The sequence below is a fragment of the Ascaphus truei genome, chromosome 8 (genome assembly GCF_040206685.1).
Source record: "Ascaphus truei isolate aAscTru1 chromosome 8, aAscTru1.hap1, whole genome shotgun sequence".
NCBI classification, from domain to species: domain Eukaryota; kingdom Metazoa; phylum Chordata; class Amphibia; order Anura; family Ascaphidae; genus Ascaphus; species Ascaphus truei.
In genome coordinates, this window is record NC_134490.1 from 44,160,835 (window position 1) to 44,305,013 (window position 144,179).

Sequence of the window (144,179 nt, forward strand, 5' to 3'; positions counted from 1 at the left end):
TTATAAACTTTAAAATGTATAACCACAGGTCATATGACTAGGATGACACCAATACAGTAATATCTCATGGGTAATGTAAAATCTTCTCTCCAGATGTCCACAGCATTTATTACTGAAAATGTAAAGAAAGTTTGGGTTAATTAAAAGAATTCGGCTTCCTAGGCAATTTAGGAGGGGGGAGAATATGTGTCCTTTTCTATGACCAAATATGGGGTTTAGCTCTAATATTTCCTGTTGACGGGATCAGACATCTTAAATCTGCCTTGTATGTATGTATGTATGTATGTATGTATGTATGTATGTATGTATGTATGTGTGTATGTATGTATGTATGTATGTATGTATGTATGTATGTATGTATGTATGTATGTATGTATGTGTGTATGTATGTATGTATGTATGTGTGTATGTATGTATGTATGTGTGTATGTATGTATGTATGTATATCTTTATTTATATAGCGGCATTAATGTACATAGCGCTTCAGAGCAGTAATAAACGTGACAATCATATAAATAACAAATAATATAAATAACACATAATGGGAAGAAGTGCTTCAGACATAAAAGTGACATTTAGGAAAAAGAGTCTCTGCCCCGAAGAGCTTACAATCCAATTATAGAACAAGTACCATCACTATTTCTACTACAAGGTGTGGACATTATGCTTTTTGTAATAATTTCTGATTTTAAAATGATGGAATATTAGTCACAATGGTTTTAGAAAAATAGGTTTATGTACATTTAAACAATACTGATAAAAGTATTGATCGTTAATATCAAAAAATGAGGTGACAAGCAGACAATTATACTGTATGTATTAATGATAGTTCATAGAATGTTTGTATTATAGGATAACAACAAAAGTAGATACTTTTAAAGGGTGAATAATAAATATTAATAGTACAATATGTATTGGTGTATAATAAATTATAAGATACATGCCAGAATTACAGGTGTAGGAAAGCAATATGACGATAATGAGATATTCTTGTATGCAGCAGAAACTTCAGTTTGCAATTTTTTATCCATCCTTTTAACCAACAGTCTAAAGCGGACTGCCTGGAAATTGTGTTCTGATAAGTTTTTTTTTTTTTTTTGTTTCAAATGGTTTTATTAGGCAGCAATACAACATCGATTCGTCATACAAACAGTACAGCCTAATACAAGAACATTTTTACATTTTGGGGGAAAAGAATGACAACCTCAATTGTCGTAGAGGGGGAGGCCTTCATAGAGGGAAGGCAAGAGAGGAGGGTGGGGGGAGGGGTGGGATATGTTTTATTTTAATGTTTTGGTACAATGCTGATGCTTGAAAATGTTGTGTTTGATAAATCTGTTTTAGGGGAATAACAAAATTACAGCGCAACAAGGTCTGGTTCAAATAAAAGTAATTTAGGACTTTGGCAAATATGCTGTAACCTAATATTAAATATTTTCTTTCATCAAAGTCCAAATGAAAAAGTAGCTGAATTCTTCCTTATAGAATAAGAGTTTGATATGTTAAATAGCTGGCACTGTGTGCAAATTTGCATGTCATTTCCCAGAATCCCTGGCTTTAGTGGAAGCACTGTATGCTAAGAGAAAACAAAGTTATTTGGACTTATTTTCTATAAATGAAGAAACTGCGGACCAATTAAAATTGACGCCTTAAAATGGACACTGTATCTTTGTAAAAAAAATAAAATCAGGTGACTCAATAACCCCTGTACCATTAGAGTACAATTAATTCCTTGGATTTCTTACCTACACCTTAATTCCTAAGGTCTGGCCAGGAAAATCTTGATTTGAATCTCCTTCAATTTTTTCTCGATGAATGTTGTCATTGCGGAAAGGATATTTTGGTTAAGTTTGGGGTCACAGATATTGGTTTTAATCATATTTATTTTCTGGATGATCTTCTGCTGCTCTTGACCCTGAATTAGTTTTCTTAGAGTCGCTTCAGTTTTATCAAACGTAGTGAGGAGGTTGAGTTGCAGAGGTGACAGGGCTCCATTGCTGCTGTTACATGAAATAGAATTGTCTGTGGAAATAGAACATCAACAGTGAGATCCTCCTTTTATTTATATTGTCTCTCACAAAATGATGTATGTGCTGTAAAGCACTCAGAGCACAGCAAGATCTCATTATGATGATGGAAAGTGGCTACATTAAGGGACTGCTCCTTCAGGATATGGGGGGGGGGGGGGCAAGTGGGGAGATGTACAATAGGAAGTTAACAAAAATGCATTTTTTAGGAGGCATACATATGCTAAATTATTTATATATAAAAATATGTATCAAGGAGGCAAATCTCAAGTACTGTATCTACATTTGGAGTGAAGCAAAGGTTACTTACACTGGTCTGATTAATAACGTGTCTCCCACCTGTTTGAAGTCTAATTGACATTAATTTATATCGATCGCTCTAAGTGGAAGTGTACTGTACCTTTAAAGTATTATCTTATCACAACCATATTCTTTCCCTATTTTCTCCAAATATTGTACTGGGAATACATCACACAGCATAAAGCTTTATATCTGTCTGACCCATGCCAGGAATATAGCATCATCAGTAAACTGCTGAGAAATTAGGAATACTTTATCTGGCAGTTTTTGCACCTCTAAGGTTAATAATCCCAGTAATGATTAGTCTCCTGAATACATCATCATGTATCAGTCTTACCTTGTTGAGCCAAAGTCAGGGCCAGGAGAGTGAAGAAAACAACACAGCAAACCATGGTTATTTTAATCTGACAACAGATGAGTACAACGTTAGATTTGCAATGGGACTATTTATTGCTTTTTTAATAAAATACACCGGGACATAGCAATGAGAAAATCCAGCCCCTCTTCCATTGAAGAATGTATTGTACAAAGTATTATTCTAAATGCTTCCATTCATAGCCTAATTATTATAATTGCAATTCATAGACATTGAAAGAAAAGTGTAATCAATTCATTGTAAATTAGTCTCTACGAAGGTGTAGATTTTTCCCTCTCAGATTCAGTTACAGTCACTGTATAATGGTAGAGTTTAATAATTAATTGATATTGAGAAATAGGTTTATAGTTGCCATTGATTCTGATATCATATAAAAAAAGATTTTGGATATTGGTTTCCTTGCCCCTACTTTCTCATGAAATATAGTATGTTGGTTTGCCAACAAAAAGACAGAATAATTACAGTACAATCCGTGGTAGACATCTTTAATTAATACTTTGGTAAAATATTGGTGTAATCCAAGATATTTTTTACGTCCTATAATGCAGCTCTGATGCCCACTTTTTCACACTCGAGGTTTGTGAACACAAATTTACTTATCTACAGTATGTAATTTAGAAAACATCTCAGATACCGACATCTTAAATGTGACCCAAAGCAAATTAGCATAATGTATTTTCTCCAACAAACCATGAGCATTTCATTAACGGCACAATACTTCCACTACAAGAGACAGGTATTTAGGTGCAGTATATGTTTTTGGAATTACTTTGGAATTGATGCAAATTCTTATCTGAGGCTCTGATTTGATATACTGTAAAGTCACTGGGGGTGATATTATATATATATGTATATGGTATAAGAGCAAATTTGAGCAAAATGTATGCAAATTGAGTAATTTTCCTCTTGCATCTCTTTCCGTCAATGTATCGAGATCTTTGCCTCAGGTTTTGCGTCGCCTTGTGATTTGAGGAGTGACAGTAGGGGGGAGTTACATGACGCACAGGATATAATGACTAAAGGAAACTTTGCGTCCCCGTGTGTCATGTTTGTATCTTGTATTTGCATGAAAACAATCCGCCAGGTCTGAGGCAGCGTAACATTTCCTGCCTAACAATTTGCACCAAATGTAAGAAAATCTGATACATTTGACACAAATTTGAGCCGAAAATGGAGCAATGCATCAAAACAAACTATTATTTGCACTTTTTTACTTTGATAACATATCCCCCGGTGAGTTCAGTTGAATTGAATGCAACTCGGAGGCTTTCCTGCCATGGAGAAAGATCTATACATACAGTATCCTGTATAGAATAGTCAGGATAAAGGTTTTTTATCTTACCGCACTCTGTTTATATAATTGCAGTGGGTGTCCGTTTTCTTTGTTAGGTGCAAGCAGTTGAAGAGTGGCTGGGATCCCACTTCTGCCACCTAGTTAAACTTACAGCTGGATATCTTCTTGCAACACTATTCTAATAAAGTCTAACACCAGACATTATAGCATAATACTGAGTTCTTGGTGTGAACATACGCTCCTGCTGTGCGCTTTCACCTCTATGGATGCTGATTATAGTATAATAAACTGTTGTATTTGCACACAAAATCCCAGCAAGCTCAATAAACCACCAAACCCACTATCTATCTATCTATCTATCTATCTATCTATCTATCTATCTATCTATCTATCTATCTATCTATCTATCTATCTATCTATCTATCATCCATCCATCCATCCATCTCACAATAAATATCCAAAGAAAATCCAGCTGAAAACACCAACAATTGTTCTAGGTCATTTATTGTGAAATATAATTTTTATAAAAAAAATGCATTCTAATCTAAATAAATGTTAAGAGCAAATATATTTTAGTTATACTATATTTAAAAAAAATCCAAAATTAAATATATATTTAAATTAAACGTATTTTACAATAAATGAACTGAAACCCCGCACACCAAGCACAGGATTACCCACCTCTTTCATCCCCTATGACAGAGATAAGGGTCAGTGAAAAAACAGACAAAGATGCCCAAACTACTTCCAATGTGACAAAAATACACAAGAGAATATATAGGTATTGCACTGTGTATTTTTGTCACATTGGAAGTAGCTTTGGGCATCTGTCTGTTTTTTGTTGTATACATTTAGCCACACCCACTAGCACTCCTTATGACACGTATATATATTATGTGGTAATGTTAGGGGTTTCTCAGAGCTTGTTGGGTATTTGTGTAGGTTCACGTGAGCACCTGCTGTCACGCCAATGCAGCAGTCAGATCAACAGCTGATGTGGAGGGAGCAGGGAAGTCAAGGTCAGTAACCAACTCTCAGCCTCCTGGCAAGGATCTCTGCTGCCCCAGCTCGGGATATATTCCGAGTTCACACAGTCACAGCTGTGCATAGAAGTCAGTATGACCAAAAGAAGAACTCCCTGATGAAGTCCCATTTTTGTTGTTTTGAAACACATAGGGCTACGTCATCATGCTACAACGCGGATGACGTTTACTTCTGGTGTTACAGACCGTAGGAGGTGCCTGTAGCCGTTCCGCTTGGATAGCAGGGTTCACACACTGGCGGAGTTGGCCCTGTGGGCCAATAGGAAGCCATGACATCAGGTTTAGCCTCCCATTGACCTGCGTGACCGTTAATCTTTGCAGAGATACCGGCACCCTCTTTAAAGGTCTGTATCTCGGGCAGCAGGGGGTCCCCAGAGCCAAAATTAATGGGGTTCAGCTCCAGAGACCCACTGATCCAATCCTATGTCAACATTTTTTTTAAAGCACATGAATTGCTCCTTTAACTAATTTTAATTAATGAAACTGCCTCCAGTGGGAGTAGGAGGAAGTAGGAGGAACTTCACATAATATAATAAAGGCGGATTGTGCCTACCCTGAGGTTTACTTACCTCCACCTACAAACTGAGACAACACAGTTTTCTAGAAATTACATTTTGGTCACAGCTATATTACTTTAACAACATTTGAAAATAAACTTCTCTCGGTATAGTCAGACGGGAGTCCTTTTCCAAACCACCCTGTCTTCCGCTTAACCTTGGTCCCCCTTCTGGCATCTGGGCCCAAGTGCATAAGTTGGCCCTCAGCTTCCTAAGACTTGTGCTAGGGATACAGCCTGACTGCATGAGTCGGTGCCTCAGGCCTGCACAATCTCGTTGGGGGACCAACGTCTGAAACCCAACCGCATAAGGTGGAGCCTCATTTCGGGTATTTCACGGTGCCCTTAAGGTGACTAACCTGACAGTTCCGCCACATGGAGGCCCCATTAAGGCTATTTACTGGGGACTCACCTCCAACCCAAGCTGTGGCCACGCACCTTGACTGCTTAATGCTTGCAAAGGCCTGCAAATGTTACTGATAAAATTATCCATGCCATCGTATGTCAGGTGCACCCCGTCCCTGCTCTGCCAAAAACAACCCCTTCGAATTCTGCATGCTTCACTGTCAGTCCCTTACAAGAGAGGGTGAACCTACTGACGGCTCTGTTCACCTTTTCCATGCTCACCCAACTGGATGCACCCCTCCAAACCAGCATTGGTATGACCTCGTACCAAATAATGACTGCATCGCTCCAGAGGGTTTAAATCTGGCACAGTCGGCATGCAAACTGGAGGATTAGTTCTTAAGACTTATTTGCCCCCAGATCATTCCCGCCCAGATGAATTATTATCATGTGAGACTTTCTTCCATAGTCCGATAGCGCTCTTGTTTTGTATGGCACCAAATCACTCCAGCACGTTCCTCTCTTACCGAGTCATCGTATGTTCATCCACTCTTGTGGATATACTAGCTGCAGAATAGCGTGCTCCTCACTATACGTACTAACCCTTTCTCACCTGCCTCCCGCGAGCGCTTCCTCTTCTCGCCCCTCTACGTACAGCTTAAACATATCCACATATTACATTTTTACTATATTTCTCTGGGCTTTCCTGGACAGGTGTGCGTAGAGGGAGCTAGTCGCGACCGTGTATGTATCCCTACCGCTGCGGCAGGAAACTACCCCCCTGTCATTGCACGCTTTGTATTTCCTATGCCGCTTCACTGACTTGCTTATTGCATCTAACTGTTTTCTCACACGCTTTAAAACTGGTGTCTTCTCTCCGCTCAGCTGACATTCCAGCACTGCAACCGGACGCGGAAGCAGGGATCTTCCTGTTACTGACATCTACATGGACCCTGCTGTCCCGATGCGGACTTTCCTATGTAAGTGTGGAGCTGTGATTTGTTCAATAAATATTTTGCACTTTACTGAACTTGCTCTCTCTGCATTCACCCTGACCGTGGGGGAAGAAGAAGGAGGGAGTCAAACACAGAGACGTGGACCGGATCTGTGAGTGTTGATTAGTAAGGAAAAGTAGTGATTGGCATAATTATGGACCTTGATACATACACAGGCGGCACACTTTATTTGAGTGCGGCTCATTCCGCAAGCCGGGATATGTCCCGGCTTGCAAGCCGCAGCCCCTCGGCGTGCTGTGCATCACCGATGCGCGGTCACGCGTCATCGGGTGCCTGTGCCGCCTGTACTCGTGCCCAGGGCTCCCCGAGGGAGCCCTGGTGTCCCGCAGATGTGAGGACGGCGGTGGGACGTTCCGGGGGACCCGGCGGACCCGGAGAGGGGAAGGGGAAGCCCCGATCGGAGGACCGCTCCGGCGCGCGCCAGGTTACTGTCGCGGCCGAGACCGGGCAAATGCTCAAATAAACTCGGCCGCGACAGTATAATAATTGTCTCTAAATACAATATTCTGGCAATGCATTTTCCAGTTATTCTATATACTGAATTATTCCTTAATCACCACACACATGAAGCACTCATTCCCAGCCGTTATAAAGTGCTTCTTTGATACAACTAGAAAATGAAGCTTATAATAAATACAACACAGTACAACTGATATTTTTGCTACAATTTATTATATTGGTCATTATTGTTCTCTACTTTTTGCATAGAGAAGTTGATCCAATTTTGTCTCCTAGGAAAACAAGATGATGTTGTGTGTACTGTCGGTGATACGCCCCTTCTTGTCTCACTTGGATCTTCCTTTCTACAAAACATATAAAAAGAATAAGTGTATTTTAGACAATTTATTTTCTGAATTTTCAGACTGCGATCCAGTGAAAAAGTACCAGAAATGCATCACGTCTTGAAAGAGGAAGTACAATCAATAATCAAAAGCAGACATGTTACTTGGACAAAAGCACCACCCAATCAGTCTGTTCTGTTAGAAATGAATGAGGCAGAAATTGTGCAGAGATGTTTGTTTTATGCTTGTTTTTGCATCTATAGATAGAGTTTCTTACATTTGTTGCAAATTACTAGCCAAAAAAGTTTCCACCAGCATTTTATTGGCACAAACACAAGATATAAAAGTGACACACACACAGAGGGGTTCATTCACTAAACTTCAATAAGTGGCTTAATGCACATTAAATGCCCTTAAAACCCGAAATTGCCTGTTTTGCTATTCACTAAATTTCTATAACAGGGCAGCATAGCGCTCTAACGGCTTTTTAACAAGCTTTAACCCTTTCACATAAAAAAGTCATACGAGAAGCCAAAAAAAGTCCCAAATCACTTTTTTCCCCAGAAACTGCAATTCACTAGGTACCGGAAGCCTGCAAACCCCCGGAGACCCGCAGGTATCAATCCTGTGCAATAAAAATAACATTTCAACCAGGTTCATTACCTTAGCAGGTAACTGCTAAGGTAATGAAAGGGTTAAATACCAGAAACTTTCCACCGCTATGGTAATGAAGGGGTTTACTCCTCCCGAGATACAGGCCCAAGTATGGGGTGCCGGTATCTCCTGCAGTGTTTAAATCCCCCGGTCACGTGACGCAGAGGCTTTAAAAATGATGGGGATACAGGGCCTGTATCTCGGGAAGCAGGGGGTCCCCGAGGCTGAAATCAATGCGGTTCAGCTCAGGAGACCCCCAGCTCCCGCACACTAGTATTAAAATTAATATTTAAACTGCATGATCGCCTGTTAGAGCCGAGCATGGAGACGCAGCGTCTCCGTGCAACTCTTCCAGGCTGCAGTTTAAACAAACACTTATAGCACGATAACACTTAGAAAAAAAAAAACAAGTAATTCGATTTCATTTTTTAAACGAAATTTGAAAAAAGTTTTATAGCGCGATAAAACAATACAAAGTCGATCACAAATGCCCTGATTTTATCGAGATTTAGTGAATAGGCCCTAGAGTCTCATCTATAATCTGTGCAATTCCCTATCTCCTCCTATTGACACTTCCCAAATCGCAAGGTGACGCGCATGGTGCAAAACTTGGAGCAAAGACCCCCAAAGACATTGCTCAAGTATATTTCCATCCGTGTCAAGGCACCTATCGAGAGGTCAAGTAATTATGTCCTAAAAGGGCTAGAAGAGCTCCCAGAGGTACAGTACAGAACAAGGAAGACAGAAACAGAGATACAAAAAAAGGGAGGGGAAAATAAGGGAAACTATATACATTATAAAGAGAATCAATGTAAGTGAAGATCAAAAGAAAGAAGACACAATGCTTGGTTACCGGTCCCTTTCTGTTCTTGTTCGGGAGGCTGGCAGGTTTGGGGGTGACACAGATAGTGACACAGCTCTTTCTGCAGCAGATCAGGGTCCCTGCACAGTCATCATCCTCTCGGCAGACTGTCTCTAACAAGGGCAGAGTTATAGAAATGTGTGTTATATCAAAACAGACTCAACTTTCAGGTATCAGGACGGGAGATATATAACACTAATGGAAAGCCTACAGCCTCAAGGTCTTGCAGATATATATATATATATATATATATATATATATATATATATGTATATATATATATATATATATATATATATATATATATATATATATATATATATATATATATACATACATATACTGTAGTGGTGCATGTATTGTTTACCTGTGCTTTACAAGTAATGGGAATTCATCATTTGATAGACTGGGTGCTTTTTAACGTGCCCCCTTCCCTGAATCCCTGTTTGGATATCCCAATCTGTCATCTATAGAATTCTGTGACAGGTCATACACTCCTTTTTTGTTTGTTTTGTGAGTTGGGGTGTCCTTAGCAAGCAGGTGTAATATTGGGAATATTTATTTAAGTTAATGTTTGTCACTATCTCTGTTTCCATACTGTATCTAATTCAATCTAAAATAAGCTGATTCTAGAGATTTGTCCAAAAAGGCAACATATTTTATTTTTATTGTTTCCCCCCCCCCCCAAAATATGATTCCTGGCGAATCATTCCTAAACACAAATACCCATTACCACCATGATAATTTTGTAGCATACATATTTACTTCTACTCCTGATCTCTCTCTCTCTCTCTCTCTCTCTGCAGATTTTTGGGGTTGGTTTTGGCAAGGGTGGCTGGTTTAGGCACAGTTGGCGAGGTGGACCGGTTGCGGATTCTGGAATCCGTTGGCGGATTGTTGTTTTCAGAGATCTGCCGGCGGATGGCGTCGAGTTGGGGTGATGTGCGGATACCACGGTTCAGTGGGAATTTAGTAAGTGTTGCGGATTTGTGGGTGAATTGAGCAGTATGCGCGGATTTTGGTGTATAGGGGCGGATTTGGCGTGTATTTTGACAAGAAGAGCGGATTTTGAATGAATAGACCGATTTTGCATAGACATTTTGGCTTGGAGGTGCGAATTTGAATTAGGTCATAGATTTGTGGCAGAATTTGTGTGGATTTCGCAAAAGGGGGAGAATTTGTCAGGGGGAGTTCTCACGGATGGTCATTGGAACGCCTTTCCCAGTAGAATTCGCACAGATTGGATGCATGATCGGATTCAGGGTAAAAACCGCGCAGAAAGATATTGGACCAAATTTGTCAATCAATTTTGCCTCACAGAGTGGGTTATGGAGGAAAGTGTTAGAAAACAGAGTTTGATGTTTTTACCCATCTGTAGTAGAAGTGCGGGCTCCAGCGTCGAGGTTAGGACCAGCGAGCACGGCGAGGACAGGACGCAGTATGAGAAGGAGCGGGGGTGTGGCTGCATGTGGCAAAGCAGCAGGGAGCGGCGCAGCAAAAACCACAGCCGAGAATGGTTAGTTTTAGGGCACTTACACAGGGGGGCAGGGAGAGATGAATATGAGTAGTGGGGGATAAGCGAAGGAGGGGATGAGTGGAGGGAAGTGGTCGATTCCCCGCCTGGATACAGGGGATTAGGTTGTGGCATTGTAAGGGGGGGACCCCGTAGGCAACTCTGATGCGTTTCACCCATATTCGGGTGTTGCCTATGGGGTCCCCCCCCCCTTTTATCCTATTGCCTATTAACTTGTGGAAGGGGGTGCCATCCTGCTTTGGTTTGGTTGATGTGGTAGTCACCTTCCGATGGGGGCTCTGTGCATTCACACTAAGGTACTGAATGGCTAAATAAGCACGAGTTGAGAGTATCTTTCGAGCCCCGGTAGATGTGGATGGAAATAGCGACTCCTACTGACAAATGAATACTAGGGTGCACAGGGATAAATATTAATTGACACTCCCACCTTGCTGGGGATAAAAGAAATATGACGCCACTGCACAATGCACCCCTCCTCCCCTGACAAAGTGTACGGGCTGTACACGAAACGTGCGTAGGGAATTTTAGTGACGCCACAACACGTGAGGTGGCGGTATGCGGAAGTGTTTCGGGATCAGGTCGTATGGCGATATACCACCGACATCGGCTTCTATGCTACCTATAATGGTTATTCTGTGTGAAGCTTTCAATGTAACTTAACATTAATATAGCTTGATATTCATTGTGATCAGCTACATTAAATCAGCCCAGTGTCTATGTATAAGTTACTAGCCTAGACGGATCCTATTACACGTCAGCTTTTACCACAACATGTACCTATGCTGACTAAACCTTATGGCTATACATGAGTATTAACCCCTTCCTTTTCCATTACTGACTGTTGGCGGTACATTATTACAACCAAGTACCTGCACAATGTAAAAGGGGTCATATCTACACTTTGATGTAATTATATACTGTTATACTAGTGAATTATATCCATGATTTTGGTGGTCTCTGGTTGATAATTATACAAGCGCCTACTGTATGAGTATAACACCACAGATTTATACTATAAGCATTATCTGTAATTCTAACAGGACTATCATTATCTTTATCTCTATATCTCTAACATAGGTTCAGGACATAACATCTATCTATGGATATCTTGCTGACATAGAGACATTACATAAGTGTAAGGGATATTATTACATCATTTGGATACCGATTGGTACCGCTATACTAATATTCTGCTTTGATATATTACTTGTTTTTAGTAGGCAGTATTCATTAGCCCCTCATTGGGGACTTTTAATATCACTGTGAATGTTACTCTTGCGTCATTGCTGTAGAAATAAAACTTTATTATTTTCTATTTTACTATTTTTTTTTAGGTTAGTGGTACATATGAGATGTATGATATACCTTTTTATTAGAATATTGGTATTCTTGATTATTAAATCATGGTAATATGATACTTATCTAGGTACTTTGAGTGCATTATACAGGGATCTTATGTGAGGGCGGTACCTCACATACTAAGATGTGGGCAGAGCAATCTGGCTGGGTCCCTAGTTATGGATAAATATGGAATATTTCTCTGTTATAAATAAAAGTTGTAGCTTATTGGGAATGGGAGAGGGGTCAAGCACGAGGTATGGGTAAGTCATGTTATGATTAAATATAACAAGTGACAAACTAGTTGTACATAGAGATGGTGCTAACAACATTACAAATGTATGGTATTATTGACCGCAAGCTAGGGTTAGTGCAAGGGTGCATAAACTGGGGGCAGATTTTTTTTTTGGGTGGGTGTGATGGTTACAGAAGACCCGCACTCTTCCCAAAAGCATTTAAATTAAATGCCGGGGAGCGCGCAAGGCTTCTGTAACTTATTTACCTTGGCTTCGGGCAATGTGTCACCATGGCAACGCGGCATCAAATCACGCCGCGGTATCATGTGACATCACATGACCCTACAACGTCTTTTGCCGCCAGTTGCTAGCTAATGGGGGGCGCAAGCATTGGGGCTGAGCAGGCAAGGGGGCACAGTGCAGAAAGTTTGCACACTCCTGGGTTAGGGTACAGTAATGTATGGTAATACAAGTTTAAAAATACTCACTGTATTCAGGATCCATACACTTCAACCCACAGCTGGATTTACAACACTTTTGGACTCCTGTGCAGTTGGTGTCAGAAGAGCAGTTTAAGGCGGAGCAGTTTGCGCCATTAGGGCAGGAGGTAGGGCAGGGAGCCAGGAAGGAGTTATTTAAGATATCCCTTGGGCAGTGGCCTCGCTTTTCTCCAACCTCCTCTGCTGATGAAGAGTCTGACAAAGAGAAACACAAAGTGAAGTCCCGCTCACCACAAGGAGACATTCTGTGACATAGAAATGCATGGAATCTTGGATGTAAAACCATTGGGGATTCCTCTGCCTACTGGATGAAATAGTGCCACAGGAATCTAAGAGCTCGCTAACACATGAAATCTGTCTCTTGCGGTGGAGAGCCATGGAGTCTGTTCATAGTCACACGTGGAAACATAGTAACACTACATAATACAGAAAAAAGGGAATATGTGACTCATGTACAAAATTATTTTAAGCAAAGGAGGTCATGATTGACAGAGGAAGGTAAAAGGAGCAATGTAAAAGGACAAATACTGCACAGTAGAATGACTGATTCATTTTTGCCTTACCATAGATACCTTTACCGCCACCGTGAGCCAAAGTCAGAGCCAGGAGAGCAGAGAGAATCACAATTCTGAGCATAGTGGAATCGTCCTCAAGACACTGAAAAGGCTAGAACAGAAACAAGTGTTAAAGTGAAGAGTTGAAGGGACTCTCTGTGTATTTATGTTCTATCACCTCTCCTAAAATAATGGTAGGAAGTCTTAGCACAATGAGAAGAAATCAGATACTATGGAGGACATGTCCAGTGTTAATCACTTTTGTACTTTGTCTTATTATTTCAGCCATGCCTCCTAGGACAGAAAACTTAAAAGAGAAACAGATGTAATATTAAAGCCAGCAGAAGAGGGTCTATATTTGGTGCAGGGGATCAGTAAGTCCACGTGATATACAGTAGTTTGTGAGTACTCATTCATGAAACTCATTGTCTATTGAAGGCAGGTTCATCCTTTATACCACAGCACGGACATCGTGACATCTTCCTAGAAGCCTGTGAGAAAGAACACAAAAGACTGATACAACTCAGGACTGACCCCACCCAAACTCCTCAGGGTGGGAAGATCTAGCCAGTGAAACATTCTTCCTCTTTCTTTCTTTAAGTATCTATTACATTTCTTCTTATAATAATTTCACTGCGTGTAAGGATACACTGTAGAACAAGCTTTGTCTACGTTACACACAATCACGTAAGATAACTGCATACAGTATCTGTCACATATATTTTGTATAATATACCTATGTTTTTCTTTTTTTTTATGTTGTCCAAATGTATTAGTAGCACCACGGTTTTTGAAGCTGTTCACATCACATCTACATTATAAGTCTATAATTCTATTCTCTTTATATGCCAAGTATATCTATAAAGTGAGATTTCATTGTTTATTTTGAAGAGATGGAAGTACTGTAGGAGGTAAAAAAATGTTTTCTACTTAATCCTACAAGGCTCCCTTAACAAGACATCTACTGGCGGGTGGGTCTTGCAACAAAGGCTTTGCAGTGACAATGTGCAGTTTTTTATGGTAGAATCTACTTTTATCACATTTATTAGATACAGGCAGTCCTCGTTTTACAACGCTTCGTTTTACAACGAATGGCTTATCCAACGCTATGCAATGCATACCTATGTTCATTTTTACAACGCCGAAACGGCTTATCCAACGCTCTTATGACACTTTGCAAAGTTGTTTATGTGTATATAATATATATATTATACTATATAATATATTATATTTTTATATTATATTATGTTATATTATATATATATATATATAATACAGTATATGCACTATATAATTTATGTGTGTGCTGCATATCTTATTGTCTGCGTAAAATATTTTGTGTATTTTAGGATTAAAAATGCCTTCAGGAACGGAACCTCTCATTTAAACAGTGTTCCTATGGGAAAACGTGTTTCACTTTACAACGTTTCGTTATCCAACGCCATTTTGAGTAACGCATTGTGTCGGATAACCGAGGACTGCCTGTATCACATTTTAATGTCGTTTATTTTACGTTTGTATCACAGCTTTATGATATCTTTTTCCTATACAGACATTTAAATTTTGAGATAAATCTTTCACCACAACAAAATACCTGTCCCTATAAAAGGGAGCCCTGTTTTAAGAATGCCACACTCAGTGTTAATTCCCTTATTATCTTCACATGCCCAGCCTGTTATCTTCTGTGTGGTTATATTTAGTTTTAGGTCACTATAATGATTGAAGGATTTCCAATAAGACAAGTACTGTCCCGTGTGTGTGATGTTGCTAGTTGATTTTGTATTTCTCTGAATAGATGATTTCAAGCAGCAGTCCCCTCAGCTCAGGGAACCCTCCAGAATAAAACCGTAGCACATTTAAGTGGTTAATTCCGGTAATGGAAACCTGCATGAAAACGAATGTAACAAGCGCCGATAATATACTGTGTACAGCATGTTCTACTGTTAAATGGAGAGCGTTAAAGAACATTGTAATTTACACATACTTTAGCATCCCTTTTACTTTTCCCTCATGCAAATTGATGTGTGAAGAATAGAGTACATGGAGCACATAATATATTGGAACATAGGAACTGGGGGGTCAGATATTAAAGTCTCTGGGCTGCAAAATTGGGGTAAACTGGTTCAAAACTACACCTGATGTATCATTCAAGTAAATGTTTATTTATTTCAATTGGAATGTATTTCCTAATACAGTAAATCTGGTGCCATCTTTTTGCCCCAGTTTTGCAGTTGGGAGACTCTTTGATAGATCACTCCCTTTGGAAAGTCCCTGCAGACAAATTTCTCCTCTCTTAGCACCACATCATATCATATGAAAATCATATGTTTCACGATTTACCAAACAAATGTATGTCAAATGTAACCTAAGCCTCATTAACAGGTCGGCTGTTTGTGTCAGTTAGCTGTTTATATCAGTTAATAGGGTTGCCAGGTGTCCAGTATTGAACCGAACTGTCCTGTATTTGGACAGACTGTCCAGTAAAAAATGAGAGGTAATACAGAATATGTATGTATCCGGTATTACCTCCCTGGACATAGTGACGCGACGGCATGGGGGGCTGCAGAATTTCCCCTGAGCAGGGAGAAAGCAGGGCTGTTGCTAGGGGGCTGGGCAGATTCCTCCACCCTGATTGGCTGCATTACCCAGCAGCAGCCAATCAGATGGAGGTGTAAGGAGCCTGGGGGTGGAGCCAAGGAGAGGAGGAAACAGCATGGAGCGGTGAGAGGTGTGTGTCGCACCCTTCACCATTGTGTCCAGTATTTTTGGAGAAACCACCTGGCAACCCTAGTGAGGGATAAGAGCAATTTCTATGAGAAGATTTAGCGAAATAATTGTTACTTCGAGCAATGTTATAATAATACTAACCCAATAATACGGTATGCACCAAAGTTTGCATCTCTCTTTGGCCATTAAAAAAGTTACATAGTAGATGTGGTTGAAAAAAGACATATGTCAAGTTCAACCTACAGTATGCTACATTTATTTTGGTTAAAGAAAAATGACAAAAACCTCCATCGTACAATGTACAGCAAACAAAAATCCCACTTGTGGTGCATTTGCATGTCTCAGACAGGTCTGCAACCCTGTCTTGCCTCATTATCGTTTAGCATACAATAATTCCACTGCAGCCGGGGATTCTGGGTAATGACATGCAAAGGAGCACTCACCGTGTGTCACTCTGAACTTCTTGTCCATTTTAACATGGACCCCAAAAGAGCGACACACGGTGAGTGCTCCTTTACATGTCTTTACCCAGAATCCCCGGCTGCAGTGGAAGCATTGTATAATAAGCGATAATGGGGAAAGAAAGGGTTGCAGACCTGTCTGAGACATGCAAATGCAGCACAAGTGGGATTTATTTTTGCTGTACATCTCTCATTGGTAAATCCTGTCTTTGTTTATCTCTGCATATTCTCTTCTAGATTCAAGAGTTCAGTGTAATGGTCATAAACATGATTTTCAATGGTCCTATATTTTATGCCAGAGCAAACTGATGCAAGTGAATTGCTAGCTCATATTTTCAGTCTTTGAAAGCTCTTTGCTCTCTTGTTCATGTAGTTTCAAAAACTTTATTATTCAAAAGCACAAGCTGTTCACACTGAGAAAATTAATGCTTTATTAGTACTTTTTATTTCTGAGCAGCCATATCAGCTGAAAGCAAATTGCAGTATATTAATGGGGATCTGGTTTCTGAATCTTAACTCCCCATTTTTTGCTGAGCAAGACTTACTGCTCTGCCAACCTCTTGAATGGAGGGGTTTATGTGACTATTGTGTATTGGAAAACTGCAAAGTTCGCAAGAAAAACTCTACTTCATAAAAAAAATAAGGCTATTGTTTAAGCAAATGTAAATGGAAGTCAGAGGGATCAAATAAAGACAAATTGTTTACACAACATTTCAACATCATAAATAGCATACACATATACAAACATACAGTACACACATACACTCATAAATAGCATATAAACACACACACACACACACACACACACACACACACACACACACACACACACACACACACACACACACACACACACACACACACACACACACACACACACACACACACACACACACACACACACACACGCATACACTCATAAATAACATACACACATACACATACAGACATACACACATACTCTTATAAATAGCATACAAACACACACATACACTCATAAATAGCATACCGTACACACATGCACTCATACTGTAAATAACATACACACATACAAACATTCACACATACACTCATAAATAGCATACACTCATAAATAGCATACACATGTAGCAGGGTCACCTCTGACTACTATTCTGCACTTCTCCTGGCAGTAAACCCTGGTATTTACAGGTTTGCCAGTAGTTTTATCATGGGGTTTTCCCCTTCTCCTTTGGTACTGCACTTGAGTGACAGCAGGGGGTGGTACATCCTGTTGTAGCTGGGACAACGGGGTGCCCGCCTTCTGGCTGTACTTAAGAGCAGGACCGCCCTAAAGTTAGGTCCTTGTCCTTCCCCCTGAGGAAGACAGGTTACACACTGGGAGCCTGAGATTGTGGCCTTCCCATGTGCTCTTCCCTCCAGGGAGGAGTGAGTGTGACTATACCTCTGCCTCCGCTAGGGAGGTGGGGAAGAGCTAGGACGGCTGCGGGTGCCCTTGGCCTATAGTCGCTGTCCAGGGACCATACCCAGTGAGAGCTGATCTATAGAGACTGTATCCAGCAGAAGACTGCTGAGTAGCTGTTGTGTTACTGCAAAGTGTGTAGTAATAAAACATTCCTGATTGCAATATACTGCCAGCTTGGTGTGTGATCTAACTGGGGGGAGAGGTAATCAGTTCTTCCGTGGGAGATCATCTCCATTTCTCTGGAGCCTACGGCAGATGGAGGCGCTGCACTGCTAGGTATTACGTGGGGTATGGACCCCAGAAGCCTGATCCTGTGTCCCAAAGTCATCGCGGACGACTCAGCCCTCTTGTTACCAGCAGGTATGCACCACATACACCCTGTAATGGCCCCTCTCTGCGATTTTTGGGGGAAAAACTGTTACACACACATACACTCATAAATAACATACACACATGCACTCATAAATAACATACACACATGCACTCATAAATAACATACACACATACACTCACAAATAGCATACACACATACACTCATAAATAGCACACACACACACACACACACACACACACACACACACACACACACACACACACACACACACACACACACACACACACACACACACACACACACACACACACACACACACACACACACACACACACACACACACACACACACACTATGTGAATATGTATTGATTTGTTTTCAGCCCCTCCAATGACCAAATTAACCTTACTAAATCAAAACAAAATAGTTGCTATTGTTTTCCGAATGATGCCAATGAAATCCAAGAGTAGCAATATTAATATTAAACTATTCAGGGCTTGAAGGTAAGAGCCAAACATGTATTTTGTGAAACCTTGGACAATAGACAACCTCATTCCCAATGTGTATTTCTATAACATGTACATGTATGTAAAGATGTAGGAAATAACACACGTGGCCTATCAACAGTATTACAATTTACATGAAAAATTATACACAATTCTTGATAATAACTGTACTTTATTTAATCTCATCTACATTATTTGTATTCATATGACATGACAGGCAGTGATTTTTTGTCAGTTGAAGTCTAGTCATCATTTGTGATATAATCATTTTGTTTTCTTTTTCTGGAAAGAGACAAAACCAAAAAAAGTCAAAACGTCATCAAAACCCAATTTCAAGCAAGCATGATAGAAACTCAATATAATCCCACCATGAAAATAAAGTCAGCAATCACACAGATATTGTCCCTCTAGTGTTGTGTTGCCTTGCGGAATCAATGTGTTGATATTTGATGTGCAGGTTTTGGAATCAATATGGATAGTAATTTGTGATATAACAACGGGACTGGCTGAGACTGTCCAGTGGATGTGGAGCCAGATACTCATATTGCGAAGTACTGTGCTATCAACTGAGATGGAGATTTGGGAACTGCTGTGTCACCATGGACATGGAATTTCATGGTGATCATCATAACATATAACATAAACACAACGAAGGGATGTAAATCATAGCAAAGGATCACCTCCGATCACCAAAAATATAAATATAGTTGTGTAATCTTACGGACACAGTTTGGAAGCTAAAAAGTACCTGCCCCAAACATGCCAAATCAAGTAGTAGTAGGAATCCCCATTAAAATGGATCAGAAGTCATTGTGAGTGCTCATTTGCATGCCATTACCCAGAATCCCTGGCTGTGGTCGAAGCACGGTATTCTGTGTGATTTTGAGATGAGGTAGGTTTAGGGGACCTGCCAGAGATGTGAATGTGTTCATAAGTGTTCTTTATCGTTACTTGAAATAAGGGGGGAAAGAGATATGACCATGATAATTTGTAAGTAGTGACGGATCCTCTAAAAGGAGCAAATGGGACCCAGTGTTTATGATAATATAAATATAATATAACCGGTGCCCTGACTGAACAGTAGCTATTCCCAAACTTTCCCAATCCACAGGCAAGTATTTCCCAACCCAGCGTCTGGACATTAGCAGCATGAAGTTATATTCCCACCATTGTGCCACTCTGTGTAATGTTGAAGGACCAGCACCATGCTAAAAATGTCAACAGTTTATTTTCAGACACACTAGTGTTGTTGTTTTTATAAGAGCTTCTTTATACTTACAGGGAAGAGCAACCCTTTGGTAAGGAAGCTTTGTTTTGTAGGCTGATAAACACAATCACTGTCACATATACCACTGCAGCATTTCAAGGTCCATGGACAGTCAACATTTCCTCTACAGGGGTTTCCTATATAGAGAAAATAAAATGAACCAGTGATTCAGGGACAGGAGGAACTTACTGAGCTTTCCTCCACAACACCTTAAGACATTATAATATATAGACAGTGGAAACCCATTGTGTGTTAAGCCTGTCCCTTCGATTGCTGGTTGATATAGACATGAATAGAGGATAGTACCATGTTAACCAATAGAATAGATAAAGAAAAGTAAGGTAGAAATGATACATTTACAGCTAACTCATGGTTAAAAAGAGTGCAAGCTCTCAGGACCACGAACACCCCTTTTTTATACTAAAAAAATCTGCCTGAAGAAGGACTTTTGTGGTCCTGAAAGCTAGCATTCTTTTAAACTACAGCATGAGTTAGCTATAATGGTATTGCTTCAACCTTACTTTTCTTTATCTGTTTGATATATACATACTGAAGTGATACGGAAACAAAGACCTCACTCTTCAACATTGCGCTTCTCAGCAATGTGACACTGAAACAAAAAAAGGGTTTCTGTAATCCTCTAAGACCCCCACCGCATGGTGAGAGAGTGAAAGGAAGCACGTGCAGATTCTGATCACGTTTACACGACACATACAAATAGACGGTACATAGAGTATAATATATACAGGTTGACTCACTAAAATGTGGGGGAGAACATTCCATCCCACATCTGGTATTACAACACTTCAAGCTGCCAGGACACTGGCTGTCAGTGATGCAGCTTTGTATTGTGCAGTTGTCTTTGTTCACACACAGGTCTGGGCACGGAGGCAGGGTAGGATTGTTGTGGTGCTGTGCGATTTCCTTTGGACATTCTCCAGGCTTCTGTGCCTCTGCTGTGTTATAGGAAGAAGATTTTGGAGGATAAGAGTAATTAACAAAGTGTTACTAATTGGCTACCATCCCTATCACCATGAAATATCAATGTCACTATCCTCCATGTTTCCCTGTAAACATGATCATGCTCCATGTTTCCCTGTAAACGGTCATTCAGTGATATAGTATATATTAAGATGGTGCAATTTAATCCAAAACATGGAACAACAAAATGTGAGCTGCACCAATTTGCACTGGTTGCTGATGTATGAAGCTTGTTAGTCTTACTTATAATATCTGTCCCAGATTAACACCACTGCAGACCTGGTGGATTTATTTGGCACAAGGAAAAAATAACTGGACCAGTTAAATTGGCAAATTCTAAAATATTTTATTATAATATGGTACAAATTGTGTGTAAACTATTAACCCCACTTTCTGTACCAGAAATCCACCTCCAAATCCACCTTTTAGCATCTCAATCCATGGTATATTCCTTCTGCGCTATGTCATAATGCTGCTCACCTCTGCATCTTCAATACAAATAAGACCCAGATAAAATTCTCACCTCCTGTCCGTTCCAAGGCCTGCTACAGATGCTCTGTGTTTTAGACCTCCTGGCACCTAAATTTATAGTACAGTACTTACCCATGTCTGATTCTCCAAACTCCTGAGCAAGGCTTAAGGCAATGAACCCCCACACAACCAGTAGAACAAGCATTGTGGACTGACCCATAGGACCGGTAGCAACAGTAGCAAAAGAAGCTCTGAGAATTGAAATTCAGCTCTTCTGGCACCTGCATTCAAAACCAAAGTCAGGTACCCTCAGGGAAGTAATAGACTCATCTGCACACAAAGACAGAAAAGAGGAGATCATGTTCATGATATTCTTGTAGAGTATGGAGTAATGAACACTCTTTGTGTAAAGTACTCTGGGTTAAACAACCTCAGGAAAAAAACTAGTTGTGCAGTTCAGATAGAGATCCTGTATTCAGTTGTGTGTCACTGGCCTTTTCTAACATCAATAGGGTAGAGATTCCACAGGAGTGAAATTGATTGTCGGTTTATTTACTTAGTGACTAGTGAAGAATAAAGAGATCATATACACCTTCAGTGACTACCCAGGTATCTGTATTACAAAAGAGAAGAAAACAAAGCACACAACTCTCATAGGGTAAATAAGTAAATATATTGTGACAATATAGAGTATAAGAAATGCACGTACAAGAAGATTATTCAAACAAGCAGGGCATGTTTAGGGTACAGCAGAGACTGCGACTATTCTAACACAAACCAGTGGCAATCGCCAAAAAGACCCAGGTACACCCAGATACATACTGGGTCCATGCCTTAAACTTGCCTTAAACTAAACCCAGCATTTCTGCATTGATTAATAGCCCACTAGATTAACAGCGGGGGTCCCTGGCAGTCCCATTCAAACTGAATGGGACTGCCAGGGACCCCTGCTGTGTTAATCCTATGGGTCATTAGTCAATGCAGAAATGCCTTAAACTTGCCTTAAACTAGCCAGGTTAAACCCAGCATGTACCCAAAATGTAACCAGGCTAGTTTAAGGCAAGCTTTAGAATACTCGGTGTCTCGTCTGTACATGTTACCACTCCTGGATACAGATGACTTGCTTCACAAGGAAAAATCTGCATGCACAGCCTCTTGTCCGATCAGAAGCCTTTCTCATCTGTTGCAACATGATACATCCAAGTATACTATGTAGCAAAGTCCGTGACACAGTACCCACAGGGTTACGTAGAAGACACACTGGAACAAGCTCTCCTTGTCCACAATATCAAAAGACAATCCTACATGTTTCGTAGATTACTCTACTTCATCAGATCATCAGATCCCTGATGAAGTAGAGTAATCTACGACACATGTAGGATTGTCTTTTGATATTGTGGACAAGGAGAGCTTGTTCCAGTGTGTCTTCTACGTAACCCTGTGGGTACTGTGTCACGGACTTTGCTACATGTCTATCATGTGCCCGCTTTTTTTTTTTTTTTTTTAAGGATGTAACGTCATCTCCAAGGGAGGTACGTCACATCCTTAAAACAACATGGCTACAAAAGGATGTGAAATCACTGTAAGGGATGATGTCACATCATTTTGAACTAATGTAACCTATCACATGGTACAGCAACCAATGGGATTGTCTTCAATCCCATTGGCTGTAATACCATGTGATGTATCCATGTGGTTTTAAGGATGTGATGTACCTCGTTTGGAGATACAAGAGGCGGGCACATGATACAGCGTCCAATCAGATTGGAGCTGTACCTTCTGACATGAAAATGTGATGTCACAGGCCATATATAGGGCCTTGACGTCTCATTTTACCTCAAGAAGCCGACAAGACAACATTGTGTAGTGGATTTACAATGAGGCTATGGCAGTGATTCACAACCTTTTTTGTTTGGATGAACCCTTGAAGTATTTCGAAAAATTTCGGGGAACCCCTATCTGGCTGACACATATTAGGCCTCGCTTATAGTGCAGGCGACGTCGCGTCAAAACAAATGTATTGACGCTGTCGCGTGCGCTTATTGTAGGAGCGACAGGATGGAGCGACGGCTTCGGCGCCGATCGCTGGAATACACGTCAATTTCATTTTTCCAGCAACCGCAGCATGACGTCAGCGTCGCCGGCACTATAAGCGCGGCTTTAGGTTAATTTCACACCTCATGAGCTCCCTTTATTTCCCAGCCTCTACCCATGTATTTCTCTCTCCCCTCCGTCTCACTCACTCTCCCACCTCGCATGTATTTATCTCCCTTGCTATTCTGGATCCAGGGTCATGTCTGGAGGTATGAATGAACCCAGCTAGCTTCAACTCAGCCCTCTTTCCAAAACACAACAAGTCCTGTATATTTTCTTCACTTTATTTAGGGAAAGCAGCAATAAAGACAGGCACTTGTGGAAGAAATGTTGGTGTTTGAATAATGTCTCTCTGTGGGTGATTTGTAGTAAGGGCAGGTGAAAAGGATAAGGCCCTGCCACTAGCGCAATTACAGAAGGTGTACTCACTCAGCCAGTGTTGAAGATGGAAAAGGAAGTGTGAGTGTATTCTGGGTAACCAGATAGCCTGGGGACAGACCATCTGTAGGCAAGGCAGAGGGGGAGAAAGCAGACTAGCCCATTCTGAGAGAAAGGCAGAGGTTGCTGTAGCAACTCACTGGCATAATGCAGAGACAGGGATTGCAACACTGTGTCTGTCACACAGGCACTGTATGTGTGCACAGAGCAAAACACATGCAGCTGGAAATGAGAAACTGACAGGCAGAAACTGCAAAGGAAAGGGGGGGGGGGGGTGAAACAGAAATGTGATTCTTGTTCCATGACACTTGCATCTCACTATTACTCACTCTTTTCCTCACTCACTCCCCCCCTCTCCTCTCACTCGCCCCTACCTTCCGTTAATTACCCCCCTCACTCAATCCCCCCCACAAAATACATACCAAAAAAACCCTCCCCGCAATACATAATAAAAATACCCGCCCCCGCCAATTCATATTAAAAATTCCCCCACCAATACATATTAAAAAGACCCCCTCCACCCCAATACATTTTAAAAAGACCCCCACCACCTCAATACATTATTAAAAGACCCCCACAACCCCTCCCCCATAAATACATATTTTAAAAAATCATATCTCCTGCAGCACCCCTCATCATCCTCATATATCCCCCAGCACCCTTCATCATCCTCGTATATCTCCTCCAACACCATCATCATCCTCATTTCTCTCCAAGCACCCTTCATCATCATCCTCATATACCCACCCCCTGCATCTCCCATCACCCTAATATACCCCCTCTGCATCTCCCATATCCCTCAAATCACCCCCCTTGCATCCCCTATCTTCCTCATATCACCCCCTGCATCCCCCTCATACCACCCCCCCTGCATTTCCCATCTCACTCATATACCCCCCACCCCCCGCATCTCCAAGCTCCCCCCCTGCATCTCCCATCTCCCTCTCTCCCCCCATACCTGAGGCGGCAGCGGAGGTGTGCAGGATGCGGCTGCGGGCAGGAAGCAGTTACAGGCAAGAGGTGGCTAGGGGCAGGAGGCAGCGATGACTGCTTGCAAGCAGCAGGCACCGGAAGTGCTGCACTGCTAGAGTGCGGCTGTGATTGGGCTCTTGGGGGGGGAGGGGGGAAGTCGGTTGGAGGTGGGAGAGTAGGGGAGAGCTGGAGGGAGGGGGCGAGCTGGGGGAGGGAGAGCCGGGGTGAGCCGTGGGAGGGAGAGCCAGGGGGAGGGGGAGAGCCAGGAAAGCTGCTGCAGGCGGCTAGACGGAACCCTTGGGACTGCTCCACTCTCTGATTGAGAATCACTGGGTTATGGATTAACAGATGAAGATAGAAGATTAAAGAAAAGATAGAAATAATTACAGAAGAAAAAATAATGAAGATGATAGATGATAAAAGAAAGAAGAATTTTGTTCCGGATATTCAAGTTGGATGATGTTGGATTGACTTTGATGACGCCGTGGTATGAGAGCTTGCAGAAATGCTGAGCTTCGGAGGGTCAACGCTTCCAAAGGTAAGAAAAATATTGAATGTATGTACGTAAATGTCCTTTTTTCAGGTTTTTTTTATTGTATTTTTTTCTTTTTATGTTTTTCATTGCCCATTAACTGATAATGTACAGTATTAATCTGTGCCCGTTTAAGGTACACATAAATACACTGACAGTAAAGGCATGCGCAGAAGTGACACGGCGGCCATCTTGCGTTTGGCGTTGGGCTCGCGCGTGCGCAGATGCGATGCGGTGGCCATTACAGGGAGTGAGAAGAGGCGCTCCATAGTCAGGGACATCCCCCAGTTCGCACATGCGCAGTTAGCAGCGGCGGCGGCCATTACACAGCACGCACGCGGCCCCAATGTTAAAGAGGGCCATAAAGGACTACAACACCCAGCAGCCTCTGGGGACTGCCCTATGATCCCTGTCACATGCAGCCAGACAGCCAGTAGAGTTTGCAGCATCTCCTGCTGGAGGAAGATACAATGTTGTGCACGGACCATGCGAGTCAGTAGGAGCTGGGACACAGAGAGGGGGTTTGTGTGTTTGTGCAGGAAGGAAAGTAGCCTTATGCACTAGGCCAGAAGTGTCCCCCAGGCTTGTGGTTTGCTGCAGGGACTCCCCTTAGGATAGGGACAGGGTCCTATAGAACCAGCATAGTGAGGGTTACAGCCAGGAAGCGTTACATCCTGGCCCTTGATGGCAAGAGTAAATTACTCTCTGCGGCTGCAGAGATAAGAGACTTTCCAAAAGTGGATCACTCCATGCGGGAGCCGCCCACCATTGAGGAAAAGGCGGAGGCGTCTTTGATCATCTCCTGAAGCAAGGGATTTCAAGCAAGCATCTGAGCGTCTGGGTGTGGACATACCCGGCAGGTATCTGCATCATACACCAAGTGCACCAACCTCATCTCATCTAGTGGGCAGCGCTGTCTCACACTTGGGTGGGAGGGGGACTCTGGGGACACTTGGGACTTTGGTATAGGGTGTGGGGTTATCACCCATGGGGAGCAGTGTTACAGGGTGACACTGAAGTACTGTTGATGACATGTGATGTGATGTTATGGTTATGTTTCATATACAGTAAACTGTTCTTATATATACTTCGGTGTATGTGCTTACTGTGTATGTGGTTACTATATGTGGGTCCTGTGTAGGGAACATTCTACACTCCTAGAATCCTACACAGGTGGAGGCGCTGTAACTAAGATCGTTCCAGAGGATTCACCCCAGGCTCTCACTGGAGGAGGATCAGGCCTCCTGTGAGCCTTATAGGTATATTGCACCACACCTGGTAACATATAGGTTCCCCCTCACATGCACTCTATCTGCGATTGGGGTAGGGGCAATACCCGTTACACATATAAATATGTTTGAATGCTTTGCAAATTTCAGCTTGAAAGCCTAACTTTTTGTGAGTGTACCATAGTATCAATAAACTGTTTTGTTCAAAGACAATTGAGAGGACAAAATGCAGAATAATAAAACACAGAGAATAACAGTTGCAGTAATTTTTAAGAGCCCCAGCATAATACTTATGCCTCAGCAGGGGCCAAGATTTAATCAAGGAACTCCCCTTAGTTATCAATGTGTCCCAGCTGCAAAACTGGGCAAAAAAACGGCACCATATTTATTAAAGAAAACCCTCCCATTGAAGGTCTCTCCCTGGTGCCATTTTTTACCACTTTTTAGTAGCTGGGAGACTTTGATGAATACAAGGGGGTCTAAGTATCAATATAGAGATATGTGCATTTTGACACACTATTCCATTTTTTAGAGGAGAGTTGTAATATGTAAGAACAAGTTCTTACATCTGATGCAATGTTTTAGACTTAAGCCACTTCAGATATTGCAGCTATTTTTTGGCAAATACAAAAAAGAATGGATCGTTGAATGCTATAAAACTCATAATATTTGCACCATGATTGTCTGATCACAATACTTCTTGAGACCATGCTGGAGTTTTATTAAAAAAAAAAAGTAACACGCCTCCTGCCCCCCCCCACCCCCACCCACAAAAAAACTCTCTTATCCCCCTAGTTTTACCTACTCATCAGTGTTACCAGAGGCGGGGTGTGGCGGTGTGGTATAGCGTCTCCCAGCATTGTCCTGATTCCTCCCCAGCAACTTCTGTGTCTCTGCTGCAACTCCCGTAAAACGTCACTTAGCGTCCCGATGTCATGGCAACACAACGTCATTTGACGCTGCGCAGCCATCTTACGGGAGCTGCAACGGGACGCCGCACAGCTATCTTTACTAGAGCTGCAGCGGAGATACAGAAGTTGCTTGGGGAGGAATCAGGAGATTGATACCGGAGTTCGGCGTGGACTGCCCTGAGATCCACGGGGACCCTATCGGGTCTCCCGGGGACCCCTGGGGATCCCTGCGGGTGTCCGGGGTCTCTGAGGGGTCCCCATGGGTGTCCACAGCACCCTGCCGTCGATAACACTTGCGTGCAGGTAAAATACAATCACACCAGGCGAGGTGGTGAGTGCATTTGTCGAGCCCTGTATATAAATATATATATAATTTGCTGCCTGATCAATGAGAAACAACATAACGGCACAATACACTATGTAAAAACATAAAGTTCGTAATGATATATACAACTAATGGAAACAAATTACATCAGATTTATAAAAAATAAATAAAATGGGAAGTAATTTCCCCCCCTCTGATAGATGTAATGGTGTATCCCAGCCGTGCAATTTCTATTGTATATACTGTACTGTATTTATTGTATATACTGTACAGTAACCCCTATATGTATTGTGTTGAAGGCTGACTGGGGGGAATTCCAACAATGGAGCCTATTCATTATACAGTGATAAGTGGTTTAATGTACGATAAATGCCCTTATAGCGCGATACTGCCTGCTTTGCTATTCACTAAGCAGTGATAACAGCGCAGTATCGCGCTATACCAAAAAAGTCGCCCGACAAGCCAAAGAAGCCCCAAATCCAGTGGATATCTGTCCTTGGCACCTCTTACCCTTGCAGTGTGTGGTCTCATTTTATGCGACTCCTTGCCATGATGACAGATATGTAATCTCTTAGTATGTAAAGTAGAGGATGTCACATGATATTCTCATTTTGAATAAAGTCTTCCAACGAAGGCATAACCTGCGTGTCACCTCTCTCTGGAATGCACCATCACAACAACGTGTAAAAGTCACAAGGATTAGGGGTTACGTGTGCCCACAAAAAGGTCTCTGTCCGTGACAGTGACATGATAGAATAGGCTGTGTTGCCGGGATTCTGTCATCAGGTCTGTTTGCTCTCTAGCTGCCTTTGTGTGAAGGATTCGGTGTTTGTGGCAACTCGTGTGGAGCGGCCACCGAGCTGTGACTGTTCAAAGGTCACATTCTCACATACAGTACTGCACTCGGCTGCATGATTCTCCGGCAGGCACTCTGGCAGGCACTCTGGCAGGCACTCTGGCAGGCACTCTGGGAGGTATTCATTGAAGTGCGATTTTAAGTTAATGGGAGTTTCTGTACGATATTAACCTCAATGTGCACTACCACAATTTAATGTGAGAGACACGGCCTCACACCTACACACTAAGCTTTGTACATTTCACTGCTAGTGCTGAGGGTCTGTGTTTAAAAAAGCATATGTGTGTGCGTGTATGCATGTGTGAATATATACTGTATATAGAAAGCTCAACCCCCTTATAACGCTGTGCTTTGGGTCCAAAAAAAATCACATTGCGCTATAAGTGGATCGCGTTAGAAATAATGTACAATTGTATGCATTGTACAATAAAGTATTTAAGATACCAATAATCGTGTTGTAAAGTATTCATAAATACAAAAATTAGGAGCCGCGCTTGTATCGCGCTATAAGCGGATTCGCGTTGTAACGGATCGCGTTATAATGGGGTTGAGCTGTATATAGTATAAATATGTACAGCAAAAGACTTACATACAGTATTCATTGTTTAAAATATTCAGGCCATACTGCAACATTAAATATAGAATAAAATAATATTAGTAATATAGTTTCTCTTATACTGTATAACGCTGACAGTGAGCACAGCACTGTACATAGACTTTTGCAGACACGAGTACCTGCCCTTTAGAGCTTACACTCTAATTTTGAGTGCATGAGACACAGGGAGACAAAGAGACGTGTCCAAGATCACAAGGGTATCTTATACTGGGATTAAAACTGGTTTCACCCATTTTAAAGGCAGTGACATTACTACTGAGCTGCTTCTTACTGTGATTTGCTATTTTTATACTATGATATGGGTTGTTTAAATAAAAATGGTAAGTTAAAAGAATGTCACACTATTCAATATATTAGCTATTGTACCCCTACTGAATTTTATTACATTCTCTCTGTCACCAACAAAAGACAGGGGTGCCCAATGCTACATCCAATTAACAAAACATATATGGTAATAAGTATAAAGTTAAATACTTCAATAATAATATTTCCTTGGTTATTTAGTTAGATCCTTTGGCCAAAGCATCATAAGCCTGCATACCATGCCAAGGTATAACCAAACTTTGCAGGTCCTACACTACACTGTGAACCCTTCCTTTTTCCTCTGTATGAGGGGAAAGAACCATAATACATCCTGTTCTTGCAGCAAAATGAAAAGACATCCCAAGTTAAAAAGGTGAGGAGGAGTGAGCTCTGGGGGGAGGTGCCACCTACCTCCACACAATTGTTGCCAGTAAGAAATTGATTAACACACCCATTCCCAGCTAGCTAAAACTTCTACACCCACCACATCATGAATATATATTTATGTCAAAAAGAGTGCTGCTGAGCGTGGCAAATGTATTCAACAAAAGACAGGGGTGCCCAATGCTACATCCAATTGACAAAACATATGTGGTGTGACAGAAACCAGGGGATGGTAATAAATTCCATATATAGGGCTCCCAGGATACTGAACAGCTTCTACCCTGTTTAGGCTGGAAAGTGCAGCCTCAGAATACATGCACTCCATCCCACATTTTGGCAAGTGCTGGAACTGAGAGATGAGGGATCCAGACCAGAGTTTGTCTGCTGCCTGATTTCTGTCACCTGTCCTGCTGGATAGAAATCAGGTATTTAAGGCTGATTTCCTGGTTCGTTGGTACGCAATGTCGCTGCCCAGAAAGAGACGAATGCAGCCCTGCAAGAGGCGAATGCAACCCAGCAACAGGCGAATGCAACCCAGCAACAGGCGAATGCAACCCAGCAACAGCTGCTAATAGCCCAGCAAGTGACTAATGCAACCCAGCAAGAGACAAACCGCTTGCTGAGAGAGGAGCAACAATGGTTCGCCCAGGTCGTACAGCAGGAACTCGAGGACCTGAGAGAGGCTATCATTAAGACTCCACTGGCAGAGGCAGCCCCAGTCCTGAAAATGACCAGGGCAAGCCACTACCTTCAGAAGATGGGACCCTAGGATGATGTTGAAACCTATCTTCTCACTTTTGAACGCACAGCACAGAGAGAGGGTTGGCCAGAAGCTGAGTGGGCCAGTCTAATCGCACCCTTCTTAAGCGGCGAACCCCAGAAGGCTTACTTTGATATAGAGCCAGCCGAAGCTAACGTCTATGCAAAGTTGAAGTTCGAGATCCTCGCCCGCCTCGGCGTAACCACGGCTGTTCGCGCCCAAAGGTTCCACGCATGGTCCTTCACGTTGGATAAAGCCACCCGATCCCAGATGTATGACCTCATCCACCTCGCCCAGAAGTGGCTACAACCCGAGATCAACTCAGCAAGCCACATCGTGGAACGGTTGGTCATGGACCAGTTCTTGAGGAAACTTCCCTCTGCCCTACGCCGTTGGGTCAGTCAGAGTGACCCCCACAATGCAGACGAGCTGGTGGCCCTCGTAGAAAGGTACAATGCAGCAGAAGAGCACCTGCAACCCACAGTCATGTAGCATCCCCAACACCCAAGGTTCCAGGACTCTTCCAGAGACGGTAAAAAGGTACCAGGGTTAAGGGGGGCTGAAGAGCGGCGACCGCCTTCCCACTGAACCAGCAACAGTGGCTCGCATACTAAGGGCAACAGCCAACTTGGGGAGCCGAAAAAAGGCTCTAAGTGGGACACAGACTATGTACCTAAATGTGTAAATTGTTATGAGAGGGGCCACACCGCGAAAGTCTGCCCACGAAATACTTAACCAATGCAATGCAACAGCGTTGAACCTTATTCGTTGTGGTCTCAATGTATGGGCCCTAGCCCAGAGGACCTCTTGAATAACCATCTCTGGGCATTTGTAAAGGTAAATGGTAAGAGGCTTTGGGCACTACTTGACTCTGGGAGTATGGTTATATTAGTGTCCGAATACCTGTTGCCCAAGGGGGAAAAACAGGTAAACAGTTCATAAAGAGTGTCAATTTGTTGTATACATGGGGATAATCACGAATATTCCACTGTTGATGTTCTTATTGAAACAGAGTTTGGTTCTTTAGATTTCAAAGTGGGTATAGTACCCAAACTGGCACACGATGTGTTAATAGGGACCGACTTTCCCCATTTTCTAAAAATGTGGTGCTCCTCTCAGAATAGCGCCCAGAGTTCAATATCGGACCATAAAGAAGTAACAGAAGAAACAAATCCTTTCCCTTTTTCAGAAATGGAGGTTGACGAGGTCCCAAATAAAAAGGGGAAAGAGGAAGAGTGCTGTAAAATTCCCTTTCCCATGGCCACCTTGGTAGGGAATACCCCAAATCAAGAGGCGCTTACCACCCCAGAACAGGGTAAGACCTTCGCTGACCTAGAGGTCAGACCTGGGAGTTTTAAGAAGGCCCAGTGGGAAGACCCCACATTAGCGGAAGCAAGGGGGAATATACGGGACCAGAATAGTACTCCTGGCCAACCAGATAGGTCACTTGCCTTCCCCTACTTCGAGGTAGAAAATGACCTAGTATATCGGGTTGATAGGAGGAAATCCATTATAACTAAACAATTGTTGGTGCCACGGACATTCCGTAATGTAGTATTACACCTCGCACATAGTCACCCATTGGGGGGACACTTAGGGGTGGAAAAGACAAAAGAAAAGGTTCTCCGAAGCTTCTATTGGCCTGGGGTTCTGGCAGAAATTACAAATTATTGCTCCTCATGCCCAGAATGTCATATTACCGCCCCGTTCAAAGAGTATCGTAGCCCATTGGTACCCCTTCCCTTAATAGATGTACCATTTGACCGGATTGGTATGGATCTAGTAGGACCCCTAATAAAGTCTGCTAGGGGACATCAGCATATATTGGTAATATTAGATTATGCCACCCGATATCCGGAGGCAATTCCCCTACATAGCACCTCTGCTAAAAACATAGCAAAAGAGTTAATAGTCCTGGGTCGGAATTCCTAAAGAGATCTTAACTGACCAGGGAACACCATTTATGTCCCAAGTAACAAAAGAGTTATGTAAACTCCTAAAAATCAAGCATCTCAGAACCTCAGTCTATCATCCACAAACAGATGGTTTAGTGGAACGATTCAATAAAACCTTAAAAAGCATGTTACGCCGGACGGTCGATAAGGATGGGAAAAACTGGGATTGTTTGTTAGCATACCTGTTATTTGCCATTAGGGAGGTTCCCCAATCATCCACAGGCTTCTCCCCGTTTGAACTATTGTATGGCCGACACCCAAGGGGCTTACTGGATATAGCCAAATAGACTTGGGAACACGAGGTTACCCCATACAGAAGTGTAATAGAACATGTTGCCCAGATGCAGGACCGCATAGCTGCTGTACCTATAGTGAGGGAACACATGAAAAAAGCTCAAGAGGCACAGAGGAATACGTATAATAAGGGTGCTAGTGTCAGAGTTTTTTATCCAGGCGATAGGGTGCTAGTTCTGGTTCCCACCGTAGAGAGTAAATTCCTTGGTAAGTGGCATGGGCCATATGAGATCTTGGAAAAAGTGGGAGAAGTAAATTACAAGGTGAGACAGCCAGGTAGGAGGAAACCTGAGCAAATTTACCATGTAAACCTACTTAAGCCCTGAAAAGATAGAGAGGTCTTATTAACCCTAGTACCCCCAGGTCCATCAGAGAATTAAGAAACTGACCCAGAGGTTAGCATAGCTGAAACCCTGTCCATTCATCAGAAATGAGAGGTCCAGAACCTAGTGAGAAGAAACAAAGAAGTCTTCTCTACAAAGCCAGGTAGAACTAGGGTAATTGAACATGACATAGTCTCTGAACCGGGGGTCCGAGTTAACCTTAAACCGTACCGAATCCCAGAGACCAAAAGAGAGGCTATAAGTTTAGAGGTTAAAAAAATGCTAAAACTAGGTGTAATTGAGGAATCCCAAAGTGGGTGGAACAGCCCTATAGTTTTAGTCCCAAAACCAGTCGGTACAACAAGGTTTTGCAATGACTACCGTAAACTAAACGCTGTGTCAAAATTTGATACTTATCCTATGCCCATGGTTGATGAACTGGTAGACAGACTGGGCAAAGCCCGAAATCTCATGACCCTAGACCTAACAAAAGGGTAGTGGTAGGTTCCCCTCACAGAAAGGGCAAAAGAAAAGACAGCCATCTCAACCCCAGACGGCCTTTTTCAGTATAGGGTGCTGCCTTTTGGCTTACATGGAGCTCCCGCCACATTCCAAAGAATGATGGATAAAATTTTAAAGCCACATGCTCGGTATGCTGCCGCCTACCTGGATGATGTGGTAATCCATAGTGAAGATTGGCAATCCCACCTTCCAAAGGTCCAAGCTGTGCTTGACGCAGTTCGGTCTGCTGGACTAACTGCTAACCCCGCTAAATGCACTATTGGTCTGGAGGAGGCCAAGTATCTGGGGTATTCTATTGGCAGAGGTTTACTCAAACCCCAAACACTCAAAGCAGAGGCGATACAAAATTGGCCAAGGCCAGTTACAAAAAAACAAGTAAGGACCTTTTTGGGATTAATTGGCTACTATAGAAGGTTTATTCCCAATTTTGCAACTAAGGTAACCCCACTAACCGACCTCACAAAAGCAAGAGGGCCGCTAATGGTAAAGTGGTCCCCCGAAACCGAACAGGCCTTTAGAAGCCTGAAAGAAGCTCTCTGTGCCCAACCAGTGTTGGTCACACCTGACTTCTCTAAAGAGTTTTTAGTCCAAACCGACGCATCTGAGGTAGGGCTGGGGGCTGTACTCTCCCAGGAGTCTCAAGGTGAGGAGCACCCCATCCTTTATTTAAGTAGGAAACTAAATCCCCAGGAGAAAAATTACTCCATAGTCGAGAAAGAGTGTCTCGCAATAAAGTGGGCTGTAGAGACGCTCAAATACTATCTGTTGGGGAGAAAATTCCGGTTGGTCACAGATCATGCACCCCTCACCTGGATGTGTCAAAACAGAGAGAAGAATGCTAGAGTGACCAGGTGGTTCCTAAGCCTACAACCCTTTAAATTTTCTGTGGAGCACAGGTCAGGGCACAAACATGGCAATGCTGACGGGTTGTCAAGGATGCACTCCCTAATATCCATGGTCGCTCATCCCTTGAGGTCTGAGCTGGGGGGAGGATATGTGACAGAAACCAGGGGATGGTAATAAATTCCATATGTAGAGCTCCCAGGATACTGAACAGCTTCTATCCTGTTTAGGCTGGAAAGTGCAGTCTCAGAATGCATGCACTCCATCCCACAGTTTGGCAAGTGCTGGAACTGAGGGATGAGGGGTCCAGACCAGAGTTTGTCTGCTGTCTGATTTCTGTCATCTGTCCTGCTGGATAGAAATCAGGTATTTAAGGCTGATTTCCTGGTTCCTCTCCCCTCTCCCCAAGAGACTGGAGGCAGGAAGGCTGCTGGAAGCAGAGAGGGGAAAAGCCTCTCCCCAAACAGGTTAAATCATTCTGTTCTTTTCTCAAATTGAAAAGTTCCTTATTTTTGTTTGTTGGAAGCGGGCAAGCCGCCCCAACCCCAGTCAGGGTGTACCTCAGTTAAGTTATTGCTCAGATGAGCAGGGTTTTGTTTTGCTTGTGTTTTCTTTTGTATTCAGTGTGGCAGTCTCAGTGCCTGAATAAACCAGGCAGTAGCCTGTTTAAAGGAACAGCACGTTACGCCTCGTCATTTAACCTACCCTAAAAGACCATGTTCTGGCAGTCCCGGACAGACGGCGGAGTCCCGGAGTAAGTCGTTTGTCACATATGGTAATAAGTATAAAGTTAAATACTTCAATAATAATATTTCCTTGGTTATTTAGTTAGATCCTTTGGCCAAAGCATCATAAGCCTGCATACCATGCCAAGGTATAACCAAACTTTGCAGGTCCTAACACTACACTGTGAACCCTTCCTTATGATGCTGCAAGAACAGGATCTACTATGGTTCTTTCCCCTCATACAGAGGTAAAAGGAAGGATCATATTGTAATGTTAGGACCTGCAAAGTTTGGTTATATCTTGGCGTGGTTCGCATTTAATTTAAATGCCTTGGGAAAGAACGTGGGGCCTCTGTAACCACCGCGCCCCCACTGAAAAATCTCGCGACCCCCAGTATAGAGGTCACAGGGAATATCACCAAATTTGACAAAATCTTATGGTTTCATACAGTTTGAGAAAATTACCTTTTAGTAACTTGTGAAGCGAGGCAAATTTGAAACATTTTTGAGAGGCGAACGTGAAAGGATTTTGGTGACCGTCCCTTTAAGAAATTCCATTCTGCAGTTTTGTGTTTCAGTTTCTGGACCATACTTTTATTTTGCACACGGGCTCTGGTCTTGGGCAGATGATGTCATTTACTTTCTTTCCTAAGTCAACCCACTATATTAACATACACATTCTTTGCACATGATACAATTTCAAATTAGGAAATGTAACTTCTATCCTCCTATCAGACACTAGTATGAGTCATTCATGTAGCACTCTATCCAATCACAAGTTACTAAATGTAAGCCACTCCCCTGTATAGGGAAATATATGCTTTGAATTTCTTTTGTTTCTTCATGTGAGCATATCCCGTGGTATGGCTCGCTATCTTACTAAAACCCAGCTGAAGAATTACTCCATTTTTTGTGTTTCAATTTATTCCTAAACATATTCTGTTACAAACGCCCAAAGTTTGCTACATTCTCAAACTTGGGTGAATGTTTTGCACATCTCTCATGTTAAATTTGATTGGGCTCACTGAGCTGTAAGGCTTCATACGAACCAACAGAGATTCCTTCTGCACTGTAATGTTCTCTCTGTTGGTGTTTGCAGAGATGTTAAGTAGCTGAAATGTACTGTATCAGAGAGAATCGAAGGTTTATTTCATTTAGAGAAGAATAGTTTGATAGTTTTTGTCTATCTACCATGCTGTCATACTGGCCATGTTAAGACAAATATACTCATGTACATTATTGGCCATATTTAGTAAACTGTGCTATGCCAGAAGACACCTTACACACCATTCAAGTGAATGGGCCATAAGGTGTGTTCCATGCACTGGAAGATGTCTTTGTAGCAGGACTGCTCAATAAATAGCTATACATATATACCAATGTTCTACACTCTATCTTTAAAGAAGCAGTCCTTGTTTTATTTGTATTTTTTGGTTTAATGTACCTGACCCATGTGGTTCCCTGGAACTGCTCCATGGTATCAAAAATGGATGTTGAACACTCCGTTTTTCACACATTTTCTACTTCAGTAATTCTGGTTACCGCTTCTTGTATTTGTTTTTGGGAAGTGAGTAAATCCTTTTGATTTAAAGTTGTTCATTCATTAATAGCTAGGGTGACCAGATTTTGATATGTAAAAACCGGGACACGTTAAAAAATATTTGAAAAACAAATTAAATCTCAAACTGTACCCCTCTCCCTTTTTTTGCTTTCCTCACTATTTCCCCATCCTCACTCCTCCCTCTCCCCCCATCCTCTCTCCTCCCACTCCCTTCTATCCCCCCATCCTCTCCCCCCTTTCCCCCAATCCTCTCTCCCCCCATGCTCTATCCCCCCCATCCTCTTTCCTCCCTCTGCCCCATCCTATCTCCACTCTCTCCCCCCCATCCTCTCTCCTCGCCAATCCTCCCTTCTGCCTCTCCCCCTCTTTCCCCATCCTCTTTCCTCCCTCCTCTCTCCCCCATCCTTTCCTCCCTCTGTCACATCTTATCCTCTCCCCTCCCCACCCTCTCTCCCTCCATCCCTCACCCTCCCTCTCCCCCATCCTCTCTCTCCCTCCTTCTCCCCATCCTCTCTCTCTCTCCTTCCCTCACCCCCATTCTCTCTCGCTCCCTCTCCCCTTTATACTCACTCTCTCCCCCATCCTCTCTCTCTCAGTCCTCTCTCTCTCTCTCTCTATACCCCATCCTCTCTCATCTCCCTGTCCCCCATCATCTCTCCCTCTCCCCCATCTTCTCTCTCCCTGTCCCCCATCCTATTTTCTCTTCCCCTCTCCGCAATCCTCACTCTGTCCCCCTCACCCCACCCCCTCTCCCTCTCCCTCACACACACTTACCAACACAGACTCATAGACCTACCAACACAGACACACACACACCCTTAACAACAAAAACACATAGACACTTACCAACAAAGACACACAGACACTTACCAACACAAAAACTTACCGGCACACACACACTTACCAACACAGATACACAGGCACATGGATAGATTTAGAGGAGCAGCTGTGCAATGCTCTGCAGTGCCACCTGCTGCCCAGGAGGGGTTAAGCAGCCAGACAGCCCTGCTCTCCTCCTACCGGCTACTGCTGTTCTAATGTGATCAGCTCCGCACTCCCCGCCAGCATCCTACTCAGATCTCCTCCAACCTCCGCTCTCCTCCTTTCCGCCCAAACCGGGAGGACCCTGGCTCATTAATAATCGTGACTGTCCGGGACATGTTGACAATTGTTGGGACACCGGGACAGCTCATTAATAACCGGGACTGACCCAGCTAAACCAGGACATCTCGTCACCGTATTAATAGCGTTAATTGTCAAATTCATTTTTGCCAGTTCTTTAAACAAAGCTTCCATAGAAAACTGATAATGTAACTTTGTTGAATGTATAGGATCAGCCTTATTCTTTTTATTGCCTGTAGCTGCCATCTGAAAAATATCTTTTTATCTTGCTAGTTGTAGATATAAAGAACCAAAATTATTTGGGATATATAACTAAAATATATGAAAAGCTTGTGTAGAAAATTGAAAATGGAAAATGTGACCGTTTCAAATGCTATGTTAGAGGGAGCTTCCGTTGGAGCCTCAGCCGGCAGCAGCCGGCTCCTAAGCAGCAATCTTGGAACCAACTGGATAAACATCCTTAAGAGGAGATCATATATAATCCTAACTTCTACCTGAAAATATTGTTCTGTATTATCATCATTTACGCTAAAGAATCTGAGGGGAGTGCAAGCAGCTGCACGACTATGAGAAAAGAACAGGAATTTATACCAAAAAGGTGGGTTCTACTAGTGCCGCACAATTGTAAGCCGCAGGCTCACTCAACCCTGTCACTGCTTCTTAGTCTTGCCTGCCATTGCCCACGCTCCAATGATAGTTCTTTGATAGCTCAATAAAGCACACAAACAAGCATCCAATGTATTGCTGAAGCTTTATTGGGCTGTTACAGGGAATTGCAATCTAAGAGATCTAAGCAAGGAGAAATGGAAGGAAAAGCTGGGGGTATTTCCACTTCATGTCACCTCTGCAGGGAAACGGAAAGCATTTATTTTAATGCAGCGACATGAAGAGGATTTGATGCTTTAATACAAGAGACGCAGTACATAGAAGCTCACATTATGTAGAGACCACTTAATTGTAATCTAATACATCTTTGCATGGCGCCTGTTCCTTTTTCTGAAGCTTCCTCTTGGCCTCTTTTGCTTTTCCTCCTTGGATCCCTTTTCACTTTGATCCAATTCTAACACCAGATCAGGAAAGACAAATCGGTTTTTGGAATCCCCTCCAGCCACAGGAGCCAATGGATTACCTCCTTCGCTCACTCTCTGATGAGCCCCACGTCCTACCTGGAAGATAAAAGGCTGGGCTCGTACAATGGCACTGGTGAACCGCTGGGGTCCGGAGCTTGCAGGTGAATGTGTTTCCTCCTCGCTGGAGGATACACCATCTTCATCACTGGAAGACACATCATCTTGTTTTTCTTCACTGGAAGATTCACCATTTTCTTCACTGGAGGAGGCAGCAGCATTCACTGACTGAACCTGGGCACTCTGAAAGCCAAACACGGGGATATCACGTTTTTCTGCAAGAAATAAAAAAATAACCAAATAAACAGAAATAGAATATATGTCCAACACTGGCTTTTGCTGTTAAGAAAGTACCTTAACATTTTACTGAACAGATATTCTAACCCATATCCTGCTAAAAATCAACCCTCACCCCACATACACAGATAATCCATGAACTCCTAAATCCAAATGTGACATGGTCCACTTCCCACCATGCTACAGTATGACTACACATGATAATATGTTATCACATCACACACAGATGTTCAATAGCTTCCAGTGGTAGAGTTTAGTCATATTACTTCTAATAAAGGGAAATACTGATATTTGTAAAGTATAGTATTGGTTAGAATGAGTAAGCCTAAACCAAGCTAATACTGTATGTTACTCTGATTCATTTCTCTCTACAGTAGTTAAAGATGTTTAAATTAGATACAAGTTAAAAATAAGTTCTAAGAAAATGCTTGTACAATAAAGTAATAATGTATTACTCTGAACCTACGCCCAAATTCCCCCATGAAGATACTATGTGTGAAATGAGTGAAATTTGTGCACAAGTTTCCAAAATAGGTGAATACTGAACCTTTGCCATGACAAGAAAATGTCACAAAATTGGCAGCATTCACAAAACTTCTCCTTCACTATTGAGAGAATTTTGTTGAGAACATTGCCATTTTAGAAAATGATATACATTTATGTCACCAATATTCAGGAAACTTAATCTGGAGTTTCGAGAGAATGATAATTGTGTGTGAATTATGTAATTTGCGCTAAAAATATACATTTCCCAAGACCAAAGATGAACTTCACACAGTGTTATCATGTGCGTAAACTTTATTAAATATGGAACAATCTTAAAAATTCAATAAAAGTTTTTAGGAACTGAAATACACATTTGCTCCTTTCCACTCACCTCTTAGTACAGGTTCCTTGTGTGGGCTGTTCAGCACACCTGATGGTTGTTCAGATGGCTTCTTGAAGCTTTCACCGTTGGAGGCATCCTTTTTTTCAGTGGACCAGAGATTTATGGTCTGACTACGTGAGTTAATTGCTTTTTGGGGTTGCCCTGAGAAAACATTTGCATGATAACCTGGTGGAAAGACAAAAGAAGAACTTGAGTTTAGTATTCGATCCTTGGGTTTGTCTTGCATCTCAGCCTCTACCAGATTATAAAACCTTTTGTCACAATGTAGTTATACTGTGCTGTTGATTTGACATTTAAAAAAATAGTACTACTAATATTTTTTAAGTAGGCACATTTTCTAATGTCATTATTTTTCTGCGTAATAAATGACAAACTAAAGGGATTGTCCATTATACTGTGATAGTTGCACATTGTACACTCCGCTCTAATACTACAAATTCAACCTGTCCTGCAACATTCACTCATATTCCCAAATTACCCCCTCTCCTTTCACACATACTTGTATAACAGTGAACCTCCATTTTGTACTAAATCACACACTGTACTTCTAATAATAAAAACCACAACACATCTTGCACTGTATCTCATTTTGCACTTTTTTCAAGCTGATGCTTAGCAGAAACTGCTTTTCACTTCTGACAAACAGCACCTTCTGTGCTTTATGTTCATATGCCTTACCTTTAAGTGAATGGGCCAAGCCAATGGCTATCAGAGAGCAGACAATCAAGACCTTCATTGCTACAGTACCAGCACGCCTCACAAACTCTCACTCTTGAGTTGATATGGGGAGGTTGGGACACACAGCCAACTTTAAAGGAAAGGATGCAGCTCCTCCTCCTAAATGTCATCTCAGAGTAGCATAGGAGGGACCAGTAGAGGTAGATCTATGAGATATCTAAGGTGTTCCAGGCTTCTGGGACTTGGGGGATCATAACAATTAATTTTGACTTTTCACATATTACCTAGTTATTTTCAAAGTGCTTTCTGTGAGGAAGGATGTGGAAATACTGAGAAGTGGAAAATATGGGAGGGAGAGCTACCTTTTGGTGTTGAACAAAACTGGTTGGAGCTGTGATGCATGAATGTGTTGATGGGCAAATAGGAGGGGAGATGGAGAAAGCAAACAGAAAGAAGAAAATGTGTGTAAAGAGACAGAGTGAAAGAAGAAGAAATGGATAGGGTGCAGAAGAAAGTGAATATAGTATAGTCTTTAGTGTAGAGTATTTTTTAAATTGTATTTTCTTAATACTGCTAGTCAATTACTTAGCACTTTAAATAGATATCATATTATGTATGTATGTAGATGTAGCACCGGATTATTTTCCCCTGTTGCAAGTTATGATGGGGTATGTTGGGACGTTATCACTGCAATTGCACCTGGCTACATCTGTAAATACTGGGGACAGCGGTGAGGGGTCCTGCCCTGAAGCGATTACACTCTAACTGGTATATTGGGAGACATAGAGATAGGAGAGAGTCAGCACAAGAGTGTAATTAAAATGAGCTGAAGTTAGAGATTGAGGAAGCTACATTTGTGTCTAAGATGATAACATACTGTAACATCAGTGGTTTAGAACTAAACTCCAGATTCCTTTTTCACAATGATTAGTTCTCTGTATATTATTATGTTCCTAAAGAACTGTCTGTATAATAATAATAATCATGATAATAATATTCATGATAATAATAATAATAATAATAATAATAATAATAATAATAACAATTCATAATTAAAATGTGTCATACATGGCTTTTTTCCCCATGCAGTCTTAACATTTCATTCAGACTTCCAAAGATGAAACAAACTGTTTGTGACGTTTGGAAGAAAGATAGGAACATTTGTGACACTAATCTGAGTACTGCAAACATTTAAACTTTCAGAGCAAACTGAAACTGTACTTCTTTCTCAGTGGAAAGTTTTGACACACTTTGCTTTCCACTCATTTTATTAACCTTTGCTCTGTGTTTTTGCCTCTTGTTACTGGCTCCAATATTTTTCTTTAGTAAAAATGAAATGCACCCTTCTTTATGCTGTACCCAGTGTCTGCTCTAAACTGCAGGGTTTAGTACAAGCACATCCGGCTTTAAACATCTCTTTCCCCTGGAAGTATTCAGAGCGATAGGAAGCAGGGCTACATTTGGAGGCGCTGCTGAGGTCTTAGACCTGGGGTGCCCCCTCGAGACTAAATTACTGCCGCCATGGCCCTTCCTACCCGACAGGAAATACGCGACTGGGCGTGCCAAATGCTCACGCCTGCCCGTCGTGCCGTAGCTGTGACCAGAGTACCCACGGCCTTACCCCTAGAGACTTTGCAAATGGTCTTACGACAGCTCCCGGGTTTTGCCAAAGCCCGCTTGATAGATGTACTCATAGACCAAGATTCTAAATGGAACACCTTGCTTGTGGACTGCCGGCGAGACCTAGTAGTACTCGAACCCGCCGTTCCCCAATATCTACCGCTGCCCAATGCACCACCTGGCGGTAGCCCTTTTGTCTACCCCCTTCGGGACCCCCCTGTAAGGGAACTAGATGCTGACGACCCCACCCTCCCCTTTGCTCACTACCCCGAGAGCGAGGCGGCTAGTTGCCGGTCAGAATCCAGCTATCCCAGGTCAAGCGCATCCGCGGAAGCAGGGGTGCGTAGTGATATGCTGCAGAAACTCAATGACAAAATAGACCAGTTAACCACCCCCACCAGCTTACCGCCGCTAGTAGAAGCACTTACTCTAGCCACCCATGCCCAAAGCTTCCGGAAGTTAAAGGCCTTCTCGGGGACGCTACCTGTGCCCACGGGGAGGATGGGATAGAGACATGGAAGGAACACACTAGGGGAGTAATGGAAGAATGGTCTTGCACCGACGTGGTAAAATGGTAACGACTCATGGAGTGCTTGCGACCCCCCAGCGTCCACCTTGATCAGCATTCATCGGGAACAATACCCCGACCTAACCTCTCGCCTGATGATCGAGTTCCTAGTGGAAGCCTATAGCGCAAAAGAGGATGATGGCGCCCTGTGGCCCAACTACTATGCCATAAATCAAAAGGAGGGGGAAGATCTGTCTGCGTATATACACCGAGTACAAATCTCCCTCGGACCTCTGCTGCATCATAAATATGTGACGCCCTCGCAGATGGATGAATATCTCCGCAAACAATACCTACGAGGGTCCAGTCCTACTCATCCTATAGCCAGCATGATTCACGACCATCTCACTAGGGGACCCCCCCCTCGTTTATCCAACTCCTGCTGCAGGTCAAAGAGCACGAGACGCATCTGATGTTGCACTCCCCTCAGAAGGCTAAGGCCAGCAGCAGCACTAAACCAAAAGGGAGTGCTGAGAAGAAGGAGGAACCACCGGACAAACCCGGCCCCGAAAGGCCGAAATACTCGCCTCCGTACGACCGCCGCGCTACCGCCAGGGATACGTCCTGCTACAAATGCGGAAAGAAAGGGCACATATCTTACGACTGTCGGATGGGTGAACCTCGGCATCGGAGCCCGTCGCCCAAGAAGTTCATGCCACGGGCCATGGTTTGCGGGGTGTATGCGGCCGTTACCGAAACTCCCGGGGCCCCTCAAGATGGAGAAGACCCGGCGGAGGAGGGTAACAGCGTGGGACCGGTAGCTTTGATCCGGGTGCTAGTGGACGGAATCTACTCCTCCGCCCTACTAGACACAGGGTTCCAAGTCACCATCATATACCGGGGATTCTATGATCGCCATCTCCAAAAGCGGCCTCTGCGACCAGCCGAACATATCAAGGTACGCGGCCTAAGTAATGACGATTACCCCATCGACGGCCTGGTGACCGTGGACCTGGAGATACAGCAGCTCAACACTGGGAAATCTCACCCCATGAAGTTGGACGCCTTGGTGTGCCCCGAACCCAAAGATACGCCCAAGTACCCAATCATCCTCGGTACGAATGCTGACATTGTGCAAGCCGTCATCCAGGCCTACTTACACGAAGCTAACGAACTACCCATGTCCAGCCTACAGTTACAGCTGGTTCAGGCCGATCCAGCTCCTCCCAAGTCCCCCTCGGACGACTATGGCCTGTTGTTCTGCGGGCGGGGAGGGTTGACCCAACTCTTACCAGGAGAGTATTACGCCGATGCTCGCCACAAACCGGGACCGGACCGCGGGGCTGAGGTGGGGTTATATAATCACCGGCCTTAGTCCACGCAGACTGATCCGGAGTGCGCAGTTCATAGTCGTACATCGCAGGGTCAGGATTGGAGAAGGCAGCATCGTCGTTAATGAAGCAGGAGTTCGGCAACAGGAAGTCAGGAGTTCCCCGCTTCAGCTTAGGAGCGTGAGTGCGGGACAGGAGTTCCCCGCTTCAGCTTAGGAGCGTGAGTGCGGGAGTGGCTTCTGCGCGAGGAGCGGCCTCGGCCCATGACGCCGATCTCAGCAGGAGGAGACAGCAGGCTGGCCGAAGTTCACCGCAGGGCAGCGTTGGGAAGAACCAACGCTTCAGCGCAGAAGTCCAAGGCAGACCTCTGCGAGAGGATAGCAGCAGGTCACAGGAAAGGAAGGGTAGCCACTGCTAGGAGGGAATGCAGCAGATACCAGTGCTGGCAACAATGCTTCAGCACAGACGTCCAGGGCAGGCCACTGCAAGGAGATAGCAGCAGGCCAGTGCTGGCAACAATGCTTCAGCACAGACGTCCAGGGCAGACCACTGCAAGGAGATAGCAGCAGACCAGTGCTGGCAACAATGCTACAGCACAGACGTCCAGGGCAGGCCACTGCAAGGAGATAGCAGCAGGCCAGTGCTGGCAACAACGCTTCAGCACAGACGTCGAGGAACAGGCCTCTGGATACTCAGGAACTTGAAGGTAAGAACACTTGGAGTGAGGCCTGGGGCGGTTTGTGGCAGAGGAAAGAAGCTGCAATTGAGAGGTGGGACATGTGCCTTTGATTGCCAGGGGAAGCTTGCAACTGCATGATTCTGCAAGGCTATAGTCAAAGCCAGTAGTGGATTCCTTACAGAGAGACGCAGAGGATCCCAGCCTGGTGTGCCTACGCTGACCGATTAGACGAAGGGCAGCAGTTTTCTTTAGAAAGCACCCCAGAAGAGGATGTCCGCCGGGGATATCGCCTTGTACTAGAATTCCGAAGTTGGCCCGCCACCATTCCCCGTCGAATTTTTGTAATGGTACAGAATCTGTCGCCCTTCCCCATGGCCATCGATGTGGGCCAACGAATAGGGAGAATCTATCCCGTCAGCTCGGTGGACGAAGCCGTGCAGGTAAACACAACCAGAGTGGAAGATCCCGCAACACCCTTAGACTTTGACTTTGGCTCGTCCGAACTGCCGGAAGCCTGGAAGGAACGATTATGAGTACAGCTGGAAAAAAGACGATCAGTGTTCTCTACCAGCGAGATGGATGTGGGGTGTAGTCGCAATGCCCAACACACCATTCGGATGACTGATGCAAAACCCTTTTGGGAGCGTTCACGTCGGCTCGCCCCTAGGGAAGTAGAGGATGTACGGGCTGCTAACAACGAGATGGAAGAAGCCGTAATTGTCATGGAGTCACGAAGCCCTTACGCCTCCCCTATAGTAGTCGTGCGAAAGAAGAATGGGACCGTGAGATTATGCGTGGATTATCGGACGCTGAACAATCGAACGGTACCGGACCAGTATAATCTTCCCCGCATAGAAGAGATCCTAGATACCTTACACAGGAGCAAATGGTTCAGTGTACTGGACCTTCGGTCGGGTTACTACCAAGTCCCCATGAGCCCCGAGGATCAAGAGAAGACGGCGTTCGTCTGCCCCCTAGGGTTCTATCAATTCACACGTATGCCCCAAGGCATATGTGGGGCGCCTGCCACCTTCCAGCAGTTAATGGAGAAGACTCTAGGAGACTTGAACCCCCGGGAATGCCTCGTATATTTAGATGACATCATAGTCTTCGGGAAAACCCTGGAAGAACATGAGGCTCGACTCTTGAAGGTACTGGATAGATTAGCACAGGAAGGGCTCAAACTCTCTTTGGATAAATGCCGGTTGTGCCGGACCTCAGTGACGTACGTAGAACATATCGTGTCCGGTGAGGGAATTGCCACGGACCCCGCCAAAATAGAAGCTGTTGTCAATTGGCCCCGCCCTGACAATGTGGGAGAGTTGCAGTCGTTCTTGCGGTTCTGCGGCTACTATCGCAGATTTGTGGAGGGGTACTCCCGCCGTGCCAAAGCCCTCAACGGACTACTCAAGATATATCCGGTGGAAATGGGCCAGAAGGTCAACCCTGCCTGACAGCCCTTCGGGGACAAATGGACCCCCGAGTGTAAACAAGCTTTTAAAGACCTGAAACAGAGCCTTACGGCAGCTCCAGTACTGGCCTACGCCAATCCCGAACAGCCATACATACTACATGTGGATGCTAGCCTGAGCGGCCTAGAAGCAGTGTTGCATCAAAAATATCCCGAGGGATTGCGACCCTTTGCGTATATCAGCCACAGTCTTACTGCCAGCGAGCAGAATTATCCAGTGCACAAACTCGAGTTCTTGGCCCTTAAGTGGGCCATTGTGGACAAACTTCGGGACTACCTGTACGGGGTGTCGTTCAAGGTGCGGACAGACAATAATCCTCTCACCTACATCATTACTTCCGCCAAACTCGATGCGGCCGGCCATCGCTGGTTGGCGGCTCTCTTTAATTACAATTTCACCCTGAAATACAAGCCAGCCCCTTGAACATTGGAGCGGACGCCCTGTCTAGGCGACCAGGGTTGGCCACTACCCCCGACGAAGATCAGTGGGAGGAAATCCCGGGGCCTGGAATAAGGGCTCTATGTTGCACCGCAGCCATAGTAAATGATCAAGTAGCGTTCTCAGAATTACGAGTGGAAGACTCCCTAGGGTGTACTTCAAATGCTATACCCGAAGCCTATCGCGACCCTAGTGGCATGCATGTTACACCCGACAAGATTGTAGCCTGGAAAGATATGGTACGATACCAAGAACAAGACCCGGTTGCAGGGGCTATTCGTTATGCTATCCGACACAATCGCCGGGCCCTCCTTCATCAGACTCCGGGTGATGTAGGAGGTATACTGATGCGGGAAGCGGACAAATTCGAAATACAAGACAATTTGCTATACCGAATTGTAGAATATCATAATCACCCGAATCGACGACAATTAGTGCTACCAAAACGACTGCAGTATCTAGTATTGAAAGCTCTACATGACGAACATGGTCATTTGGGGGTAGACAAGACTTTTGGACTCGTGAGAGATAGGTTTCTCTGGCCCGAAATGAGAGAGGCCGTGGAGCATCACTGTCGACGTGTGTGCGGTGCATTCAGCGCAAGACCTTGCCCACTAGGGCTGCCCCAATGGGCCACCTAAAGAGTACGGGACCTATGGACTTAGTCTGTATGGACTTCCTGTGCATCGAACCCGATAGTCATGGCATAGGAAATGTACTGGTCATTACCGATCATTATACCCGCTACGCTCAGGCCTTCCCGACCAAAGATCAAAAAGCCAATACGGTGGCTAAGGTGCTCTGGGAGAAGTATTTTATGCATTATGGGCTTCCTCAACGCCTCCTCTCCGATCAAGGACGGGACTTCGAAAGCAAATTAATAAAAGAACTACTGAACCTCTTACATATCAAAAAGTCCCGTACCACGCCCTACCACCCCGAAGGGGATGCCTTGCCGAAACGGTTCAACCGCACCCTACTAGACATGTTGGGCACGTTAACAGGAGTGGAAAAGACTAAATGGAGTCGCCATGTGGAAACCCTAGTCCACGCTTACAATTGTACACGACACGATTCTACCGGGTTCTCGCCCTACTTCCTCATGTTTGGCCGTGAAGCTAGACTGCCTGTGGACATACAGTTGAGAGTCTCCACTGATGGAGTACATAATACTACCCACTTCCGCTATGTACAAAGATTGCAAGAGAGCCTACAGCGGGCATACGTACAAGCCGAAAGATCCGCTGAAAAACTGAATGCCGGAAATAAAAGGCGGTATGATCATAAGGTGAAACACAAAGACATTAAACCTGGCGATGCAGTACTTCTCCGTAACCTGGGGGTACCAGGGAAACATAAATTGGCCGACCGATGGCCTGAGGGGGTGTATGAGGTGGCCTCTCAAATGCCCGGTCTTCCGGTCTACCGCATCAAAGACTCGGAGGGCCGGGTGAAAACCTGGCATCGTAATCATTTGCTCCCTATTCCCCAAATCGAAGAAGGGGATTTGGAGTGGCCGGCATCCCCGTTGGATGGAGAAATGTAATCAGAAAGGGGCCCTCAACAGGGAGCACCTCCCGGTGGAGCTTCGGGTAAAGGGCTCAGGGAGCGATCACCCCAGGAGGTGGCTCCGGAAAATTCAGTGTTAGACCCGCTGAATCCATGCTTCGTACCAATCCATGACCAAGTAGAGAACACAAGCCCCTCAAGGGAAGAGCTCAACGTACCAGATGCAGACAGCCACTCTCCCACGGGAGTGACCGAACAGCTGTTAAGGAGAAGTCAGAGAAATGGGCAACCTCCAATGAGGATGGCCTACGATCAGTTTGGGGCACCCCACTATGAGGCTCAGCAGTGGGCTCGCAATCCAGTGCAATCAGTTATTGTAATGTTTAGCGAGATGTACAAGCTGATTTAAGAAGAACGTGTATTAGACATTTTTCAGGGGGGAGGATGTAGCCGGGATCACCTTCTCACCCTTGTTGTTGGGGGAGGGTATGCTGCAATAGAGAGCACTCCGATACGGGGGGACGCATCATGCAGGACGCCATGTTTTGGTTGGCACCGGTATAGACAAACTTGGCCAGAGGTTGCGCATGCGAGAGTGCCAAAGCCCGCGAAGGAGGAGAGTTCCGATTGGAGGGAGGTAGGGAGACACAGGTCCCAGCAGCCCCCGTGGATCCCTGTGATAGAGCTTAGCCAATGAGCTGTGAGTTGAGGAGGAAAAGGAGGTGGTTGCGCGCACGTTGGTTCAGAGCGGGCTGGAGAGGAGACGGAGCTTCGGTGTAGGGGAGGCCAACTGCCCCTGCGTAGGCCGCATGCCCCAGGCCCAGTTAGTCCCTGCGTCCCCATAGAGACGAGCTGAGCTAGGGACTGCCATAGTGAGGTTCCGGATCCCCTTAGTGCCACACTATCAATAACAGGACTGTTCTAATTAGCGGGAGGTCTGGGCTCAGACCCCGCTAGCAAGACGCCCCGTGTCCAGGTGGGATCACCCTGGACTTCCACGTGGGTGGGAAGACGACATCTACCCCCCCGCGGATCCTTTGTGAAGATCGTAGCAGTACCGGGTACCGGAGTACCCGGCAGGTCATTCTCCAAGTGCACCAACGGTACCATCGTTTAACTCGGGACACAGTGGCTGCGCAGTCACACTTACATATATAGAGATCGGACTCACTTGAGGGTGGGAGGACTCATCCCAAGGGGATTGGACACGGGGTGGGATCACCCAGTGGAGGGCATCGGGAGGGTAGGCGGTCACGTGACGCTGATTAGATTGTCTCCGCTAGGGAGGACCGTTGCTATATGTATATGTATGTGAAGGTATTGCTTGCAAGTAAAGTCAATTGGTTAAGGTAGCCTGCTGTGTGTTTGTGTATACAGTATATAAGTCCTGCGAAGACCCACTTCCCCTCTGCCGGAAGCTGTCGCAGGTGGAGGCGCTGCACCGTGTATAATTATTGTGTGAGTACCCCAGGCTCTCCGTGGCAGAGACTTAGGCCCTGTGAGCCTACAGGTAATACAGCATATGGTAGTGGCCTGCATTCGATAGGATGCAGGGCTACACTCGTTATAGAGGATCACGCTATAACGGGGTTGAGCTGTACTATTAATAACAAAATGTTGTTGATTAAGTGAGGTGAGGTCACAGGCAGCGACGTAGGGTTCGTGGCGACTAACTCCGGAAGCTGCGCACACATACACCCATGAGGGCGCCGATTGGAGAATTGGTTTGGCTGAATTCTATCACGTAAGCCTTTACCCTTTGTTCTATATATCATCTGGGAAATGATACGAGTGCCTTGGATTCATTGAGGCTTGCCTTCTCTTGGTGTTGTGTGTTATTTTGGATTATGTGATCCGTTCTTATTTTAAAGTGTGATGTACATGTTTCATATAGTTTAATTTACAAGTGTATATATAAATTGTGTTTAAGTGCATTATTTTGTCTCTGTGCTTTCTCTTATGCACCCCTTTTTGGTTTTATTTGCATGTGGATATTGCCCTGCTGATCACGGGAGATTGGGAGCTGCAGAGAGAATCACATAGGCTGTGAAGAGATGGGAATTTTAGGACAGCGCACATTGTTTCTTTTTCTGGTAGCAGTGTATGCTGAAAGAGCCTCACGGAGCAAGTTCCTATCTTCCAGAGTGGTAGCATGTACCCTGAACATGCCCTGCTTATATGATTAGTCTTTCCTGTACGTGTAATCATTTACACTTGAATATTGTCACATTCCAATTACTTTTTACGCTATGAGAGTTGTGCGCTTTGTTCTTTTTCTTCTTTACAGGTATGCCTCTGAGGAAGTGACCAGTTCGGTTACGAAACATGTTGGGTGGGGTCTAAAGTTGGAGCATTACAGAGAGCAGGCGGAGCTACAATGACGACATCGGGGAAGAGGGGTGTGAGAAGCGGCCGCGAGGAGAGGGACGCCAACCCCAGCTGTAGGACGCAAGTACTCTACATCTCATGTTGCGGACAACAAGTTTTAAAGCGCAAAAGACCGTGGATCTTGTGAATGTTACTCTAGGTCTTCCGTGAATATTTAGTTCATTGTGGTTAATTGTATTATACCTATATATTTTCTTTATTTGTGAGAATACTACACTTCATCAAACTGGCTAAGGACACCCAGAAAAGGAACTACCAAGTGCTGGTTTAAGATCTATCTACTACCCAATATCACTTTACTAAGTGGAAGTACAGTAGGCAATCATCATTTTATCAATGACTCTGTATTGTGCTATGTTTTATCTCTCTGTTTATTCTGTAAAATCATTATATTTTCTGGAGAGATCATCTGAGGATTATCTACACCTTTGATTTATTTCTGGGACTTTTTTTTTGACAATTATGTGCACATACTGTATACACCCTGAACATAGTGCCAACGAGAACTCTCTCTCTATGTACTTATTGAGATGTCTATGAATATTTGCCTTTTACAGCCCAATATATCTACAGGAGTGCATAAAAAATTAGGAAATAAGATAATTACAGATATACCTGTCTACTATCTACTTTTCTATCAATGGGTCCAGTAATAGAAATGATTTTCAGTATAGGAATAACGGATAGTCTAGTAGTAATGCCACTCAGTTCAAATCCCAGTTTTCTCTCTTCTCTTTGTGTTATTGGGTGAGTCACTTTATTATGGAGAGTCCAGGCATAAACAAAGAGTACATAAGTGTTTAAGCTTTTCAAAAGATGGGACTTGTGCCAAAAATCTTTGTACAGAGATGTGTGCACTTCAGCAATATATCAGTGTAATGATGTTTCCCCCACCCAATCGCAGATAGGAGCCATTACAGGGTGTATGGTGCATATACCTGCTGGCAACAGGAGGGCTGAGTCATCCGCCGATGGTAGTGGGGACACAGGAACAGGCTTCTGGGGTTCATATCCCACATATCTCCTTAACAGTGCAGCGCCTCCATCTGCCGTGGACTCCAGGAACTGAAGGTGATCTCTCACGGTAGAACTTACTGGCAACCTGATTGTACCAGGGTTTACTGCCAGCCCAATGGCAGAATAGTAGCCAGGGGTGGCCCTGTTACACTGTCCCTATGGTGGATTCCCAACGACCCGGCTTGGGTCCTACATTTTCAGGTACCACTGTCAATGAAACCTGAACAAAAACAAGATAACATTTCACATGAATATCACATTAGTATGCATGATATACATTGTCTGTGATCACAACCATTCAATTTTTATTTAAGGACACATCAACTGACTGCCCTGTGCAACATAGGTTCCTCCCAACCTGGAGAACCTTGTTATATTAGTGCTCCGGTTTTAATAGCTAACTAATGCTCTGGACACGTCACTGAAAATACCCCCTTAAGGTAATCTGCGCACTGGATTTAATGCGTGTGCATAGCGATATTCCTGGTAACATACTGGGCACCCGCACCCAGGTATTATCTTATGCATGGACACACTTGATCCCGGGTAACTATACCCAGATGACCCAAAAGAGAACATTCCGGGACTGCCACTCCCTTCCCCTTCGTTATACCAATTTTCATCGGAACCCTCAGAATCCCAATTCTCTGGGGAATTATCTGGATCCCAATTAGACTGGTACTCCACCATGATCTAATTTTCCCAAGGCGGTTTGGGCATAGGCCTATGGGCCATTCCTGTAGGTTGTACTATGCCTAACCTGATCACCTTCTCTCTCCTTCTCATGGCCTCGGCAGCCTCCTCTGGGCTAAACAATCCTTCAGCCCACAATAGTCTACTATGGTCTCGGTTTCGAATATGAACCTCATGCGGTCCATAAAGGGCACATCTCCCTGAAACCTAGGATGCCACCATGGTAGGGAACTAACAGATTTTGCTACAGCAAAACCTGTATGTGAGGTACAGTAGTGTTGGTGGATGTGGAAACATCAGACATGACATAATGACTGAATCCACTATTTACACTGCATGCATCATCAGCAACACAATTATCATATCAGCATCTCATTCCCATAAGACAAGTCCTTCCAGTCTGAAGAGGGAACATGAATCTTAGAGGCCCGTAGGCTCCGCTTTTTAGAGTACCATTCTCGTGCGGCTCAATCAGCTTCCACAGGCAGTCCCCCACCCTGGGCAATCTGAGTAGAATTATGTTGCATATACTGTATATGTAGAGTATGTTGCATTTACCTGCTGGCAACAGGAGGGCTGAGTTGTCCGCCGATGGTAGTGGGGACACAGGAACAGGCTTCTGGGGTTCATACCTCACATATCTCCTTAGCAGTGCAGCGCCTCTATCTGCCGTGGACTCCAGGAACTGAAGATGATCTCCCACGGTAGAACTTATGACCTCTCCCCCCAGTAAGGTCACGCACCAGGCAGGAGGTATAGTGCAAAACAGAAACATGTTTATTACTACACTGCAGTAACAGTTACTCAGCAGTCTTCTGCCAGATAAAGTCTGTCAGTATTCACTGGATGATGTCCCTGGACAGCCACTACAGGCCAAGGGCACCTGCAGCCATCCTAGCTCTTCCCCATCTCCCTAGCTGAGGCAGAGGTATGGTCCACACTCACTCTCCCCGGAGGGAAGAGCACATGGGAAGGCCCCAATCTCAGGCTCCCAGTTGTATGGCCTGCCTTCCTCACAGGGGAAGGAACAACCACAACTTTAGGGCGGTCCTGCCCTTAAGTACAGCCAGAAGGCAGGCACCCCGTTGTCCCAGCTACAACAGGATGTACCACCCCCTGCTGTCACTCAAGTGCAGTACCAAAGGTGAAGGGGAAAACCCCATATCAACTACTGGCAACCTGATTGAACCAGGGTTTACTGCCAGCCCAAAGGCAAAATAGTAGCCAGGGGTGGCCCTGCTAAATCAGAATAAAAGATAATATTATAATTATTATTACCACCTTCATTCATACATGAGCTAAATAGCTCAGTTATGTCCTGTTCTGACCTAGAAGATACTTCTTCTATCAGCACCCCACTTCAACCTTTAAAATGCCAAAAGGACACACGGTCAGGTGTGGTCACCTGTAATGCTGTCAAATGCTAACAGCAGTCATGGAATAAATTTTAAACTTGCACATTATCTCTGTTATGTGGCACATGTGACATCTAGTGGGCATTTTGTATAAGGCATATGAACAAATTCTGTGAAGATTAATGGAGTTATGTCAAAAAACGTTTAATTCGTACTGTACAGTATGTGAAATTGTACTTGTCACACTTCTGTGTAGCTTGAGTCACAGGAGTGCAGCCTGGGATGAAGCTTGAAGGTAGAGGCATTCTAGAGGTAAGAAGGTTGCTGTCAGGTTAGACTGGTCGAGGCCCCAGTAAACATTATGGTCTTAGAGCCCTCATCAGTTGCCAACGAATTTGAGGCCCTAGTATCCCCCTGGAAGGGAAGGCCCCAGCAGGCCACAGAACCAACATGCCCAATCAGTGGGAGGCACCAATAGGCCCCAGGATTCAGGATCCCTATTAGGCCACAGGGAGTCTTGGGGGCCAGCATTTCAAGATAGAGGGAGTCACCAGAAGACCAGCAGGTCACATGGTGTCAGAGGCCTCAGCAAGCCATGGGGAGTCAGGGGCCCTAGCCTTCCCAACCATCGGGAGGAACCAGCAGGCTCCAGGAGCAAGGAACCCCTGCAGGCCACATAGCATCATGGGCCCCATCAAACCACAGGGAGTCAATGTCCCCAGCATTCCCAGGCACTGGGAGGCACCACCAAGCCCCAAATGTTCAGGAGTCTGATTATGCTCCAAACAGAGAAAGACCCTGGAAGGCACCAAGAGAACAGGGGCCACAACATTCCACAAGGAGAGGGAGATCCCAGGAGAACAGTGCCCCCATCAGGCCCCAATCACAGTGAGTATTCAGTAGGCCCCAGAAGAGGGCCCCCGTCCCCATCAAGCCTCAGGAGGAGCGAGATCCCAGCAGGCCTCAGTGGGCGATAGGTATGTGGGGCCGGCCTAGAAGACAGTTTGAAGGAATTTAATGGGGGTTTAGGCCTAAAGGACATCCCCACCCCCTAGGACCATGATGGTAGTGGGGACAAGCGTACGGGGGCAGGGTCCCAGTGGAGGAGCCTTTTCAACATTAGCAGCAAAACGATCGGTAGAGACCAGTGGATCAAGAGGAGGCAGGGCTGGTGCCCAGTCTGCTAAATTAAGATAAGTGGAACAGACAGTGGGGGATCAAGCAGTGATGGATTCTGGTATTAAAGAGAAGAAAAAAAACTTTGGGGCAGAGGTATATGTTGATATAGAGACTTTGTTGCCATGGTAGAAGGATTTGTTAGTGAAGGTGGTAAAGGAAGGTGATAGTAAGGAGAAGAAGCAAGATCCAACAGCATTTGGGATTTAGTTGAGAACATTTGTGGCATTGGTAGTGGTAGAGAAGGCTCTGCAGAATTTTAAAGGACTTTTTAGGTACTTGGCTACTATTTGGGAAGCATGTAAAGTGTTCAGGGGGGTCACTTGGTGGAAGTACGTTGAAGGTTTCAGGGAGTGGATGGCAGTTATTAAGCATGGGAGGTGGATCTAAAGGATATGGTCTGGTTGTTGTTGAAATGATGTTACCGCATCAGTTGAGAGCATCTGGGGTAGTCAGGGTGAAGTTGGTGGTGTGGGGGCTCATGGTGAGCCCATTTAAAGAACCCCACCCCTTTTGAAAGGGTGCAGATGTCTCCATTGGTGCGGGTGCACAAGAGGGGCCCATGCTTTTTTCTGATCAACCATCTGTCTTTCCCAGACGGGTGTTAATCAATGATGCTATCAATAGGGGCTGTTGTAAGGTGACCTTTGCATCCAGCAGGGGGTTTGAGATAGTTAGGTGTTTTGGTTCGGGCTCTGTGAGGGCTAAAGCCGAGGTGGAATTGGCCTTGCAGCTGCCAGGCATCCTGGTGGTTTTCAGTTGATTAGGGTTTTTTTTTGTGAGGGGGGCATTTTGTTGATTTGTGTTTTGCCAATGGACTGTTTCCCCTACCTTTGTATCCCGCTTTCACCTTCATTTGAAATATTAGCAACAACCGGCAAATGTTAAGGACTTCGTTTATTAGTGCTACTGCTCTGTTAGGGTTAGTAACAGGGTCCTATCTATCAGGTGATTATAGCTTTCATTATACGGCATTTAGCTCATCTTTATGTACCAGGCACTTTACTTCACCTAGCAATATACACAGTTCAGAGGGTGTGTCCTTTATTGCTAAAGCCTATCAAGTCTACTACATATCCTGCCTTGGGCAAACAGGTTATTGAACCTACTTTAGCAGGCTATAGTGTATTCACATGGATTTATCAGCCAGTTTGTAAAGTATTAGGCACAATAGGAAATAATCTGAGCTAATTTCTTTCTTTCCTGTTTTTTTAAAAACTTTTTTTGACACCATTAAATATTTTTTTTTGCACAAGTGTGTGTTACCTCTCTTATTTTGTTTTATTATCTGCCATCTCATTTTAACACTATTTAATAAAAGTTACAGTACAGTATGTTCTAACTGCCCAGGTGTGCACTTAGAGTATAACACAAATCTTTTGGGATGGTCTGTGATACTTCTTGATAAAGCACCTAGTATGCGAAACATGTAGGAGGGGGGGGGGGGGGGATGCCTGATTTCAAATAAATATATTTTTTACTACCATGCCAACTTGACTCCCTGGCTGTGCGCTGCACATTTTGCTTATTTTGTTTATACCTATCTGGATCTGTCTACATGCGGCTGGTCACGCCAGAAAAGGACAGCGTGAGAACTCTAGGAGTGGGGGAGAAAGATTTATACTAGAGTAGCCCCCTCACAATTTTTTTCCCCAGCCTGGCACATAAGTCTTGGTAAGAGCAGGCAGTGCTGGGGTTAATAGTGAGCTGTTGACACCACATCTCCTCAGTTGCTGAGTGTAGCAAATTACAGGTACAAGTCTGAGCTTGGGAAGCTGCTAGAATAAGGGGGTTCGGCTTGCCCTGATATTGGGGAAGAGGGATTAACCCCTCCCCAGATATAAAAGGTAGGGTTCCTCCATTTTGAGTTCTTTTCTGTTCCCGCCCTACTCTTGGGGCTGGTGTGTTCCTGCCTTGCCCCTTAGGTGGGTGAGGGTGTTTAGACTATCCTGAGGGCCTCAAGCCCTTGGGCTGTCTAGTCCTGTTCTACCCAGGGAGGGGATGATGCCACTGGGTCCCAGAGGGATGCTGAGAGGAGACAGAGGGGGTATTATCATTGCTGGTATTTCCTGCCTTTGCTTCACGGCTGAAGATGCCTTGTGCTGTCCTGCCCAGGGACGGGGTGATGCCCCTGGGCTGGAATGTATGCAGATTGATCCTTGATGCAGTGGAAGCCTTGAAACAGTTGTGCCTGTCAATAATCCCCTTTGAGTTGCAAAAGATCCTGGCGCCGTATTTCTTGTCCTGTCCTCACAACCACCACTTCATCCTCCATTACAGCCAAGGCCTAAACCTGCCAGAAGGGGTGTTACACTTTATTCATCAATCAGAATGTATTCAGGAAAGAAACAAGTGAGTCATTTTGTCTTATGATACTGTATTATAATTGCTATACCTCCAATGAGACTGCTACAGTGTGGGATACTTATACTGCTTGCTACCTTGTAGTTAACAAGACTACTTGCTTACTAATCCACCCACTCTAAAAACAAGAGTTTCTCTCTTTTGTCGGTCGTATACTGGACATTGTAATTAATATTGGATTTCCTAGACTATTTGAGCACCCAACATCTACTCTTTGAACTGGTCTGTGACCCTTATCTTAGACATTCCTTATTTTTCTATTATTTTGAGACTTCTCACTTTCTGGATGAGTTTTAAGTATGGAAGCGGGAACTTCCAGAATTGTCCATTACCTGGACGATTTCCTATAAGGATCCTAACTTTTGTCGAGTTCTTCCCTCTGGTAGTGGCAGTGGAGCTCTGGGGGGAGGAGATGAGTGAGAGGAAGGTCCTCTTTTGGTCAGACAATTTGTGGCGGGTGGAGATGGAAGGTTGATGGAGGTAGTGAAGCAATCTGTGTCACCGGCAACCTGGGAAGCCTATGAAAGTGACAAAAAAAGGAAAGAACAGTGACGCTCCCTCAAGTGGATCTTTATTAAAGCCCCCTAAGGTGGCGTGTGTTATTGAAGAGTATAGGGCTCGGGGTAACGAAAGGTACTGCTGGCCCTGATTATACTGCAGCTCAATCAAAAAAGGATCAACCCATGATCCTAGGTATGTTTAGCGAAAAGAGTGGAGATGAGCGCATGTAAAAAGAGTATGAAAATAAATAAACAATAGGTGAGGGATGATGATACTATAAATACTCACACGGGCATATGTGAGCAGAATCCTTCAGCGTTGTCTTTGGTGTTCTTGGTCTGGTCACGGGTTGACTTGTCTGGTACACTCACATGGGCTTGTGAGAGTGAAGACAGTTAGGGCAAGCCCATGTGAGTGTATTTATTAATTTATACATTTATGTGAACAGATTTCCACAAGCCCATAAAGAGATTGGCATATGAGGGTGCAAAAGAAGTCCCCATAGCCTTAACAAAACAGAAATGAAATGGATTTTCTCCCTTAATACCCTTCAACCAAATGGTTTGAATGTGGAATGGGCTTTACAACATTTTCTTTATGATTAATTTATTATTTTGGTTTTTCTCTTCCCAACCCCTCCACCCCCCCACCGCCCCCTCCCCCCCTCTCCCTCCCTCCCCCTCCCTCCCTTTCCTACCCTTTCCCCCTCCCCCCTTCCCTCCCCCCCTCCCTCCCACCCCCCCTTTTTACCCTTATCCCCCATTCCCTTGGTATGCCCCTTCCCCCCCCTTTTTTGAGACATATGTTTATTTCATTATTATTATTAATTTGTTTATGATTGTCGTTATCTATTATATCTATTTTTATATATGTTCAACTAGTTCATATCATCATTTACTATATGACTGGGTATCTCATTAATGATTTATATATATATATATTTTTGTGTATCAATAGTATATTTCTTGAATTGTTGTTGTTTTTAAATTCATTTGCAGACCATCTATTAATACCCCCGTTTATACATCTCCAAGGGTGGTTAGTTAATTAATATAGCTTATAGAGTTTCTATATGTGGTCGCAATTTTATCTTTGTATATGTTTATGCAAATCTCTGCTATACATGTCATTCTGTCCACCTGCTTCCCATCGGCTGATGAGCAGCAGATACAGGTGTTTCAGTTTGAATCGTGTATATTAGGGCTTCCGGTTTTACTGACGGATCACTCTTTGACAAAGGCCTGAGGGCTGAAACGCGTCAGAGGATCCGTCAGCTGTATACTTTGTTCACAATAAAATTCTTTTAGTCACCATCTGAAGCCATCCTCCACTTTGTTTCACAGCTGTGCTCTGTTACCTGCCTCCTGTGGGAGGAGTTCCTGCTCTGCTTCATTTCGGACTGCACGCCGGGTTGCTGTTTGTTTTTCCTGATGACGTCATCACCGCCAGTCACGTGACCGTCCTGTGCGACGGAAGAGTTGCTAGACGGGTTGGCGGTGCAACAATTACTGAAGGATCCATGAGGCTCAGCAGTACACACTCCACTAACCGTGAGTCTCTCTAACCCAATGTTATTTGTGCTCATCACGGAGGCAGTTGCTGGGAGAGACTTTACATCACTCATTGGAAGTGTTGCCGTGGCCCGCCTAATATCTTGCTATATATTTACATCTCAGTGACTGTTTTGGCTTCTAGAGCACCTGGTGGGTTAACCCCTGTTCACCCGTTGTTTACATTGCATGATTATACAGGTTGCTCGAAGTCTTATGGATTCAAGGACATATCCCTATGAAAATTAATATATGACTTATACATCATTTGAAGATATCCTTGTTTCATGAGGTGGCTGATGGTGACTTTTTACAATTACTGTAGTATTGATTATTTTATATGATACCCACTCTCTTCAATTTATACACATTTTTCTAAATAGTGTTTTTTCACTTTCAATTTTATAATGGATGAGGAACATGAACCACTAGTTGAACATGCTACTACTTATGTACAGAAATGTGGGAACAACTCTGAGAGAACAAAAAGAGCACAATATATTTTTGATGAAGTCCCTGATAACATCACATGTGATAATCCCACTGACTTTATTGATCACTTCGTGAAATTAGAAAAACTCCTAACTAATGATATACGCATATTTTGTGGGAATCTGTTCACATTTTTGGTAGCACGAATAATTTTCGTTCTAATATTATTTTTTATAAGAGATACATCGATGACTTGATTTTCATTTGGGATGGTGATCTACATAGTTTACACACTTTTATTCACACTCTTAACACTAACACTATTAACCTAAATTTCACTTATCAAACTGATATTTACAAGATTAACTATTTAGATGTGACACTCCATGGTGGCCCTAACACTATTATCCAAACTGACATTTTTACCAAACCCCATTCCAGGAACTCTTATTTACACGCTAAGAGTAGTCACTCCAGATCCTTGATTCGTGGGATCCCCAAGGTTCAATTTTTAAGATACAAAAGATTATGCTCTAACCAGGATACTTTTCTTCAACATTCACAGACATTAAGTTCTAAATTCTTAGAAAGAGGTTATCCTAAACAGGATGTAAACCAAGCTTTCATGAATGCAGAATCCGTTGATCGAACAAATCTAATTAAATATAATAAACAAAAGAAGAGTCGGTTCTGTGATAGTCCTTTATTTATCACCAAATATAGTAAACAGGCATCACAGATCCGACATATTGTGTCCAAACATTGGAGTGTACTTGAATTGGACCCTGATTTAAAAAGTATCACCCAACATCGGCCTAGGTTCGCATTCAAAAAGGCAAATACTTTAGCTTCTTCTATTTCAAAAAGTCTCTTTCAGTCAGGACATCAATCACGCGTGAGTAACATACCCAAAGGTTTCCACAAATGTGGGTTCTGCAGATACTGTCAATATGCCTTACCAACCAAAAGGGTTCACACACTATATCCTGTTACTAGGCATAGGATTAGTACTTTCATCAATTGCCATACCAGCTATGTGGTATATGTTATTATTTGTGGATGCAATCTTAAATATGTGGGCAGGACCATACGATCTTTACATATTAGGATTTCCAAACACATTAGACTCATTAACAAAAAGGATATTCTACATCCGGTGTCAAAACACTTTACCCAATGTCCCTTTGGTGGTTTAGCGAATTTTCGTTTTTTCGGTATTGAACATGTTCCCCCTAATATCAGAGGTGGAGATAGGCTTAATCGCCTTAACAAAACAGAAATGAAATGGATTTTCTCCCTTAATACCCTTCAACCAAATGGTTTGAATGTGGAATGGGCTTTACAACATTTTCTTTATGATTAATTTATTATTTTGTTTTTTCTCTTGAACCCCACCACCCCCCCAACCGCCCCCTCCCCCTCCCCCTCCCTCCCTCCCTCCCTTTCCTACCCTTTCCCCCTCCCCTCCTCCCCCTCCCCCTTTTTACCCTTACACCCCATTCCCTTGGTATGCCCTTTCCTCCCCCCTCTACCCCCCCTTTTTTGAGACATATTTTTATTTCATTATTATTATTAATTTGTTTATGATTGTTGTTATCTATTATATCTATTTTTATATATGTTCAACTAGTTCATATCATCATTTACTATATGACTGGGTATCTCATTAATGATATATATATATATATATATATATATATATATATATATATATATATATATTTTGTGCATCAATAGTATATTTCTTGAATTGTTGTTGTTTTTAAATTCATTTGCAGACCATCTATTAATACCCCCGTTTATACATCTGCAAGGGTGGTTAGTTAATTAATATAGCTTATAGAGTTTCTATATGTGGTCGCAATTTTATCTTTGTATATGTTTATGCAAATCTCTGCTATACATGTCATTCTGTCCACCTGCTGCCCATCAGCTGATGAGCAGCAGATACAGGTGTTTCAGTTTGAATCGTGTATATTAGGGCTTCCGGTTTTAGTGACGGATCACTCTTTGACAAAGGCCTGAGGGCTGAAACTCGGCAGAGGATCCGTCAGCTGTATACTTTGTTCACAATAAAATTCTTTTAGTCACCATCTGAAGCCATCCTCCGCTTTGTTTCTATGGCTGTGCTCTGTTACCTGCCCCTGTGGAAGGAGTTTCTGCTCTGCAACGGAGGCGGCCTGGCTTTAGTTGGGGAAGGACGTTATAAAGAAAATTTGGAGGTGGGAATCAAGTCGTTAAGTTGAGTAGGTTGGGCGCTTAAAAAATTAAATCAAAGGGGGGATGGGAAGTTCTGAAAGATTTGTTTGTTATTTAGGGGGCCAGTCAGTGTCTGCTGGAATCTGTGCTTACTATTATGTCCATTGAGCAGAGAGGAAAGTGGAGCAGAGGCCCTAGGGGAAGCATTTGGGGGCTAGATAGCAGGTCTACTTGTTAGGGCAGCGAGATCTAGGTTAGACGAAGATGCTCTCGGTAATCTTTCAGGAGCGCTGAAGGTGGGAAGCCCTGCATATTCTGGTTTTGCATGTCAGGGGTAATGATCTGGCCAGATTAGGTCCATGTAGTTTATGAATGTGATCCGTTGGGATGTGGCCTAGTTAAAGGTAACATTCATGGTTGCATGGTGGATATAGTCTGAGATTGTGCCGTGGTTGGTCTGGAGGGTGGCTCGGGACAGGATGGCTGCGGATATAGGGAGAAGGAAGCACAATCAGGGGGTGGCTGATTTAGTGAAATATTTGGGGGGTATATCTGTTTGGCACACGGAATTGGAAGAGGAGGCGGCAGGTCTTTATCGGGAAGTTGGAGTCCACCTCTCTGAGATGGCCTTGGATATTTTAATATGGTTTTATACAGTATGATGGTTTGGAGGAGGCTGTGATGCTGTTGGTGGTGAAGAGGTAAGTTTGAGGGGTGAAATAGTGTGGACAGGTCAGTTTTTCCCAAGTGGTTAATGTGGAGGAACACAAGGGCTTAAAAGTATGCCGTCCTGGGCTAGGGCCAAGTGTGCCAGGCATAAGGCTGTACTTCTAAGAGAAACCCCAGGTGTTTTGAGCCGAGTTCTCAATGGGTCATGTAGTTCAGTGAGCAGAGTCAGGGTCACTGAGTCATGTAGTGGCAGTGAGCAGAGTCAGGGTCACTGGGTCATGTAGTGGCAGTGAGCAGTCAGGGTCACTGGGTCATGTAGTGGCAGTGAGCAGAGTCAGGGTCACTGGGTCATGTAGTGGCAGTGAGCAGAGTCAGGGTCACTGGGTCATGTAGTGGCAGTGAGCAGAGTCAGGGTCACGGGGTGGGAATACTTGCTGACCAGGTCCTGGAGTGTTGGTGTTTATGGATAATAAAAGGCCGTGACCATTTGTACCCAACAAAGGTGTCTGTATTTATTTGGCTCGGTTATTAAACGGAATGGGCAAGAGTCGAGGGTTCAAGGGTCCTGTACAAAATACAAACATGATCTGACATACAGTACTTACTGTTGTGCGTCTCCTACTCTTTGCTATTTGATGGCTTTCTTCCTTTTCACATCATAGATAAATGGTGATACGCAGTGGGAAATATTGGTAGTTTGTGTAAATGCATATACAGGCATACCCCGCATTAACGTACGCAATGGGACCGGAGCATGTATGTAAAGCGAAAATGTACTTAAAGTGAAGCACTACTTTTTTTCCCACTTATTGATGCATGTACTGTACTGCAATCGTCATATACGTGCATAACTGATGTAAATAACGCATTTGTAACAGGCTCTATAGTCTCCCCGCTTGCACACAGCTTTGGTACAGGTAGGGAGCCGGTATTGCTGTTCATGACGTGCTGACAGGCGCATGCGTGAGCTCCCGTTTGCCTATTGGGCGATATGTCCTTACTCGCGAGTGTACTTAAAGGGAGTGTCCTTAAACCGGGGTATGCCTGTACACTTTTATGGTGCTTTATACTCTGTCACATGCAAGAGAACTGTTCAGTAAGTTTTCTACCTGTACTATTATTACTCTTAAGTGCTTCCCAGCAGAGTTTAATAAAACATCTGACATTTAGGGTTTGAATAAATAAATTAGAGCTCTGCCCTTTAATTTAATATGGCACTTTGAAATGGCCAAAACTATACTAATCCTTAGATAAAAAAAAGTACACGAAAAAACATCTTATTTTATTTTTAAAGGTCAGAAAAACAGCTTGGTTCACCATTTATATTATCATGATGGTTATCTCTGCCAAGACACTATAATATCCCTAGAGCATGAATTGGCCCATGCATGAGCCATTTTTCCAGATAGACCATGAGACTAATGTACACATCTTTCAAAATGCCTTGTCTCATTCAAACAGCTAAATATCTGTGAAGCTCACTAGAGGTTCATGGTACAGACTAAGGTTCTTGTAGAACATCCATAAACAGAACAGTACTTCACACACAAAAATCCTTTAGGATGTGTAAACACGTGAAAAATATATATACTCAACAAAATAGAAATAATATGAAATTAATGCTAAGAATTATAATCAATAAGAGCAGAAGGAAATAATTGCTATACAGTAGATAAAACATAATTATTTCAAAATGTAGAGAAATACCAAGAATCAGTTTGTCTATTCTGTTTTTATCTATTATAGTTAATTTAACTTTTAATATTGTATGGTTCCTATATATGTATTACACATAGTTATTTTATTAGACATTATATATATGTCTGTGTTTGTATATGTATTTTGCCTAATACAGTATAAGAAGGGTGTTTCCTGTGTGAGGAGACCCCTGATTTTAGGCTGTCAAGATTTTTACTTGGGAAGCATTTTAAAAAGCTTGACTTTTGGAGTTCGTCAAAAACTGTCAATTTCGCCAGGTTTGAGAACTTAGCCGAAGAATTTGCCTACAGTACTTCCAGCCCCTGCATCCCACATTCCAGCCCCCGCACCCCTATTTCCAACCTCTGCACCCCTATTTCCAACCTCTGCACCCCTACTTCCATCCCCTGCATTACTACTTCCAGGCCTTTAACCCCTATTTCCAGCCCCTGCACTCCTACTTCCTTCCCCCGCACCCTTACTTCCATCCCCTGAACCCCTACTTCCAGCACCCACACCCCTACTTTCTGCTGCTGCATCCCCTACTTCCAGCCACCGAAACCCTACTTTCAGCCCCTGCACCCCCTACTTTCAGCATTCGTACCCCTACTTCCAACATCTGCACTACTTCCAGCCCATGTACCTTTTCTGTAGGTTCCTGCACCTCTACTTCCATCCCCGCACCCCTACTTCCAGCCCTGCTCTCCTACTTCCAGTCCCTGCTCCCCTACTTCCATCCCTCGTACCCTTACTTCCATCCCCTGCACCCCTACTTCCAGCCTAGCACCCCTACTTCCAGCCCCACACCTTTTCTTTCAGCTCCTGCACCTCTACTTCCATTCTCCACACTCCTACTTCCACCCCCCACTCCCCTACTTCCATCCCTTGTACCCCTACTTCCAGCTCTGCTCCCCTACTTCCAGCCCCCACTCCCCTACTTCCAGCCCCCACTCCCATCCCTCGTACCCCTACTTCCAGCTCCACACCCCTACTTCCGGCCACCGTACTCATATTTATAGTTCCAATGGTGCTGGGTTATAATAAAACCAGTTGCATCAGTATTTTAACACTGGAAATCGTCTGAGCTGCAGAAATTGGAGACGAGAAAATAGCAAAAAGTTCGGTTTTGTGTATAAAGCGTGTGCAAGATAAGTGATTTCATGGTGGGACTTCATTTTGCTGATGCCAAAGCTACAACTGTTCCTGTGGACAACTTTGAGGAGTTGAATGTACTGTCTATAACTGTATGTACAGTATGTGGTTAACACTATTATTGCCGATCATTCAGTTTAATGGAGATTTTGATGAATGTGATTGGGGGGATGGAATATATATATATATATATATATATATATATATATATATATATATATATATAAAAACAAACATCACAGCTTGCACTCAATGTACTGGTTCATATAGACAGGTGCTAGTCTCAAATAATAGAAAAACAACATTACCATTCTCTCGTCCGGTAAAGAAAGACTGCACTCGGTTCAGTAATCATGAAAAACTGTATTGGGCATCTGAATAAAAAAGATAAGTCACCCAATCCGACGTTTCGGTCCTGGAATAGGACCTTTCTCAAGAAACGTCGGATTGGGTGACTAATCTTTTTTATTCAGATGCCCAATACAGTTTTTCATGATTACTGAACCGAGTGCAGTCTTTCTTTACCGGACGAGAGAATGGTAATGTTGTTTTTATATATATATATATATATCTATATATATATCTATATATATATATATATATATATAGATATATATATATATATATAGATATATATATATCTAAACTAATGAAGGGATGGCAGAATAAACCGTGTTACCTATCTTGGTTTGAGAATAGATTGTGGCTATTTCTAGGGGAAGATAAGAAGGTATTTGTATAAATACAAGTTTGGTAGGAACTGGAAGCTTTCACTGCCACTACCCTCACTTGTTTTTATTCTTTGTAGGGATTGTTAAGGTAAAGGGCATATATATATAATCACAAAGGGCTCACAATATATAATCAAAAGGGGCTCATACCACAGACGTCACAGAGGACACACTTTATTTTTATTGAACTATTCCAAAATGTTAAGTACAGTATACACTCCCCAAAAGGTTTTTGGTTTCAGCTTCATGTTGCATATCACACTACACAGATAAGAGTAACAATACATTAGAAAGGTTACCGATAATCTGTTCAGTTCAAACCCCTTGTACTGGAATGATTGGATAATTAATGGCTAGTGATCCAGGGCCTGATGCAGTCCTCTACAGGTTGATATAAATAGGGGTCATTTGCCTTTGGAAATCTGAACAGCACTTTCCTTCCAATTATTATTGATAGCAGATCTTGCTCTGTCACCACCATGAAGATGGAAATTTTGTCCAGCTTGCTGCTTGTAGCAGTGGCGAGTGCACTTATGGATGGTAAGATGACAAATGATTGGGCTTTTTGGATACATTGGGCTCTGTTTTGTTGTGAAGCGACTTCCCCATATCAGAAAAGCCTCTGAGCTAAATTCAAATGAAAGGTTCCTCCTTGACATACCGTTTCACAACATATATACCTGTAAAATAGAGGCCACTGTTAAATAAATTTGCAGATTTTTAGGTTTAAAGACAGGAGTTACAGATCTACTGTACATTAAACAATGATTGATGTAGCTCTTGGAGATTGAGGGTCACAGGTAAACATCTTGTTTTGTGAGCAGGCACCATGTAAAACTGTTTATAAAGAGGAAATACTGTAGATACATTTTGAGTTTGGTATAATAATTACTGTAGTGTGTTTTACTGTACCTCAGGTAGTAGAAAGCCCTTACACCTTTATTTCCAGGTATACCTTTCTAGGTTTATATGTACTAGGCACTCTTTTACCATACAGCATCTTATGATGCTGTTAAACACAATATCACCCATTATGTTTATTTATAGAAATAAATCCATGTGGATTATTTCGATGCCCAGCTTTGATGTTGATGATTAGACATTGTTCCTATTTACAGGTCCTGCGGCTGAGAAGCAGAGTGGGATGTGTCCTGAAGATTTCTTTAGAAAGCATCCAGAAAAATTTAAGTTCAAGAAAGATAAAAAAGATGGAAAACCCGCATTGAATTTCCCTGATTTCACAAAAATGCCTGACTGTGCGGCTGACGGAGTCTGTGAGGGTAACCGAAAATGCTGCAGATCCCCCTGTGGAATGAAGTGTATGAAGTCTATGTTTGGTAAGTGCTGTCCTACATCAAGGATTCCATTGCTCAAATGTGTGGTCCCACTTACATCCTAATGACATATCTCCTTATATTACCGTAACTCCCTATTGTAGATGGGCGGATTTGGATTCGCATCGGATCGCCCGGTTCCTTTGGTCTGCAGATTTCCGCAGATCAATCTCAAAATGGGCGATTCGCATTTTGCAGGTTTTTTTTATTATTATTGCCAGTACAATCCGCGTATTTTGCAATCCGTTGGTGAATTTGTAAGAACCCGCCAACGGATTGCATTCTATCAATGTCAGTGGATTGTAGCCAATCGTGAATCCAATTGATGAATCCACGCCGATTAAAATCGGCCAAATTCATTTGCGGATTTAACACTGTGTAATGGATTTTGAGGGGAAAATGCGAGAAAATCCAGGAATCGGATTGGGCGGGTTCACCCATCTCTACTCCCTATTATTCAGCAATTTTTCCTCTTGGAAAGATATCAACATTAAAACACGGGTTGTGCTTAATATTATCTACGGACACTATCCTTTCCATGAATTAGGAATGAGCAGTAAGATTTAATATTGTGGTTTTTTTGCAGTTAGTCATTCAAGCCTAAATTTGAATGTTTAAATTACTATATTGTAACAACTCTTAAAATTGTACAAAAAAGTGATACAACCTGGTCTATTTGGGTGAGGACTTTCATTTTATTGTAACTGTAATATATCTACTTAAGTATGATAAAAAATCTTTAAGGAAATAATCTCCTCCTCTGTAAATAGTACTATATCTTTTCAACTGGCTTTACACAATTATACTTTTTCCAAGCCCCATTTTATAACATTATTCCTCATTTTCTTTTTTTATTCAACTTTAGCTCTACCTCTGTTTAAATTTTTTTTTAAAAAAATCAATATACAGTATTTTAAGCAAGTCAGTGCAGCCTGGCCATATAATATCAGTCCAGAAAGGTACACTATATGTGTAATAGTGATATATATGTTGTTTCCGTACAAAGGTTCAGCGGTTAAAGGGTTGCTAAGCAACAAAAGCTAGGAAGCAAGGAGGGGAGGAGAGACAGCAAAAAGGGGAGAGGAGACAGAGAGACAGCAAGGAGTGGAGACAGATGGATGACGAGGAGGGAATAGAGAGCAGTGTGCACATGGGGCTGGAGGAAGTGCAAAGAGAGGGGAGGAGAGACAGCAAGTTGATTAGTAAGAGGAAACAGAGAGACAGCAAGGAGAGGAGGAGACAGATGAGATGAGTAGGAGAGGAAGGGACTGTAGTGTACACAGAGAGGAGCAGACACAGTAAGGCAGGGGATGCAAAGAGAGGGGAGGAAAGAGTGCAACGAGGAGCATGGCATGATGGAGCAGAAAGTAAGGTGGGGAAGTGGGGAGAAGAGACAGCAAAGCATTATAGGGACGGGTGAAAACAAAGTGTAATGTTTAATTAATAACCTTTAAGAACTGCTAGATCTGCGTATGTTATGCTGGATACAGCTAGTTCCCATATATTTTTTTTTAACAAACAGTGTGATAGTGATGCCAATGTTTTTAATATGGATACTTTGGTTCAGATGACGAAGCAGGTGACACTGCTGCTGTAGAATGATTGTTTATGGAAAGTTTTTTTTTTTTTTTCAAAATTGCCAAGGATCTTTCGCAATTGTCAATCAGGTCCCCCTGAGAAGACAAGTCACATTTCAGCTGTACTTACAGTATTAACCTGATGGATATATGTTGCAGTCAGGATGATCAGACTCTCAAATTAGTGTTCTTTGTATTTAGAAAATGATGAACACATGGAATTCACCGAAAATGGAAGACACCCCAGAGAATTAAGTGAAGAAGAGAAAAATGAAGAGCAAGGTAAATGTGCAAGATACAGGAAAAGAGAACATGTGAAGAATAATGGGGAAAGAGAGAATATATAAGGTTACAAATACAAGAACGTTAGCATGGGACGCAGTATGGGGAAAATACAGACAGTATGATGCACAGATAGAAGGTTTCAAAGGTAAAATGTACAAATAGCCACCTGTAATAACTAGATATTTTTGTTTCATCAGATGTCAATGAGAGTGACGAGACTAATGGAATGTGCCCTGAAGACTATTTGAGAAAGCACCCAGAAGTGTTGCGCAAGTTGAAAAAACAATTTATGAAACACAAAGACTTCCCACCACACACACAATGCGATCAAGGGCAGAGCGAGAAAGAATGTTCTGAGAAACACAATTCACATAAGGAAAATGGAAAACATCCAATGCGCTTCCCCAACTTCACCAAAATGGTTGACTGTGCTGCTGATGGAGACTGTGACAGTAAAATGATTTGCTGCAGATCCCCATGTGGAAAGAAATGCATGAAACCAATATTTTGTAAGTACTGTACCCTTCAACAGCAGTAAGGTTGTGGTTAAGTTGTTCTTGCAGTAATTTCCTATCCACTAATGGGTGCAGAAAATGACGAAATATTCCCTCTTTAGGTCCGACTGCGTATCCCCTATCTTTTCTACCCATGTGCCCTCCATAAAATCTCACCCCTAGTTCTCCTATGCATTGTTAAACCTTTTACAGCAGAATTTTAAATTTCAACAGTATCTGCAGAATACCCAAACACTAGGATACAAACCTCAAATGCCATATGTACAAATCAACAAGAAATCTTACCTACCTTAAACAAAATAGATTGCAAAGTCTATCATAAATGAAGGAGTACCAATTCAAATAAAAAAACAAATATGTATAGTTCACTAGATCCAGATACCACAAAAAATCAATTTGTTCTGTCACATGTATTTGATCAGCTGGGGTTGCTTAAAAAAGCAGCTACCTACAGTATGACATGTTTACACTAAAAACAGAGATTTCTCGAGGCCGTTAACACCCTGATACATCTCTTAAGTTATTCATTTTTGCCTCTGATTCGTAATATGCACGAAGCATTCCCCCCACACAAACATTGGGATTCTTGTCATGGTGAAGTATCTGTCTTTGCACCATTAGTGCACGCAAAGAACCGTTAATAAAATATTTAAACAACCAGACTAAAATAAGTGCTCCCTAAACTGAATGTTATTTAAACCCCAAGGTCATTTCTAAAACATGCATTCACCAGTACTAGTCCCTGTCATTTTCTCCCTCTCCCCTAATCTGGGTAAGTTAAATGTTACACAAGAAGAGCTAACACATATCTGCCAAAGCCATTTTGGTCCAGATGGAAAATTAAAGTCACAGCTCGCATATGCAGTAAAGATTAAATATGTACCATATAACTGTAATAGATCTAAATATTGGTGGTATTTGAATAAATAGTATTATTTCAAATAGAAACAGAAAGATCAGAATCTTACTTACCATGTTTTATCTTCCAGCAAAGGGTGATATGGGAATACCACAAGATGAAGAAGAGGGTGGCAGCCACGAAGAGGAACACGGCAAAGGAGAAGAACATGGAAGGGGCCATGGGAAGGGCTATGGGAAAGGTTTAGAACATGGGAAAGGAGGAGAGCATGGGAAGGGCTATGGGAAAGAATTGGGGAACAATGAGAATCAGGTTCAAGGGGGAATGGAACAAGTTAGGCAAAAACGATCGCTTGGTGGACTTGGACAAATGTTACAAGGAGTGGGTGGAGGCATGGGGGGTGGGGAAGGCATTGGGGCTGGGGAAGGCGTGGGGGCTGGGGAAGGAAAGGGAAAAGGAAAAGGTAAGGGAAAAGGAAAAGGAAAGGGAAAAGGAAAGGGGAAAGGAAAGGGGAAAGGAAAGGGGAAAGGACAAAGTGAAGGAGAAGATTTACAGTAGAACAGTGCCCACCACTAATATTACACACTTTCCAGGCTCTGTCAAAGAGACACTCAGCCTACTGTACCTTGTAAAATGTTTGTGTAGAATATTATAGATGCATAAAAAAATGTCAAAAAGCAAAAGTAGTGTTTGACTGTCATTTTGTTTATTAATACAACCACACGGGGAAGCTGCTGCTTAATTTCCAACAGAGATTGTGCCTTATTACAATTGTTATATCCACTGCAGTTTGCTATATACTGTAGATACAGAAAGGACATTTCAAACCCACCAAGCACATGGTATCGCTCACTATTCTGATATGAATGGAGATAGCAGCAATCTATGGCAAGTCAAGTCTGATCACTTCGACTAATGTAAAACCTCGATAAACGTAAAAAAAAATACAATTCCCTTACATTCCCCATACAGTAAAGGATATACAAATACATTTGGTATAGGATAAGTGACCTTGATTATCCCCTTATGTGCCAAATAACTGTGGGTAGCCATGTTGGTCCTTTCTTCTATGTAGTAAAATAACAAAATATCACACTACCTGCTCCCCCCCCCCCCTTTATGTGCCTGAACTATTACTAATTGTCCACTATTTGACAGTATAAATCAGCAGTACAGTACAGCAATAATACTCCTCCTGATTTCCCAAACATGAAGCAAAATAAGAGATTCATGATCTTGAACAGTGTCTGAGAAAGCCACAGGAAATAAAAGCACTTGGCACATATTCAGCACTTGTTTTATTTTATTAATTTTCTTTTTCTTAAACTACCTTTAAAATAATGTTATACACATTTAATCAACAGACAAATGTACTGGTACTTTTATACACCCAATCAAAATAAGAAATACAAACTCTTGTAAATGCAACCGGAAATCTCTGGAGCGCAATGTAAAAGTAATGTTTTACATCTTTAATCTCCCATTATATTAATTCATTAGTAACAATAATCATCATAAAAATAATACGAGTTAAAACGCACGAGTAAGAAAAAATAAAGCATGACGATTATCCTACATTCTGTAACCTCAGTGGTTTGTTCCACTGTCAAACACTTTGTGACAAGCAAATATAAAACACGGAAATAAAATAAGATACATTAATTTTAGGCTTTACTTACTGAGTCCTGCTCCCTTCAACAATCTCATTCTCAAAGTTCCTGGGTGGTCTCAGACAATTCTATTATAGTACAGTATATAATACAGTGGATTTTGACCCTGTTCCGGGGTAATCCCTCACAGTGCAATATAACATGTAAAGCTGCACACCATAAAAAATTTATAAAGATACTTGCTAAGACCGGTGCTCCTGGTTCAGGGATATATGCCTGGAACATCCAACATAGAGGAAAGCAGAAAGATCCAGGGCAACTTCGGAGGGGATATAGCGTTGCTTCAGAGAGAAGCTTTCTGGACATATACACTTGACACGGTCACACCAAGGGGACTTAACGATTATTTGTCCCTTAATTGTTTCCTCAATAGTCGCTTGTATGTTTTTTGATCTTATGTGATTTCTCTCATCCACAGTGTTTATTTCACTCTTGCTGCTGCTGTAACTCATGGACTAGTAATCATGAAAGAAAATACCCATATTTTAAATCTTTATTTTTAGGGTATAGTGGCACTTTATACATGTTTTCACATTGATTAATATCTCTCCTCTCCTCATCATTCCACCTAGATCTGAAGTCTCATCCATGAGTCAGATTCAGCTATCTTTCCCCTGGTATACAGCCGTACAATGATATGAACACACTGCGCATGTGCATGAAAACGGCATCCCCAGCTAAGGAGAAGATCTATTCCTGTCTCCAGTGACATCATCATAACCCCGAAATCTCGCGAGATCACGCGACGATGGATGAACTACACACAGAGGAGGAGCAGAGGGAGCACGTCCATAGGATCCCATGCCTGTTCAGGCAGATGAAGCGTACCGCGCAGAAGGACCTGCGGATGACGTCAGCACGCAAGGAACCAGTTGATGACGTCAGCGCGACCGGACCGGACAGCATGGTAGACCAAGACCAGGATGTGCATTATCATGTGACTACTGGGGGGTAATTAGGTGATGTTTTAATTGTTTTCACATGGGTGTTGATTGCTATTTATACTGGACTTTGTTGTAGTCTTTGCAAGCCAGTCACTTGAGAAAGTCCCCTAAGAGGGATGAAACGTTGTGTTTTTGTGATGATTAAATTTTTCTAAAGAAATCCGAAGTAATCCCTGACAGACCATGTTATATGTATGAATTGCCATCTTCCTGTCATACGGTTATGTACATTTATTTTATTACTAAACGTTGGTTTGGTATCCAGAGGAAAGATTAAGAGCCATTGCTCTAAAATCAAACCAATTTGACCACTTCCTCAATATCCGCAATGGAACTGGTATGAGTCAGGGGAACACATATGCCTTCTTCTTACATATCCATTTGTTGGGGTTAGAGCAGCTTTCAGATGACAAATTATTTCCAAAGGTAGCACAGTGGTGCTCACCTGATACCTCCGAAAATCTGCAGATGTAAAACTGGGATTAGAATTTAATCAGAGATCATCTAAACCAGCGTTTCCCAAATGGTGGGTCGCGACCCGGCACCGGGCCACGGCACCAAAATTGTCGGGTCGCAGCGAGGCTGGCCGCGTGGTGTCTCCCGTCCCCCCTGCTCAATTTTAAAAAAATGGCGGCGATTTTCCCCTGCGGTCCCGCGCGCTTGCGCAGGGCAAGCAGGGCCTGCTCCCTTCCTCCCCCCCGCTCCAAACGTGGGACGGAGGAGGAAGTACCAGCTCCTCTGCGGCCCGCACGTTACATGGGACGGAGGGGGAAGTTCAAGCTCATACTGCGGCCTGCTTCCCCCCGCAGCCAGCTTCCCGAGCTCACCTCCCGTGGCACCCCCTCCCGAGCCCACCTCCCGTGCCCCCAAGCCCACCTCCCGTCCCCCCAAGCCCACCTCCCGTCCCGAGCAGCAGGGGATATCGGGGGCAGCAGGGGAAAGCGTCCGGCGGCAAGGTAAGTCACCCCACCCAGTCACTGCCTCCCACCCAAGTGCCCCTGGCCCCCTCCCTCCCACCCAAGTGCCCCTGGCCCCCTCCCTCACTCCCACCCAAGTGCCCCTGGCCCCCTCCCTCCCTCCCACCCAAGTGCCCCTGGCCCCTCCCTCCCTCCCACCCAAGTGCCCCTGGCCCCCTCCCTCCCTCCCACCCAAGTGCCCCTGGCCCCCTCCCTCCCTCCCACCCAAGTGCCCCTGGCCCCCTCCCTCCCACCCAAGTGCCCCTGGCCCCCTCCCTCCCTCCCACCCAAGTGCCCCTGGCCCCCTCCCTCCCTCCCACCCAAGTGCCCCTGGCCCCCTCCCTCCCTCCCACCCAAGTGCCCCTGGCCCCCTCCCTCCCTCCCACCCAAGTGCCCCTGGCCAACCCAAGTGCCCCTGGCCCCCTCCCTCCCACCCACCCAAGTGCCCCTGGCCCCCTCCCTCCCACCCAAGTGCCCCATGTCCCCTCCCTCCCATCCAAGTGCCCCTGGTCCCCTCCCACCCAAGTGCCCCTGGCCCCCTCTCCAGTCACTCACATCCGTCGTTGCCTGTAATTCACTGTTTGTGTCTGTGTGGGTATAGGGGAGAGTGAGTGTGTGTGGGTATAGGGGAGAGCGAGTGTGTGTGGGTATAGGGGAGAGCGAGTGTGTGTGTGTGTATCTGTATCAGTGTGTGTGTATCAGTGTGTGTGTGTATCTGTGTGGCTGCGTGTGTGTCAGTGGCTGCGTGTGTGTGTCAATGGCTGCGTGTGTGTGTCAGTGGCTGCGTGTGTGTGTATCAGAGGCTGTGTGTATGTATCAGTGTGTGTGTCAGTGGCTGCGTGTGTCAGTGGCTGCGTGTCTGTCAGTGGCTGTGTGTGTGTGTATCAGTGGCTGTGTGTGTGTCTGTGCAGGCCCTATAGGCCAGTATAGGCGATAACATTTTTAGTGGGTCACGAAGGAGAAGTTCAAAAATAACCGGGTCACGGAAAAAAAAGTTTGGGAAACCCTGATCTAAACAATGTGTGTCAGCTCTTGAAGACAATATTAATTGTATCTTCATTATGATTGGTCAATGTGGATACACAAAAACAGGCTCACTGACAGCTTTCCCAGGGCCCATGAATGAAATCTTGACCTTGGCCCAGGGTTGTTTATTGGGGGAGGAGAGATGAAAGGGGTGTAAACATCTTGTTGAGCGGGGGTGAGGTGTGGGAGGGGGCAGCAGACTGCCTTTTGAACGCAAGTTTAGAGGGGGTGGGCAGTTTGTTCAGGTAGGTCCAGCCAGGGCCAGCCTCTGCAATCAGCTCTCACTTTGTTAGCTGCACAAAAATAGTGGTTTAACTATTGCAGAGCATATTGCTTTATTCTGTGCCAAGGGTACCATTGAATCATCTGGGTTTACTATGATAGTCTGAGTCATCCTGTATAAGTAGAGGTATCTGAGAGAACAGTGAAGCCTACTACTGTACATCTGAACAACTAAATCTTCCACTTTGGCACCTTTCACTTTTCTCCTTAACATATTAACTAAAGTAAAATAAATTTGAGAAAATGTCCATCAATTACCCCACTTTCACTCAATCCCTGCCCCCGCCTCACATGTATTTTCTCCCCTTCGTCCCCCTTTTCCTCACTCACCCCCCTCTCCTCTCACTCTCCCCCTCTGCATCAATTACCCTACTCTCACTCAATCCCCCTCCTCACACTCATTCCCTTCCCCCTTACACAATACCCCCCACAAAATGTATTCCAAAAACCCCCATCCCCAATAAAAAAAACTTCCCACCCCCAAATAAATACAAAACAATCCCCACCCCCCAAATATATACAACCCCCACCTCCCCAAATATATACAACCCCCCAAATACATACATAAAACCACCTTCCCAATACATTTGAAACCCTACAATACATATAACCCCCCATGTATAAAAAACCCAATACATATAAAACCTACCAAAATAAATATAAACCCCCCAATTCATATAAAACACCCAATAACATACGAAAACCCCAATACATGTTAAAAAAAACAATACATATAAATAGTCCCCAAAACATATTAAAAAAAGGCATATATGAAAAAAAAACCCCAATACATATAAAATAAAACTAGTGATGTACCGGGAACCCGAAAAATACCCGGTACTTTTTTAGCTACCCGGAAATTACCATAACCCAGTAGCAGGGTGCTGGGACGGCACCGGGTAATTTCAGGGCAGCTGAAAATAGTTAAACACTTACTTACCTGCAGATGGTGACGGAAGACCGAAGCGACATCTGAGACCAGCAGCAGTTGTCCTGGTGGCCTTGTTCATCCGGCGGGAGCAGCAGGAGCAAAGCACACAACTGATGCCTGTGTGAGCCGGGGAAGCATGTGACTGGAGCAGAAGCGTTCCTATTGGACAGACGGCTCCTGCCCACATGCTTCCCTGGCTCACACAGGCATCAGTTGTGTGCTCTGTTCCTGCTGCTCCTGTCGGGTGAGTAAGACCTTCGGCTGCTGCCACCGCCAGCAGGACGTCTGCTGCTGGTTCCAGATGACGCCGCAGTCTTTCTCACTGGTCATCCGTCCCTGCAGGTAAGTGCCATCTGGGTAACTGGGTACCCGGCCGGATAAAATCTTCCATTTTGAACGGGTACCCGTTACCCGTTTTTTTTTTTTTAAATTTTTTTTTAAATGGTACAACACTAAAAAAAAACAATACATATAAAAAATCCCAATGCATATAAAAAAATTCAATACATATACAAAATACCCCAATACATATTAAAAAACCCAATGCATACAAAAAAAACAATACATATCAAAAATACCCCAATACATATAAAAAAAAACCCCAATGTATATAAAAAAAAAAAAAAAACATATACAAAATTCCCCCCCATACTTAAAAAACAGACTTACCTTGTGGATGTTCAGGCCCGGCGACCCGGTGTCTGTGGGGGGCTCGGCGGCTGGTGCTGCACGTTGGGCCCCGGCTCTCCTTCAGCTGCAGGCCTCTTCCGCACTGTCCCACGTGCTTGCAACACTGGCGCGTGCATGTGCCGGGCCTCCCTCTGCTGACACGTACCGGAAGCTGAGCCAAGCTTACTTCCGGCGCGCTGACATCACAGAGGCCCATCTCACGCTGGCGTTGGATGCTCGGTGTGGGACAGAGAAGGAAGAAGAGAGCTGGGGCCCGGGCCTAGCGAGAGGACCAGCAGCCGGGCCTGGCCAGAGGTCAGGCCCCACTTGCAACGCCAGCTGGCCAGGCCCCCCCACAGACACCAGGCCCGGGACACCTGCCCCTTCTGTCCCCCCCTGTCGGCGGCCCTGGATGCAGCCACATGATCAAATATATACAAACTATGTAACTATGTAATATACATAGAGCTAACACCAGCTCCAACCCTTGCCTCTTTCTGAAAATTATTCTTTATATATTTGTTTGTTGAAATATAAAATGTATTTGTTTATACAAGTGCCAACTAATCACCCCTGGCTGCAGAAAGGCTAATGTACTGTAGACTTTGAGCTGTAAAGTTAATTACTCTAAGCAGAGAAGTATACATACTGTATAGTATTACAGGATTTACATGCACAAACTTACATATCTTTTTGTAATTTGCCACCAGTCTCCCAGTACCAATGTCCATCTGTCTTCTTTAGACCAATCCAAAAGTGACCTTTCCTCATGGGAACTTGGTTGGAAATAAGGACCTAGAAAAGAAATAATCTATCAACTCTCCTAAGCTTTTTTTTATTGCTGCTAAGGAATGTGTGACCCGTTATAATGACATGTCCAGTAATTGTGCATGAAGGTACACTAAAACATTAAAGGGTATTTATTTAATATAATTCTGGTGGTAATATTTGTACATAGTTAGTGTTGCCATGAACATTGGCAATCCTTTTGGCACACCACGATCCTTACATAATATCAGCATTGTACAGTATTAAGCTATGTCGGTGTTGTTTCAGGTAACCATCCAGTACCATAGATACTATACTAAGCTCTGAAGCTCAGATCCTGCTGTACTGCCCAGTGTAAGAGAGGACACTCTGTATCACTGAATCTTCCTTCCCTAAATCCTACTAGTGCCACTTTCTTTGTCACTTTCATTCAAACCTGAGCGTCATGCATTACCTCCATAAGCTAATACCTCAGAAATCCATGGTACCCCACCTTCTCTTTGTCTTCCTCCATAGAAGTGATCTTTGACTTAATCTGCTCACAATACTCTCTGCTTGCACTCCAGTTCTTCCTTTCCTCCGAAAAGTAATAGCATTTACCATTTAGTGCAACCCAGCTCAAAGGGCAAAGTTCACACTTGGGGCCTGAAGGAGAAAAATATAGAACCAAGTAATAGGTAATACAAAATATAACAAAAAAGCTATTTGAAACTATGGGCCTCATGCAGTAAGCGTTGATAAGGGAAATATGGCCATTTTATAGCCAAAATTGGGTTTGAGATTCAGTAAGCGCCGATAAGTGTTTCATATCGCCAGGTTTCGGAGCCGATAATTTGGTTATGGCCAGTCGGCTGCCGATAAGCCTGTTTTCGACACTGATCGCCACTTTTTTAAATCGGCTGGATTCAACAAAAAAAAACAGCTTATCGGGGCTGATCGGCACTACGAAATTGAGATGTTATGGCCGATTTCTCCCGCCAACTAAAGTTGGCAGTTTGGACGGGAGAACGATCGCTAAGGCTGCCGGAACGGCACTTAGAAAAAAAACATCTTCTGTACATCAATGGAAGTCAATGGAGCGGGGACGTATAACAGTATAGTACTGTTTACGTTTCATTGCTCACAATACAAAGGGGATTTGCATTACAGTGTGGGGGCATTCCCTGCATTGTGTCACAGCTGACGTGTATTATTTGCATAACATTCGACTTTTACATGTTTTCAGCATTTGCGGCTCACATTACTCATCATGTGATGATGTGTCAAGGGAAAATACTATACTACACTCTTAAAGGAGAACCTCACATCATATCACACATTTTACTGAACTGAGCGACAATTATTTACATGATGTTACACATGTCACACATGTCACACATTCACCGTATATTCATGTTCCTTTACATTACACAATGCTTGTAATGTGTCACGCATCTTTAAACCTTCATGTACATCTGTCTTCTCATGTTTACATCTAGGTTTGGGTCCTCCCTATTTTCATGACGTCAGTTATTGGATGCTCAATCACATTGCATGTTTACATTGTAACCGTAGCATTACAAGCACTTCAACCTAACTTATACACACATGTACAGTAATTCATCATTGGGACACCTTGTAAACTCATTCTATACCAACTATCCTCATTACAGAAATGCATGCATATGCACACGACTATTCATTGTTGCCAACATGTGACAATAACATGGATAATTACACATGTTACACAAAACTTTTCCCACGTCAATCTCAGCCTTTTTGTCTCATTACATGAATGACTCTTGCGTTCAGAAGTTTTACATGCATTGCACATGCAACTATTTATTTGCAAGCAATCTTTGTACAAAGCTTCACGTCACATCATTGCCAAATATCATCATTCCCTGCAGAATACACACAACAAATACTTATAACAACAACTACACACAGCTTGCCACACAAGTACTTTATTATGTTAATGTAACACCTTGCATTTTACTATGTCACCTGACATCATCACATACCTATTTAAAGGACGCCCATTACCTGCTCATTCACAGCTACTCATTTCAAAATGTTGCGAATGTTTAGGAGACGCAGGAACATTCTTTTCTATGACATGCTTGCTGATCAAGAGAATGATATAGGGCAAGGAAGGGACACACCGAGGGACAGTGACAGGGACAGTGACGCGGATACGACAGGGACAGGGAGAGGGACAGGCCGAGGGACAGGTAGAGGGACAGGAGATCAGAGGAGAAGACAGAGGAGACAAGTTGTGCCTCGTCCGCGTCTGTACAGGGAGAGAACCCTGTTAGATGGGATGAGTGAGGAGGAGATTGTTAGTCGCTATCGTTTGAGTTCAGCAGCAATCTTATCTCTTTATCAGGAGATAAGGGGAGATTTAGATTTTTTCACAGCCAGAGGTCGTGCAGTCCCTGGGCTTGTTAAAATGCTGTGCTCATTACATTATCTTGCTTCCGCGTCATACCAGACAACTGTGGGCATAGTGGGCGGGGTCTCGCAATCTACATTCTCGCGGGCCTTAACCCAGTTTCTCTATGCACTCAATAGACGCGCTAGGAATTATATTCATTTTCCTACAGAGGCAACAGAGTGGCTGGAAGTCAGGACTGGCTTTTATAATATAGCAGGGATACCATCTGTGCTGGGTGCAATCGATTGCACACATGTTGCTTTGATTGCACCTAGTCAGAGTGAGCATGTGTACCGCAATCGTAAGCACTACCATTCACTCATTGTACAGGTGGTATGTGATGCCACGATGAGGATAATGCATGTGGTACCCAAGTTCCCTGGTTCCAGTCACGATTCCTCTATCCTGAGGAGCTCTTCAGTCTTCCATGCGTTCGAAGAGGGACATTTTGAACCTGGTTGGCTGCTGGGTGAGTACACATTTACATGTTCTAACACAAAACACATTTGTATTTAGGAATGTTGGCATTGTACAATTTGATTACTAATGTCAGCTTATGTGTGCTCCATTCATTATAGGTGACTCAGGATACGGAATTAGGCCGTGGCTCTTGACTCCGGTGCTAAACCCTCAAACTGAAGCAGAGGAGAGGTACAATGCAGCCCATATATCTACAAGATCTGTTATAGAGAGGACATTTGGCCTACTCAAGACCAGGTTTAGGTGTCTGGACAGAACTGGTGGGGCTCTTCTATACAAGCCTCAAAAAGTGTCTGATATTATCCTTGCCTGTTGCATTTTGCACAATGTTGCACTCAGGCACAATGTACAGTCAGACCTAGCTGAGGCTTTGGTAGACGAGCATCCCACCCATGTAGCTGCTGAAAATGAACAAACAGCCAGTGGTGGCCAGACACGCCAGAATCTCATCAATTCATTTTTTTCTTGAAAGTACAAACAGATATGTTCAAAGTTATACTTTTATACTTACATTATGTTATCTTAACAACAATGTTTTTTTATATACCCTTCTGGTAGGACACAGATGAATATGGGTTGCACACCTTTCTTTTCTCTGCTGTGTGCACAAAGGGATGTGGCACCGGTATGTTATTGTTGCACAGGTTATAGAATCCCTCTTCAATTGTACTTTAGTTGTGTATGTCAATACAACTTGGGTAACAAAGCAATAATATTTTAGCATTGTGTTATTCCTTATGCTAAGACAAAACACATATTATGCCCATACTCATTCATGCTTCTAGTATGCTTACATACAATGTTATTGGTGCAGTGTAACATGTACATCCAGATGATGTGTACACCAGGCTGATTTACATTTTGAATGTCATTAAATATACATGGTGTTGCACATTTAACACCAAATACACACTTTGATGTGTTCTTTACGGTACTGAAGATGGCATGTCAATGTTTGCAAGTTATATATTGTTCCTTTGCATTATAGGTATATTTGCAGTATGACTGATCATGGTATGTATATTTGCTGACATCTCTCATAAGATGTGGCTACCTCAATCTTCCTATAATTATTTGAACTAAAAACCCAACATATTGGTTTAAACACAAATGTTACATATATGTACTTTCTGTATCATGTATATGCATTTAGCTACTCTTGAGGTTTCATGTGCATTGTATTACAAAATGATTACTCACATTTCATCACATTTTATGTATGTTTCCTTATAATTTCCATTAATGTAATATAGAGGTGTTTGGAGAAAAGGGGATAACTGTACTTATTTGTTTACTTACGGGAGCACATTCATCACTAGCATAGACACACTTTTTAAGACAACTGTTTGTGTCTCTATCAATTGGTGTAGGATCCATGTATAACACCGACAAATGATAACACCAGCTTTATTATGGTAGCTTATATCATCATATTGACTATACTATGTATTTTTAAACGATTAATAAACACCGTAAACTATAGTTAGTTAGGTTAATGAAATATACACAGAAACGTACTTCATAACATGATGGTGATGTCATATTCAGAACATCATGCATTGGAGGGGACCATAACATCTGGCCAGTAACATTATTTGCTACAGTCCCAAACCATTTTATCTACATACCCATGTAACAAGAGATTTTAAATATAAATGGCTACTTGGTTGTAAGTGTCCTTTACATTGGGAGAAGGAGTGGCTCAGTGAGTAAAGACACACACTGGCACTGATAGTTTGAAGCAGGGGAGTCTGGTTCAATTGCCGGTGTGGGCTCCTTGTGACCTTGGCCAAGTCACTTTATCTCCCTGTGCCTCATGCGGCAAAAAAACATTTGTACGTTCCACGGGCCAGGGACCTCAGGCTGAAACATGTGTCTGTAAATCGCTGCGTACAACTAGCAGCCCTATACATGAACATGCTCATATTATTATTATTATTATTATTGTTACATAGTTTCGACAGTCATACGTTCCATTACACAATAGAATACACAAATGTGTTAGCAGAGTGGGAATGGTTGTTATATAAAAAACACACCATGTCATAAAATGTTAGTAGTCATTAAAGAACACTCAAGAAAAATTCAAGAGGCACTATTTTGCAACATCATTATGTTAATTAAGTGCTTATGCAATATAGGCATAAGGGTATCACTTTTTTAATTGTTTGTTAATAAGCGCTGCAAGCAATATAAAATTAGTTCCATATGTAGTATAGTAGTCGGTGGCTCCTCCTCACAATCATCTCATATAAAGGTAGACTCTTCTGAAATCATACATTGATCCGATTGTATCTTCCCCGACATCTCTGAAATACAGCAAACACATGATGGTCAAATATGGCACCTTACTATATATGTATCCGTGACAACGCGTTACACAGCTCTATATGATTGTGTACATACACACGTCACTCATTTATATGTTACAACTACAAGTGTACATCAGTATGTAATTTTTATTATCATTTGTAGCAGCCATAACTATGTATATGAAGTGAACGTTGCCTGTATACTGAAAAATGTGCGCGCACATCTTAGTGTGCGCACGCACTTCACGCTTGGCTCCACTAACTGTTAGCGCATGCGCAAAACAAAGCGAACGTTGTGCGTTCAATACATGTAGAAAATACCAGTAAACATCACATCTTTATTTCAAATACAATGAAGATGAAACTAAAATCATTCTAAACGAGTACATCTGTATTCTTTTAAACCAGACGTGTTTGGACAGAAAGGACGGCCGATAACACAATGCGCAAATGCAATACGTGTGACGTCATGTTAAGCCAGCGTGAAACGCACGCTAACACTCCTCCCACTCAATTAACATTCGGCTAACGCCCAGGGTACGCCTACAAACACTGAGCCGCACGCATCACACACTGCAGTTACCGTTACTATAACAAAACATGACAGCCAATAGGCTTTGAGGCGCGCACGTCGCTTGGGGGCAGGACTTACATCCGTAATCCTTTTTAAGGACGCCTTGGCCCATGACAAGGGTCCCACGTCATACGTGGTGGACCCGGTTTTCAATGTTGTAGATGTTGCATGATAACAAAACAGGTATGTGTTAGAGTTATGGAAAAATGTTGCTAATATGTTTAAAGGGATAGGAAAGTACGTATATGTATACCGTCAGCAATGTGTACTACTCTTTCAGGTTCTACTATATTGTATTAGGAAACAATTTGTTTGTGATCGCTACATGTTATGCAGTCTGCAATGTTACGCTGTATCCACGCATTGAAAGTGAAAATGGTGGTTACAAAAAAAAAAAAAATTTAAACGCAGAGTCAACGCATAACGATTGTTATATTTACCATTCTTCTAGAATTAACTCTTCGCCTGGCTGCAACTGGTCGCTCCAGAAATGCAAGGCATTTTCATCCACGCTTGACCCAACCGCTGAATCCAGTATGACACATATCTCCTCCAGGAAGCGCTCATAGGAATCGCCACTGCTTTCTTCAAATAATTGGTCGGGAGGTAGGTTCATTTCTTCGGGTTCCCATTCCAATGCATTTTCAGCTGAAAGGCTTGGTACATAATCATAGTACTTTTGTTCTTGTACAATGTGGGTTTCAGGAATGGAGGCTGCAGATATTGCAGCACGTATCGATTCAAACGGATCAGTAGTAGCGGATACATTGCTATTGCCATTAGGAATAAATATGCCTTTCACGACAATATAAGTGCCGTCTTTCAGGAGAAATTGTTTTTCCTGGGCAATCTTCCAGAAACCATAGGTGTGTTGTAGCTTATCCTGGTCACGTTCAAAAAAGTCATTACTTGATAAAGTGAATCTTATTGAGGAATTAAAATTCCGTGCATGCTTACGGTCTTGGTAATAAGGATATTTTGCTCGAATGAAATCATCGATTTGGCGTGTGCTTGCTTTCTGTCCGCGACTGTTCAAGATGGCTTCACAGATCATGTACTTATACCCTAAAAGGGGATTAATATTGGTAACGAATTCATCAGCCATGTCTGAGTAGCACAAAAGCTGTGTGCAGGTCTGTGTTATTTGCTCATCAAAATGAATGTGCTGAATGGCTAACAAACTCCTGTTTTTCCTTGTCAAGGTCATCAAAACTAACTACTTTGACTCTTTATTTCAAACGCCAATTGGCTTTGTAAATCTAATTGGGTTAACAGTTGTGGTTAGTGATATGGGACTGTGGGAGAAACATTTCTCCTTCTTTTATCTCGTTTCTGAAAAACATCCCTAGACTTTGAATTCGTTCACATAGTGTTTTTTTGAAAACTAACAAAGACCACTGTGTGAAAATAGTTCTTAGCCAGGCATATCAGTAAAAACACACACCTGCAAAAAGAAATGTTTTTTCCCCGCTTACATTTCTGTGTGTATGTGAAAGTCTGGTTAACTCCCTGTCTGCATGAGTTTAAATACGTGTGTATATATATATATCTAAATATATCTCTCTTATAAAAATATATATATATTTATATATTATATTTTATTTTTTTTAATATTGCAGGAGTACACACAACATTGATGGCAGTAAGTATACCTTGTATGAAACCTATTTAAATGGTGAGAAACATGATTGAATGAAGTAATAAACATTTGTTTAAGCACAATACTGTTAGAGTCTCATACTTAGGATATTTCTCAAACATTATGCCTGTATTATTAAAATAGTGTGCTTTCACAAGGAAGCATGAAGTGTATTAGTTTGTAAAATACATGTATACCAGTTTATATAGTACTATATATATATATATATATATATATATATATATATATATATATATATATATATACACACACACACACATATATATATATATATATATATACACACACACACACACACACACACACACACACACACACACACACACACACACACACACACACACACACACACACACACACACACACACACACACACACACACACACTAAGTGTGTGTGTATATATATTATTATACATTCTGAGATGTTATTGAAACAAGAACACACAAATGATTAAAGGACAAAATTAGAATGCCCAAGCAAGGCAAAGGTAAGTAATAATTTACACATAATCCTGCTGTACACGTACAAGAAAGATGTTTGCAGTTACTTAGGTGTTTTTATAATTGCATGTGACTAATATGCATATGCAATTCTTACATCAATTAACACACCCAAATGCAATGTTTTGCTGCAAAGTCAATGGCAGCTTCTCTAAACTTTGCAACTGGTTCCAGGTGGACCATTACTGAACAGACGATTAATACATAAATATTTATAACACTATTCATTAATTGAGTGTTAACATTTCCAAAACTTCACGTGTACAAGAACATAGTTGAAAGTTTGGAAACAACACAGTCTTCAGCATACATACAATATTAATTAGATAATGTGAAGTCAACAAAACAAGGGCAGAGACATATTGAGTGAATTATAACATTTATTTTTTTTGTTCCTTTTGTGAGCGAGTAACAGGCCTGCTTGTTGTCTCTTGCATTTTTTTTTTTCGTTTGCCACCAACTTTCGCCACAACAGAGCCACTTTGAGTGGCCTCTGGCACTTCACGGGCAGGGCTTATGGGCAGTGACTCACCTACAGGGCTTGTGGGCAGTGACTCACCTACAGGGCTTTTGGGCAGTGACTCACCTACAGGGCTTGTGGGCAGTGACTCACCTACAGGGCTTTTGGGCAGTGACTGTTCACCAACAGGGCTTGTGGGCAGTGACACATGTGAGCAAGTTGGTACACCGTGCACAACACATGGTTGGTCCGTTTCATCTTTCCTGGTCAGTACTAACTGCTTGTGCTGTTGTGTTTTTGTGGCCTCCTTTGTAGGTGTCAGCTGGTGATGTAGTACAGATGGCAGCAGTAGGATGTCGTCAGGAACCTGCACACCAATGTGTGCTACTTGACCGGTAACATTGGGACCTGGTGACTGAAGATCAGATGAATGTGGTGAGAAGTGGCCAGCATGTAATGATCCAGCCTGTGAGGTGTTGAATTGGGGTACATTAGTCATTCTCCAGTAATTAGCTTGGGTTTGCTGAACAACTAATGCTTCGAATGAGGTGTTGATTTTTTGCAACTGTTTAGGCACTTCAATGAAGACTCTGTGGAGATGTGCCAATTGTGATACTGTTTCTTCCTGCAGTCCAATCATCCTTTCCAGCACTGTCATCATGTCTGAATGGCGACGATTTTCTGCGTCCACTATTTTTCCCTCTGAAGCTACAATTGCATCGTATGTGGAAGTTGATGGACGATTTGGCGGTACAACAGTTTCTATTGGCACCTCTTCATGGTCACTTGATTGTATTTCAGTCTCTTCTGCGGCGTCATCCTCATCATCCTCATCATCCTCATCACCATGATGTTCTAAAAAGAAATGTACACATTATTAAATGGCATGTTAATGTATGCTGTGTTACTATGTAATTGTACTGTGTCCTAAGTAACACCTAACATGTTAGCATACGTTTTATAACCTCACATTAAAAACTACCTTGACTTACGAATAATGTTTGGACTCAGTATGAAATATGAATGAATGAAAAGTTGCTCTAAACTCAGAAGTCCTACATGATAGTTCACATCACTAACACAATACATGTTGCCTTACACTTAATTTTCACTGACACTAAGTAATCCTATTTAAAGAAGATGTGCAAAACAAATAATGAACATGACAACATAACATATAGAAGAGCACATATTATATGGCCACCAACTGATACACTCACCTTGTAGTTGTGTTGAGCTGGCTGACCCAGGTGAAGACACTTGTTCCATCTCAGGTGACACATGTCCTCCAGGGGCAACTATATATAACAATAACATAAGTTTGACATTTACATGTGTAAATATTGAACAAACACTTATTGTATGTTCTGTATTTATGATTAACTAACAACATCAGTTCCTTAACCGAAAATGTGTGTGAAAGTGAACATAAATAGTTGTAATAACACTGTACATGCCTGTGTACTTAGAAGTTTTGAGTTCCCTAACATACAACATACTATGTTTCTGCAGTAATGCGTGAGGATAAATAGATTAAATTTGTACATAAAAATCATATGTTGTGTAGTGATATCAGTATCATAATGTACATAACTATCATGAGATGACCATTCACAATGGTTATCATGAAGGTGGTCATATTGCAAAAAGTGTTGTTTTTGGTAGAGGATATGTGTGGTACATTAATCGAAGATGTGGCACACCTGAATGTGGCTGTGACTCAACATGACAACACATGCAGTGTGTGATAATGTGTCTTTGATAGTAGTTCAACTATAGATATGAGTGAACTAATGTGTGACGTACGCTTTGATAAGTAATGAGTTGTTGGGGCATTTAGTAGCTAAAGTGAAGCTTTCAAATGAGTGTGATTAACTTCAGTTGTGCTAGTCAGGTTGTAATAACGGTATTCCCTTCCCCAAAAAGCCTAATCAGCCACACCTTTCAATTACTTGAAACAGGTGAAAATGGTGTGAACTAAGTTGACCCTAAAATGAGGCTGCAATTAGTGTGTGTGCTGAACCCCACCCCCTCTGTTGAAGTGTATGCTGTGATGAGATATTAATTGCAGCTGCTTTAACACAATGGTAGATGAGCTAAATAGTCGTGTGCAGTTTTTAAGTTATGAAAACAATGACATAAAATATGATACGTGTGCCTCATTATGCTGTCTGTATATGAGTTAAAGCAAAAATGGACCTTTTCATAAACAACTATAGATGTGTTAGTGCAAGTGATGTTTGTAGGCCGTTGCATGCAATATATTTGATGCATGCTTAAAATAGGCAGTAATGTCATGTTTGTCGGAGTAAAATAAATAAAATACACAATAATATTCTGCATATTTCTGTTCTGTACCTGTAGCTAGTAATAATTTCTGATTAACATGTGTTACACATGTGTACTACCCTGTTGTTCCCCATCTTCGCCCACCATCAATTGCTTCCACTGCAGCTATGCATTTTGGGAATTCACATGTAAATGAGCACGCAATGGCACGTGCTATATTAGTTACTGCTTTTAGTAGGACTACTACATATATGTCTATTTTGAGATATATATATATACAGAATCAGACATATACATATATAGATGCAGGTATGCTTATATTGTGAAGACAGTATAAAAAGCAGTGTAAATATGCAAAATAAGTGTAAGCAACGACACGCCTAGTACAGTAATATTTATCACCTGCTGGAAATTGTGACGGATAAATTCCAATGTCACGGTCACCAGCCAAGCCTTCCACGACGACGGTAAGTAATTTTGGCCGAAGCAGCTCCTCCAATGGAGTCAATATGAGACGTTGTGGTGTGGGCCCACCTCCAGTGCCAGTAGCATGCACGCGTTGGTCTTGTATTTTCTTTTTCAATTTGGACCTAATATCATCAAATCTTTTCCGACAATGATACTTGTCCCTGACACGATTCCCACAGGCATTGACACCAATGACTATTGTGTCCCACATTTCTTTTTTGCTTGCTGCACTTGTCCGCCCTTGAAAAACATATAAAAGATATGAGGTGAATTAATAATAATATAAGCACCAGTTTCCTACACTGCTAGCTGTTCCAAGAGATAGCAAACATGCTGTTTTATGTGTAATATGTGAAGCACATGAGCATTCACTACTAAACCTATACATGTAAGCAAGGTTGCATTCATATTGTATGCAGTTCTGGCAAATTGACCGGCTGTGTTTATTTGTCCTTGTAAGGCATGATAAAAAGCTGTGTTTCCACACTAATGAACATAGAAAGATATTGTGTACCCATATTTGCATATGAACAAAACTCAGATGACCTAGGATCACATGTATTTGAATAATAAATGTAAAGGTACACTTACCTACTAAATGTCCATAGATACTGTCATAGTGCTCCAGAATGCCAGTGACAAGAGCTGTATTTTCCTGGTCATTGAAGCGAGGATTACGTGGCTTCTCCACACGTTTCTTCCGAGCAGGTTTAGGGTCAGAGCTTGGCTGGTGCTGACTGGACTCTCCTTCTTCCAATGGAAGAGCCTCCAAAAGCTGGCCACCAGCAAGCACGCCACCACCATCCACCCCATCAGCAACTGCGCCACCAGCAGCACTCCCAGCACCAGCACTCCCACTCCTAGCACCAGCACTCCCAGCACCAGCACTCCCACTCACAGCAACAGCACTCCCACTCCCAACAACAGCACTCCCACTCCCAGCAACACCACTCGCAGCACCAGCACTCCCACTCCCAACAACAGCACTCCCACTCCCAGCAACAGCACTCCCACTCCCAGCAACAGCACTCCCACTCTCAGCAACACCACTCGGTGCACCAGCAACATCACTCCCCTGAACAGAACGTTCACTCCGACACGTACTCGCACGAGTAGCAGTCCCACTCCCACCAGCATCACTCTTCCCACGCTTTGCGGGCATACTTCCAGCACTCACAAAAAACAGACAAGAAATGTACAGGCAATCACACGAACCACTTCCACATATAAAACAAGACAAAGATGTAAACAAAACAACAAAGGACAAAGCTCACCCAATACACAACAAGTCTCTCAGTCAATATGCAAATCTTCAATCGTCCAGCTCTGTGCGTCTCTCTCTCTCTCACTCCCAACAACACAGAGAATGATTAGCAGTACACGTTGCCTTTAAATATGGCGCGCAATCAAAAACATGCTTGTTTCGCCTGATTCAGCAAGATTTGTGATTGTGCAACCTAACAGCACCCCGCCACGCACGCCGATACACCTGTGTGTGATCGGCTCATCATCGTGAGAGTGGTCGGATTTGTTTTCGGCTTGATTTTGAATGTATTCGGCACTTACTGCATACGGAGAGGGAAAAACGCCAATAACATGACTAATCGATAAGCTTGCCGATTTCACATAATCGTCGCTTAGTGCATGAGGCCCTATATCTCTATTCAACACTAGAACAGTTCAACTCTCCAGCTAACTACTGTGTGGATCTGTGTTGCTGTGATTGTCCCGTCAGACATTTAGTTATAGTGAGGAGTACGGTCTTGTGAAATGTTAGCAGTAAAAAACATGATTATGTTTCTTTTCCATCTGCATCAATCTGAAATCTAGCTTCTGTCTCTGGAGACACCATCCATCACTAAATATGACAAGCATTAGGTAACCCTATCTTGACCTAGCAGCAACAGGGTCTACAGTGGTTGGAAAAAGAAAGTACACCTTGAAGTACACTCTTTGAATTCTATGGTTTTACATCAGGACATAATAACCATAAAACCTTAGCAGGTCTTAAAATTAGGTAAATACAACCTCCAGATGAACAGCAACCCGTGACATATTACACCGTGTCATGATTTATTTAACAAAAATAAAGCCAAAATGGAGAAGCCATGTGTGAAAAACTAAGTATAACTTATGATTTAATAGCTTGTAGAACTCATTTAGCAGCAATAACTTGAAGTAATAGTTTTCTGTATGACTATCAGTCCCTCACATCGGTGTGGAGGAATTTTGGGTCACTATTCTTTACAGCGTTGCTTCAGTTCATTGAGGTTTGTGGGCATTTGTTTATGCACAGCTCTCTTAAGGTTCAGCCACAGCATTTCAATCGGGTTGAAGTCTGGACTTTGACTTGGCCATTGCAACACCTTGATTCTTTTCTTTTTCAGCCATTCTGTTGTAGATTTGCTGGTGTGCTTGGGATCATTGTCCTGTTGCATGACCCAATTTCGGCCAAGCTTTAGCTGTCGGACAGATGGCCTCACATTTGACTCTAGAATACTTTGGTATACAGAGGAGTTCATGGTCGACTCAATGACTGCAAGGTTTGAAGGTTCTGTGGCTGCAAAACAAGCCCAAATCATCACCCCTCCACTACCGTGCTTGACAGTTGGTATGAGGTGTTTTTGCTGATATGCTGTGTTTGGTTTTCGCCAAACTTGTCTCTGTGCATTATGGCCATACATCTCCACTTTGGTCTTGTCTGTCCAAAGGACATTGTTCCAGAAGTCTTGTGGTTTGTTCAGATGCTAGTTACAAACCTAAGCCGTGCAACCCTTCCAAACAAACCATACATGTTCAGTCTTTTTCTAATTGTACTGTCATGAACTTTAACATTTAACATGCTAACTGAGGCCTGTAGAGTCTGAGATGTAACCCTTGGGTTTTTTGCAATTTCTCTGAGTATTGCACGGTCTGACCTTGGGGTGAATTTGCAGGGACGTCCACTCATAGGAAGATAGGCAACTGTCTTGAATGTTTTCCACTTTTGAATAATCTTTCTCACTGTAGAATGATGGACTTTAAATTGTTTGGAAATGGCCATATAACTCTTCCCAGATTGATGGACAGCAACAATTGCTTCTCTAAGATCATTGCTGATGTCTTTCCTCCTTGGCATTGTGTTAACACACACCTGAATGCTCCAGACCTGCAAACTGCTAAAACTTTGGCTTTTATAGAGGTGGTCACACTTGCTGATGATCAATTAATATAACAATTATGATCTCATTGCTCACCTAATTCAAAGTAGATAATGATAGACTAGTGCACACAGGTGACATAAATATGGTACTAAAGAGCACAAGAGTGATTATAAAGAAATCCCCCCACGGTCCCTGTTAGTTGCACTCTGTCAGTTCTAAGGATAAACATATGACTAATAGTTGTATCTAAATATACATATTGTAGAGGGTATAGGTGGTACTACTGGTCACCTATGCCCTCTACAATATGTATATTTTGATACGACTATTAAGTCATATGTTTATCCTAAGAACTGAAAGAGTGCAAGTAACAGGGACCTTGGGGGGATTTCTTTATAATCACTCTTGTGCTCTTTGATGATCAATTAATCACGGGCATTTGATTAGCAGCACCTGTCTGCTACATAACATCTTAATTCCTATGGAAGCAGTAAGGGTATACGTAGTTTTTCACACATAGTTTCTCCATTTTGGCTTTATTTTTGTTAAATAAATCATGACATGGTGTAATATGTCATGTGTTGTTGTTCATCTGAGGTTGTATTTACCTAATTTTAAGACCGGCTAAGGAACAGTTGATTGTTATTATGTCCTGATATGTAAAACCATAGAATTCAAAGAGGGTTTACTTTCTTTTTCACACCACTGTATAGCCTGGTGAGTTCAGAGTTCTCTGTCCAGCTTTATACAGAGAATTGTGCACAAAGGCATTTCATTTACCTGTGACACACAGCTTATCTTTAAGGTCAGACATCTTCAAACACAGGTCTTCAGGGGGTTTCTCAACACATTTTGAGTGTACGATGCTGCTGCTATTTTTGAAATGCCCATCAGTGCCTTGAAATGTGGTACAAGGAAATTTCCAGACTAACAGAATGGTATAAACATACAAACAAATCATCGGTGAGTTTACTTTCACTTACAGCTTTGCAATGCATGCTACTACATTTTACAAGGTATATTTTGCTGATAAATAAATTAGAGCTCTGCCCTTTAATTTAATATGGCACTTTGAAATGGCCAAAATGGTACTAATCCTTAGATTAAAAAAGTACACGAAAACACATCTTATTTTATTTTCAAAGGTCAGATAAACAGCTTGGTTCACCATTTATATTATCATGATGGTTATCTTTGCCAAGACTCTATAATATCCCTAGAGCATGAATTGGCCTATGCATGAGCCATTTTTCCAGATAGACCATGAGACTAAAGTACACATCTTTCAAAATGCCTTGCCTCATTCACACAGCTAAATATCTGTGCAGCTCAGTAGAGGCTCATGGTACAGACTAAGGTTCTTGTAGAACATCCATAAACAGAACAGTACTTCACACACAAAAATCCTTTAGGATGTGTAAACACGTGAAAAATATATATACTCAACAAAATAGAAATAATATGAAATTCATGCTAAGAATTATAATCAATAAGAGCAGAAGGAAATAATTGCTATACAGTGGATAAAACATAATTATTTCAAAATGTAGAGAAATACCAAGAATCAGTTTGTCTATTCTGTTTTTATCTATTATAGTTAATTTAACTTTTAATATTGTATGGTTCCTATATATGTATTACACATAGTTATTTTATTAGACATTATATATATGTCTGTGTTTGTATACAGTATGGGGCCTATGCAGAGAGCAGCGAATTTTAAAATTGGCGAATTTATTAAAAAGTAGCTTTTTTGGAGAGTTTTAATCTCCATATGCAGAAAAGTGCGAATTCTGCTATGTTTAACATGGATGCGTGTGGCGAGTTTAAATTGGCGAGATGCGCGCTTCAGAAATGTGTTAAAACAAATTCGCGCCTTTTTTTTTCCCTTTGCAATGGCCGCGAGCGGCAGTTTTTTTTGGCGAGGCAAAACGGAGACAATCGCGCCATTTTATTGGCGCGAACAGCCGCTAGATGCCGTTCGCGCCTCTCTGCATACGGATATTTTTTAAACTGGCGAGATTGCGGTTCTCGCCAGCCGCGAGGCAAGTTTTACAAATAGAAATGAAAAATTGGCGCGTTTTTCGGAAATCTCCATTTTCTGCTGTTTTCTGCGCGATTATCTCCAAAAAATGGCGAATTTCGAAAATTCGCTGCTCTCTGCATAGGCCCCTATGTATTTTGCCTAATACAGTATAAGAAGGGTGTTTCCTGTGAGAGGAGACCCCTGATTTTAGGCTGTCAAGATTTTTACTTGGGAAGCATTTTAAAAAGCTTGACTTTTGGAGTTCGTCAAAAACTGTAAATTTCGCCAGGTTTGAGAACTTAGCCGAAGAATTTGCCTACAGTACTTTGAGCCCCTGCATCCCACATTCCAGCCCCCACACCCCTATTTCCAACCTCTGCACCCCTACTTCCACCATTCGCACACCTACTTCCATCCCCTGCATTACTACTTCCAGGCCTTTAACCCCTATTTCCAGCCCCTGCACTCCTACTTCCATCCCTCGCACCACTACTTCCTTCCCCCGCACCCTTACTTCCATCCCTTGAACCCCTACTTCCATCACCCACACCCCTACTTTCTGCTGCTGCATCCCCTACTTCCAGCCACCGAAACCCTACTTTCAGCTCCTGCACCCCCTACTTTCAGCATTCGTACCCCTACTTCCAACATCTGCACTACTTCCAGCCCATGTACCTTTTCTTTAGGTTCCTGCACCTCTACTTCCATCCCCGCACCCCTACTTCCAGCCCTGCTCCCCTACTTCCAGCCCCCGCTCCCCTACTTCCATCCCTCGTACCCTTACTTCCATCCCCTGCACCCCTACTTCCAGCCTAGCACCCCTACTTCCAGCCCCACACCTTTTCTTTCAGCTCCTGCACCTCTACTTCCATCTTCCACACTCCTACTTCCACCCCCCACTCCCCTACTTCCATCCCTTGTACCACTACTTCAAGCTCTGCTCCCCTACTTCCAGCCCCCGCTCCCCTACTTCAAGCCCCCACTCCCCTACTTCCATCCCTCGTACCCCTACTTCCAGCTCCACACCCCTACTTCCGGCCACCGTACTCATATTTATAGTCCCAATGGTGCTGGGTTATAATAAAACCAGTTGCATCAGTATTTTAACACTGGAAATCGTCTGAGCTGCAGAAATTGGAGACGAGAAAATGGCAACAAGTTCGGTTTTGTGTATAAAGAGTGTGCAAGATAAGTGATTTCATGGTGGGACTTCATTTTGCTGATGCCAAAGCTACAACTGTTCCTGTGGACAACTTTGAGGAGTTGAATGTACTGTCTATAACTGTATGTACAGTATGTGGTTAACACTATTATTGCCGATCATTCAGTTTAAATGGAGATTTTGATGAATGTGATTGGGGGGATGGAATATATATATATACTGTATATATATATATATATATATATATATATATATATATATATATATATATATATATATATATATATATATATATATAGACATATATATATATGTCTAAACTAATGAAGGGATGGCAGAATAAACCGTGTTACCTATCTTGGATGGAGAATAGATTGGGGCTATTTCTAGGGGAAGATAAGAAGGTATTTGTATAAATACAAGTTTGGTAGGAACTGGAAGCTTTCACTGCCACTACCCTCACTTGTTTTAATTCTTTGTAGGGATTGTTAAGGTAAAGGGCATATATATAATCACAAAGGGCTCACAATATATAATCAAAAAGGGCTCATACCACAGACGTCACAGAGGACACACTTTATTTTTATGGAACTATTCCAAAATGTTAAGTACAGTATACACTCCCCAAAAGGTTTTTGGTTTCAGCTTCATGTTGCATATCACACTACACAGATAAGAGTAACAATACATTAGAAAGGTTACCGATAATCTGTTCAGTTCAAACCCCTTGTACTGGAATGATTGGATAATTAATGGCTAGTGATCCAGGGCCTGATGCAGTCCTCTACAGGTTGATATAAATAGGGGTCATTTGCCTTTGGAAATCTGAACAGAACTTTCCTTCCAATTATTATTGATAGCAGATCTTGCTCTGTCACCACCATGAAGATGGAAATTTTGTCCAGCTTGCTGCTTGTAGCAGTGGCGAGTGCACTTATGGATGGTAAGATGACAAATGATTGGGCTTTTTGGATACATTGGGCTCTGTTTTGTTGTGAAGCGACTTCCCCATATCAGAAAAGCCTCTGAGCTAAATTCAAATGAAAAGTTCCTCCTTGACATACCATTTCACAACATACATACCTGTAGAATAGAGGCCACTGTTAAGTAAATTTGCAGATTCTTAGGTTTAAAGACAGGAGTTACAGATCTACTGTACATTAAACAATGATTGATGTAGCATTTGGAGATTGAGGGTCACAGGTAAACATCTTGTTTTGTGAGCAGGCACATGTAAAACTGTTTATAAAGAGGAAATACTGTAGATACATTTTGAGTTTGGTATAATAATTACTGTAGTGTGTTTTACTGTACCTCAGGTAGTAGAAAGCCCTTACACCTTTATTTCCAGGTATACCTTTCTAGGTTTATATGTACTAAGCACTCTTTTACCATACAGCAGCTTATGATGTTGTTAAACACAATATCACCCATTATGTTTATTTATAGAAATAAATCCATGTGGATTATTTCGATGCCCAGCTTTGATGTTGATGATTAGACATTGTTCCTATTTACAGGTCCTGCGGCTGAGAAGCAGAGTGGGATGTGTCCTGAAGATTTTTTTAGAAAGCATCCAGAAAAATTGAAGTTCAAGAAAGATAAAAAAGATGGAAAAACCGCAATGATTTTCCCTGATTTCACAAAAATGCCTGACTGTGCGGCTGAGGGAGTCTGTGAGGGTAACCGAAAATGCTGCAGATCCCCCTGTGGAATGAAGTGTATGAAGTCTATGTTTGGTAAGTGCTGTCCTACATCAAGGATTCCATTGCTCAAATGTGTGGTCCCACTTACAATCTAATGACATATCTCCTTATATCACCGTAACTCCCTATTGTAGATGGGCGGATTTGGATTCGCAGCGGATCGTCCGGTTCCTTTGGTCTGCAGATTTCCGCAGATCAATCTCAAAAAGGGCGATTCGCATTTTGCAGGTTTTTTTTATTATTATTGCCAGTACAATCCGCGTATTCTGCAATCCGTTGGTGAATTTGTAAGAACCCGCCAACGGATTGCATTCTATCAATGTCAGTGGATTTTAGCCAATCGTGAATCCAATTGACGAATCCACGCCGATTAAAATCGGCCAAATTCATTTGCGGATTTAACACTGTGTAATGGATTTTGAGGGGAAAATGCGAGAAAATCCAGGAATCGGATTGGGCGGGTTCACCCATCTCTACTCCCTATTATTCAGCAATTTTTCCTCTTGGAAAGATATCAACATTAAAACACGGGTTGTGCTTAATATTGTCTACGGACACTATCCTTTCCATGAATTAGGAATGAGCAGTAAGATTTAATATTGTGTTTTTTTTGCAGTTATTCATTCAAGCCTAAATTTGAATGTTTAAATTACTATATTGTAACAACTCTTAAAATTGTACAAAAAAAGTGATACAACCTGGTCTATTTGGGTGAGGACTTTCATTTTATTGTAACTGTAATTTATCTACTTAAGTATGATAAAAAATCTTTAAGGAAATAATCTCCTCCTCTGTAAATAGTACTTTATCTTTTCAACTGGCTTTACACAATTATACTTTTTCCAAGCCCCATTTTATAACATTATTCCTCATTTTCTTTTTTTATTCAACTTTAGCTCTACCTCTGTTTAAAAAAAAAAAAAAAAAATCAATATACAGTATTTTAAGCAAGTCAGTGCAGCCTGGCCATATAATATCAGTCCAGAAAGGTACACTATATGTGTAATAGTGATATATATGTTGTTTCCGTACAAAGGTTCAGCTGTTAAAGGGTTGCTAAGCAACAAAAGCAAGGAAGCAAGGAGGGGAGGAGAGACAGCAAAAAGGGGAGAGGAGACAGAGAGACAGCAAGGAGAGGAGACAGATGGATGACGAGGAGGGAATAGAGAGCAGTGTGCACATGGGGCAGGAGGAAGTGCAAAGAGAGGGGAGGAGAGACAGCAAGTTGATTCATAAGAGGAAACAGAGAGCCAGCAAGGAGACGAGGAGACAGATGAGATGAGTAGGAGAGGAAGGGACTGTAGTGTACACAGAGAGAGCAGACACAGTAAGGCAGGGGATGCAAAGAGAGGGGAGGAAAGAGTGCAACGAGGAGCATGGCATGAGGGAGCAGAAAGTAAGGTGGGGAAGTGGGGAGAAGAGACAGCAAAGCATTATAGGGACGGGTGAAAACAAAGTGTAATGTTTAATTAATAACCTTTAAGAACTGCTAGATCTGCGTATGTTATGCCGGATACAGCTAGTTCCCATATATTTTTTTTTTAACAAACACTGTGATAGTGATGCCAATGTTTTTAATATGGATACTTCGGTTCAGATGACGAAGCAGGTGACACTGCTGCTGTAGAATGATTGTTTATGGAAAGTTTATTATTTTTTTTCAAAATTGCCAAGGATCTTTCGCAATTGTCAATCAGGTCCCCCTGAGAAGACAAGTCACATTTCAGCTGTACTTACAGTATTAACCTGATGGATATATGTTGCAGTCAGGATGATCAGACTCTCAAATTAGTGTTCTTTGTATTTAGAAAATGATGAACACATGGAATTCACCGAAAATGGAAGACACCCCAGAGAATTAAGTGAAGAAGAGAAAAATGAAGAGCAAGGTAAATGTGCAAGATACAGGAAAAGAGAACATGTGAAGAATAATGGGGAAAGAGAGAATATATAAGGTTACAAATACAAGAACGTTAGCATGGGACGCAGTATGGGGAAAATACAGACAGTATGATGCACAGATAGAAGGTTTCAAAGGTAAAATGTACAAATAGCCACCTGTAATAACTAGATATTTTTGTTTCATCAGATGTCAATGAGAGTGACGAGACTAATGGAATGTGCCCTGAAGACTATTTGAGAAAGCACCCAGAAGTGTTGCGCAAGTTGAAAAAACAATTTATGAAACACAAAGACTTCCCACCACACACACAATGCGATCAAGGGCAGAGCGAGAAAGAATGTTCTGAGAAACACAATTCACATAAGGAAAATGGAAAACATCCAATGCGCTTCCCCAACTTCACCAAAATGGTTGACTGTGCTGCTGATGGAGACTGTGACAGTAAAATGATTTGCTGCAGATCCCCATGTGGAAAGAAATGCATGAAACCAATATTTTGTAAGTACTGTACCCTTCAACAGCAGTAAGGTTGTGGTTAAGTTGTTCTTGCAGTAATTTCCTATCCACTAATGGGTGCAGAAAATGACGAAATATTCCCTCTTTAGGTCCGACTGCGTATCCCCTATCTTTTCTACCCATGTGCCCTCCATAAAATCTCACCCCTAGTTCTCCTATGCATTGTTAAACCTTTTACAGCAGAATTTTAAATTTCAACAGTATCTGCAGAATACCCAAACACTAGGATACAAACCTCAAATGCCATATGTACAAATCAACAAGAAATCTTACCTACCTTAAACAAAATAGATTGCAAAGTCTATCATAAATGAAGGAGTACCAATTCAAATAAAAAAACAAATATGTATAGTTCACTAGATCCAGATACCACAAAAAATCAATTTGTTCTGTCACATGTATTTGATCAGCTGGGGTTGCTTAAAAAAGCAGCTACCTACAGTATGACATGTTTACACTAAAAACAGAGATTTCTCGAGGCCGTTAACACCCTGATACATCTCTTAAGTTATTCATTTTTGCCTCTGATTCGTAATATGCACGAAGCATTCCCCCCACACAAACATTGGGATTCTTGTCATGGTGAAGTATCTGTCTTTGCACCATTAGTGCACGCAAAGAACCGTTAATAAAATATTTAAACAACCAGACTAAAATAAGTGCTCCCTAAACTGAATGTTATTTAAACCCCAAGGTCATTTCTAAAACATGCATTCACCAGTACTAGTCCCTGTCATTTTCTCCCTCTCCCCTAATCTGGGTAAGTTAAATGTTACACAAGAAGAGCTAACACATATCTGCCAAAGCCATTTTGGTCCAGATGGAAAATTAAAGTCACAGCTCGCATATGCAGTAAAGATTAAATATGTACCATATAACTGTAATAGATCTAAATATTGGTGGTATTTGAATAAATAGTATTATTTCAAATAGAAACAGAAAGATCAGAATCTTACTTACCATGTTTTATCTTCCAGCAAAGGGTGATATGGGAATACCACAAGATGAAGAAGAGGGTGGCAGCCACGAAGAGGAACACGGCAAAGGAGAAGAACATGGAAGGGGCCATGGGAAGGGCTATGGGAAAGATTTAGAACATGGGAAAGGAGGAGAGCATGGGAAGGGCTATGTGAAAGAATTGGGGAACAATGAGAATCAGGTTCAAGGGGGAATGGAACAAGTTAGGCAAAAACGATCGCTTGGTGGACTTGGACAAATGTTACAAGGAGTGGGTGGAGGCATGGGGGGTGGGGAAGGCATTGGGGCTGGGGGAGGCATTGGGGCTGGGGAAGGAAAGGGAAAAGGTAAGGGAAAAGGAAAAGGAAAGGGAAAAGGAAAGGGGAAAGGAAAGGGGAAAGGAAAGGGGAAAGGACAAAGTGAAGGAGAAGATTTACAGTAGAACAGTGCCCACCACTAATATTACACACTTTCCAGGCTCTGTCAAAGAGACACTCAGCCTACTGTACCTTGTAAAATGTTTGTGTAGAATATTATAGATGCATAAAAAAATGTCAAAAAGCAAAAGTAGTGTTTGACTGTCATTTTGTTTATTAATACAACCACACGGGGAAGCTGCTGCTTAATTTCCAACAGAGATTGTGCCTTATTACAATTGTTATATCCACTGCAGTTTGCTATATACTGTAGATACAGAAAGGACATTTCAAACCCACCAAGCACATGGTATCGCTCACTATTCTGATATGAATGGAGATAGCAGCAATCTATGGCAAGTCAAGTCTGATCACTTCGACTAATGTAAAACCTCGATAAACGTAAAAAAAAATACAATTCCCTTACATTCCCCATACAGTAAAGGATATACAAATACATTTGGTATAGGATAAGTGACCTTGATTATCCCCTTATGTGCCAAATAACTGTGGGTAGCCATGTTGGTCCTTTCTTCTATGTAGTAAAATAACAAAATATCACACTACCTGCTCCCCCCCCCCCCTTTATGTGCCTGAACTATTACTAATTGTCCACTATTTGACAGTATAAATCAGCAGTACAGTACAGCAATAATACTCCTCCTGATTTCCCAAACATGAAGCAAAATAAGAGATTCATGATCTTGAACAGTGTCTGAGAAAGCCACAGGAAATAAAAGCACTTGGCACATATTCAGCACTTGTTTTATTTTATTAATTTTCTTTTTCTTAAACTACCTTTAAAATAATGTTATACACATTTAATCAACAGACAAATGTACTGGTACTTTTATACACCCAATCAAAATAAGAAATACAAACTCTTGTAAATGCAACCGGAAATCTCTGGAGCGCAATGTAAAAGTAATGTTTTACATCTTTAATCTCCCATTATATTAATTCATTAGTAACAATAATCATCATAAAAATAATACGAGTTAAAACGCACAAGTAAGAAAAAATAAAGCATGACGATTATCCTACATTCTGTAACCTCAGTGGTTTGTTCCACTGTCAAACACTTTGTGACAAGCAAATATAAAACACGGAAATAAAATAAGATACATTAATTTTAGGCTTTACTTACTGAGTCCTGCTCCCTTCAACAATCTCATTCTCAAAGTTCCTGGGTGGTCTCAGACAATTCTATTATAGTACAGTATATAATACAGTGGATTTTGACCCTGTTCCGGGGTAATCCCTCACAGTGCAATATAACATGTAAAGCTGCACACCATAAAAAATTTATAAAGATACTTGCTAAGACCGGTGCTCCTGGTTCAGGGATATATGCCTGGAACATCCAACATAGAGGAAAGCAGAAAGATCCAGGGCAACTTCGGAGGGGATATAGCGTTGCTTCAGAGAGAAGCTTTCTGGACATATACACTTGACACGGTCACACCAAGGGGACTTAACGATTATTTGTCCCTTAATTGTTTCCTCAATAGTCGCTTGTATGTTTTTTGATCTTATGTGATTTCTCTCATCCACAGTGTTTATTTCACTCTTGCTGCTGCTGTAACTCATGGACTAGTAATCATGAAAGAAATTACCCATATTTTAAATCTTTATTTTTAGGGTATAGTGGCACTTTATACATGTTTTCACATTGATTAATATCTCTCCTCTCCTCATCATTCCACCTAGATCTGAAGTCTCATCCATGAGTCAGATTCAGCTATCTTTCCCCTGGTATACAGCCGTACAATGATATGAACACACTGCGCATGTGCATGAAAACGGCATCCCCAGCTAAGGAGAAGATCTATTCCTGTCTCCAGTGACATCATCATAACCCCGAAATCTCGCGAGATCACGCGACGATGGATGAACTACACACAGAGGAGGAGCAGAGGGAGCACGTCCATAGGATCCCATGCCTGTTCAGGCAGATGAAGCGTACCGCGCAGAAGGACCTGCGGATGACGTCAGCACGCAAGGAACCAGTTGATGACGTCAGCGCGACCGGACCGGACAGCATGGTAGACCAAGACCAGGATGTGCATTATCATGTGACTACTGGGGGGTAATTAGGTGATGTTTTAATTGTTTTCACATGGGTGTTGATTGCTATTTATACTGGACTTTGTTGTAGTCTTTGCAAGCCAGTCACTTGAGAAAGTCCCCTAAGAGGGATGAAACGTTGTGTTTTTGTGATGATTAAATTTTTCTAAAGAAATCCGAAGTAATCCCTGACAGACCATGTTATATGTATGAATTGCCATCTTCCTGTCATACGGTTATGTACATTTATTTTATTACTAAACGTTGGTTTGGTATCCAGAGGAAAGATTAAGAGCCATTGCTCTAAAATCAAACCAATTTGACCACTTCCTCAATATCCGCAATGGAACTGGTATGAGTCAGGGGAACACATATGCCTTCTTCTTACATATCCATTTGTTGGGGTTAGAGCAGCTTTCAGATGACAAATTATTTCCAAAGGTAGCACAGTGGTGCTCACCTGATACCTCCGAAAATCTGCAGATGTAAAACTGGGATTAGAATTTAATCAGAGATCATCTAAACCAGCGTTTCCCAAATGGTGGGTCGCGACCCGGCACCGGGCCACGGCACCAAAATTGTCGGGTCGCAGCGAGGCTGGCCGCGCGGTGTCTCCCGTCCCCCCTGCTCAATTTTAAAAAAATGGCGGCGATTTTCCCCTGCGGTCCCGCGCGCTTGCGCAGGGCATGCAGGGCCTGCTCCCTTCCTCCCCCCCGCTCCAAACGTGGGACGGAGGAGGAAGTACCAGCTCCTCTGCGGCCCGCACGTTACATGGGACGGAGGGGGAAGTTCAAGCTCATACTGCGGCCTGCTTCCCCCCGCAGCCAGCTTCCCGAGCTCACCTCCCGTGGCACCCCCTCCCGAGCCCACCTCCCGTGCCCCCAAGCCCACCTCCCGTCCCCCCAAGCCCACCTCCCGTCCCGAGCAGCAGGGGATATCGGGGGCAGCAGGGGAAAGCGTCCGGCGGCAAGGTAAGTCACCCCACCCAGTCACTGCCTCCCACCCAAGTGCCCCTGGCCACCTCCCTCCCACCCAAGTGCCCCTGGCCCCCTCCCTCCCACCCAAGTGCCCCTGGCCCCTTCCCTCCCACCCAAGTGCCCCTGGCCCCCTCCCTCCCACCCAAGTGCCCCTGGCCCCCTCCCTCCCTCCCACCCAAGTGCCCCTGGCCCCCTCCCTCCCTCCCACCCAAGTGCCCCTGGCCCCCTCCCTCCCTCCCACCCAAGTGCCCCTGGCCCCTCCCTCCCTCCCACCCAAGTGCCCCTGGCCCCCTCCCTCCCTCCCACCCAAGTACCCCTGGCCCCCTCCCTCCCACCCAAGTGCCCCTGGCCCCCTCCCTCCCTCCCACCCAAGTGCCCCTGGCCCCCTCCCTCCCTCCCACCCAAGTGCCCCTGGCCCCCTCCCTCCCTCCCACCCAAGTGCCCCTGGCCCCCTCCCTCCCACCCAAGTGCCCCTGGCCCCCTCCCTCCCTCCCACCCAAGTGCCCCTGGCCCCCTCCCTCCCTCCCACCCAAGTGCCCCTGGCCAACCCAAGTGCCCCTGGCCCCCTCCCTCCCACCCACCCACCCAAGTGCCCCTGGCCCCCTCCCTCCCACCCAAGTGCCCCATGTCCCCTCCCTCCCATCCAAGTGCCCCTGGTCCCCTCCCACCCAAGTGCCCCTGGCCCCCTCTCCAGTCACTCACATCCGTCGTTGCCTGTAATTCACTGTTTGTGTCTGTGTGGGTATAGGGGAGAGTGAGTGTGTGTGGGTATAGGGGAGAGCGAGTGTGTGTGGGTATAGGGGAGAGCGAGTGTGTGTGTGTGTATCTGTATCAGTGTGTGTGTATCAGTGTGTGTGTATCAGTGTGTGTGTGTATCTGTGTGGCTGCGTGTGTGTCAGTGGCTGCGTGTGTGTGTCAATGGCTGCGTGTGTGTGTCAGTGGCTGCGTGTGTGTGTATCAGAGGCTGTGTGTATGTATCAGTGTGTGTGTCAGTGGCTGCGTGTGTCAGTGGCTGCGTGTCTGTCAGTGGCTGTGTGTGTGTGTATCAGTGGCTGTGTGTGTGTCTGTGCAGGCCCTATAGGCCAGTATAGGCGATAACATTTTTAGTGGGTCACGAAGGAGAAGTTCAAAAATAACCGGGTCACGGAAAAAAAAGTTTGGGAAACCCTGATCTAAACAATGTGTGTCAGCTCTTGAAGACAATATTAATTGTATCTTCATTATGATTGGTCAATGTGGATACACAAAAACAGGCTCACTGACAGCTTTCCCAGGGCCCATGAATGAAATCTTGACCTTGGCCCAGGGTTGTTTATTGGGGGAGGAGAGATGAAAGGGGTGTAAACATCTTGTTGAGCGGGGGTGAGGTGTGGGAGGGGGCAGCAGACTGCCTTTTGAACGCAAGTTTAGAGGGGGTGGGCAGTTTGTTCAGGTAGGTCCAGCCAGGGCCAGCCTCTGCAATCAGCTCTCACTTTGTTAGCTGCACAAAAATAGTGGTTTAACTATTGCAGAGCATATTGCTTTATTCTGTGCCAAGGGTACCATTGAATCATCTGGGTTTACTATGATAGTCTGAGTCATCCTGTATAAGTAGAGGTATCTGAGAGAACAGTGAAGCCTACTACTGTACATCTGAACAACTAAATCTTCCACTTTGGCACCTTTCACTTTTCTCCTTAACATATTAACTAAAGTAAAATAAATTTGAGAAAATGTCCATCAATTACCCCACTTTCACTCAATCCCTGCCCCCGCCTCACATGTATTTTCTCCCCTTCGTCCCCCTTTTCCTCACTCACCCCCCTCTCCTCTCACTCTCCCCCTCTGCATCAATTACCCTACTCTCACTCAATCCCCCTCCTCACACTCATTCCCTTCCCCCTTACACAATACCCCCCACAAAATGTATTCCAAAAACCCCCAACCCCAATAAAAAAAACTTCCCACCCCCAAATAAATACAAAACAATCCCCACCCCCCAAATATATACAACCCCCACCTCCCCAAATATATACAACCCCCCAAATACATACATAAAACCACCTTCCCAATACATTTGAAACCCTACAATACATATAACCCCCCATGTATAAAAAACCCAATACATATAAAACCTACCAAAATAAATATAAACCCCCCAATTCATATAAAACACCCAATAACATACGAAAACCCCAATACATGTTAAAAAAAACAATACATATAAATAGTCCCCAAAACATATTAAAAAAAGGCATATATGAAAAAAAAACCCCAATACATATAAAATAAAACTAGTGATGTACCGGGAACCCGAAAAATACCCGGTACTTTTTTAGCTACCCGGAAATTACCATAACCCAGTAGCAGGGTGCTGGGACGGCACCGGGTAATTTCAGGGCAGCTGAAAATAGTTAAACACTTACTTACCTGCAGATGGTGACGGAAGACCGAAGCGACATCTGAGACCAGCAGCAGTTGTCCTGGTGGCCTTGTTCATCCGGCGGGAGCAGCAGGAGCAAAGCACACAACTGATGCCTGTGTGAGCCGGGGAAGCATGTGACTGGAGCAGAAGCGTTCCTATTGGACAGACGGCTCCTGCCCACATGCTTCCCTGGCTCACACAGGCATCAGTTGTGTGCTCTGTTCCTGCTGCTCCTGTCGGGTGAGTAAGACCTTCGGCTGCTGCCACCGCCAGCAGGACGTCTGCTGCTGGTTCCAGATGACGCCGCAGTCTTTCTCACTGGTCATCCGTCCCTGCAGGTAAGTGCCATCTGGGTAACTGGGTACCCGGCCGGATAAAATCTTCCATTTTGAACGGGTACCCGTTACCCGTTTTTTTTTTTTTTAATTTTTTTTTAAATGGTACAACACTAAAAAAAAACAATACATATAAAAAATCCCAATGCATATAAAAAAATTCAATACATATACAAAATACCCCAATACATATTAAAAAACCCAATGCATACAAAAAAAACAATACATATCAAAAATACCCCAATACATATAAAAAAAAACCCCAATGTATATAAAACAAAAAAAAAAACATATACAAAATTCCCCCCCATACTTAAAAAACAGACTTACCTTGTGGATGTTCAGGCCCGGCGACCCGGTGTCTGTGGGGGGCTCGGCGGCTGGTGCTGCACGTTGGGCCCCGGCTCTCCTTCAGCTGCAGGCCTCTTCCGCACTGTCCCACGTGCTTGCAACACTGGCGCGTGCATGTGCCGGGCCTCCCTCTGCTGACACGTACCGGAAGCTGAGCCAAGCTTACTTCCGGAGCGCTGACATCACAGAGGCCCATCTCACGCTGGCGTTGGATGCTCGGTGTGGGACAGAGAAGGAAGAAGAGAGCTGGGGCCCGGGCCTAGCGAGAGGACCAGCAGCCGGGCCTGGCCAGAGGTCAGGCCCCACTTGCAACGCCAGCTGGCCAGGCCCCCCCACAGACACCAGGCCCGGGACACCTGCCCCTTCTGTCCCCCCCTGTCGGCGGCCCTGGATGCAGCCACATGATCAAATATATACAAACTATGTAACTATGTAATATACATAGAGCTAACACCAGCTCCAACCCTTGCCTCTTTCTGAAAATTATTCTTTATATATTTGTTTGTTGAAATATAAAATGTATTTGTTTATACAAGTGCCAACTAATCACCCCTGGCTGCAGAAAGGCTAATGTACTGTAGACTTTGAGCTGTAAAGTTAATTACTCTAAGCAGAGAAGTATACATACTGTATAGTATTACAGGATTTACATGCACAAACTTACATATCTTTTTGTAATTTGCCACCAGTCTCCCAGTACCAATGTCCATCTGTCTTCTTTAGACCAATCCAAAAGTGACCTTTCCTCATGGGAACTTGGTTGGAAATAAGGACCTAGAAAAGAAATAATCTATCAACTCTCCTAAGCTTTTTTTTATTGCTGCTAAGGAATGTGTGACCCGTTATAATGACATGTCCAGTAATTGTGCATGAAGGTACACTAAAACATTAAAGGGTATTTATTTAATATAATTCTGGTGGTAATATTTGTACATAGTTAGTGTTGCCATGAACATTGGCAATCCTTTTGGCACACCACGATCCTTACATAATATCAGCATTGTACAGTATTAAGCTATGTCGGTGTTGTTTCAGGTAACCATCCAGTACCATAGATACTATACTAAGCTCTGAAGCTCAGATCCTGCTGTACTGCCCAGTGTAAGAGAGGACACTCTGTATCACTGAATCTTCCTTCCCTAAATCCTACTAGTGCCACTTTCTTTGTCACTTTCATTCAAACCTGAGCGTCATGCATTACCTCCATAAGCTAATACCTCAGAAATCCATGGTACCCCACCTTCTCTTTGTCTTCCTCCATAGAAGTGATCTTTGACTTAATCTGCTCACAATACTCTCTGCTTGCACTCCAGTTCTTCCTTTCCTCCGAAAAGTAATAGCATTTACCATTTAGTGCAACCCAGCTCAAAGGGCAAAGTTCACACTTGGGGCCTGAAGGAGAAAAATATAGAACCAAGTAATAGGTAATACAAAATATAACAAAAAAGCTATTTGAAACTATGGGCCTCATGCAGTAAGCGTTGATAAGGGAAATATGGCCATTTTATAGCCAAAATTGGGTTTGAGATTCAGTAAGCGCCGATAAGTGTTTCATATCGCCAGGTTTCGGAGCCGATAATTTGGTTATGGCCAGTCGGCTGCCGATAAGCCTGTTTTCGACACTGATCGCCACTTTTTTAAATCGGCTGGATTCAACAAAAAAAAACAGCTTATCGGGGCTGATCGGCACTACGAAATTGAGATGTTATGGCCGATTTCTCCCGCCAACTAAAGTTGGCAGTTTGGACGGGAGAACGATCGCTAAGGCTGCCGGAACGGCACTTAGAAAAAAAACATCTTCTGTACATCAATGGAAGTCAATGGAGCGGGGACGTATAACAGTATAGTACTGTTTACGTTTCATTGCTCACAATACAAAGGGGATTTGCATTACAGTGTGGGGGCATTCCCTGCATTGTGTCACAGCTGACGTGTATTATTTGCATAACATTCGACTTTTACATGTTTTCAGCATTTGCGGCTCACATTACTCATCATGTGATGATGTGTCAAGGGAAAATACTATACTACACTCTTAAAGGAGAACCTCACATCATATCACACATTTTACTGAACTGAGCGACAATTATTTACATGATGTTACACATGTCACACATGTCACACATTCACCGTATATTCATGTTCCTTTACATTACACAATGCTTGTAATGTGTCACGCATCTTTAAACCTTCATGTACATCTGTCTTCTCATGTTTACATCTAGGTTTGGGTCCTCCCTATTTTCATGACGTCACTTATTGGATGCTCAATCACATTGCATGTTTACATTGTAACCGTAGCATTACAAGCACTTCAACCTAACTTATACACACATGTACAGTAATTCATCATTGGGACACCTTGTAAACTCATTCTATACCAACTATCCTCATTACAGAAATGCATGCATATGCACACGACTATTCATTGTTGCCAACATGTGACAATAACATGGATAATTACACATGTTACACAAAACTTTTCCCACGTCAATCTCAGCCTTTTTGTCTCATTACATGACTGACTCTTGCGTTCAGAAGTTTTACATGCATTGCACATGCAACTATTTATTTGCAAGCAATCTTTGTACAAAGCTTCACGTCACATCATTGCCAAATATCATCATTCCCTGCAGAATACACACAACAAATACTTATAACAACAACTACACACAGCTTGCCACACAAGTACTTTATTATGTTAATGTAACACCTTGCATTTTACTATGTCACCTGACATCATCACATACCTATTTAAAGGACGCCCATTACCTGCTCATTCACAGCTACTCATTTCAAAATGTTGCGAATGTTTAGGAGACGCAGGAACATTCTTTTCTATGACATGCTTGCTGATCAAGAGAATGATATAGGGCAAGGAAGGGACACACCGAGGGACAGTGACAGGGACAGTGACGCGGATACGACAGGGACAGGGAGAGGGACAGGCCGAGGGACAGGTAGAGGGACAGGAGATCAGAGGAGAAGACAGAGGAGACAAGTTGTGCCTCGTCCGCGTCTGTACAGGGAGAGAACCCTGTTAGATGGGATGAGTGAGGAGGAGATTGTTAGTCGCTATCGTTTGAGTTCAGCAGCAATCTTATCTCTTTATCAGGAGATAAGGGGAGATTTAGATTTTTTCACAGCCAGAGGTCGTGCAGTCCCTGGGCTTGTTAAAATGCTGTGCTCATTACATTATCTTGCTTCCGCGTCATACCAGACAACTGTGGGCATAGTGGGCGGGGTCTCGCAATCTACATTCTCGCGGGCCTTAACCCAGTTTCTCTATGCACTCAATAGACGCGCTAGGAATTATATTCATTTTCCTACAGAGGCAACAGAGTGGCTGGAAGTCAGGACTGGCTTTTATAATATAGCAGGGATACCATCTGTGCTGGGTGCAATCGATTGCACACATGTTGCTTTGATTGCACCTAGTCAGAGTGAGCATGTGTACCGCAATCGTAAGCACTACCATTCACTCAATGTACAGGTGGTATGTGATGCCACGATGAGGATAATGCATGTGGTACCCAAGTTCCCTGGTTCCAGTCACGATTCCTCTATCCTGAGGAGCTCTTCAGTCTTCCATGCGTTCGAAGAGGGACATTTTGAACCTGGTTGGCTGCTGGGTGAGTACACATTTACATGTTCTAACACAAAACACATTTGTATTTAGGAATGTTGGCATTGTACAATTTGATTACTAATGTCAGCTTATGTGTGCTCCATTCATTATAGGTGACTCAGGATACGGAATTAGGCCGTGGCTCTTGACTCCGGTGCTAAACCCTCAAACTGAAGCAGAGGAGAGGTACAATGCAGCCCATATATCTACAAGATCTGTTATAGAGAGGACATTTGGCCTACTCAAGACCAGGTTTAGGTGTCTGGACAGAACTGGTGGGGCTCTTCTATACAAGCCTCAAAAAGTGTCTGATATTATCCTTGCCTGTTGCATTTTGCACAATGTTGCACTCAGGCACAATGTACAGTCAGACCTAGCTGAGGCTTTGGTAGACGAGCATCCCACCCATGTAGCTGCTGAAAATGAACAAACAGCCAGTGGTGGCCAGACACGCCAGAATCTCATCAATTCATTTTTTTCTTGTAAGTACAAACAGATATGTTCAAAGTTATACTTTTATACTTACATTATGTTATCTTAACAACAATGTTTTTTTATATACCCTTCTGGTAGGACACAGATGAATATGGGTTGCACACCTTTCTTTTCTCTGCTGTGTGCACAAAGGGATGTGGCACCGGTATGTTATTGTTGCACAGGTTATAGAATCCCTCTTCAATTGTACTTTAGTTGTGTATGTCAATACAACTTGGGTAACAAAGCAATAATATTTTAGCATTGTGTTATTCCTTATGCTAAGACAAAACACATATTATGCCCATACTCATTCATGCTTCTAGTATGCTTACATACAATGTTATTGGTGCAGTGTAACATGTACATCCAGATGATGTGTACACCAGGCTGATTTACATTTTGAATGTCATTAAATATACATGGTGTTGCACATTTAACACCAAATACACACTTTGATGTGTTCTTTACGGTACTGAAGATGGCATGTCAATGTTTGCAAGTTATATATTGTTCCTTTGCATTATAGGTATATTTGCAGTATGACTGATCATGGTATGTATATTTGCTGACATCTCTCATAAGATGTGGCTACCTCAATCTTCCTATAATTATTTGAACTAAAAACCCAACATATTGGTTTAAACACAAATGTTACATATATGTACTTTCTGTATCATGTATATGCATTTAGCTACTCTTGAGGTTTCATGTGCATTGTATTACAAAATGATTACTCACATTTCATCACATTTTATGTATGTTTCCTTATAATTTCCATTAATGTAATATAGAGGTGTTTGGAGAAAAGGGGATAACTGTACTTATTTGTTTACTTACGGGAGCACATTCATCACTAGCATAGACACACTTTTTAAGACAACTGTTTGTGTCTCTATCAATTGGTGTAGGATCCATGTATAACACCGACAAATGATAACACCAGCTTTATTATGGTAGCTTATATCATCATATTGACTATACTATGTATTTTTAAACGATTAATAAACACCGTAAACTATAGTTAGTTAGGTTAATGAAATATACACAGAAACGTACTTCATAACATGATGGTGATGTCATATTCAGAACATCATGCATTGGAGGGGACCATAACATCTGGCCAGTAACATTATTTGCTACAGTCCCAAACCATTTTATCTACATACCCATGTAACAAGAGATTTTAAATATAAATGGCTACTTGGTTGTAAGTGTCCTTTACATTGGGAGAAGGAGTGGCTCAGTGAGTAAAGACACACACTGGCACTGATAGTTTGAAGCAGGGGAGTCTGGTTCAATTGCCGGTGTGGGCTCCTTGTGACCTTGGCCAAGTCACTTTATCTCCCTGTGCCTCATGCGGCAAAAAAACATTTGTACGTTCCACGGGCCAGGGACCTCAGGCTGAAACATGTGTCTGTAAATCGCTGCGTACAACTAGCAGCCCTATACATGAACATGCTCATATTATTATTATTATTATTGTTACATAGTTTCGACAGTCATACGTTCCATTACACAATAGAATACACAAATGTGTTAGCAGAGTGGGAATGGTTGTTATATAAAAAACACACCATGTCATAAAATGTTAGTAGTCATTAAAGAACACTCAAGAAAAATTCAAGAGGCACTATTTTGCAACATCATTTTGTTAATTAAGTGCTTATGCAATATAGGCATAAGGGTATCACTTTTTTAATTGTTTGTTAATAAGCGCTGCAAGCAATATAAAATTAGTTCCATATGTAGTATAGTAGTCGGTGGCTCCTCCTCACAATCATCTCATATAAAGGTAGACTCTTCTGAAATCATACATTGATCCGATTGTATCTTCCCCGACATCTCTGAAATACAGCAAACACATGATGGTCAAATATGGCACCTTACTATATATGTATCCGTGACAACGCGTTACATAGCTCTATATGATTGTGTACATACACACGTCACTCATTTATATGTTACAACTACAAGTGTACATCAGTATGTAATTTTTATTATCATTTGTAGCAGCCATAACTATGTATATGAAGTGAACGTTGCCTGTATACTGAAAAATGTGCGCGCACATCTTAGTGTGCGCACGCACTTCACGCTTGGCTCCACTAACTGTTAGCGCATGCGCAAAACAAAGCGAACGTTGTGCGTTCAATACATGTAGAAAATACCAGTAAACATCACATCTTTATTTCAAATACAATGAAGATGAAACTAAAATCATTCTAAACGAGTACATCTGTATTCTTTTAAACCAGACGTGTTTGGACAGAAAGGACGGCCGATAACACAATGCGCAAATGCAATACGTGTGACGTCATGTTAAGCCAGCGTGAAACGCACGCTAACACTCCTCCCACTCAATTAACATTCGGCTAACGCCCAGGGTACGCCTACAAACACTGAGCCGCACGCATCACACACTGCAGTTACCGTTACTATAACAAAACATGACAGCCAATAGGCTTTGAGGCGCGCACGTCGCTTGGGGGCGGGACTTACATCCGTAATCCTTTTTAAGGACGCCTTGGCCCATGACAAGGGTCCCACGTCATACGTGGTGGACCCGGTTTTCAATGTTGTAGATGTTGCATGATAACAAAACAGGTATGTGTTAGAGTTATGGAAAAATGTTGCTAATATGTTTAAAGGGATAGGAAAGTACGTATATGTATACCGTCAGCAATGTGTACTACTCTTTCAGGTTCTACTATATTGTATTAGGAAACAATTTGTTTGTGATCGCTACATGTTATGCAGTCTGCAATGTTACGCTGTATCCACGCATTGAAAGTGAAAATGGTGGTTACAAAAAAAAAAAAAATTTAAACGCAGAGTCAACGCATAACGATTGTTATATTTACCATTCTTCTAGAATTAACTCTTCGCCTGGCTGCAACTGGTCGCTCCAGAAATGCAAGGCATTTTCATCCACGCTTGACCCAACCGCTGAATCCAGTATGACACATATCTCCTCCAGGAAGCGCTCATAGGAATCGCCACTGCTTTCTTCAAATAATTGGTCGGGAGGTAGGTTAATTTCTTCGGGTTCCCATTCCAATGCATTTTCAGCTGAAAGGCTTGGTACATAATCATAGTACTTTTGTTCTTGTACAATGTGGGTTTCAGGAATGGAGGCTGCAGATATTGCAGCACGTATCGATTCAAACGGATCAGTAGTAGCGGATACATTGCTATTGCCATTAGGAATAAATATGCCTTTCACGACAATATAAGTGCCGTCTTTCAGGAGAAATTGTTTTTCCTGGGCAATCTTCCAGAAACCATAGGTGTGTTGTAGCTTATCCTGGTCACGTTCAAAAAAGTCATTACTTGATAAAGTGAATCTTATTGAGGAATTAAAATTCCGTGCATGCTTACGGTCTTGGTAATAAGGATATTTTGCTCGAATGAAATCATCGATTTGGCGTGTGCTTGCTTTCTGTCCGCGACTGTTCAAGATGGCTTCACAGATCATGTACTTATACCCTAAAAGGGGATTAATATTGGTAACGAATTCATCAGCCATGTCTGAGTAGCACAAAAGCTGTGTGCAGGTCTGTGTTATTTGCTCATCAAAATGAATGTGCTGAATGGCTAACAAACTCCTGTTTTTCCTTGTCAAGGTCATCAAAACTAACTACTTTGACTCTTTATTTCAAACGCCAATTGGCTTTGTAAATCTAATTGGGTTAACAGTTGTGGTTAGTGATATGGGACTGTGGGAGAAACATTTCTCCTTCTTTTATCTCGTTTCTGAAAAACATCCCTAGACTTTGAATTCGTTCACATAGTGTTTTTTTGAAAACTAACAAAGACCACTGTGTGAAAATAGTTCTTAGCCAGGCATATCAGTAAAAAGACACACCTGCAAAAAGAAATGTTTTTTCCCCGCTTACATTTCTGTGTGTATGTGAAAGTCTGGTTAACTCCCTGTCTGCATGAGTTTAAATACGTGTGTATATATATATATCTAAATATATCTCTCTTATAAAAATATATATATATTTATATATTATATTTTATTTTTTTTAATATTGCAGGAGTACACACAACATTGATGGCAGTAAGTATACCTTGTATGAAACCTATTTAAATGGTGAGAAACATGATTGAATGAAGTAATAAACATTTGTTTAAGCACAATACTGTTAGAGTCTCATACTTAGGATATTTCTCAAACATTATGCCTGTATTATTAAAATAGTGTGCTTTCACAAGGAAGCATGAAGTGTATTAGTTTGTAAAATACATGTATACCAGTTTATATAGTACTATATATATATATATATATATATATATATATATACACACACACACACACACACACACACACACACACACACACACACACACACACACACACACACACACACACACACACACACACACACTCAGTGTGTGTGTATATATATTATTATACATTCTGAGATGTTATTGAAACAAGAACACACAAATGATTAAAGGACAAAATTAGAATGCCCAAGCAAGGCAAAGGTAAGTAATAATTTACACATAATCCTGCTGTACACGTACAAGAAAGATGTTTGCAGTTACTTAGGTGTTTTTATAATTGCATGTGACTAATATGCATATGCAATTCTTACATCAATTAACACACACAAATGCAATGTTTTGCTGCAAAGTCAATGGCAGCTTCTCTAAACTTTGCAACTGGTTCCAGGTGGACCATTACTGAACAGACGATTAATACATAAATATTTATAACACTATTCATTAATTGAGTGTTAACATTTCCAAAACTTCACGTGTACAAGAACATAGTTGAAAGTTTGGAAACAACACAGTCTTCAGCATACATACAATATTAATTAGATAATGTGAAGTCAACAAAACAAGGGCAGAGACATATTGAGTGAATTATAACATTTATTTTTTTTGTTCCTTTTGTGAGCGAGTAACAGGCCTGCTTGTTGTCTCTTGCATTTTTTTTTTTCGTTTGCCACCAACTTTCGCCACAACAGAGCCACTTTGAGTGGCCTCTGGCACTTCACGGGCAGGGCTTATGGGCAGTGACTCACCTACAGGGCTTGTGGGCAGTGACTCACCTACAGGGCTTTTGGGCAGTGACTCACCTACAGGGCTTGTGGGCAGTGACTCACCTACAGGGCTTTTGGGCAGTGACTGTTCACCAACAGGGCTTGTGGGCAGTGACACATGTGAGCAAGTTGGTACACCGTGCACAACACATGGTTGGTCCGTTTCATCTTTCCTGGTCAGTACTAACTGCTTGTGCTGTTGTGTTTTTGTGGCCTCCTTTGTAGGTGTCAGCTGGTGATGTAGTACAGATGGCAGCGGTAGGATGTCGTCAGGAACCTGCACACCAATGTGTGCTACTTGACCGGTAACATTGGGACCTGGTGACTGAAGATCAGATGAATGTGGTGAGAAGTGGCCAGCATGTAATGATCCAGCCTGTGAGGTGTTGAATTGGGGTACATTAGTCATTCTCCAGTAATTAGCTTGGGTTTGCTGAACAACTAATGCTTCGAATGAGGTGTTGATTTTTTGCAACTGTTTAGGCACTTCAATGAAGACTCTGTGGAGATGTGCCAATTGTGATACTGTTTCTTCCTGCAGTCCAATCATCCTTTCCAGCACTGTCATCATGTCTGAATGGCGACGATTTTCTGCATCCACTATTTTTCCCTCTGAAGCTACAATTGCATCGTATGTGGAAGTTGATGGACGATTTGGCGGTACAACAGTTTCTATTGGCACCTCTTCATGGTCACTTGATTGTATTTCAGTCTCTTCTGCGGCGTCATCCTCATCATCCTCATCATCCTCATCACCATGATGTTCTAAAAAGAAATGTACACATTATTAAATGGCATGTTAATGTATGCTGTGTTACTATGTAATTGTACTGTGTCCTAAGTAACACCTAACATGTTAGCATACGTTTTATAACCTCACATTAAAAACTACCTTGACTTATGAATAATGTTTGGACTCAGTATGAAATATGAATGAATGAAAAGTTGCTCTAAACTCAGAAGTCCTACATGATAGTTCACATCACTAACACAATACATGTTGCCTTACACTTAATTTTCACTGACACTAAGTAATCCTATTTAAAGAAGATGTGCAAAACAAATAATGAACATGACAACATAACATATAGAAGAGCACATATTATATGGCCACCAACTGATACACTCACCTTGTAGTTGTGTTGAGCTGGCTGACCCAGGTGAAGACACTTGTTCCATCTCAGGTGACACATGTCCTCCAGGGGCAACTATATATAACAATAACATAAGTTTGACATTTACATGTGTAAATATTGAACAAACACTTATTGTATGTTCTGTATTTATGATTAACTAACAACATCAGTTCCTTAACCGAAAATGTGTGTGAAAGTGAACATAAATAGTTGTAATAACACTGTACATGCCTGTGTACTTAGAAGTTTTGAGTTCCCTAACATACAACATACTATGTTTCTGCAGTAATGCGTGAGGATAAATAGATTAAATTTGTACCTTAAAATCATATGTTGTGTAGTGATATCAGTATCATAATGTACATAACTATCATGAGATGACCATTCACAATGGTTATCATGAAGGTGGTCATATTGCAAAAAGTGTTGTTTTTGGTAGAGGATATGTGTGGTACATTAATCGAAGATGTGGCACACCTGAATGTGGCTGTGACTCAACATGACAACACATGCAGTGTGTGATAATGTGTCTTTGATAGTAGTTCAACTATAGATATGAGTGAACTAATGTGTGACGTACGCTTTGATAAGTAATGAGTTGTTGGGGCATTTAGTAGCTAAAGTGAAGCTTTCAAATGAGTGTGATTAACTTCAGTTGTGCTAGTCAGGTTGTAATAACGGTATTCCCTTCCCCAAAAAGCCTAATCAGCCACACCTTTCAATTACTTGAAACAGGTGAAAATGGTGTGAACTAAGTTGACCCTAAAATGAGGCTGCAATTAGTGTGTGTGCTGAACCCCACCCCCTCTGTTGAAGTGTATGCTGTGATGAGATATTAATTGCAGCTGCTTTAACACAATGGTAGATGAGCTAAATAGTCGTGTGCAGTTTTTAAGTTATGAAAACAATGACATAAAATATGATACGTGTGCCTCATTATGCTGTCTGTATATGAGTTAAAGCAAAAATGGACCTTTTCATAAACAACTATAGATGTGTTAGTGCAAGTGATGTTTGTAGGCCGTTGCATGCAATATATTTGATGCATGCTTAAAATAGGCAGTAATGTCATGTTTGTCGGAGTAAAATAAATAAAATACACAATAATATTCTACATATTTCTGTTCTGTACCTGTAGCTAGTAATAATTTCTGATTAACATGTGTTACACATGTGTACTACCCTGTTGTTCCCCATCTTCGCCCACCATCAATTGCTTCCACTGCAGCTATGCATTTTGGGAATTCACATGTAAATGAGCACGCAATGGCACGTGCTATATTAGTTACTGCTTTTAGTAGGACTACTACATATATGTCTATTTTGAGATATATATATATACAGAATCAGACATATACATATATAGATGCAGGTATGCTTATATTGTGAAGACAGTATAAAAAGCAGTGTAAATATGCAAAATAAGTGTAAGCAACGACACGCCTAGTACAGTAATATTTATCACCTGCTGGAAATTGTGACGGATAAATTCCAATGTCACGGTCACCAGCCAAGCCTTCCACGACGACGGTAAGTAATTTTGGCCGAAGCAGCTCCTCCAATGGAGTCAATATGAGACGTTGTGGTGTGGGCCCACCTCCAGTGCCAGTAGCATGCACGCGTTGGTCTTGTATTTTCTTTTTCAATTTGGACCTAATATCATCAAATCTTTTCCGACAATGATACTTGTCCCTGACACGATTCCCACAGGCATTGACACCAATGACTATTGTGTCCCACATTTCTTTTTTGCTTGCTGCACTTGTCCGCCCTTGAAAAACATATAAAAGATATGAGGTGAATTAATAATAATATAAGCACCAGTTTCCTACACTGCTAGCTGTTCCAAGAGATAGCAAACATGCTGTTTTATGTGTAATATGTGAAGCACATGAGCATTCACTACTAAACCTATACATGTAAGCAAGGTTGCATTCATATTGTATGCAGTTCTGGCAAATTGACCGGCTGTGTTTATTTGTCCTTGTAAGGCATGATAAAAAGCTGTGTTTCCACACTAATGAACATAGAAAGATATTGTGTACCCATATTTGCATATGAACAAAACTCAGATGACCTAGGATCACATGTATTTGAATAATAAATGTAAAGGTACACTTACCTACTAAATGTCCATAGATACTGTCATAGTGCTCCAGAATGCCAGTGACAAGAGCTGTATTTTCCTGGTCATTGAAGCGAGGATTACGTGGCTTCTCCACACGTTTCTTCCGAGCAGGTTTAGGGTCAGAGCTTGGCTGGTGCTGACTGGACTCTCCTTCTTCCAATGGAAGAGCCTCCAAAAGCTGGCCACCAGCAAGCACGCCACCACCATCCACCCCATCAGCAACTGGGCTCCAGCAGCACTCCCAGCACCAGCACTCCCACTCCTAGCACCAGCACTCCCAGCACCAGCACTCCCACTCACAGCAACAGCACTCCCACTCCCAACAACAGCACTCCCACTCCCAGCAACACCACTCGCAGCACCAGCACTCCCACTCCCAACAACAGCACTCCCAGCAACAGCACTCCCACTCCCAGCAACAGCACTCCCACTCCCAGCAACAGCACTCCCACTCTCAGCAACACCACTCGGTGCACCAGCAACATCACTCCCCTGAACAGAACGTTCACTCCGACACGTACTCGCACGAGTAGCAGTCCCACTCCCACCAGCATCACTCTTCCCACGCTTTGCGGGCATACTTCCAGCACTCACAAAAAACAGACAAGAAATGTACAGGCAATCACACGAACCACTTCCACATATAAAACAAGACAAAGATGTAAACAAAACAACAAAGGACAAAGCTCACCCAATACACAACAAGTCTCTCAGTCAATATGCAAATCTTCAATCGTCCAGCTCTGTGCGTCTCTCTCTCTCTTACTCCCAACAACACAGAGAATGATTAGCAGTACACGTTGCCTTTAAATATGGCGCGCAATCAAAAACATGCTTGTTTCGCCTGATTCAGCAAGATTTGTGATTGTGCAACCTAACAGCACCCCGCCACGCACGCCGATACACCTGTGTGTGATCGGCTCATCATCGTGAGAGTGGTCGGATTTGTTTTCGGCTTGATTTTGAATGTATTCGGCACTTACTGCATACGGAGAGGGAAAAACGCCAATAACATGACTAATCGATAAGCTTGCCGATTTCACATAATCGTCGCTTACTGCATGAGGCCCTATATCTCTATTCAACACTAGAACAGTTCAACTCTCCAGCTAACTACTGTGTGGATCTGTGTTGCTGTGATTGTCCCGTCAGACATTTAGTTATAGTGAGGAGTACGGTCTTGTGAAATGTTAGCAGTAAAAAACATGATTATGTTTCTTTTCCATCTGCATCAATCTGAAATCTAGCTTCTGTCTCTGGAGACACCATCCATCACTAAATATGACAAGCATTAGGTAACCCTATCTTGACCTAGCAGCAACAGGGTCTACAGTGGTTGGAAAAAGAAAGTACACCTTGAAGTACACTCTTTGAATTCTATGGTTTTACATCAGGACATAATAACCATAAAACCTTAGCAGGTCTTAAAATTAGGTAAATACAACCTCCAGATGAACAGCAACCCGTGACATATTACACCGTGTCATGATTTATTTAACAAAAATAAAGCCAAAATGGAGAAGCCATGTGTGAAAAACTAAGTATAACTTATGATTTAATAGCTTGTAGAACTCATTTAGCAGCAATAACTTGAAGTAATAGTTTTCTGTATGACTATCAGTCCCTCACATCGGTGTTCAGAGGAATGTGGTATATGTGGTGCTCAAAATTGAGCAGGTAGCATCCTTAAGCATATTGTTAATAAGATCCTTAATTAGGAAGTCCGGCGATGATGGAGTGCCCCTCAATAATGCATTAAATCTGCGTGATAACTGTAGGGGAAGTGACAAGTGGAGTCAGTTGAGACAACCACAGGGATGTACACAATAATCACCCTAACAGCATAATGAGGAGGAACTATGTCCATGACAGCAGGATTTGAATAAGGCACATTGACACTTTACCTGCTCCTTCAGGGGGCACTCTCAGGATCAGTAGCGTGCAGTCCATCCATAGGAAAATTCAAGAGGGTAGTTGGTGTGGGTAGAGCACAGCTTCCAGACTCCCTGCAATGTGAAGCAGGGAAAACAAAACCAGGCCACTCCGCAGTAGTTTCAAATTTGTATTAGCCAACTAACACATACAGGGAAAAAAGGGGACAAATAGAACGCACCTACGCGTTTCGTACAAAGGTACTTGATAAAGTACCTTTGTACGAAACGCGTAGGTGCGTTCTATTTGTCCCCTTTTTTCCCTGTATGTGTTAGTTGGCTAATACAAATTTGAAACTACTGCGGAGTGGCCTGGTTTTGTTTTCCCTGCTTCACATTGCAGGGAGTCTGGAAGCTGTGCTCTACCCACACCAACTACCCCCTCACATCGGTGTGGAGGAATTTTGGGTCACTATTCTTTACAGCGTTGCTTCAGTTCATTGAGGTTTGTGGGCATTTGTTTATGCACAGCTCTCTTAAGGTTCAGCCACAGCATTTCAATCGGGTTGAAGTCTGGACTTTGACTTGGCCATTGCAACACCTTGATTCTTTTCTTTTTCAGCCATTCTGTTGTAGATTTGCTGGTGTGCTTGGGATCATTGTCCTGTTGCATGACCCAATTTCGGCCAAGCTTTAGCTGTCGGACAGATGGCCTCACATTTGACTCTAGAATACTTTGGTATACAGAGGAGTTCATGGTCGACTCAATGACTGCAAGGTTTGAAGGTTCTGTGGCTGCAAAACAAGCCCAAATCATCACCCCTCCACTACCGTGCTTGACAGTTGGTATGAGGTGTTTTTGCTGATATGCTGTGTTTGGTTTTCGCCAAACTTGTCTCTGTGCATTATGGCCATACATCTCCACTTTGGTCTTGTCTGTCCAAAGGACATTGTTCCAGAAGTCTTGTGGTTTGTTCAGATGCTAGTTACAAACCTAAGCCGTGCAACCCTTCCAAACAAACCATACATGTTCAGTCTTTTTCTAATTGTACTGTCATGAACTTTAACATTTAACATGCTAACTGAGGCCTGTAGAGTCTGAGATGTAACCCTTGGGTTTTTTGCAATTTCTCTGAGTATTGCACGGTCTGACCTTGGGGTGAATTTGCAGGGACGTCCACTCATAGGAAGATAGGCAACTGTCTTGAATGTTTTCCACTTTTGAATAATCTTTCTCACTGTAGAATGATGGACTTTAAATTGTTTGGAAATGGCCATATAACTCTTCCCAGATTGATGGACAGCAACAATTGCTTCTCTAAGATCATTGCTGATGTCTTTCCTCCTTGGCATTGTGTTAACACACACCTGAATGCTCCAGACCTGCAAACTGCTAAAACTTTGGCTTTTATAGAGGTGGTCACACTTGCTGATGATCAATTAATATAACAATTATGATCTCATTGCTCACCTAATTCAAAGTAGATAATGATAGACTAGTGCACACAGGTGACATAAATATGGTACTAAAGAGCACAAGAGTGATTATAAAGAAATCCCCCCACGGTCCCTGTTAGTTGCACTCTGTCAGTTCTAAGGATAAACATATGACTAATAGTTGTATCTAAATATACATATTGTAGAGGGTATAGGTGGTACTACTGGTCACCTATGCCCTCTACAATATGTATATTTTGATACGACTATTAAGTCATATGTTTATCCTAAGAACTGAAAGAGTGCAAGTAACAGGGACCTTGGGGGGATTTCTTTATAATCACTCTTGTGCTCTTTGATGATCAATTAATCACGGGCATTTGATTAGCAGCACCTGTCTGCTACATAACATCTTAATTCCTATGGAAGCAGTAAGGGTGTACTTAGTTTTTCACACATAGTTTCTCCATTTTGGCTTTATTTTTGTTAAATAAATCATGACATGGTGTAATATGTCATGTGTTGTTGTTCATCTGAGGTTGTATTTACCTAATTTTAAGACCGGCTAAGGAACAGTTGATTGTTATTATGTCCTGATATGTAAAACCATAGAATTCAAAGAGGGTTTACTTTCTTTTTCACACCACTGTACAGTATATCCTGGTGAGTTCAGAGTTCTCTGTCCAGCTTTATACAGAGAATTGTGCACAAAGGCATTTCATTTACCTGTGACACACAGCTTATCTTTAAGGTCAGACATCTTCAAACACAGGTCTTCAGGGGGTTTCTCAACACATTTTGAGTGTACGATGCTGCTGCTATTTTTGAAATGCCCATCAGTGCCTTGAAATGTGGTACAAGGAAATTTCCAGACTAACAGAATGGTATAAACATACAAACAAATCATCGGTGATGTTACTTTCACTTACAGCTTTGCAATGCATGCTACTACATTTTACAAGGTATATTTTGCTGATAAATAAATTAGAGCTCTGCCCTTTAATTTAATATGGCACTTTGAAATGGCCAAAATGGTACTAATCCTTAGATTAAAAAAGTACACGAAAAAACATCTTATTTTATTTTCAAAGGTCAGATAAACAGCTTGGTTCACCATTTATATTATCATGATGGTTATCTTTGCCAAGACTCTATAATATCCCTAGAGCATGAATTGGCCTATGCATGAGCCATTTTTCCAGATAGACCATGAGACTAAAGTACACATCTTTCAAAATGCCTTGCCTCATTCACACAGCTAAATATCTGTGCAGCTCAGTAGAGGCTCATGGTACAGACTAAGGTTCTTGTAGAACATCCATAAACAGAACAGTACTTCACACACAAAAATCCTTTAGGATGTGTAAACACGTGAAAAATATATATACTCAACAAAATAGAAATAATATGAAATTCATGCTAAGAATTATAATCAATAAGAGCAGAAGGAAATAATTGCTATACAGTGGATAAAACATAATTATTTCAAAATGTAGAGAAATGCCAAGAATCAGTTTGTCTATTCTGTTTTTATCTATTATAGTTAATTTAACTTTTAATATTGTATGGTTCCTATATATGTATTACACATAGTTATTTTATTAGACATTATATATATGTCTGTGTTTGTATACAGTATGTATTTTGCCTAATACAGTATAAGAAGGGTGTTTCCTGTGAGAGGAGACCCCTGATTTTAGGCTGTCAAGATTTTTACTTGGGAAGCATTTTAAAAAGCTTGACTTTTGGAGTTCGTCAAAAACTGTAAATTTCGCCAGGTTTGAGAACTTAGCCGAAGAATTTGCCTACAGTACTTTGAGCCCCTGCATCCCACATTCCAGCCCCCACACCCCTATTTCCAACCTCTGCACCCCTACTTCCACCATTCGCACCCCTACTTCCATCCCCTGCATTACTACTTCCAGGCCTTTAACCCCTATTTCCAGCCCCTGCACTCCTACTTCCATCCCTCGCACCACTACTTCCTTCCCCCGCACCCTTACTTCCATCCCTTGAACCCCTACTTCCATCACCCACACCCCTACTTTCTGCTGCTGCATCCCCTACTTCCAGCCACCGAACCCCTACTTTCAGCTCCTGCACCCCCTACTTTCAGCATTCGTACCCCTACTTCCAACATCTGCACTACTTCCAGCCCATGTACCTTTTCTTTAGGTTCCTGCACCTCTACTTCCATCCCCGCACCCCTACTTCCAGCCCTGCTCCCCTACTTCCAGCCCCCGCTCCCCTACTTCCATCCCCTGCACCCCTACTTCCAGCCTAGCACCCCTACTTCCAGCCCCACACCTTTTCTTTCAGCTCCTGCACCTCTACTTCCATCTTCCACACTCCTACTTCCACCCCCCACTCCCCTACTTCCATCCCTTGTACCACTACTTCAAGCTCTGCTCCCCTACTTCCAGCCCCCGCTCCCCTACTTCAAGCCCCCACTCCCCTACTTCCATCCCTCGTACCCCTACTTCCAGCTCCACACCCCTACTTCCGGCCACCGTACTCATATTTATAGTCCCAATGGTGCTGGGTTATAATAAAACCAGTTGCATCAGTATTTTAACACTGGAAATCGTCTGAGCTGCAGAAATTGGAGACGAGAAAATGGCAACAAGTTCGGTTTTGTGTATAAAGAGTGTGCAAGATAAGTGATTTCATGGTGGGACTTCATTTTGCTGATGCCAAAGCTACAACTGTTCCTGTGGACAACTTTGAGGAGTTGAATGTACTGTCTATAACTGTATGTACAGTATGTGGTTAACACTATTATTGCCGATCATTCAGTTTAAATGGAGATTTTGATGAATGTGATTGGGGGGATGGAATATATATATATACTGTATATATATATATATATATATATATATATATATATATATATATATATAGACATATATAGACATATATATATATGTCTAAACTAATGAAGGGATGGCAGAATAAACCGTGTTACCTATCTTGGATGGAGAATAGATTGGGGCTATTTCTAGGGGAAGATAAGAAGGTATTTGTATAAATACAAGTTTGGTAGGAACTGGAAGCTTTCACTGCCACTACCCTCACTTGTTTTAATTCTTTGTAGGGATTGTTAAGGTAAAGGGCATATATATAATCACAAAGGGCTCACAATATATAATCAAAAGGGGCTCATACCACAGACGTCACAGAGGACACACTTTATTTTTATGGAACTATTCCAAAATGTTAAGTACAGTATACACTCCCCAAAAGGTTTTTGGTTTCAGCTTTATGTTGCATATCACACTACACAGATAAGAGTAACAATACATTAGAAAGGTTACCGATAATCTGTTCAGTTCAAACCCCTTGTACTGGAATGATTGGATAATTAATGGCTAGTGATCCAGGGCCTGATGCAGTCCTCTACAGGTTGATATAAATAGGGGTCATTTGCCTTTGGAAATCTGAACAGAACTTTCCTTCCAATTATTATTGATAGCAGATCTTGCTCTGTCACCACCATGAAGATGGAAATTTTGTCCAGCTTGCTGCTTGTAGCAGTGGCGAGTGCACTTATGGATGGTAAGATGACAAATGATTGGGCTTTTTGGATACATTGGGCTCTGTTTTGTTGTTAAGCGACATCCCCATATCAGAAAAGCCTCTGAGCTAAATTCAAATGAAAAGTTCCTCCTTGACATACCATTTCACAACATACATACCTGTAGAATAGAGGCCACTGTTAAGTAAATTTGCAGATTCTTAGGTTTAAAGACAGGAGTTACAGATCTACTGTACATTAAACAATGATTGATGTAGCATTTGGAGATTGAGGGTCACAGGTAAACATCTTGTTTTGTGAGCAGGCACATGTAAAACTGTTTATAAAGAGGAAATACTGTAGATACATTTTGAGTTTGGTATAATAATTACTGTAGTGTGTTTTACTGTACCTCAGGTAGTAGAAAGCCCTTACACCTTTATTTCCAGGTATACCTTTCTAGGTTTATATGTACTAAGCACTCTTTTACCATACAGCAGCTTATGATGTTGTTAAACACAATATCACCCATTATGTTTATTTATAGAAATAAATCCATGTGGATTATTTCGATGCCCAGCTTTGATGTTGATGATTAGACATTGTTCCTATTTACAGGTCCTGCGGCTGAGAAGCAGAGTGGGATGTGTCCTGAAGATTTTTTTAGAAAGCATCCAGAAAAATTGAAGTTCAAGAAAGATAAAAAAGATGGAAAAACTGCAATGATTTTCCCTGATTTCACAAAAATGCCTGACTGTGCGGCTGAGGGAGTCTGTGAGGGTAACCGAAAATGCTGCAGATCCCCCTGTGGAATGAAGTGTATGAAGTCTATGTTTGGTAAGTGCTGTCCTACATCAAGGATTCCATTGCTCAAATGTGTGGTCCCACTTACAATCTAATGACATATCTCCTTATATCACCGTAACTCCCTATTGTAGATGGGCGGATTTGGATTCGCAGCGGATCGTCCGGTTCCTTTGGTCTGCAGATTTCCGCAGATCAATCTCAAAAAGGGCGATTCGCATTTTGCAGGTTTTTTTTATTATTATTGCCAGTACAAGCCGCGTATTTTGCAATCCGTTGGTGAATTTGTAAGAACCCGCCAACGGATTGCATTCTATCAATGTCAGTGGATTGTAGCCAATCGTGAATCCAATTGACGAATCCACGCCGATTAAAATCGGCCAAATTCATTTGCGGATTTAACACTGTGTAATGGATTTTGAGGGGAAAATGCGAGAAAATCCAGGAATCGGATTGGGCGGGTTCACCCATCTCTACTCCCTATTATTCAGCAATTTTTCCTCTTGGAAAGATATCAACATTAAAACACGGGTTGTGCTTAATATTGTCTACGGACACTATCCTTTCCATGAATTAGGAATGAGCAGTAAGATTTAATATTGTGTTTTTTTTGCAGTTATTCATTCAAGCCTAAATTTGAATGTTTAAATTACTATATTGTAACAACTCTTAAAATTGTACAAAAAAAGTGATACAACCTGGTCTATTTGGGTGAGGACTTTCATTTTATTGTAACTGTAATTTATCTACTTAAGTATGATAAAAAATCTTTAAGGAAATAATCTCCTCCTCTGTAAATAGTACTTTATCTTTTCAACTGGCTTTACACAATTATACTTTTTCCAAGCCCCATTTTATAACATTATTCCTCATTTTCTTTTTTTATTCAACTTTAGCTCTACCTCTGTTTAAAAAAAATCAAAAAAAATCAATATACAGTATTTTAAGCAAGTCAGTGCAGCCTGGCCATATAATATCAGTCCAGAAAGGTACACTATATGTGTAATAGTGATATATATGTTGTTTCCGTACAAAGGTTCAGCTGTTAAAGGGTTGCTAAGCAACAAAAGCAAGGAAGCAAGGAGGGGAGGAGAGACAGCAAAAAGGGGAGAGGAGACAGAGAGACAGCAAGGAGAGGAGACAGATGGATGACGAGGAGGGAATAGAGAGCAGTGTGCACATGGGGCAGGAGGAAGTGCAAAGAGAGGGGAGGAGAGACAGCAAGTTGATTCGTAAGAGGAAACAGAGAGACAGCAAGGAGACGAGGAGACAGATGGGATGAGTAGGAGAGGAAGGGACTGTAGTGTACACAGAGAGAGCAGACACAGTAAGGCAGGGGATGCAAAGAGAGGGGAGGAAAGAGTGCAATGAGGAGCATGGCATGAGGGAGCAGAAAGTAAGGTGGGGAAGTGGGGAGAAGAGACAGCAAAGCATTATAGGGACGGGTGAAAACAAAGTGTAATGTTTAATTAATAACCTTTAAGAACTGCTAGATCTGCGTATGTTATGCCGGATACAGCTAGTTCCCATATATTTTTTTTTTAACAAACACTGTGATAGTGATGCCAATGTTTTTAATATGAATACTTCGGTTCAGATGACGAAGCAGGTGACACTGCTGCTGTAGAATGATTGTTTATGGAAAGTTTATTATTTTTTTTCAAAATTGCCAAGGATCTTTCGCAATTGTCAATCAGGTCCCCCTGAGAAGACAAGTCACATTTCAGCTGTACTTACAGTATTAACCTGATGGATATATGTTGCAGTCAGGATGATCAGACTCTCAAATTAGTGTTCTTTGTATTTAGAAAATGATGAACACATGGAATTCACCGAAAATGGAAGACACCCCAGAGAATTAAGTGAAGAAGAGAAAAATGAAGAGCAAGGTAAATGTGCAAGATACAGGAAAAGAGAACATGTGAAGAATAATGGGGAAAGAGAGAATATATAAGGTTACAAATACAAGAACGTTAGCATGGGACGCAGTATGGGGAAAATACAGACAGTATGATGCACAGATAGAAGGTTTCAAAGGTAAAATGTACAAATAGCCACCTGTAATAACTAGATATTTTTGTTTCATCAGATGTCAATGAGAGTGACGAGACTAATGGAATGTGCCCTGAAGACTATTTGAGAAAGCACCCAGAAGTGTTGCGCAAGTTGAAAAAACAATTTATGAAACACAAAGACTTCCCACCACACACACAATGCGATCAAGGGCAGAGCGAGAAAGAATGTTCTGAGAAACACAATTCACATAAGGAAAATGGAAAACATCCAATGCGCTTCCCCAACTTCACCAAAATGGTTGACTGTGCTGCTGATGGAGACTGTGACAGTAAAATGATTTGCTGCAGATCCCCATGTGGAAAGAAATGCATGAAACCAATATTTTGTAAGTACTGTACCCTTCAACAGCAGTAAGGTTGTGGTTAAGTTGTTCTTGCAGTAATTTCCTATCCACTAATGGGTGCAGAAAATGACGAAATATTCCCTCTTTAGGTCCGACTGCGTATCCCCTATCTTTTCTACCCATGTGCCCTCCATAAAATCTCACCCCTAGTTCTCCTATGCATTGTTAAACCTTTTACAGCAGAATTTTAAATTTCAACAGTATCTGCAGAATACCCAAACACTAGGATACAAACCTCAAATGCCATATGTACAAATCAACAAGAAATCTTACCTACCTTAAACAAAATAGATTGCAAAGTCTATCATAAATGAAGGAGTACCAATTCAAATAAAAAAACAAATATGTATAGTTCACTAGATCCAGATACCACAAAAAATCAATTTGTTCTGTCACATGTATTTGATCAGCTGGGGTTGCTTAAAAAAGCAGCTACCTACAGTATGACATGTTTACACTAAAAACAGAGATTTCTCGAGGCCGTTAACACCCTGATACATCTCTTAAGTTATTCATTTTTGCCTCTGATTCGTAATATGCACGAAGCATTCCCCCCACACAAACATTGGGATTCTTGTCATGGTGAAGTATCTGTCTTTGCACCATTAGTGCACGCAAAGAACCGTTAATAAAATATTTAAACAACCAGACTAAAATAAGTGCTCCCTAAACTGAATGTTATTTAAACTCCAAGGTCATTTCTAAAACATGCATTCACCAGTACTAGTCCCTGTCATTTTCTCCCTCTCCCCTAATCTGGGTAAGTTAAATGTTACACAAGAAGAGCTAACACATATCTGCCAAAGCCATTTTGGTCCAGATGGAAAATTAAAGTCACAGCTCGCATATGCAGTAAAGATTAAATATGTACCATATAACTGTAATAGATCTAAATATTGGTGGTATTTGAATAAATAGTATTATTTCAAATAGAAACAGAAAGATCAGAATCTTACTTACCATGTTTTATCTTCCAGCAAAGGGTGATATGGGAATACCACAAGATGAAGAAGAGGGTGGCAGCCACGAAGAGGAACACGGCAAAGGAGAAGAACATGGAAGGGGCCATGGGAAGGGCTATGGGAAAGGTTTAGAACATGGGAAAGGAGGAGAGCATGGGAAGGGCTATGTGAAAGAATTGGGGAACAATGAGAATCAGGTTCAAGGGGGAATGGAACAAGTTAGGCAAAAACGATCGCTTGGTGGACTTGGACAAATGTTACAAGGAGTGGGTGGAGGCATGGGGGGTGGGGAAGGCATTGGGGCTGGGGGAGGCATTGGGGCTGGGGAAGGAAAGGGAAAAGGTAAGGGAAAAGGAAAAGGAAAGGGAAAAGGAAAGGGGAAAGGAAAGGGGAAAGGAAAGGGGAAAGGACAAAGTGAAGGAGAAGATTTACAGTAGAACAGTGCCCACCACTAATATTACACACTTTCCAGGCTCTGTCAAAGAGACACTCAGCCTACTGTACCTTGTAAAATGTTTGTGTAGAATATTATAGATGCATAAAAAAATGTCAAAAAGCAAAAGTAGTGTTTGACTGTCATTTTGTTTATTAATACAACCACACGGGGAAGCTGCTGCTTAATTTCCAACAGAGATTGTGCCCTATTACAATTGTTATATCCACTGCAGTTTGCTATATACTGTAGATACAGAAAGGACATTTCAAACCCACCAAGCACATGGTATCGCTCACTATTCTGATATGAATGGAGATAGCAGCAATCTATGGCAAGTCAAGTCTGATCACTTCGACTAATGTAAAACCTCGATAAACGTAAAAAAAAATACAATTCCCTTACATTCCCCATACAGTAAAGGATATACAAATACATTTGGTATAGGATAAGTGACCTTGATTATCCCCTTATGTGCCAAATAACTGTGGGTAGCCATGTTGGTCCTTTCTTCTATGTAGTAAAATAACAAAATATCACACTACCTGCTCCCCCCCCCTTTATGTGCCTTAACTATTACTAATTGTCCACTATTTGACAGTATAAATCAGCAGTACAGTACAGCAATAATACTCCTCCTGATTTCCCAAACATGAAGCAAAATAAGAGATTCATGATCTTGAACAGTGTCTGAGAAAGCCACAGGAAATAAAAGCACTTGGCACATATTCAGCACTTGTTTTATTTTATTAATTTTCTTTTTCTTAAACTACCTTTAAAATTATGTTATACACATTTAATCAACAGACAAATGTACTGGTACTTTTATACACCCAATCAAAATAAGAAATACAAACTCTTGTAAATGCAACCTGAAATCTCTGAAGCGCAATGTAAAAATAATGTTTTACATCTTTAATCTCCCATTATATTAATTCATTAGTAACAATAATCGTCATAAAAATAATACGAGTTAAAACGCACGAGTAAGAAAAAATAAAGCATGACGATTATCCTACATTCTGTAACCTCAGTGGTTTGTTCCACTGTCAAACACTTTGTGACAAGCAAATATAAAACACGGAAATAAAATAAGATACATTAATTTTAGGCTTTACTTACTGAGTCCTGCTCCCTTCAACAATCTCATTCTCAGAGTTCCTGGGTGGTCTCAGACCATTCTATTATAGTACAGTATATAATACAGTGGATTTTGACCCTGTTCTGGGGTAATCCCTCACAGTGCAATATAACATGTAAAGCTGCACACCATAAAAATGTATAAAGATACTTGCTAAGACTGGTGCTCCTAGTTCAGGGATACATGCCTGGAACATCCAACATAGAGGAAAGCAGAAAGATCCAGGGCAACTTCGGAATTCTTTAGAAAAATTTAAACAGCACAAAAACACAACGTTTCATCCCTCCTAGGGGACTTTCTCAAGTGACTGGCTTGCAAAGACTACAACAAAGTCTAGTATAAATAGCAATAAATACCCATGTGAAAACAATTAAAACAACACCTAATTACCCCCCAGTAGTCACATGATAATGCACATCCTGGTCATGGTCTACCATGCTGTCCGGTCCGGTCGCGCTGACGTCATCAACTGGTTCCTTGCATGCTGACGTCATCCGCAGGTCCTTCTGCGTGGTACGCCTCATCTGCCTGAACAGGCATGGGATCCTATGGACGTGCTCCCTCTGCTCCTCCTCTGTGTGTAGTTCATCCATCGTCGCGTGATCTCGCGAGATTTCGGGGTTATGATGATGTCACTGGAGACAGGAATAGATCTTCTCCTTAGCTGGGGATGCCGTTTTCATGAACATGCGCAGTATGTTCATATGATTGTACGGCTGTATACCAGGGGGAAGATAGCTGAATCTGACTCTTGAATGAGACTTCAGATCTAGGTGGAATGATGAGGAGAGGAGAGATATTAATCAATGTGAAAACATGTATAAAGTGAACCTGGAGCAAATGTGACCACTGATTCTATCCCCATAATCTTTAGTGACGCCACTGTATGTTTATGATCTTTGCAATGTGTGATCAGTACTGTCTCTTCCTTCTTGTTGTTAATTTTACTGCGATGCTCTATGTACCTTGTCTTTAGCATACGGCTTGTTTTTCCTACATAAAGTCATCCACAAGGACATTTGATGACATAAATGATATTTGTAGAAGTGTCACATTTGCTCCAGGTTCAGAGAGGGATACAGCGTTGCTTCAGAGAGAAGCTTTCTGGACATATACACTTGACACGGTCACACCAAGGGGACATAACGATTATTTGTCCCTTAATTGTTTCCTCAATAGTCGCTAGTATGTTTTTTGATCTTATGTGATTTCTCTCATCCACAGTGTTTATTTCACTCTTGCTGCTGCTGTAACTCATGGACTAGTAATCATGAAAGAAATTATCCATATTTTAAATCTTTATTTTTAGGGTATAGTGGCACTTTATACATGTTTTCACATTGATTAATATCTCTCCTCTCCTCATCATTCCACCTAGATCTGAAGTCTCATCCATGAGTCAGATTCAGCTATCTTTCCCCTGGTATACAGCCGTACAATCATATGAACACACTGCGCATGTGCATGAAAACGGCATCCCCAGCTAAGGAGAAGATCTATTCCTGTCTCCAGTGACATCATCATAACCCCGAAATCTCGCGAGATCACGCGACGATGGATGAACTACACACAGAGGAGGAGCAGAGGGAGCACGTCCATAGGATCCCATGCCTGTTCAGGCAGATGAGGCGTACCACGCAGAAGGACCTGCGGATGACGTCAGCACGCAAGGAACCAGTTGATGACGTCAGCGCGACCGGACCGGACAGCATGGAAGCCCAAGTCCAGGATGTGCATTATCATGTGACTACTGGGGGGTAATTAGGTGATGTTTTAATTGTTTTCACATGGGTGTTTATTGCTATTTATACTGGACTTTGTTGTAGTCTTTGCAAGCCAGTCACTTGAGAAAGTCCCCTAGGAGGGATGAAACGTTGTGTTTTTGTGCTGATTAAATTTTTCTAAAGAAATCCGAAGTAATCCCTGACAGACCATGTTATATGTATGAATTGCCATCTTCCTGTCATACGGTTATGTACATTTATTTTATTACTAAACGTTGGTTTGGTATCCAGAGGAAAGATTAAGAGCCATTGCTCTAAAATCACACCAATTTGACCACTTCCTCAATATCCGCAATGGAACTGGTATGAGTCAGGGGAACACATATGCCTTCTTCTTACATATCCATTTGTTGGGGTTAGAGCAGCTTTCAGATGACAAATTATTTCCAAAGGTAGCACAGTGGTGCTCACCTGATACCTCCGAAAATCTGCAGATGTAAAACTGGGATTAGAATTTAGTCAGAGATCATCTAAACAATGTGTGTCAGCTCTTGAAGACAATATTAATTGTATCTTCATTATGATTGGTCAATGTGGATACACAAAAACAGGCTCACTGACAGCTTTCCCAGGGCCCATGAATGAAATCTTGAAATTGGCCCAGGGTTGTTTATTGGGGGAGGAGAGATGAAAGGGGTGTAAACATCTTGTTGAGCGGGGGTGAGGTGTGGGAGGGGGCAGCAGCTGCCTTTTGAACGCAAGTTTAGAGGGGGTGTGCAGTTTGTTCAGGTAGGTCCAGCCAGGGCCAGCCTCTGCAATCAGCTCTCACTCTGTTAGCTGCACAAAAATAGTGGTTTAACTATTGCAGAGCATATTGCTTTATTCTGTGCCAAGGGTACCATTGAATTATCTGGGTTTACTATGATATTCTGAGTCATCCTGTATAAGTAGAGGTATCTGAGAGAACAGTGAAGCCTACTACTGTACATCTGAACAACTAAATCTTCCACTTTGGCACCTTTCACTTTTCTCCTTAACATATTAACTAAAGTAAAATAAATTTGAGAAAATGTCCATCAATTACCTCACTTTCACTCAATCCCTGCCCCCGCCTCACATGTATTTTCTCCCCTGCGTCCCCCTTTTCCTCACTCACCCCCTCTCTCCTCTCACTCTCCCCCTCTGCATCAATTACCCTACTCTCACTCAATCCCCCTCCTCACACTCATTCCCTTCCCCCTCACACAACTCCCCCCACAAAATATATTCCAAAAACCCCCACCCCCAATAAAAAAACTTCCCACCCCCAAATAAATACAAAACAATCCCCACCCCCCAAATATATACAACCCCCACCTCCCCAAATATATACAACCCCCAAAATACATACATAAAACCACCTCCCCAATACATTTGAAACCCTCCAATACATATAACCCCCTTATACAAATATACAATTAAAAAAAAAAAACCCATACATGTATAAAAACCCAATACATATAAAACCTACCAAAATACATGTAAACCCCCCAATTCATATAAAACACCCGATAACATACGAAAATCCCAATACATGTTAAAAAAAACAATACATATAAAATAGACCCCAATACATATTAAAAAAATGCATATATAAAAAAAAACAATACATATTAAAAAAAAAAACCCCAATACATATAAAATAAAACTAGTGATGTACCGGGAACCTGAAAAATACCCAGTACTTTTTTAGCTACCCGGAAATTACCAGAACCCGGTAGCAGGGTGCTGGGATGGCACCGGGTAATTTCAGGGCAGCTGAAAATAGTTAAACACTTACTTACCTGCAGATAGTGACGGAAGACCGAAGCGACATCTGAGACCAGCAGCAGACGTCCTGGTGGCCTTGTTCATCCGGCGGGAGCAGCAGGAGCAAAGCACACAACTGATGCCTGTGTGAGCCGGGGAAGCATGTGACTGGAGCAGAAGCATTCCTATTGGACAGATGGCTCCTGCCCACATGCTTCCCCGGCTCACACAGGCATCAGTTGTGTGCTCTGTTCCTGCTGCTCCTGCTGGGTGAGTAAGACCTTCGGCTGCTGCCACCGCCACCAGGACGTCTGGTGCTGGTTCCAGATGACGCCGCGGTCTTTCTCACTGGTCATCCGTCCCTGCATTTAAATGGTACAACACTAAAAAAAAACAATACATATAAAAAATTCCAATACATATAAAAAAATTCAATACATATACAAAATACCCCAATACATATTAAAAAACCCAATGTATATAAAAAAAAACCCAAACCATATACAAAATTCCCCCCATACTTAAAAAACAGACTTACGTTGTGGATGTTCAGGCCCAGGGGCCTGGTGTCTGTGGGGGGCTCGGTGGCTGGTGCTGCACGTTGGGCCCCGGCTCTCCTTCAGCTGCAGGCCTCTTCCGCACTGTCCCACGTGCTTGCAACACTGGCGCGTGCATGTGCCGGGCCTCCCTCTGCTGACACGTACCGGAAGCTGAGCCAAGCTTACTTCCGGCGCGCTGACATCACAGAGGCCCATCTCACGCTGGCGTTGGATGCTCGGTGTGGGACAGAGAAGGAAGAGGAGAGCTGGGGCCCGGGCCTAGCGATAGGACCAGCAGCCGGGCCTGGCCAGAGGTCAGGCCCCACTTGCAACGCCAGCTGGCCAGGCCCCCCCGCAGACACCGGGCCCGGGACACATGCCCCTTCTGTCCCCCCCTGTCGGCGGCCCTGGATGCAGCCACATGATCAAATATATACAAACTATGTAATTATGTAATATACATAGAGCTAACACCAGCTCCAACCCTTGCCTCTTTCTGAAAATTATTCTTTATATATTTGTTTGTTGAAATATAAAATGTGTTTGTTTATACAAGTGCCAACTAATCACCCCTGGCTGCAGAAAGGCTAATGTACTGTAGACTTTGAGCTGTAAAGTTAACCACTCTAAGCAGAGAAGTAGACATACTGTATAGTATCACAGGATTTACATGCACAAACTTACATATCTTTTTGTAATTTGCCACCAGTCTCCCAGTACCAATGTCCATCTGTCTTCCTTAGACCAATCCAAAAGTGACCTTTCCTCATGGGAACTTGGTTGGAAATAAGGACCTAGAAAAGAAATAATCTATCAACTCTCCTAAGCTTTTTTTTATTGCTGCTAAGGAATTTGTGACCCGTTATAATGACATGTCCAGTAATTGTGCATGACAGTACACCAAACCATTAAAGGGTATTTATTTAATATAATTCTGGTGGTAATATTTGTACATAGTTAGTGTTGCCATGAACATTGGCAATCCTTCTGGCACACCACAATCCTTACATAATATCAGCATTGTACAGTATTAGGCTATGTCGGTGTTGTTTCAGGGAACCATCCAGTACCATAGATACTATACTAAGCTCTGAAGCTCAGATCCAGCTGTACTACCCAGTGTAAGAGAGGACACTCTGTATCACTGAATCTTCCTTCCCTAAATCCTACTAGTGCCACTTTCTTTGTCACTTTCATTCAAACCTGAGCATCATGCATTACCTCCATAAGCTAATACCTCAGAAATCCATGGTACCCCACCTTCTCTTTGTCTTCCTCCATAGAAATGATCTTTGACTTAATCTGCTCGCAATACTCTCTGCTTGCACTCCAGTTCTTCCTTTCCTCCGAAAAGTAATAGCATTTACCATTTAGTGCAACCCAGCTCAAAGGGCAAAGTTCACACTTGGGGCCTGAAGGAGAAAAATATAGAACCAAGTAATAGGTAATACAAAATATAACAAAAAAGCTATTTGAAACTATATCTCTATTCAACACTAGAACAGTTCAACTCTCCAGCTAACTACTGTGTGGATCTGTGTTGCTGTGATTGTCCCGTCAGACATTTAGTTATAGTGAGGAGTACGGTCTTGTGAAATGTTAGCAGTAAAAAACATGATTATGTTTCTTTTCCATCTGCATCAATCTGAAATCTAGCTTCTGTCTCTGGAGACACCATCCATCCCTAAATATGACAAGCATTAGGTAACCCTATCTTGACCTAGCAGCAACAGGGTCTACAGTGGTGGGAAAAAGAAAATACACCTTGAAGTACACTCTTTGAATTCTATGGTTTTACATCAGGACATAATAACCATAATAACCTTAGCAGGTCTTAAAAGTAGATAAATACAACCTCCAGATGAACAACAACACATGATATATTACACCGTGTCATGATTTATTTAACAAAAATAAAGCCAAAATGGAGGAGCCATGTGTTAAAAACTAAGTATACCTTATGATTTAATAGCTTGTAGAACTCATTTAGCAGCAATAACTTGAAGTAATCGTTTTCTGTATGACTTTATCAGTCTCTCACATCGTTGTGGAGGAATTTTGGGTCACTCTTCTTTACAGCGTTGCTTCAGTTCATTGAGGTTTGTGGGCATTTGTTTATGCACAGCTCTCTTAAGGTCCAGCCACAGCATTTCAATCGGGTTGAAGTCTGGACTTTGACTGGGCCATTGCAACACCTTGATTCTTTTCTTTTTCAGCCATTCTGTTGTAGATTTGCTGGTGTGCTTGGGATCATTGAACAGTTGCATGATCCAATTTCAGCCAAGCTTTAGCTGTCGGACAGATGGCCTCATATTTGACTCTAGAATACTTTGGTATACAGAGGAGTTCATGGTCGACTCAATGACTGCAAGGTTTCCAGGTTCTGTGGCTGCATAACATGCCCAAATCATCACCCCTCCACTACCGTGCTTGACAGTTGGTATGAGGTGTTTTTGCTGATATGCTGTGTTTGGTTTTCGCCAAACGTGTCGCTGTGCATTATGGCCAAACATCTCCACTTTGGTCTCGTCTGTCCAAATTACATTGTTCCAGAAGTCTTGTGGTTTGTTCATATGCTACTTTACAAACCCAAGCCGTGCTGCCATGTTCTTTTTAGAGAGAAGAGGCTTTCTCCTGGCAACCCTTCCAAACAAACCATACTTGTTCAGTCTTTTTCTAATTGTACTGTCATGAACTTTAACATTTAACATGCTAACTGAGGCTTGTAGAGACAGAGATGTAATCCTTGGGTTTTTTGAAATTTCTCTGAGTATTGCACAGTCTGACCTTGGGGTGAATTTGCAGGGACATCCACTCATGGGAAGATAGGCAACTGTCTTGAATGTTTTCCACTTTTGAATAATCTTTCTCACTGTAGAATGATGGACTTTAAATTGTTTGGAAATGGCCTTATAACTCTTCCCAGATTGATGGACAGCAACAATGGCTTCTCTAAGATCATTGCTGATGTCTTTCCTCCTTGGCATTGTGTTAACACACACCTGAATGCTCCAGACCAGCAAAGTGCTAAAACTTTGGCTTTTATAGAGGTGGTCACACTTGCTGATGATCAATTAATATAACAATTATGATCTCATTGCTCACCTAATTCAAAGTAGATAAAGCACACAGGTGACATAAATATGGTACTAAAGAGCACAAGAGTGATTATAAAGAAATCCCCCCAAGGTCCCTGTTAGTTGCACTCTGTCAGTTCTAAGGATAAACATATGAATAACAGTCGTATCTAAATATACATAATGTAGAGGGTATAGGTGGTACTACTGGTTACCTATGCCCTCTACAATATGTATATTTAGATACGACTATTAAGTAATATGTTTATCCTTAGAACTGACAGAGTGCAACTAACAGGGACCTTGGGGGGATTTCTTTATAATCACTCTTATGCTCTTTGATGATCAGTTAATCAAGGGCATTTGATTAGCAGCACCTGTCTGCTACTTAACATCTTAATTCCTATGAAAGCAGTAAGGGTGTACTTAGTTTTTCACACATAGTTTCTCCATTTTGGCTTTATTTTTGTTAAATAAATCATGACACGTTTAATATGTCATGTGTTGTTGTTCATCTGAGGTTGTAATTACCTAATTTTAAGACCTGCTAAGGATCAGATGATTGTTATTATGTCCTGATATGTAAAACCACAGAATTCAAAGAGGGTGTACTTTCTTTTTCACACCACTGTATAGCCTGGTGAGTTCAGAGTTCTCTGTCCAGCTTTATACAGAGAATTGTGCACAAAGGCATTTCATTTACCTGTGACACACAGCTTATCTTTAAGGTCAGACAGCTTCAAACACAGGTCTTCAGGGGGTTTCTCAACACATTTTGAGTGTACGATGCTGCTGCTATTTTTGAAATGCCCGTCAGTGCCTTGAAATGTGGTACAAGGAAATTTCCAGACTAACAGAATGGTAGAAACATACAAACAAATCATCGGTGAGTTTACTTTCACTTACAGCTTTGCAATGCAAGCTACTGTACTAGATTTTACAAGGTATATTTGGCTGATATTACTATAGTACAGTACTTCAGATATATCTTCTGCCATATTCTCATAAGACATTCAGATGTAGCCATCCTTACTGTTCCTGGTACCGCGAGTGAAAGGCTTAAAAAACGTGTTTCTGGGGGAGGTGGCTGCGCGGGTCTATTCCGTTCAATGGGACCTGGAGCGTTAATCCTCCCAGGTGACATTTGGTGCAGTCACAGGACTTCTGGGAACATTAAGGGCGGCTACATCTGCAGGGGCGTTGCTGCCTAATTATTCAATGCATAATACATTATTTATAGGGGAAAAATAGGACTTTATGTTTTTATATTGTATGTATATGTTTATTTATATAGCGCCAATAATGTAAGAGCCTTAACGAATTTGCAAGACAATACAGGGAGATTGTATACAGTTTACAAGTGTGTTAAACAGGAAGTTAAACAATGGGAATGATAGAGAACCTGCTTACCATCTAAATGGGAAAAATGAGAATACAATTGGGGCAAATTCAGTATATAACTTATAAGGAGAAGCCACAGACCTAAACTAACCACATGCTTTTGCTGAAGAGGTGAGATCTCAGGTGGTTTAAATATATTCATTACCCCATTAAATGTTATATACGGTTAGAGTTTAACAATAGACTTAGGCAATCTTTGAAAGTTTGGTGGAAAATTTGCAATGACTGTAATTACAAACCATAAAGTGCCAAAACTGACCTAATTCCCACCTTTCAGCAACTTCTTTACACATCTCTATTTAAAGCAGCTCATACTCTTTACTGAACTGCAACCTCAAAATATTTAAATAGTTGAGATGAGAACATGCATTTTTATGTATAGTGCAACCGTGTACTCAGAGCTGTATATAAAATGTTTCAGACACAAGCCCCCACTCCATATAAATTGCAAGCTACAGTATAAATAAAGATCAATATTTACTTAGTGGGCCTATGACATTAGTCACCTTCCATCATCGGGTGTCCTATGAAATAGCACTGCTTAGTAAATGTGGGCTAAAGTAACTTGCATAGATCACAAATAATTCAGCATTTGTATTTAAATGGGTTTACCCCTTTCATATACTGTACAGAGACATTATTCCATGAGTACTCCTTCTCAAATATTTCAGCATTTGTATTTAAATGGGTTTACCCCTTTCATATACAGAGACATTATTCCATGAGTACTCCTTCTCAAATATTCACTAGGGATACATTACTAATATATCACTTTTTCCCTTCAGGTGCCTGCAGTTATTGTACGGGCTATATTCAATATTCTGTAATGCTGCTTCCAGTGCTGGAGCAGAGATCAGCTCCAATGAAAAGGGTGAGATTGTAATCTTCTCCAATATGGGGTGATAACTTCCCAGGACATTGAATAAACTGCATTCAAGAGAGTCTGCAGTGTAGTGAGATGCTTCAGTACTGATTCTTATCTGTATTCCTGGTAATTTTGGGCAGAACATTTGAAGAAGACAAGTTAGTGATATTACAGAAGAACAGGAAACACAAATCTTATTTCCTAAGAGAACAGCTGAAATTGTATTCGCTTTAAAACTTGCATTAAATCTGGCGTTAATGAACGCGGTCCTGTTTATAATAACGAGCGCTCCATCGGTGTAAATGTAATTGGAAGGTAAGAGCATGTATGTGATTCACGTGGGAGTAACAGTTCCAGCTAAGCTTTCAGGCTACCCAGTTTCAGCAGGCTAATTAATTAATCAAATCTGATCTTAAGCACTTCCCATCTTCCATGACCATAGTAAATCTGAACCACCCTTCCTCCTCTTCCTATTAACTATGTGCCTTCGCTTGCTCAGTCCTACACATACTACCATTGTAGTTTTCAAATCCAATAATCTGCTACAAAAACCTTCCCTCTCTTCCCTACGTACATACGCGACACGTACATTTCAATGAAAAACATGCTTTAAACTGATTTCTGCCCTTACGAATAAAACAGATCACACCGACTTCCACCAGTTTCAAGAGGCTTATCAAGGTCAAGCTGGCAGGAAAGCACAATCCAGGATCCGAACCTTAACACAAAACATACAAAGTGTTAGTTGTTTGTGTATTTAGCTCTTTTCTGTGTTAGACCAAGTTACTTAGCGGCCTATGCAGTAAGCGTTCATAAGCCACTTATCAAGCACTTATCACCCAAAATGCCTACTGCTATTCAGTAAGCGGTGATAAAAGACTGAATCGCTCAAAAAAATTGATTATAACAAAAATCACAGAGGCAGCGGTGATAAGCCACTTATCACCACTTTTCGGCATGTTCATAAACTCGTGCAATTCTAGTAGCAGTAATTTGGCTATGAACGCCTATCGCCGCTCTAGAATGGTGATTTTATTACAAAATTCTCACGCCAGAAAAAGTTGGCTTAAAGGTGTTGGAAACCTGCAGAGAAGCGGCGAGATGGGACTTAGAAAACAAATGCATTTTTCCTGCATAGGATTGATGCCGGGAATCTCTGGAGCTGATATCCATTAATATTAGCACCAGAGACCCCTGGCATGAATCCTGTGCAATAAAAATGCATTTACAGTAAATTTCATTACCATAGCGGATAGCCTCAGGGACCCCCCACTTCCCAAGATACAGACCCAGTTATGGGGGGCCAGTATCTCCTATGCATTTAAATGTCCGCGTCAAGTGACCATGGGAATAAAATGCATAGGAGATACCGGCACCCATAACGGGGCCTGTATCTCGGGAAGTAGGGGGTCCCTGAGGCTGAAACCAACGCGGTTCAGCTCAGGAGACCCCCTGATCATCTAAACTATTAACAAAATTAAAATTTATACACAGAAATTTCGGGCGATATTTGCACAGGGAGAGAGGGCTCTCTCAGAGCAGCTCTCTCTGCAGCAGATACAACTCGCCGGTAAGGCCTTTTCAGAGGGTCGTTCATCAGATCACCGGCTTATCACCCGTTTTGTGAATTTTGCTATGCCAGGTAATGAAGGCTTTCTGAATACCGTGATAGCAACGCTCATAAAAGGGTGATTTAAATGGTCCGGTGATTTTTTTTATGAACCTTTAGTGCATGAGGCCCTTAGTCACTTATGTGCATGCACAAACACTCCTTTATATAACATGTGAAGAGATACGTGAACATAACTAACCGCACCAGAGATACCTGGAAAATATACTCATTTAAATAATTTGAATATACTCTGCATAACCAACAATAGGTCTCTCCCTCTCTGTCCCCCCTTCCCGACATCATTTACTACTTATACCAGCATCGAATGATCAATTCCGTTCTCATATGAATAAAGTCAGAAAGTGATCCATTTCAGACAC

At 42.3% G+C, this 144,179-nt stretch overlaps 6 protein-coding genes and 2 long non-coding RNA genes across 9 annotated transcripts in view; 4 read left to right on the forward strand and 4 right to left on the reverse strand.

The window, feature by feature from the left end:
- Positions 1–23: 23 nt before the first annotated feature.
- On the reverse strand, positions 24–2,736 carry LOC142500929 (uncharacterized). The gene is made up of 3 exons (XR_012803359.1): positions 2,665–2,736; positions 1,746–2,022; positions 24–112 (listed from the first exon to the last, which is right to left on the reverse strand). It is a non-coding gene; the product is annotated as an uncharacterized LOC142500929 (long non-coding RNA).
- Positions 2,737–39,107: 36,371 nt separating this feature from the next.
- LOC142500930 (uncharacterized) lies at positions 39,108–41,512 on the reverse strand. The gene is made up of 3 exons (XM_075610202.1): positions 41,365–41,512; positions 40,675–40,851; positions 39,108–39,775 (listed from the first exon to the last, which is right to left on the reverse strand). The coding sequence occupies exons 1-3, from the start codon at positions 41,420–41,422 to the stop codon at positions 39,336–39,338; spliced, it is 675 nt and encodes a 224-aa protein (XP_075466317.1). The 5' UTR covers positions 41,423–41,512; the 3' UTR covers positions 39,108–39,335.
- A 25,737-nt stretch (positions 41,513–67,249) lies between these two features.
- On the forward strand, positions 67,250–72,099 carry LOC142501630 (uncharacterized). The gene is made up of 5 exons (XM_075611769.1): positions 67,250–67,386; positions 67,965–68,183; positions 69,959–70,039; positions 70,240–70,551; positions 71,547–72,099. Exons 1-5 carry the CDS (start codon positions 67,326–67,328, stop codon positions 71,972–71,974), a joined length of 1,101 nt encoding a protein of 366 aa, XP_075467884.1. The 5' UTR covers positions 67,250–67,325; the 3' UTR covers positions 71,975–72,099.
- A 10,027-nt stretch (positions 72,100–82,126) lies between these two features.
- LOC142500931 (uncharacterized) lies at positions 82,127–85,044 on the forward strand. Its single transcript, XR_012803360.1, has 3 exons — positions 82,127–82,183; positions 82,547–82,572; positions 84,896–85,044. It is a non-coding gene; the product is annotated as an uncharacterized LOC142500931 (long non-coding RNA).
- Positions 85,045–96,974: 11,930 nt separating this feature from the next.
- On the forward strand, positions 96,975–101,803 carry LOC142501631 (uncharacterized). Its single transcript, XM_075611770.1, has 5 exons — positions 96,975–97,097; positions 97,675–97,893; positions 99,669–99,749; positions 99,950–100,261; positions 101,257–101,803. The coding sequence occupies exons 1-5, from the start codon at positions 97,037–97,039 to the stop codon at positions 101,676–101,678; spliced, it is 1,095 nt and encodes a 364-aa protein (XP_075467885.1). The 5' UTR covers positions 96,975–97,036; the 3' UTR covers positions 101,679–101,803.
- Positions 101,804–103,676: 1,873 nt separating this feature from the next.
- LOC142501632 (uncharacterized) lies at positions 103,677–131,781 on the forward strand. Of its 2 annotated transcripts, none has more exons than XM_075611772.1 (5): positions 103,677–103,749; positions 127,653–127,871; positions 129,647–129,727; positions 129,928–130,239; positions 131,235–131,781. In XM_075611772.1, the coding sequence occupies exons 2-5, from the start codon at positions 127,679–127,681 to the stop codon at positions 131,654–131,656; spliced, it is 1,008 nt and encodes a 335-aa protein (XP_075467887.1). In that variant the 5' UTR covers positions 103,677–103,749; positions 127,653–127,678; the 3' UTR covers positions 131,657–131,781. The 2 variants fall into 2 exon arrangements, with proteins under 2 accessions (XP_075467887.1, XP_075467886.1); XM_075611771.1 differs by lacking the exon at positions 103,677–103,749 and adding an exon at positions 126,956–127,075.
- On the reverse strand, positions 116,779–118,145 carry LOC142501004 (uncharacterized). The gene is made up of 2 exons (XM_075610243.1): positions 118,079–118,145; positions 116,779–117,713 (listed from the first exon to the last, which is right to left on the reverse strand). Exons 1-2 carry the CDS (start codon positions 118,125–118,127, stop codon positions 116,779–116,781), a joined length of 984 nt encoding a protein of 327 aa, XP_075466358.1. The 5' UTR covers positions 118,128–118,145.
- A 2,744-nt stretch (positions 131,782–134,525) lies between the features above and the next one.
- Positions 134,526–144,179, reverse strand: part of LOC142501633 (natural killer cells antigen CD94-like) — a 12,200-nt gene continuing 2,546 nt past the window's right edge. The window contains exons 2-6 of the mRNA XM_075611774.1: positions 142,819–142,905; positions 140,625–140,771; positions 138,105–138,256; positions 137,529–137,638; positions 134,526–135,005 (exon numbers count right to left, since the gene is read on the reverse strand). Coding sequence (XP_075467889.1) covers positions 134,888–135,005; positions 137,529–137,638; positions 138,105–138,256; positions 140,625–140,771; positions 142,819–142,905 — 614 coding nt within the window. The 3' untranslated portion in view covers positions 134,526–134,887. The remainder of the gene's footprint in view (positions 135,006–137,528; positions 137,639–138,104; positions 138,257–140,624; positions 140,772–142,818; positions 142,906–144,179) is intronic.

Coding starts and splice junctions, on each gene's coding strand:
- LOC142501630 (XM_075611769.1), top strand. CDS start 67,326: ATGAAGATGGAAATTTTGTCCAGCTTGCTGCTTGTAGCAGTGGCGAGT. Junction 67,387..67,964: donor GGCGAGTGCACTTATGGATG/GTAAGATGACAA, acceptor TCCTATTTACAG/GTCCTGCGGCTGAGAAGCAG. Junction 70,552..71,546: donor ATGCATGAAACCAATATTTT/GTAAGTACTGTA, acceptor TTTATCTTCCAG/CAAAGGGTGATATGGGAATA.
- LOC142501004 (XM_075610243.1), bottom strand. CDS start 118,127: ATGGAACAAGTGTCTTCACCTGGGTCAGCCAGCTCAACACAACTACAA. Junction 117,714..118,078: donor CAGCTCAACACAACTACAAG/GTGAGTGTATCA, acceptor ATTTCTTTTTAG/AACATCATGGTGATGAGGAT.
- LOC142500930 (XM_075610202.1), bottom strand. CDS start 41,422: ATGAAGGTCTTGATTGTCTGCTCTCTGATAGCCATTGGCTTGGCCCAT. Junction 40,852..41,364: donor CTTGGCCCATTCACTTAAAG/GTAAGGCATATG, acceptor TCTTTCCACCAG/GTTATCATGCAAATGTTTTC. Junction 39,776..40,674: donor CAAGGAACCTGTACTAAGAG/GTGAGTGGAAAG, acceptor TATTTCTTGCAG/AAAAACGTGATATCCCCGTG.
- LOC142501632 (XM_075611771.1), top strand. CDS start 127,015: ATGAAGATGGAAATTTTGTCCAGCTTGCTGCTTGTAGCAGTGGCGAGT. Junction 127,076..127,652: donor GGCGAGTGCACTTATGGATG/GTAAGATGACAA, acceptor TCCTATTTACAG/GTCCTGCGGCTGAGAAGCAG. Junction 129,728..129,927: donor AGAGAAAAATGAAGAGCAAG/GTAAATGTGCAA, acceptor TTGTTTCATCAG/ATGTCAATGAGAGTGACGAG.
- LOC142501631 (XM_075611770.1), top strand. CDS start 97,037: ATGAAGATGGAAATTTTGTCCAGCTTGCTGCTTGTAGCAGTGGCGAGT. Junction 97,894..99,668: donor GTGTATGAAGTCTATGTTTG/GTAAGTGCTGTC, acceptor CTTTGTATTTAG/AAAATGATGAACACATGGAA. Junction 99,750..99,949: donor AGAGAAAAATGAAGAGCAAG/GTAAATGTGCAA, acceptor TTGTTTCATCAG/ATGTCAATGAGAGTGACGAG.